The sequence below is a fragment of the Python bivittatus genome, unplaced genomic scaffold (genome assembly GCF_059951505.1).
Source record: "Python bivittatus isolate LINGU-HERP-01145 unplaced genomic scaffold, Pbiv_v1 ctg000070_np1212, whole genome shotgun sequence".
Classification (NCBI taxonomy): Eukaryota; Metazoa; Chordata; class Lepidosauria; order Squamata; family Pythonidae; genus Python; species Python bivittatus.
The window spans coordinates 18093051-18237229 of record NW_028277034.1 but is presented as its reverse complement, the minus strand read 5'-3'; the positions used below and the strand labels follow the sequence as shown (position 1 = coordinate 18237229).

The window sequence follows — 144179 nt, the reverse complement described above, 5'->3', positions numbered from 1 at the left end:
AGATCTGACCAGCATTTGTCCTTCCTGGGGAGCGGGGGGCGGGGACTGACTTACTTTAGAAAATGTGATCATTTAAACATATTCAGGCATTCACCTGAATGCTCAGTGGAGCTTGCAGTCAACCATATTCCTTACTCTCCCCAACCTTCATGTTCTCAGCCATAGGCTTAAAAGAGATCTTTGTACTTAGATTTGCTTAGACTCAAGTACAATATTCTACATGATCTGGGATTCCTAGCACAGTGGAGTTCCATATTATGCAGAGAGCTGTCCTAATTTATGTAAACCCTCTCAGATAGTTTTCAGACCAGGCTTGCTAGTTAGACTTCTCCAGACTTTCTCCATGCTGCCTTTCCACCATCTGACCAGCTAGCATCCTTGGCACATCACCTGAAATTTCTCTGCCTTTGTTAGCTGACTTGCCATCTGAATTGTTGTCTGACATTTGTTGTCTGACCTGCCATCTGAATTCTTATGTCTATCACTGTCTGGTCCCACATTACTGGCTTCCTTTCTCCTGGATCTTCACTTCTTCTCCTGGACTTCCGCAATTCAGCAACAGATGATAGTGGACAAAGTCTTCAGCAGCCTTCTCCCTGCCTGCCACAGCTGTATCAAGCCAACCAGTCTGTCTTTTAAATCTGATTGGCTCTGCCTTACACCTCTATGATAGATAGGGTATGCAGGCAAGACAATTCAGTAATGCCAGCCATGTGAAAGGCAGGCCAGAGGTGACTGATTTAATGGGGGGAGGATGGAAGGTGAGGACTTTTTCACACAGGCATGTTGCATGTTGAATTACTTTGTAAATTAAATGGAACAAGCATCACACTTCAGTATTTTTGTTCATTTAGACTCCTTTTATAATCAGTAGGACTCACATGAAGCTTTGACAATATATCAAAATATGTCAAAATTCAGAAAATTCAAAAATGGGATGTACTTTATCACAGAACTGTATCCTTAGATTTCTGTCTCTGTGTAATAGTATAGTATCTGTCTGAGGTTATGTTCATGTGTGTGTGTGTGCGAATTTATGTGATGTATGTTACCATATTGTATACATACACTATTATAGTGGACAAAAGTACTATATGTAGGTCTTGAAATTTTAATGTTGCATCATCAACTCCATCAGAGATTCAGCAGGAACATGACAAAACTTGCATTGCACTTAAAGCAGGTTCAGAGAGGAGGTGCAAAGATGATAAGATCAGTTTCATGCAAAAAAAAAAAAAAATCAATTTAAAAAGATGTATGATTCATTCTTCCTGCACTTATATATCTAAAACTTGATACATTTCTTCATATCAAAAGAAGCTAGTATGAATCAAATCTCATTCAGAGTTTAAAAAGTTAAAAGAAGTTTAAAATTCTAAAAGGTATTCATTTGTAATTTATCAGGTTTCATCCACTATTACTTTAAATTTAATCCAGTATTTATTTATTTATTTATTTATTTATTTATTTATTTAATGGGCCACCTGACTCCATCCCAACTCTGGATAAGCAAACTGCAATTTTTTCCATTATAATGAAAATATAATTATGACCAAGGAAACTTTCAAAAACAAGAAAGTTTTTCATACATCCATGGTTGTGATGTATGGAAAAATTCATGACATTCTATAACCTGTTCTGCAAATGAACCAAAACAACCAAAATATTCATGTTGCTTTGTCCTCTGTACTCACCTTTTTTCTTATTTGCGCACATAATTTAAACTACAGTTGCAAGTTTCCTTAGTTTATTTACTGGTCAACAGATGACAGCTCCTAGCTGACCTTGGTTAACATCAAAAATTGAAGCAAAGCTGGATCTTGTTAGTACCTGGATCAAAGATAACCAGAAAATGCTAGGGCTGTATAAGCTACAGATATTTTTTTAAAAAATCGAGAACACAATGGAAAATCACTTCCCTATTGCTGTCAAGGAAATTACATAGATGTGTTCATGAAATCATCAGAAGTTGAGCTAGATTCAAGGGAGGCTTCCCTTCACCTATTAAACTGACACACATTACCTTTTCTGCCTGTCTTCCTTCTCCAAAGTAGTCTTTGTAATCACAGCTGAAGGATTTCTTGAATTGTCTCACCCATTGTTCTTTGTATTTAAAGCCTCACTGTAGCAAGTAGGCATATAGACAAGAAGTTTTTATTTGTTGATCTCTGTTCTGTCCTCTTTGCCTTTGACTCTCAAAGCTTCAGAAATTTTTCCTGCTCTAGAAATTTCTATCTGTAAATAAGGCTGGTAACCTAGCAACATGGAGTGAATAATACATCTTCCCCGCTGGGTAACACTGATGCATAATCAAATCATCTCTTTCTATTATTTGAAGCAGTAACATTCATTTTAAGCTCCACTGTGCATATTTAGCCATGGCTACCTAACAAGAGATGGAAGAAATAGTTTTCATTTTATGTCTATGAGTTTTCCAAAAAGTTTTGAACAACAATCAGTACAAAGTGCAAAGATAGGCAGATCCCTCAAATCCCTTACCTTCTGGAGCTGTCCAAACCGAAACTGAAATTGGGACAACACATTGTGGCCCATGATATAATATAAACTTCCAGCTCTTATCACAGCTTTCCCCATACCTTCTTTGCTGAGCTTTCCTTTCTACATCTTTCCTAAATCTTTCATTTCCATTCCTATGTGCATATTCTCAGGACCAAAAGCACAAATACAATGACAGAAATTTTTTACATATAATATACATTTCTACAGTTTCATTCTTGTGTATATCCTTTTATGTTCTCAACAAAGCCAAACAGAAGCTTTTCTTATAGTCAGCCTATTTTAGATAGGTTCTCTCCTGCTCCCATTCTCTCCCTTGATAACCCTCTGAAAAGTCCCAAAACAAGTTTTTAAAAAAAAATGTTTTGGAAAGCACTCTTTTTGGTGATATCACCACCTCACCAGATAGGTTACTATAGGTCTCTGGAAGGTGAGAGGCTGACTTATGGCTCCTGACCCTGTTCTAAGGGAACAAAACTTTTAAATGTATTTTGCAAACAGAACATATATGATGAATTAAATTGCTTTGAATTACATGGTTAAGGATTGTAGTCAGACTCTAAACTCAGGTTGTAAATAGTACTTACATACATCACTCACAGAACTGACCTTTTTAAAGTGGTCAACATCACCCACTTGGATATGAGCAGATGACATGGATGATTCTGACAAAATGCTATCACAAAATTCAGACCACTTTGCAAGACTAAGCCAATTATTTTATAATCCAAAATGCACTTTTAGTTACTTAGTGTAGCATTTTAAATTAAAAAAAAACAAAAACCCAGATATACGATTCCTGTAAAATCTATGAAGTCTATGACTTAGATGGTTTTTAGTAGCATTTGTGATAGGGGTCACAAATGCTTAAAGATGTCTTTTTAAAAGCAGATTTAAGTAAACAATTTACTTGTTTTAAGTCCGTGCAATGAACTCACTTTATAAGACTCAATACCCCACTTAAATAATAGAAGTGAAGATACCATCATACAGAGTGATCCAGGATGTACATAGTGCAGAAACAATCAATTTTTTCCACAACTGAATATCTAAATTTCTCAGTAATATTTCCATTTTTTTACTCTAAAAACAAATATCTACGTTTGTATCTGACTCCTCTGAAAACATCTTGTTTCATCTAGTTGAGCTGTTTAACTTGGCTGAGCACAGTCAGCACATGCTGGTTAAATATATTTTGTTTCTTATCTTGTCCCATTCCAGTTCAAAGCACATGAGAATGTAGATGCTGTTTCCAGACAAGAGAAGTGGAACACGTTTTTTAACCATACTCCATTATATTTCATGATTCTTAGTTAAAAACACAAGGTCATATGACAACAAAAAGCCTAGGAACAAAGGCATTTTAGCATAGGTTATAGAGGGCCTTCCGTCCTGCTTTTCACCCTTTGAAGAACCCTTCCTGGCAAGTGATCTAATGCAGAGGACCATCTCTTGAAAGAAAACAAGAGCATAAGTAGACCTGTGCTGGGATTGACCAAAGGAGGATACATGTCACAGTGGGCCTCTAGAATCATGTAATTCAGAGTCTAAAGAAGATGAGCTGAAAATAAGACAGCTGGAAGCTCTAATGTCAATGAAATGGGATTTGTTGAATGTGCTTCTGTTACTAGATATTCACTACAGTACAGCAACTGCCTAAACTCAGTTCTTTTTCCCAGTTATCTTCCCTATATTATATTCCTCATGTTACAGGCTATTTTTATAACATAATACTTCTTGTTAGAATGGTTTTAGATTTTTTTTACATAAAAATCACAATATTAGGTTGAATTTTAGCCTTTTAAAGCCTTTAGTAAATTCTGAAGGTGTCGCTACAGAGGTGTCTGAGGGGAAGTAAAAAAAGTCAAGATGGTACCACAACCACATGATTGAAGACTTGCCCCTTTTTTACATGTGTTGTGTATGTGCCATATATAAAAAAGGGGCAGGGCTTCAATTTCATGGGGGCAGCCACTTTCTTGACTTTTTTGACTCCTCTGCAAATAGCTCTGTGATGCCTGGTTCTTTGGGTGTGAACCCTAACTTTTCACTCTGTAACCAATTACCTTGCCAGGATGTTAAGTTGTTTAGACCAGTAAGTAAGATGCAAAAATGAAACAAGTATTTTAGTTAGAACAGCTAGAAATAAAGACGTTATCTTTATTTGTTAAAAAAATGGCAGAAAAAAGACAAAGGAGTTAAGTTTGTAGATTGCTTGCCTGTCCCCTTTTACATGATATCCCATTCTTTGTATTAACTGTTGCAAGATAAAGTATTTAGGTGAATATTATCCTTGTAAAACACTATTTTACCACCTGGATTTAATTTAGATTCTTTACTGCAACCAGGCTCTCTTTTCAACCCTGCAATTTCTAAGTATAGGCCCAGACTGAATGTTCATCATTTGCTTTGAGCAGTGAAGCTGGCGATGACTTTTTCTTCCTCCACTTTCAATCTTTACCTATCTTAAGTTATGGGGAAAAGCAACTACCTGCTAGTCAGAACAGGGGGTTCCATTTGAACTTCTGTTCCTGCAAAAAGTCTTTAAGACTGATATAAATTCAATTAGCCCTTCTTGTTTTGTTCTGTTCTGTTTTGTTTTGTTTTAGGTTGAAAGATGTCTTATGACGTAATAGGATTAGACCAATAAGGTCCAATATTTCTTGAGAAAAAAAATGGGGCATGTCCGATGGGCTGGGTAGAGAAGTATTCTATTCTACGGAAGTACAATATAATATCTTCCTTTAAACAACCCCAAACCAAAAATCTCCAGCAAGCTAAAGAGAACAGCTTTTCTTTTCTTTTTTTAAAAGTACACTAAAGTGAAAAGGGGAGATGTAGACTGAGCAAAATACTGTGACTCAGTGTTTCAACTTGAGTGGCTGCCTCCTGTTCTAGGCTGTGGTTGCTAAGATGGGTGCAATTCAGCAGGTGTTCCAATCAATAACATCCTCCCCTGCTGGATTTCTTTTTCTTTCTCTATATTACTGGAAATGGTTTTTTTTTTTTAATTAAAACATTTAACAAAAGGAAACTAAAAATTCCAATTTATAGGCAAACCAGGATGTGCTTTATTTATGTCACCTGTACTTGGAGAACATAAAAGTTCTGAAAGAGAAGGTAAAGCTTGTCTTAAATGAATAAGTGATAAATTGTCGTTCTTTATTCATGAGGAGCATCCCCCACTATCTTTGTTTTCCCAGATATTCTGTTTTCTTTCATGTCTTCTCTACACCACTTTTTTTTAACACTGTACTGCCCTCTAGTGCCTGGAAACCGGTCCTGAGATTTCCATTACCCATGAAATGAACACTGAAAACAACAAGGCACCATTTTGCACAGAAAAAACAGCACGGAAGGATGAGATGCTTCCATTTTTTTGTCTCTATTCAGGAGAATTTTCTTTCTAGATTGCACTGTCAAGTTTGTTGTTTTCCCTTCAAGGAAGAGACGGACTCCTGGAGTCCGTCTCTTCCTGCCATCTTTGAAAGACCACCAAAATTACTATAGTGATTTTTTTTTCCAGGCATAGTAAGTGGGGTCAGTGTACCTGAGCTGCAAAAGTCTAGACATCCACTAGATGGCAGAGTTAATGTTTTCTCCCCCTTCTTGCAACCCATATATGGTCACTCTAGTACAGTGTTGTCCAAACTTGGCCACTTTAAGATGAGTGGACTTCAACTCCCAGAATTCCCCAGCCAGCCATGCTGGCTGGGGAATTCTGGGAATTGAAGTCCACTCATCTTAAAGTGGCCAAGTTTGGACAACACTGCTCTAGTACTTACTTTAATTAAAACTTTTAACAAAACATTTAATTAATTCCATAAATGAAAAACGAGAGAAATTGACTAAACACAGTAGCAATGCATATTGGAGTTGCCATTACGCCATGGTAATCAGCTGGAGAGTGAGCAATAGAGCAAGAGTGAGCAATAGCAAATATTAAATTGCTGCCCCTATTTGGTGCAGACAGGCAAAAGTTTCTGAGGGTTTAGGATTTTAATGCCTTTAATTAAATTCTTTTACCTAACCAGTTCAACCATTTAAGTTCTTTCTGAAAAATATAAGAGGCTGATATGAAATGGCTGTTCTCATGAGTGCTTCTCTTAATTTTGTGTCATGGTAGAAGAGGCTTATTAAGGGTTCCAATAATAGTATCCTAATTTTTAATAATTTTTAAAAACCTAGTGCCTTTCCCCATGATTAGAAATAAAGAAAATAGGAAGGAATGGATAATATTTGCAGCCCGGCTCACAGAAATAAAAACTGATACTGGAACAATGGAGAGGCTCTTGAGTGGCAATTCACAAGTTAGCCACCATTAATTTCTTCAAATGATTTTTAGTTGCTTTTGTGAACAGGATAGTGTACAAATGATATGATTAAAAACTAATCATATCAAGATATAATACAATGAAATCTATATAATAAATAATCTTAAAGGCAGCTAAAATAATGCAGCATGTTCATTGTAAAAATGGCTGAGCAAATTAAAATGTTTTGATCTGCCACTGCAAAGCTGGTAGTTGCTTCCATTCCTTATTAATTTTCCACTCATGAATATCAAAGAACCATTAAATGGGTTTAACTTACAAGTAGAAAACCTGCATTCAGAGTAGCTGGGAAACGTTTGTTGAATTGGGCCTGTAAGTAAACCCTAGTGGCAGATTTTAGCCATGGGGAAGAGCACTGTAGGAAAAAATTGTACCCTGTTAAGTGATGATTTAGAATTTTAATTTTGATTTTAATTTGATGTCTAAATTACAGAAATGTCTCAGCAGCAAAAAAAGTGCTTCTCCATGAAGGAAATGCCAGGCATTAAAGCCTTGTAGATTTGTTGGTTGGATGTGGGACATCCATGGAAACAAGAACACCATTAACATAAAAAGCTATGACATGTTGTGCCTAGGAGATAAATTGCCATGTAGATATAACTGTTAGCATGCAAGAGATGGGACTAGCAGTCATAACTGTGCTCTCTCCTGAGATGGTCAGTGAGCACATGGAAAGGTTTCTTTTTAATACCTTCATCATGGTGTGCATTCAGAAAGTATGTGAGAAATCATTTTAACCAGATCTAGGACAGGTGTAACCTGAGCTGATGTTTGCAAGAGATACCAGAAATAACAAACAAACAAACAAAAAGTTCTTTGGTATGCTAGAAATAAAAGGAAAGCCAAAGAAAGTGTAAATCCATTAAGAGGAGAAATTAGTGAAATGATATTGGGTGATGGTGAGAAGGAATTGGAACATAGGTAAACATTACTAGCCACCAGAAGAAGGAGGGAACTCAGTTTAATATAGACAAGAAGAGGGTGAGAGAACTTAGCTAATTTAAATAAAACCAAGACTTCAGGGCCAGATGAACTACATTCCAGGGTACTGAAGTAGCTGGCAAAGATGATTATAGATTCACTCTCAGTAATCTTAGAGAATTCTTAGAGGACTAGTGAGGTCCCATAAGACTGGAGGGCAGCACTTATCTTCCCCACCTTCAAAAAGGGAAAGAAAGAGGACCCAGAAAACGATAGACTCTGTTACTTTGATGTCTATAAAGAACATTGTCTTCAAACAGATTACCAAGCAGTGTGTTTGTTAACCTTTGGATAGGCAGGCAACAATTAAAAGGTTTGTCACAAAGAAATTGTGCCACAGTAACTTTATCTCCTTCTTTGATAGAATTATAAGCTTAGTAGATCAGGGGAATGCTATAGATATAGTATATCTGAACTTCAGCAAAGACTTTCACATAGTGCTTAATAAAGTGGTAAAATGTGGACTAGATGTTATTATTGTTAGATGGACTCACAACTGGCTGAACGAACACACTCAAAGACCTTTTGTTAATGACTTCACTTCTGCTCAGAGGAAGTTTTGAGTGGAATGCAACAGAGGTCTGTCTCGGCCCTGTGCTCTTTAACGTTTTTATCATTGACTTGAATGAGGGAGTTGAAGGGACACTTATTGGTTTGCCGATGCTACAAAACTGGGAGCAGTGGCTAATATTTTAATGAAAGAGAATATTTTTAAAAATCTAGATAGGTTTGAGCAATAGTCTGAAATGAATAGGATGGAACTTAATAGGGAGAAATGTAAAAATCTGGGTAGGAAAAATGTAAGACTCAAATATAGGATGGGGAAGACCTGATTTGGCAGTAATACACATGAAATGTTTCTGGGTATCCTTTTTGACCACAGGTTTACATGCAGTGTGATACAGCTGCTAAAAAGGCAACTGCTATTTTGGGCTACATTAACAGGAGCAGAGAATCCAGATCAAGGAAGTAACTGTCTCACTCTTCTCTGCTCTGATCAGACTTCATTTGGAGTATCATGTCCAGTTCAAAAAAGACAGTGACAAATTGAAACAAGCTCAGAGCGGGGCAACCAATATGGTAAAAGCTTGGAAACCAGGCCCTAAGTTGAATGGTTAAAGGATCTGGGTACATTTAGCCTACAGAAAATATGACTGAGTGGAGATATGATAGGAATCTTCAACTATCTGAAGGATTGTTGTACAGAAGAAGGAGTAGATTTATTCTGTATTGCCCCAAAGGTTAGGACCAGAACCAATATGTTAAAACTACAAGAACAGAAATTTCAGCTAGAGATCTATTGACTCTATTAGACACCACCCAGTGGAACAGGTTACCACATAGCGTACTGAGTTCTTCACTAGAGATTTTTAAATTGAGGTTGGATGGTCATCTGTCAGAGATACTGTAGTGGATCCTGCACTGAATAGGAGTACATGAGTACTCAATACTCCCTTCTAACTATATGTGTCTGTGATTCAGTGGCTGGAACTGATATCATTCAGGCCAGAGAGAGAAATGTGCTCATAGCACACATTTTCCACCAAAAGCAATGGAACTTAAAGAACTTACTTTGGCAACCTTGCATTTAACTTTTGGCAGAAACGTGTTCTTTTTTAAAAAATGCTATTTTTCTTCTACATCACTGCCTTTATCCAAGAAAGTAGGCTATTATTCTGCATTTGGAAAATAGGACAGAATTAGTAATTATGCTTACAAATCCACTGGGTTTTAAAATGGGTCAAGTAAAGAAGAAAACTTGGAGAAAAAGCCACAGTTCCTGTAGCAAAGGATTTAAAAAAAAAAAAATTGGAAGGAAGAATAGCAGGGCCTGGACCGTTACTGTTTTTGAAATGCTGAAGCCACCACTCAAAGTAGATGTTGGTATTAACTGCATAATATATGAACTTTCAACAGATGCAGCTTTGCTTGGAATAGAGCTTCAAAGCTTCACTTGCTGAATTGAACTGTCATACAGTTGCTAAAGTCATATGAGCTGAACCATGAAATGTTAATAATACTAGCTATACTGTTCAGTAAATAAAAATGTCATGTAGTAGAATGTGCAAAACATTTCAAATCTGAAACACTTTGACCTCATAACACTATGTTGTTTTTAGGTTACTAGACATCCTTATCTCCTTGAATGGGGAAAGGATCAGAACTGAATATAGTGCAAAATAAACAAAATGTTTTACAGCATGGTTCTGGGTGGGTTTGCCTGGGAGTTCTACTGCAGCCAACCAGAACTGAACCTGCTACTTGTTGTAGTGCAGTTTTTGAAAAGGGATTGAATACTTGGATAGATTGTGATACAGGAGTCCTGGAAGCGGCTCTAAGTCTTGGCTCGATAACAGAAATATGGGAATATCAGCTACACTGTCATATTTAAGTTGCATTCTTCCAAAGCTCTTAGGGTTTTGGAACTCTAGGTAGTGAGTTTCTGCCTAGGTAGACTCCTCTAACATCTATGCCCAGTACTGTATATAATTATAGGGCTCTATTTTCTCTCTTCCCCACTCCTCTTTGTGGTCTGGGGGTGGGGGGTTGGGATAATCAGTCTGGAGTTGGCCATCCCCCTGTATGAGAGACTGGGAAAGTAAGGACAGCCTGACTAACAGTGAGAATGCTGGCCGAGGAAGGAACTGAAGGGGATAGTGGGGGTGTCTCTGGGCACTGTATCACTCTTTATACTACTTTTGTATTTTGTATTTATTTGGTATTGTATTTGTATTTTGGGGTTTTGTTTTTTGTTTTGAGTTGTGGTTTATAGAAGGTGGCAAGATTGATTGCTTTGTCCCATTCTTGCCTGGCAGGGTTGGTATGAGTGTCCTTGTGACCAGACTGCTGGCATCTACATGGCTGAATGAAGTGAACAGGTGTTGGAGAAGAGAAGAGTGCGAAACTGACTCCCACATTAGGGGCAATTGGGGCCAGGAATGGGTTAGGCAGAACATGGCTGCAATTCCCTGGTTTTGTTAGGCTGGGGAATATATAGCAGAAAGTACCAAGTAGGCCATTACAGGACAAAGGGCTCTTCCAATTTGGTGGTGGCTCCTCCCAAATCAGCTGCCTTTACCTGGGGAACTGGTGGATTGTAGGGGCACCTGGCCTCATGTTGGTTCTATGTAACACCAGGTTTTTCTGTAATAAGACCATGTCCATTCTTGATGGATGGCAGTAGATGAATGAGCAGATCTGGTAGGTATTACTCAGATCAGGCTGAGGGACTGCATCAACATTTCCCTCAGATATTTGTCCCTCTGAGTTTCAGGTTCTGCACAAACTTCAAGGCCAGGGCTAGGGAAATGGGGTGGCATTAATATATTATGACACCTTATCTATGGTCGTGGTTACCGTTCCAGAGGTGGCTGGGTGCAAGTGCCTATTGGTTTGGTTAGGTGGTAAGAAGAAGCTAACAGTCCTTTTGTTGTACCAGCCACCCTGCTGTTCCTTAGGATTCCTTCCTGAATTCCTCAACCTGGTTGCCAGTTTGGTGATAGAGACTTTCCTGCTTCTGGTACTGAAGGACTTCAGTTTCTAGGTAGACAGAGCCATACCTAGTACAGGCCAGGAGTTCGTGGCCTCCATGACCACCATGGGCTTGTCTCATATTATCTCAGCTCTGATCCATGTAGGGAGTCACATGTTAGACCCTGTTTTTACCTCTGAATATGGAGAAGTATTACCATCTGCCATGTTCAGATTTCTTCCTCGTCCAGATGCAATTGATTGCCACCTCCTTCCTCTGCAGGACTAGACAAAATTGAATGGATCTGATTTCTTGTGGGCAATTTGGTTGATGGCCTGGTTTACCACTGACATGAAGTGGCATTTCAGGCCCTTGATGAAATCACCTTCAGCAATTTCTCTCTGCTGGCCAATCCCAGGTAACTCCTTGGTTTTCTGAGGACCTCCAGGAGATGAAGTGGCAGAAATGACACCCTGAGTATACGTGGGCAACCATTAAGACTGTATTTGACCAAGGACAGATGGATACCCAATTTCAAGCAAATTCCATGGCAATAAGAGGGGCAAAGCACACTTAATTCTCCTCTCTTATGGCATTGGCAGGTTGTCATCCAGCAACCCTCCTCCGGATGGCCAATTGTGTTTGGGTAGGAATCACCCTACTGATTTACCATTTGGCTGCTGTGACCAATTTGCTTGACACTTTGCCAGTAAATTTGCTCCAAATTTCTCTAATCTGGACTCTACTTGGGTGTGGTCTTGTATGGGGATGGCTTGTGACCAGGTTACCTGATGGACTGCCTATTCCCACTAGAACCAGCCTAGTCACTTTGATCAAACCAGGAGAAGCAACTGGTTATCCCTCATTTTTAGGTGGTTAGAAGGCCTGAAGTCCAGAAGTGGGGTACCAATTTGATAAATAAATAAATAAATCCATAAGGGATGAGTAACAAATGCCCATGAGCATCAGTGGACCTACAGATATCTTGCTTTATCATGCTTAGGATAAAATCAGAAGCTTCAAAGTAAAGCACCAGTTTCTGGAATCTGGTCTATATACTCTTAAACCACCTAACTATTATTTGAAATTTAAAAATTGCAAATGGTTGCAGCCCAGTGCTTTGTTTGAAAGCATATCCACCTGCTAGACAGTGAGAGAACAACAAGCATGCTAAGCTGGCCAACAATTTGTGAAACATCCATAACATGCTCTCAAAACATCAGATGTACCCATCAGCCAATCCCTGAGTTTTAAAGATGCATGAATCTACATAAGTTGAATTGTTCTGCTCAGGGGGCAAGATGTAAAAATGACAGATGTTTTAGTGATCTAGAACTAGTTCAATGCTTTCTTTGAAATGCATCTGGCATGGAGAAATATAATGGCTGAGTTCAAAGGTCATCTAGCTAAATCAGAGTTTAATTTTATAAAAATTAGCTTAATCTTTCCCCAAGGAGAAAGGAATCTTCTGTTGAGACATTTCTTGCATAAGGGCCTTTGAAGCTCTGACCACACCAGAGGCATCCATGTTGAAATCAAATGAGCAGTATTTTTTTCTACATATTTCATTTCAAGTTTACAAAAAGTATAGTAACTATATGCTCTTTCTCTGCTATTGCCATATAACAATTGAGAGTCTGCAAAGTGTCACTCACCTATCAATAAGGAATCCACAGACAATACTACAGGGTGGAAAATGGATTTTTAGTGAAACTTAACATTGAAATGATGTTATGGCACGCTTATCTGTTATAATTATTATAACAGCAGAATCTAAAATCAGAATCTTTACCCTTTCTGATAATGTATACTGTACTCAGGCTTTTCCAATTCTGAAGGAGTACCTAGGGTAGGCAAAAGAAATTTCCTGACAAATGCTTCACCTCCCAGATTTCAACTTTCTCTCCAACCCCTCCTATAACTTATGACAACTGAGATAAATTACTTCGTAGACATTACTTTATAAACGTTATTGCTTAGATTTTTCTGAGTACACAGGAAAATCAGTGTGTTTCTTCTTTTCATGTGTAGCCTTTAACTGGACAGTCCCCAGGTAAGTAGAAATAACTATGATAAGGAGTTAGGTCTTACTAGTGAGAATGAGAGCTCAGTGAGAGCTGGATAAGAGTGGGATCCACAATCCCCATAACCGTGTATGAGCTGGAGATACATATAGGCTCTGGAGTTATGATTTCAGCATATTGGACAGCTGCTTTAGAAGAAGCAAGGACATTCTTTGTGTCAGAACGTCTATTGCAGTTCTACTGAATTTACACCCTGTCTGCCCTAGTCGTGCAGTGATCCAAGGGCAGGACTGGTCTCATGGCCCACCCCTCCGGTGTCAAATTACATTTACTCAAGCCTCAAGGGAGTAGAAATGCTGTATGGAGAAAGGACATGAATGGATAAATATTGGCAAGCAGTGTTAAATAACTCTGTCATTCTGAGTTGATGTTCTGTGCTTATCTCCTCCTGTGCTAATCTACACTAGCACAGGCATGCAGCTTCTTTAGAACAGGAGGACAGTACGATGCAATCCTAATAGCCCTAATTAGGACATATGCCTCCATGATCAGGGTATCTCTCCTGCAAGGAGCCAGAGGGTTGGATTGGATTGGATTGGATTGGATTGGATTGGATTGAACTGAACTGAACTGAACTGAACTGAACTGAACTGAACTGAACTGAATTGAATTGAATTGAATTGAATTGAATTGAATTGAATTTCCATCTCCTGCTTCTCTCAGTGAGTTTGGAACTTCCCCTTGCATTGGTGTAAGATGGCAGATAACTGCCTTAATGATAGGACATATATTACATATGAAAGCATTATGTTGCTCACAAGCTGAATAGGAGTCAGCAGTCTGACATAACTACAAATAAGGCAGACGCAATTTTAGACTGTATCAGTAGAACTATATTTTTTTCAAGCCACAAGATAGCGTAGTTCCAATCTGTTATGCATTGGTAAAACTCATCTCAACTTCTAAGTCCTTTCTGGGTGCTGTATTTTAAGGAAGATTTAGAAAAAAACTGAAACAGGTGCCAAGAAGAGCAATAAAGATGATATTCCCTTCCTGAGGGGAATAGATGTCCTGCTAATTTCTCCTAAGAGAAATAAATAAAAAGGTTCAAATTACAAACACTGTAAGTACAAATAGTGGAAACCTTTAAAAAAATTTAAATACTTAGAACTGTTTGATTAAATTATAGAAGTACTTTGTGAATAAAATACTAAATTCAAAGGGCTCTGGATGAGACAGATTATCTGGACCCTTTCAGTCAGGATGCAGGGCAGGATATGGGACTGAGATGGCATCGACTGTACTCTTGGATGACCTCGGGCAGGAGCAGGATGGGGGTAATGCATCCATCCTTGCTCTTCTTGACCTCTCAGTGGCCTTCGATACTGTCGATCATGGTATCTTTCTGGACCAGCTTCAGGAGTTGGGGGTGGGGGTGGGTGGCACGCTGTTGTGAGTTCTCCTCCTTCCTCCAGGGTTGGTTCCAGTCAATGTTGATAGAGGGGAGAGTTCCAGCCCAGGGCCCCTACTTTGTGGGGTGCCGCAGGGCTCGGTCCTCTCTCCCCCCTTATTTAACAAGCAAGCTATATATTCAGTCAGTCAGTCAATCTGTATGGCCATCCAACTTGCAGTTGTGACTCTGGCCAGCTAACATAGGATTAAAATAAAAAATATACAGTATATCAACCAGATCAATACTATATCAAGCACCTGTTGCGGGATTGTGATTCTAGCAGTTGATAGCTCTGAGGCCAGGAGAGCTTTAACAAGAAACCACATTGGCATAGTTCATTCTGAATTCTGGCTTATCAGAAAGAAGAATTATTTAGAAGGGTCATGGCAATCCTGGAACTGCTTAAGCCTGAGTGAAAAAAAGAGACAACATATGCAGATCCTAGATTCTAGCAGGATCATCCAGTTTCTAAACAGAGTAAGATATGTGGAATAGCACTCTTAGGAATCTGGACTGATCTAAATTATTATATGCTCATGCCTGATCTTATAACATCTGAGAGATGGAGTTGGCTTTGAAGAGTTTTATGACAGCTAGTGTGTTCTTGGTTGCTTAGCAGTGCTGTGTTAACTGCCATCTAGACAAAACTCTTGGCCAACATCATTGTCAAAGCTGAAAAAAACTGAAATCTAGGTAGCAATGTATTAAACCAGCTTCATTTCCAGACGGTTTCAGCATGGAAGACAAGCCATTTAAGGTTGTGGGGTGGAAGAGTCTGATGTCTTACAAGACTGAAGAGACTGGATACTTGTTGTTGTTGTTTAGTCGTTAAGTCGTGTCCGACTCTTCGTGACCCCATGAACCATATTGCGCCAGGCCTTCCTGTCCTTCACTGCCTCCCTGAGTTTGCTCAGTTTCATGCTCATTGCTTCAGTGATGCTATCTAACCATCTCATCCTCTGCCGTCCTCTTCTCCTTTTGCCTTCAATGGATACTTGTAACCATGAGTAAAGATGACTGAGAAAGGATGTAATAGCATTTTTCAAGAATCTGAAGGGGTATCACATGATTAAGATAGGCTGGGATCCTAGATATAAAATAACGGTCTTAAGTTACAGGAAGACTGATTCCAGCTGAATGTTAGGAAAAATTTTCTCATAGTAAAAATAATTCAGCACTGGAAAGAGTTACCAAGTGCAATGGTGGACAACCTTTCACTGGATATGTTTAAGAACAGGCTGGATAACTACCTCTTGGGGATGCTTTAATTTGGATTCTTGTACTGAGCAGAGGACTATAAACAGCCTCTTCTATCTATACGTCTTCTACCTACCTACTGTAGGACTTCCTTCCTTCCTTCCTTCCTTCCTTCCTTCCTTCCTTCCTTCCTTCCTTCCTTCCTTCCTTCCTTCCTTCCTTCCTCTAATTATTAGTTCCCCCCACTAGATGGCAGCAGGTTTCTAAAGAAAGATTAAGATCCACACTGGCCTAAATTGGAAAATTATTTCAGCTGTGGAATCATCTGCCATAAAATTCCTGCCAAGAAGAGCTAGTACTTTTCCAAGTTTGCACTTAGGGAGCTGCAAATTAAACCTTTGCCAATTGTATCAACTGAAATCACATAATGCTTCCTTTATTTCCTTTAATAATGTGCTATGCACTGATATAACTTAAGACTGCTTTCCCAACTGTGTTTTTTTTTTCGAGTAAACATGTCTTATAACTGTATAGTTAGATAAGCATACCAAAAAGTCACAGAAAAGCCACATCTCACCATGCACTAGTGCATTACAAAAATACTTTAACAAAACATTGTATCTGACTCATGCAAAGTGGACAAAAGCAGGATTTCTGCTTTTTCTGATATTTAGCGACCATTTTTCCTAATTGCTTTTAAGCATAAAACCTTAATGGATTTTTTTTAAAGAACTGAAAAAAACACACACACACTTAAATATCTCTGTATCTAATCTTGCTGGTAAAAGTAAGACTATTTATACTCTTCCCAAAACAGAACATTTATTTTAAGCTATCAGACTTCTGTATTGCAATGAAGGATCCAAGAACTGGAAGCCAGGTGCTTCCTTAAAGATCTGTATCTCTAAATGTATAATTCAGAACATACATCCCTCTCTCCTTTTCCTAGATGAATTCAGTTCATACAAATTGTGGAACAAAGGAAGCCATAAAGGAGTGGAAGATGAATGTTCTGAATTATTGACTACATTTAAAAGATCTAAATCTTTCGAGAAGCTGTCTCCCACGCCCTGAAATCCCCTCTGAAGCTGCATGATGCAGAACAGGACGTGTGTGGCACATGGGGATGTTGTCTACACCTCTCTCTTTGAAGACAAACTCAATCTTTGCCATTTACCATCTCCGAGGAACTGTCATGCTCCCTCCTGTGTTAGTCAGGATGTCTCCTCAATCCAGAAGAGAGGGTTTTTGAAAATCATAGGTGGCTGCAATGAGGTAGGAAGGGTTGAGAAAAATTTCCTTCCACTAACTTCTTACAGTTAACTTAATATGAAATCCAAGATGCTTTACTGAGTAAGGTAAATACTCCCTCAAGTCGAGATCAAATCTTGATGAGTCCAAGTCCATTTTAACTTAAAACTTAAGGTAAATTAATTTTAATCTGAGGGTCCAGTGAAAGTCATCTGGAGGAGCCATGTATTCAATGGAATCTGCAAGTGTTCCCTGGCTTATGCGATATTTCTCAAGACAAATTGATGACCATGTTAAGCTATCATCAAAAGGTTGGGAACTGCTAATATAGAGTGTTCGGTTTCCTGTTACCACCATCATGAGCTAATATAAGAGGAAAAAGATAAACTTACTTACTTACTAACTTACCCAGGAAGCAGTTTAAGAAATAACTCCAGAAATAACTTTATAGTGTGAATCAGGCCTAACTATATTGTTCAGTAGAATTGCTGGGGATAGAAAATGTGTATCCCTAGCAACTGGACCTCAGTTCTGAGATATTATTCTCCTGCATTTTTTGTTCCTTAATCCAGTTTGGTGAAATAGCATTCACTTTAGAAATTCTTTCCAATGAAAAATGTAACGTGCTAGCTTTTATTCAGTGATGAGGCGTCCGGTGGGTTTGTCTCTCATTGTGTAATCATCTCTCCAATTCTCTGCAGCCTTCCTGGCTTCCTAAACTTTAAATCCCAAGGAAAGGCACAGGAGGGAACTTCTTTCACCAAGCTTTTTTGAGCACTGCTCTTGAGAAATGGTTGAAGAATTTCTCCTTGTTCCAAAGAAACTTGAACATCCACTCAATATTTTCCCCATGAATTTGGTGGAGAATTGCAAAAGGCCATTTGTATTCAGCTCTGTTTTTTTTTCACTGCTAGCGCCTCACCCAGCCTTTCCATCTGATACTCTCCAGATGTGTCAGGACTTCTTCCAGAAGTCTCAGTCTTTGACCAAGCTGATTTGAGAATTCCAGAAAATATAGGCCCAACACATCTACAGGTCATACTAAGAAAAGTTTATTTTCATGAATGTCATCTGAAAATCATCTTGTTTAATATTACAAATATTGTAGTGATTGCTATTGGTTGTTTTGGATTACATTTACTTTATGATCATTTATATTATTATATGCAAAAATGGTCCCATTGATAAAATATATTACTAAAGATCCTGTGCATATTTACATGCTGTTCCACAACTTCTCAGAATCTAAAGAACTGATAGATCTTTTGTGAGAAATTTTTCATCTTTTCTTCTACTGGTTCGAGGTGGGAATGTGAGACGGTTTAACTATCAAATGTTTTAATCAGACCCAGACATCTGGAAAAGAAAATTAATGTCTTCTGTCCTGTTTCTCTGGAGATAAATCTCAGCATTGCTTAGCAATAGCTTGCACACAGGAAGTCATTTGTGGCAAAGACTTGACCCAGATGTTCCTCTACAGGCTCCAGCAAGGTCCCAAAGTGGGAGAAATTGCATCATTAACTGCCTAATGGCTGTTTAATACTATGTTGTAATTTCTTTAATGTTTTCTTCCCCTGTAAAAGAGGCTTCTCTTTTAACAACATTTGCAAGGGGGGGGGTGTTTGTTTTACATTTCTTTTTAATATTCTGGTAGCGTTTGTGAATTTATTTTATGTTGCAAATCGGTCATTGTATGGCATCTCTTTGAAGCTTTGCGCAGCTCTAGTTAGAAGATGGTAGAAAGTACTATGTGGGGTTGTTTTTTCTGTCACACACCTCTCAATTGCACCACAGCCTCTTTTTTTACTGCTCTAGAGTTGGAGAGGTACTCTAGAAACATCAAACCCCTTCCCAGAGCAGGACTCAGACTATCCCAGACGAATGGCTGCCCAACCTTTCTCTGAAAACCTCCAGTGATAGAATACCACAGCTCCAGGACAGAGTTTATTCCACTGCTTAATAGCTCCTTGAGTTTGGATCTCTCTGTGTAAAGCTTCCACTGGTTAGTTGTTCTGCTCTCAGGCACTACAGAGAGTAAATCCATACCCTATTCTCTGTGACCTTCCAAATATTGGAATACTGCTATTATCTTCCCTTGGCCTTCTCTTCTTTAGGCTAAACATACCCAGTTCTTCTAACCATCCTTCATAGGCGTTAGCCTCCTACTGTAATTCCTCACTGCCTTAGCTGCTCTCCTCTGCACTCTTTCCATTTCTTTTATTGTGGCAACTGAAAGTTCTCTCCTTCAGTCATCCTTTAGGAAGAACAGAGGATTTCTTTCTACTTCTTTCCATACATAATTACAGGCATTAGGTTTTCTATTACAACATGTAACTTTATTAATAGAGTTTACTTATCATTTTGGACTTAAGGATCTGTCTTTAGATACTTTTAATAGTTTGGTTCAATCACACATATTTCTGCAACTACATACTGAACTCACTGAATGAGGTGGAGGATTCCAACTAGGGTTTCCTCAGAAATTTCCCATAAGAGACATTTAATACAGACTTCCATCTAGTTTTTGTTTGCTTAAAAGACTCTAAAAAGTCAGGTATGTAATGCCCTACTCCTGATATAAATGGTTTAAATAATTGTTACATTATTTGCTCATGATGTTCAAGGTATTTCTTTTTTAATCAGAGTTGATAAAGGACTTTAGCTCTAACATGTAGGGCTAACATATTGCTCTAACATGTTAAGGCTTTGCTCTAGCAAATAAGGAGAGGAGAAATGTTACTTGTATGCTTTCCAACTGAAGTAATACATGGCAGAATTCAACCTTGTGATTTCCTGTTTAACAGAGATCTTTTCCAGAATGCTGGAGAATTTAAAAGAAAAATGAAGTTCTGGGATATGGGAAAGACTTTTTCAACTGATTAAAACTTTGAAATTCATGTCTTTAAATCCAGTAAATTTTCCAGAGAAATAATTGACAACTTAACAGCCTCCAACTCCCATCCCAACTACAAACATATTTCCTTTTTTAGTTATACTTCTAACAATCTTTTCCCCCATCCTCCCCCTGGCGTCTTAGCTTTGTGCATGCAGGGAGATTTGAAACACTCTTGCTTGGAAACAAGCAAATTCCTCTACATGCCTAAAATTATCCAAACGCTCTGTTGACTCTTTGAATTATCAGTTCAAAAAATATGGGTAGAACAGAGAACAAACACACCTCTGGTTATATACTTACCTAATGATTTATATCCTAAATATAAATACTAGGGCAGTTAGCAATTAATAAAACTAAAACTGACAAACTAATTTCAGTTCATATTCTAAAAGGCCTAGGGGAAATAGGAAGATCTTTTCATGGTCCTGAAAAGATACAAGACTTGGCACCAGGCATACCTTGTACAAACTGTTTCACAGCTATAGTAGCAGTAGCTTGGAGTAGATGGGTCAGTCCATATTTTGTTAACCGTGAAGCTTAGTTCCAAGATGTATGAAGGATGATTTACCTTATATCAGGAATAGAGAGTCTTTTTAAAAAATGTATTTTATTATGGTCAATTAATGGAACACACACACATAAACCTATGATATAACAATAAAATTAAAGAAAAAGAAAAATGATCTGGACAGTTATATCATAAACAAAAGAAATCCAAAAAGTTTGACCAAAAGTTCTTTTTCTTGGCTACTCTTTGTCCACTCTAGTGTTGGCAACCCATATTATCAGTATTCCTTTGCTGCAGGTCAGCTACAGATTCATCCTGTCACTGTTGTACAATAATGCTTTGGGCCATCTCTCAGTGATAAAAGTTAATAATTCATTAATAATACACGAGGGCTTGAGAACCGCTAAATGTTATCACTCTTAACAATCCTATAGATTTCAGTCCAAATTGTGGCAATAATAGGACAGGCTCAGTCCATGTGAGTTAATGTTTCACCTTCTGAATTGCATCGCTCACATTAAGACAGTAGCAACAACTCTTTATTAAATATTCTTTGGTATGTCAATGTACATGAGCCAAAATGTTTTGTTTGATTAATTCATTTCAATTTTTTTTAAAGATTAATTTCACATTCTTTACAGCAAGCAAGATAAAGCTAGAATGGGACATTCAAGCTTGGTATTCCAAAGGTTATGTAAACTTTTAACATTGATTTCATCAAATTCCTTCAAATTCTTATAAAGATGGGTTACTGACTTAGGATCAATAGATTCCTCCAATAGCTCTAACAGATACTGAATTTCAAAAGCAGCTGTAGCATCAACCACAGTGGAAGACTGTAATATAAAATTAACTGAACTCCACAGTGGAAGATTGGATTATAAAATTAACTGAACTTGCAGAAATGGTGAAGCTGACCAGTTTGGTCAGGGAAAAAACAATGAAGACTTTTTTGAAAGTCTGGAAGCTTTATATGGACTTTTTGTTGAAAGAAGAAATGACTGAGTTGATGATTTCTGGAATTGGGGATTAAAAAGGGTCAAAGAGGATGGGGAAAAAAGTAAGATGGCAACTATTTAATAGAAAGAAAGGTGAAAGACATAACTATGTTTTCTTCTTTTTTCATTTCTCTCATTTTTTCTTTTTCTTACTTTCTATCTTCTTTTGTATACTTTTACTGTATTGAAAATTCCTAATAAAAAAAAAAAAGTCACTTGTAGCATCAGGACCAAATGGTACACATAAGATGAACTGCCAAAAAGCATTCTAAACTACATGAAACTCCATTATTTTTACAAAGTTTTAAAAACTATTTTTATATCAGAACTAAGTAATAATATGAGTGGTGCAGTTTTGCCCATAACATGGATTTCCCATCTATTTCTAAAGTGGACCTATTCCATAATGCGAGCTTTTCATGGACCAAAGAGTCAACATTATATCAACAGACTAGCATTTTCTGTACATAGCTTGCATTTAAAAAGGAAAACTTTTTTTTTCTGTTCCGCACAGCATTCCATTAGGGATGATCCATCAATGGGCAGAACTGAAATTAATGGTGGGTGGAGTCTGTTTTTACCATCTCATTTCTCTCCTCTCTCCACCTGGTCCTTCCTCTCTCTTCCCTTCTTTTCTGTTCCCATCCAAAGGGTTCAGGGCCAGGAATAGATGAGGGCTTCCAGATGTCTGAACCTATGGCCTACAGAGTGCATTTTTTAATTAGACCAAGAGCTGTGATTGCCCACCCTTGCTCTAAGCAAAACCTGTTGTCAGCATGAAAGCCTCACAAGGGGGAACAAAATTTTGACCTTGTCAGTAGTATTAACAAATTTGTATAACTCCCTGCCCCATAAGATTCTTTGTGCTATTTTTGCCTGGTTCTTTTGGTCAATATTTGGTTGGCCTTTGGTTTTTGCACTTTAATATACACATCTTAATAGCTGTAGTGCTATTTTTACCTCTCTCTCTCTCCCCCCCCTTTTTTTGTTGCTATTTTTATTGTTATGTGCTATTTTTGCTGTTTTTATTACTACATTATAAACTGTCTTGAACCAAGCTGTAAAGTGGAATTGGGAGATTATAACCAATGTTGCACGGCTTTAATTGTTCTAGCACTCATGATTTAATGTCATAGTCTGCCTAACTACGCACACGTTCCTTATCAAGGCTTATATCTATTTTAATGCAGTTTCGGTAACACTTCTAAATAATATATACACTAAAGCATTCCTGCAATTAGCATAATATCTACTTTGGCCCTAAATTGCAAACATTGTCATGGTAGGCTTGTTTACAGTTACCCTAAGGAAAATCAGAGAAAGCGCTTCTGAAAGTATACCAAACACGCGCTCTGACACAAAAGGAAAAACATTTTACACATTTGTTACTGGTGAACTGAATATTGAATATATTTTTCCTTGCTCCAGTTTAGAGGATTTCCATCATTATAATCTGTACACAAGCACTGAAATAAATGAGTTGCAACTGAAAAGTTCCACCAGGATGGTAAAAGGATAGGCTTGGATGAAAATCTTACAGGGCTGAGCTACCAAACTTTATAGCCTTAATTCCTTTCATTGAAAAGACAAACAATGTAGTCAAGTGCTCAAGGGAAAAAGTGACAATGACACAGACCTCTATTGTCAGAACTACTTTGGGGAGGACACAGATAGCAATGTAACGATACCAGTATTTCCAGGAAAGGAATGCAACTATGGAGATAAGCTTGTTTTCCATTTCCTTAACTTTCATACAGGAATTATGTATTAGTTTGGTACATGAAAACAATCCAGGTTGGTTGCCATCCCAAACCTTGCTGGCTCAGAATTGTGGAGTGAATTTCCTGACTATCAGGGAGAAGAAAGTGTGTTATTACAGCAATAGGAACAACTATTTTATCTATTTTATAGATAATAAGGAACAAGCAAACCAAAGTGTCTCTTTTTAAGAAATTATACATTTGTTGTGAAAATACAAATGTCTAAATTAAGAGTCTGCTGCATTTGACTATATTGCCTACAAAATCTGTATTATCTATTACCCACTAAATTTCTCTCTCACACTTTTTACAGCATTGTTTGCTTTTCAAATTCATTGATCTGTTTCAAGTCCATGCAGGATGAACCTATACACACTGCATTGGTTTTCAAGGGAGAGATTTTATGGCTAAATTCACACATCATGCTAACCTATAACATGATTTATGTTATGCTTAGCTTTATAATCCTAACCATTAGGACATAGCATTATGTGTAAACTAAGGTATTATGTCTTGTTCAACAAACCATAGTTGCAAATAAATGTGAATGCCACATTTGTGTATGTATAATGTGTAGGCTAAATGGACCAAGCAAGCCCCTGCAGCTGTTGCTGAACTTCATTTCCCACAAACCCAGGTTAGTACAACCCATGTTGATCACTTATGGCAGCCACTTTCCAACAATATCTGGTGATCTACATAGGGGCGTCTGTGAGCAAAGCCCCACCCTTCTTAAAGTGCATTGCACACCTTAGACACAGATAAAAAAAGGGCAGGACTTCACCTGCCTGATTGCACCTGCCTTTTTGAAGCCACTGTCACTGCAGGCACCCCAGGTTTACATGTTGTACCTGCACAATGTTTGCATGGGAAATGGATGTTTGAAAGGAGATAATCCCAATTCCTTAAATTTCTTCAGAAGTCTTGAGATGAAGCTCCCCACCCAAAAAAGACCCTCAAGATGCAGGGCTATGTCTTAGTGAGCAAGAAACCTAGTTGGAATTGGAATTTGTAAGGTACTCTGATTATAGGAAAACTCTAATAATACAACTATTTACTTATCTCAAAAACATAAAACAAGATGAAAGAGAAAGGGATGTTGATGTGGAAATGTCCAATTTTTTCCAATCTGAAGCTCATTCCAGGTGAGGGGATGGATGGCAATTGCAACGGCAGGCAGCAGGAAAACAGGATTTGCTATAAAGTATATAGTCTCTACCTACCTGATTTTCTTCCCTCCCTTCCTTTGTCTTTCTCTTTCTCTGAATGTATTTCTTGTTTTGGACACACCACTTTTATGTGGTCTGCTTACTTCTGACTTCTATTAATCCATAAACTATGCTCTATGTAATTTTCTTTCTTTTTTTAATGAACTAACAACCCAATGGTGTCTATATGAAATGAACCATGCCATTTTGTAGGCAGATGATCATCAAGCTTCCTACCTTTTCTAGCATATAATTCCTGGGTTTTTGATAAATAAAAATAAAAATACTATTTAACAAAGTAGGTCTTTAGATTCTATCCATCCTCCCAGAAATATGGGTCAGTACACATGCAATGACCTAAAGTACTCAGTTCTGAGAAATGCACATTTTTCTTCCCCAGTGCTTCCTCTTATGTGAGTTCTGGCACTATTCATTTATCTTTGTCTCTTCTCAGATTTATGAGACCTTGTTATATATAACAGATGTCTCCAGCTATGCAAGACAAAATTAGATCTGATGAATTATGGCTGAACAAGTATTCTTTATGTGGAATGTTATAAAGAAAATAGTGTTCCATAATGGTATGGGAGAAGGAATGTGCCTCTGTGTGAAAATGGATTGCATTTTTATAAATGCACTTCTGTGCATGGAACTGTGGCAGCATAACCCCTTTTATAAGCATAGAGCTAAAGAAGAAGAGACTTGCCGTAGCCTCCAAATGCCTGTCACTATTAAATGAATACAAATCAACTGTTATATTGTGTTTTGCTTTGGTATAGTAGTAAGACAGTGGGCTAGAAACCAGGAGACCATGAGTTCTAGTCCCACCTTAGGCACAAAGCCAGCTGGGTGACCTTGGGCCAGTCACTCTCTCTCAGCCCTAGGAAGCAGGCAATGGCAAACCACTTCTGAAATCTTGCCAAGAAAACTGCAGAAACCAGTCCAGGCAGTCGCCAGGAGTCAACACTGACCCAAAGTCACACACACTGTACTTTTTATTGCCTATCTATTTGACCCAATGACAGTTTTGTATCATCTGACATTTTTACAAAATGTCAGTAAAAAGCATCAGTATACCATTTACAAAATATATTCATCTTTATCAAGGAAAACTGTGAACAAAAATGGGTATCACATCAAATGAGAAACAAAATCAACGGAGATCTTTTGCTAAACAACTGTATTATATCATAATAAATGATATAACAAATGTAATATGTAATATGTAAGCTGAGAATATGAATTTCTGGCAATGGCAATTTAAATGAAATTCACAGAAAAGCTGATGCATGTTGCGCTTTCTGGTTTTTCTATTTCAAGACATCCTCCATGTCCAAAAAGAGAAGGAAAGAACCTGCATATATGAAGTTCCATGTTTTCAGCTGAGACATGAACTCATAACCACTTGCTTAGTTTACTATGATTTTTATTATTATTATTTGTTATATTATTTGTTCCATCTGGTACCCACAAGCCAACTGAGCTGATTAAAGGAGTATCATGATAAGGCGGAAGACTTGGGACTATTTCTATCTGTCAAGCTCTGAAGCTCTCCCACAATTTCCACACTTAGCCTCCATTTCTAACCCTGATTATACTAATATAATCAAATATGCCTTGTGATGCCACAATTCAAGCTCTGCCCTATCATACTTGCATCCCAGTGCTTGCACCATAGGGGGCAGAATTTATGTCATTACATTGTGATGTATGTTTTGTTATGTGTCCCCCAACGAGTCCTCTGCAGATGTCTATATTTATACAGCTCACTTAATAGAAGACTGTCTGACAGAACTCAGCTAAATTTGAATCTTTACCATAAACAAGAATGAAGCCTTCACACAACAATTAATTACAGGTTACAGAAGAAACATTTAAAAACCTTTTTAGAGCTGTGTTCCAGAGTTTAAACACTCAGATTTTTCTTCCTATCTTAATGAAGTTAATGAATACTTGGCAGTTCACTTGATTGCCTTAGGTTGATGATTTATATTTACATAGCTCCTCTTTAACCTAGGAACCACTGATTCCTGCCTTGTAAGCTTCAGACATTGCATCATCACTCAGTTACTTGTATAATTGAGTTGTTAATTCACCCTAATTAATTAATTAGTTGTAACCTAGAGTTTTATCCTACAATTATGGAAAAACCATTGCATTTGGACTACAGATCAGTTGAAATTAAATTATCCAAGTTTCATAAGCCATGGTTTATGAAACCAGATATTTATAAAAAGGCTCAGAAACTACTGCAGATATCATTGCAAGTTATTGGCTTTAGAAAGAAACTTCTCTTATGGCATGACTCTTGACAAGGAAGCTCTACCCATTTCAATTCTCCCCATCACCATCACATACAATTATTAGTAAGTCTAAGCACAGGGGTGGGGGGGAGTCATTAGCCATTATGACTAAAACACCAGGAGCAAGTTTGTTCCCATTATTCCATCTGCCAACAATGTCCAGATTTTCCTTCCTGCCTTGCCTTACACATGTGTTTCTGGTACGCTGCTGGGCTCTTCACAAATTGTTTATATCATCCTATTTCAAGTAAGGTGGTCCAGTTTGTTCTGTGCTGTGTTAATAGGAGTATGGATTGCTTAATTCCCCCACAGACCTTGAGATTCAGCCATTGGTAACCTCAAGGAGTGTTATAACGATGGTGCTGGGTAAGCTGAAGGAAACTGGATCAAAAGTAGTTGTGTGAAGCCCAACATTATAAGAAGACCAAATTTATAAGGACTTGTAACTGAGCAAGGAATGGGAGTCCTAAGAATGATTATATTCAGTCTCCCTGATAGTTCCGATATTATTTTAGGGTTATATTATTGCAGGTCATGCTTATATTATAGTACACTGTAAAAAAAGATATTAGGGGTTTTTTTTCTTCAGTAATAAACCCAGAAAACTTTGTAGCTGTTTAGAACATAAAATATGTTCTGCAACAGATTTCAGAAACTTATAACACCTGTAATGTAAAAGCACGCTGACCCTTTATGGTCTCCCAGGAAATGAAATTAAGCTAGGCATATCTTATCAGGTTGCGTCTTGATCTCTAATTCCAAGAGAGCATATTCCTTCAAAGCTGCTCCCACTGCTAGGCCATCAGATGCTAGGAGGTAGTAATGATAGCGTCTACTCAACTTTTATCCTAAGTCCTTTCTTTTTTCACAGCCCAGGTTTTGTAGCCCAGGAACAGCGATGCTGACTTAGTGTTGGCCTTGCCTGGTTGCCTGTCTTGCATAGTTACTTTCTGCCAGCATATCACGGATAGCACCACTGGGAAAGGCCTCGTACCAAGCAAGGGGGTAGACAGAGAGGCAGGCCGCCCAGGCTATAATCTGAACAGGCATCATGTGCACTTGTGTAGTTTTTCTCACATGAGATACCATTCAGAGCAAATGAATAAGTGGCCACAAGGCACTGGAAAACAGAGTTGTTCCAAACAAGAAAGCCATCTCTGAGGTGTGAAAAATTCTAGGTCACCGAACGTGCGGGAGGGATTTTCTCATTCCCTATGCTGTAGCTTCATCCTATTCATGAGCTGGTGAATGCCAGCATAGAAGTATAAAATATGTATCAATGCACAGAATGAGAGAATATGCATCATTGTCGGTTTCACATATGACGCATTTGCCACATAGATAAATGACACCATATGAATGTACAGTACTTGTTCTATATTAGCAACTGAAATGCTCATAATGAGCCATTTAGAATCTCCTTCTGAAAGCACCATAAACTTTTGTATCCCTTGTTCCAGCTTTTGCTTCTCACTCAGGAGAACAACTAGAAGTAATTGCTTTCTTACTGAAATTAGTTAGGCTCCTTCCATGCTGAGCTGTTTGTTCCCTGATAGCTGAATATCAGGAAATAACCAGCAGTAGTTTTGCAAGAACAAAAATAGCTAATTGGAAATAACATACTGTACAACATGTACAGGAAATTCATGAGACACATAGTGGAAAATTAATGTAAAAAATAAGAAGTAGAACTGTGTTGCCATCAAAGTGAGGATTCATCAGATAAACTGTTTTTTGAATATAGGCCAAAAAAGCAATTTTCACATTTTCATTATTACCAAACTCTGTTAATACACCCCATCCTGCTGTAGCAAAATCTAATGGAACACTCTCTATTATATGAGAATATGATTGTGCCTTCTATGGCAAAAAACTAAAATCTATCACCTTCAGGGGAGAGGTGGTTTAGCAAATTGATTACCAGCATCAATGGGACTTCCAGTGAGGACATGGCAAAATGAAGACATCCCTGAAGAAGCAGAGATGACATTACGGCTGAAATCGCCGACTGGATGCAGGATCCGGGCCTTTGAAATCTCTCTGCATAAAGGAGAGGTTGTGAGATTACCCATGCATACTCTGGACAGTGGCTCCTCATGAGTAGGTGGCAGCAACCAATATTTTTGCAATCTGCTTGTGAGTTGAGTGGCTGGGAGTCAGGGATTCCATCAAAGCTCATAAGAGTAATGTAGCCTCTAAGGACATAACGTTCAGCCAATCCTCATTTCTTAATTACTTTGGAATTAATTTGTCTTGCTTTTTAAATATTGAGAACCTCCAGAATGGCAAGCTTCATGGTATTCACTAGATGACTTTCTTTCAGTCCTTTAGAAAGAAGTTTTAAGTATAAGGATTTGATTTTTTTTTCAGAATTAACAGGAAAAGGGAGATTAGAGTGTTGATTTTAGAAAGTTATAAATGGACTAAGGGTCTATATGGATTTAATAACATTCTGAATTAAATATAAGAATCATTCCCATGGGAAACTATCCATGTTTTTGCATTCAGAAGAAAAACAACATGATAAGATAGGACTTTGAAGGTTGGACACTAGCGGGCACCAGAAGGAAATAAAGATTATAATTAAAGGAGAAGAATACTTAAACTCAATCTGATAATGCAGAATGGAGCAAAATCTTTTATCAATGGATGCACTGAGAGATATTTGTGAACAATGGATTTAGAAGTTAGTTTTAAAGATCTCTACCATTATTGATAGAATAAATGATGCTACAGAAGAAGAACAAGTCTTACTGGACAAGATTGAAATTGATATAAAAATGGACTTAAAAATGACAGGCTACATGAAGGATATGGAAAAAGATGAAATATTGAATATACAAATGAAACTGGCTGATGTTTTGATAACTAAAAAGGACGTACAAACAATAGAACAGAAGAGTGTCATGGATAACCTTTCTATATTGGATTTACAAAAGGGATTTGTTAATATTGTCAGCGATTTTGTGAGAAGAAACAAATAGAAAATGAAAAGAAACCAAGTGTTTGGACACTACTTGAAGGGACTATTGATTAAGATTATTGGGAGCAAGGGGAAGGAATATAAAGTTGGTTTATTTGACCAAGGTTAAAATAGATAGGTTGTTATTGTTGGAAATTTTTAATGGATTTTTTTTCCAGCCAGGACTGGATGATGATGTTTTAAGTTTTTGTTTATAGATAAGAGTTGTATGGGAAAGAGTTCATTTGCTGTATTTTTAATTTATCTGATTAGGGTTAACCTAAAATAGGTTGTTATCACTAGTAACTTTTACTGGATTTTTATTAACTAGATTTGAATGATGAGGTTTGGAGTATTTGTTTAATGATAGAAAATAAGATATAAGCATAAAAGGGAGTTATTCAGATGGGTTTATTAGATCATGTTTATGATAGATAGGTTATTTCTAGAAACCCTTAGTGGACTTTTGCTAATTAGAATGGATGATAAGGTTTTAATGATTTGTTTCTGGAGAATGAGGTGAGATATGGGATGAAGAGACTGTTTGTTGCATTTTAAGAGATGGTGATAAGTTGTTAAAGTTGCTTATACGTGCTGGGACGAAGGGGGAAGTTGCTTCTTTTCTTTCTTTCTCTTTTTAATTTTTTTTTCTTTTTCTTTTTTCTTCGCACTTTATATATTTTTATTTTACTTTTTATTTTTTTACTCTGTATTAGTTTTATCTGTACAATGTAATCTTTAATAAAATTATTATAAAAAAAGATAATCAGCATAAATGCAGATCTTTTCTTACATACTTCAGAACTGATTGGTCCCATGCTGAAGCTTTTTTTACAAGCAATCATTGCTTTTTATGGAGGATGGAAAGAATAGAATATTTAGACTACCTTGGAAATTTAAGCAGGAAAATTGATTAAAAAAAATTTAATTGTCTCTCTCAAACAAGAGCAGAAGAGCAACAGCTATATATCCAATCTATAGCTATATACAAACCAGTTCAGTGTCACCTAGTGACTATAAAGTTTATGCCTCCAAAGTGTTGCATGCAGATGTCAAAGTGCCCACAAACTGTTTCCTCATCTGCGTCATCAAGTGGACAGCAACAGTTCTGCAAGGAAGCCAGTTTAGAATCACCAAAGGTACTTCTTGGTAGTTCTAACTGGTCTACTGTATTATGGTGATAGAACCATGGGGCTACCATACAAAATTATCACCTAAATAAGAATGGGAGAGGAAGTTGATATAGTGGACATAAGGAAAATGAAGGAAAGGAGCAGGGGAAGAGTAACTGCAAGAGTAGGTTGTAAATCAAGGTGAATGTTGGAGAAGGTAAAAGATGAAAGAAAGTTGTGTCAAAGAGAAAGGAAGGAAGGAAGGAAGGAAGGAAGGAAGGAAGGAAGGAAGGAAGGAAGAAAGAAAGAAAGAAAGAAAGAAAGAAAGAAAGAAAGAAAGAAAGAAAGAAAGAAAGAAAGAAAGAAAGCAAGAAAGAAAGAAAGAAAGAAAGAAAGAAAGAAAGAAAGAAAGGAAGAAAAAGAAAGAAAGAAAGAAAGAAAGAAAGGAGGGAGGGAGGGAGGGAGGGAGGGATCGCAAAGACATGAAAGAGAACTGTAGGAACCTTGGCAAATGGAAGAAAGGAAAGAAAAAAGGAGAGGCTTTTTCATTTGTTTCCGGGAAGATGAGCAAGATTTAATCATTTTAAACTGAAATTTTCCTCCATATATTTTTGGGTTCCTACAACATTCAAATGCCTTCTTTGACTCTTTACCTAGTACCTCTGCTTGCTTAACACCTACTTATTCATGAATGGGAATAATATACAATATTTGCCACACTTTTTGTGGCAAATGTATTGCAAGCTTTTAAGAAGGAAGAATATTTTTCTTCTTCTTAAATAATACAATAAATAATACAATAAAAATATTGTAAATTTTTAAAAATACATTTTAATAAACAGCAAGTTAAATGCCCTTTAGTAGTTTTTGTGTATGATCAAAGATTTGACTTTACTTCCTATTTTCCAGTCTCATGAGCATCACAGTGTTTCTATTCATTAGCAAACAAACAAAACAATCCTCTTTATAAAGTGCAGGAAGGAAGAACAGTTTGGTGGTAACTCAAATTCATTCTCCATGCAAATAAGACTGAAGAGATGAATAAGGTCAATATGCCAACACATGTGTTTGCATGCGCATGTGCATGACAGAGTATGCATGTATATGTAGAAATCTTAAATTTTATACAAGCTATGTACATTGATTATATCTGTTGTTAATGATGGCTCTAATCAAAGGAGTTGTAGTGTTGTAATGGAGCCAGTTATCATAGAGAAGAAATGCTGGGTCTGTGTTAACTGAAAGCCCTACTGTTTCTTAGTTCCTTCTGAGCTTTGCTGTAATCCTCACAGTAGGAAAAGGAAGGATTGTATATTGTTGAGTAGTTTTAATATAATTACAACTATTGCAATAGAAGTTATTTTGGAGAGGCTTTTCTGGAATGCCTTTTCTGGTTTTTGTTTCAAAAACCTCTTTAACTTGGAAAAAATGGACACTGCTCCAACTCCTTGGGAACTTGGCTATGGAGGTATCATAATTAGAGTATGCATGTTCAAACTGTATTATTTTATCATGTCAGTTGGTTTTAATTTCTACTGGGATAAAATGCATATAGCTGCTTGTTTATAGATCCACAAATTTTAGTGTGCAGTTAACTTTCCCATGAATTAAATCATTTTTAAGTCTTATACTATGGTTGCTTCAATAACCACAATGAATGGAATAATAAATATTGTTAATAATAGCAATCTATTCAGCACACAGCGGGGATTATCAGTGTTTTGTGAACTTATGTTCATTGCTATTTCTTTATTATATATCCACAACTCAGGAGATGAAGATATACTCTGCCTCTTTAGCAAGATATCTTACATGATTGCCATTAACAGTGTAGAAATAGCTACTATCCTGTGGCTTGAACTACAGTAATACTACTTTCATTTGGATAAAGAATTCATGAGGCAGGGTGAATGATGTAACTCTTTCTTACATCAAACTTGCTCCCATATACATTGGGAGATGTTTTTATGGGCTTTGCATGCAGAAGGCCTCCGGTTTCAATTTCTGACATCTCCAAAGAAGACAGAAGCAACTTGTGCCTGAAATTCTGGCATGTTCCTATCTATGTGAACGATACTGGTTAAATTGATCGATGGTCTAATTCAGTGTAAGGCAGCTTCCTGTGTTCCTAAATGTACCATTTACTCTTCTCACATGTATTGTTCCCTTCCAAAAATACCCAGATGTTTAGAGTAGTTCAGAGGGAAGCAGCCTCCAACAATTTTTAACAGTAGAGTGTCAAACATCTTGGAGCCTTCTACATGTCTGCATTATACTCACTTACTGATTCTGAAGTTTGAAGCTTTTTCAAAATTAATTTGAGATCTTCCTTTGGGGAGCACAGAACAAAAACAGATGGACTGTTAATATAAAATTTGGTAATCCCCTCTGTAATAGGGGGCTTTGGGGGGGGGGTGTTTCTTAGTTCACCCTACTAGGATTTTATAAAATAAAATTTTAAATAACAATACATCTCCAGCATGGATTAATTCATCTTACTTTAATTCTTTCTTATGAAAGTAAGTTGCTGCAACTTGCATATATGACATTGTCTTGTCACATATTTTGTCACAACTCCTCCCTTATATAATGGGGTATGATGTTGCAATAAATAGATATTTCATCTTTTTGGGGTCATCAAGCCTAACTGGATGCCTATGCAATCATGCCAGTTATGGCTGGATCAATGAAATCAAATTCCTCTTAATTTGAATGTATTCAGAAGACCCAGTTCAGTGCCTCTTATATGTGCTTGGGGATTCTGATGCAGACATTGAGCTTCTTCCAATAAAATGCTTCCAATAAAATTACTACAACCCAAGGAAGCATTCATGAGATTAACTGTTCCATCTTATTATATAGCTAACTTTATTTCAAGGATTGCCAACTTTAATCCTGGGTATGAGGATGTCTATTCCAAATCCCCAGACAAAACAATGCAGGAATTGAACTAACAAATAGTTTTTTTGATTGAGCTGTATTGTAATAATGCTGCTTAATTTTCTTCCTTGCAACTTTTTTTAAAAGAATCTTTATTAATACTTAGATAAGCTGATGGAAGTTGTCTTGGAACTGTGTTGGTTTCCTATTCTTCCTTCAGCATGTGAATTACAAAATACTAGTTTGTAAAAAAGGATGGCTTCTCTTGAGAAATAAGAGATAGATATAAATATACAAAATACAGATACAGATACAGTTATAGATATAGATCAACCTACTTCCTCAACAAAATATGATCTGTTAAAAGTAAATCCAGAAAAATGACCCACATGCAGGAATATGTGTATGCAAATAGCTCACTCAAAATGAGTGATCTAGGAATGGAAATGTCTATATCTGAACATTTTGAAAGCTGAACATATCCGAAAGACAGGGAAAAAGGGGGTGCAGCATCCATTTTGTTGCATCTCTTTTCTCTATCACAATTAGATTGCATAATATTCCAATGTACATTGGAAGCACCACTTATTTCTTAAGACAAAATATGTTTCACACTGTCCATCTAGTGGTATTAATGAAGAATCTATGGGTCTAGAAACAGGCTGCATAGCTGCGGTAGGAGAACAGAGAAAATAAAATGCATACATCTACAGGCATTTTTGGTAGAACATTTATGTGGTGAATGGGCAGGCAAGCTCTGCCTCATACTCACTGATTTTGCAGCCAATCAGTCTAAATGACAGACAGTTCAATGACATTAATTCTAAAATAATCTGCACTCTGTCAAATAAAGAAACAAATTCCCCAAAGCCCTCCCCTTCTAGGGAAGCAGAGGCTGTTGTTCTTATGGGGGCTAGAAAGAACAAGCAAGAAGTAAATCTCAGGGAGAGTGAAGGGGAAGGTCGAAAATTCTGAGCCCTTGAATTAAGCTTGGAATTTCCAAAAAACAAAGGTTAGTCCAGGTAATTTTGAATCAGAAGGGGACTTCTGATTCAAAGGATGGTTGCTTAGGAAGACATAGGTAAACGAGTAGTTAACATTGCCTTAAGGTTATTCTTTATTTTCTGTGTGGTAATTATGATCTTTAATGTCCCTAATATTGATTGAATCAGCTCAATTTTTATGTTATGATGCCTCTGGGGATCTCTGAGCAGCATAAGTAATCATATCTTGTGATCTGGCTCATACTTACTGTATATTCTCTTTTTCAGGTTTTTATAGGAGATTCCTTTTAGGTCATGACTACCTAAAATTAAAAGAGTTTTCACATTCACTTTTTTCCTTTTCTTAATAAAGTCTTATTTTAATTATAACTTAATTTAATAATCTAACTCCTAAATTATAACTTAATAATCCAACCCCAAAGGAGTTGCATTTTCTTTCTCATTACCAGTTCTTCAATGTAAGTGAATAGAGAAGGGAGGATGAATGCCACTGCAAACCTCAAATCCTCACACCACTTTTTTTTCAAATAAACCTATGGGAGTGCAGAGGATAATTATTCCTATTTCTCAGCCTTTTCTAACTAATAGATTAGCTCAGTTTTAAAAAAAAAGGAGGAAGGACAAAATGGCTAAGGAGTTAAGAGGTAACATTGTTATCTGGAGCAAAGCTCTGACTGCAAACATCCATGATGAGTCCTACTACCTTATTTGAGCAATCCTCTTTCATTAAAACAAAAACAAAGATTTGGCTGACATAAATTATCTGTCTTTTTATAATAATCATAGAGCTACAGATTCAGGAATGTTAATCCTCCCCATGCTTATGAATATATATTTTTTCCGCAGAGTTATAATGAGGAAAAATGTTGGCCCTCAGTAAAATGTAACAGCTGACTATTTTATTCTGTATCCCACTTTTAAAATTATTGCCTAATTTCATGCTGAAATATAGGCAACTGTTCCATCCAATGAGACCAAAGACTGCTTGCAAGTAAGGTTTCTTCTTCAGGAAAGTTTATAAGTTCAGTTTTTTATCAAATATGAAATGCATCATAAGAAAGTCCGAGAGAACATTGTGCTGCAGTTTTCTCAATCTGCTGCATGAAGTTTACAACCCCTCTTAGTCTGTAAGAATGACTTAATAATTTTATCTTTACCTTATTTTATTCTATCAATATGACTTTTTACATTTTTATTTCTATTTTTGCATAATTGTTACATTACTGGTTATATGCTGGTCTATGACTGAAATAAAATTGATTGATTTTGCTTATTTCATCCCGCTAGTGGTAACTTGTATTTTAAAAGAGTAGAGGGTTGGAAAGGACCATTTAGGTGATCCAGTCCAATCTTCTACATCAGTGTTTCTCAACCTCGGCAGCTTTAAGATGTGTGGACTCCAACTCCCAGAATTCCCTAGCCAGCATGCTGGTTGGGGAATTCTGGGAGTTGAAGTCCACACATCTGAAAGTTGCCAAGGTTGAGAAACCCTGTTTTACATAGTACAGGAATCCAATTAAAGCATCCACCACATATGATTGCTTCATCTCCAGTGGAACTGGAAGGGAGCCCACAGTCTTCCCTACTAACTGATTCCACTATCGTACTGCTCTTAACATTAGAAATCTATTAATTTTTAAAATTAAATTTAGTGGTATTAAGCAGCAGCAACTTATATTTCATTAAAATCATCTTCCATGTGTTAAAAAGAAGACAATAAAGCATAGAGGAAACCTTTCAAATGCTAAATCAAACACCCAGGACATCTTTTTACAAAATGTGAAACATTCTAAAGGAAGAAGTGTATGATCTCCTCTGCCCTTGGTAAATGTATATACATCATCATACACTAGGAATGTAAAATAATTCCATCAAGAATTCTACTGAGAAGAATTACTGGTTTTCCCACTCCCACTAGACATTTCAGCAGCAAACAATAGAATCAAAACAAAGTCTGCTACTGTTCATTTTTCTCTAATGAAAAAATCATGTACAGTAGTAGTTACATTTTACATTCAGGGGAATTTGCCTTTTAACATTTGCATCTGGAAAAATAGATATCGAACAATAAAAACAGGCTGATTTTCATTATTAAAAGTTACAGCAATTTGCAGTAGCAGTTTCTGTACATAAATTAAGGGAAGATGTGTTAAGCCTCCCTATGTTATAAGATGTTGCATTTGAATCATTTGAATTTTTTAAAATCAATTTTAAAAATCTGTAGAAAAGCCCATTGGACTTCAGTATGGTCCTATTATTATTAACAGTGAATTTAGTGATCTGTGTAATTCTTCCATGTATAGGCATTTTGGCAAGCTGTGAGAAAATATAGTATGTGCAGTCATAAGATCTTGTCTATCTAAATTGACAATAATCCCACACAGATCACTGAAGCAGACATCTGAATCCCCAATTGCTATCAAAATTCCAACAATACATCATTGTATTCAAGATCTATTTCCACACAAACTATTGTAATTTCTGTAAAAGGGGAGACATACATATCCTTAAGAGCAGATTTGTGTTTCATATTGCATACTGGTTCTTTAAATATAAGCTCTAAAGGCTTGGGTTTAAAGGACTTGACATGCATGTTTTGATTCTTTAGTTATGAAGCAGCTTCCAGGCCACCTTTGTTCACTTTTCTGCTGGGGAAAACCACTATCCTTTTATGGAGATGTAAACTGGATTTTGGTGAAACATCTGAGCCAATGTGGTATGCTGCAAAGATATAGTGTCAAATGGACAACATGTGAGGCTAACATATTTCTCAATTTTAAAAACTAGTTTGATGAAGCTGCTGGGCTGAATATTTCTCCAAACAAAACATAATTTATGTGTGTGGACAGATGGTTTGCTTAGCTAACTGAGGAAAACTTTAAATATACAGGTAATCCTCGTTTAATGATGTTAATTGGGACCAAAAACTCTGTTGTTAAGTGGTGTGGTCATAAGCCGAAAAACCACATGACCACGCTGCTTAGCAACAACAGTTTTGTCAGTCCTGGTTGTTGTCATTAAGCAAGGACCAAGTGGGCCGTTAAGCGAGAACCTCATGTGATCATGACTTCCAACTTCCTGCTGGCTTCCCCATTGACTTTGCTTATAGGAAGCCGGCAGGGAAGGTCACAAATTGTGATCACATGACTGCTGTGATGGCCGTAAGTATGAGGTCCAGTCGTAACTACCACTCATTCAGCACCATCATAAGACTGAATGGTCACTGAATGACTGGTCATTAAACCAGGACCACCTGTATAGTGTCATCTTACACTCTGATGATTAAAATGACACTAAAGTGGTTCATTGTACATTACCAGGCTCAGATACTATGAGTTTTCAGACTGTTGCAAAGGGTTTTTGGGATAGAACTATTCTGAGAAGTGGAGAACCCCCAGGATTTCCCCATATTTTCACTCTGAGCACAAAGCTGGGAGCCCCTGATGATTGGAAATAAGCACCACGTGCCAGTTGGGTGAGAGCTGAGTAGGTTTAGTGGGTATGTATGTATGTATGTATGTATGTATGTATGTATGTATGTATAGTGAATGAAGGAGTGTGCTGGTGGGGGCTGTTGCCCATTTTATATACAATAACCCTGGGCAACTCACAAGGACATAATGATAAAAAAAATAGAGCTAGCACTCAAACAACTCCCAGCTTCCCCCAAAAAACTCACCCACACATGAACATTCACATTTGCTGGGCTACAGTCTAACCTTAGAACAACCTTGGGGGAAGAACTGGTTCTTTATGGCTAGAAGGATAGGGGCCAGCTGGATTTCAAGAGGGTGGGTATTCCACAGTGTGGGGTCAGGTACAGAGAAGGCATGCTTCCTAGATGACAACATTTAAGGGAAAGGATGTCTGGAGTGCCCTTACCTTATCTGAACTAGTGGAACAGGCAGATACCCTCAAAGGGAGGGAGTCTTCCATATAAGCTCACCCCATACCATGTAGGGCTTTAAAGATGATAACCAGCACCTTGAATATGCCACTGCATTCTGGACAGTTATAACTTCTGGATGGTTTTGAAGGGCAGCCCCATGTAAACCATATTGCAGTAATCCAACTGGGAAGTGACCAAGGCATGAGTGACAGTAAGCAGGGCTTCATGGTCCAGGAATGGGCCCATGTGGTACATAAGATGAATTTGTGTAAAGCCCCTCTAGCCACAGCTGCCACCTGCTCCTTGAGCAGGTGCTGTGAGTCCAGAAGGACCCCCAAATTGTGCACCAGCTCTGTCCAAGGGGAGTGCTACCCCCTCAAGAATCAAAGATGACACCTCACCAGATCCAGGGGTGGTCAAAAACCCACAGCCACTCCATCTTGATAAGGCTGAGTTGGAGCTGGTTCCTCCCCAACCAGACCCTTACAGCCTCCAGGTACCAGGACAGCACTTGACTGGCATTGCCTGATTAGCCAGGTGTGGAGATATATAGCTGGGTATCATCAGTATACTGATGATACTGCACCCCTGTCATTGAATGGCCTCTCCCAGCAATTTCATGTAGATATTAAAAAATAATGGTGAGAGACCAAATCCCTGAGGCACCCCACATTGCAGGGTCCTAGGGTTAGGCTTCTCTCCCCCATCACCAGCAGCCACTGAGGAAAGAGAAAAACCACCACAAAACAGTGCCGCCCACTCCCAACCCCCAAAGCTGGTCCAGAAGGATACTATGCTCGATGGTATTGAAAGCTGCCAAGAAATCCAGAAGGGCCAGTATGGATGCACCACTATCCCAGGTTTTCCAGAGGTCATCCACAAGTATGACCAAGACCATCTTGGTACTGTAGCCCTGCCTGAACCCTGACTGAAAAGAATCTAGGTAAGCTGAGGACAGGGAAGGGGTCTCAGGGGGGCAGATGGTTAGAGGACAGTCAGGAACTTTGATGTGATGAAAGATAGGAGATATGGTGGGAGGTAGAGGTTGGACCACGCTCAGTGAATATGGACTTGATGTTTGGTACCTATGCCATGCTTTGGCCCCTTGTGCTGTCCCTCAGTTCCTAGTCATTGAACCCCCCAGAGGCCCAGACTTTGGGCTGCTGCTATTAAGCACCAGGTCAGTCTGCAATAAAGCTACTTCATCTACTATCTGATTGTACATAAGAGGGATGCATTATTGAGATCTAGATGGGTGTGGAGGAATGGGGGGTTCCCTTTTGGAGCTGTGCCCACTTGGGATTTAGGTGTGGCATCAACCAAGAGCCCAGTGCAGGGCTGATGGAGTAGCTATGGTCATCTGGTCATCTGGTCATCCCCATGACATTCAGAGACTCTACCCTACAAGCACCTGGATGTGAGATCCTGTTTGTTAAGTTGGGATCTAGGGAACAGTTGGGACTGTCGGGGCTGTATCAACCTCCTTGCTGCATAGCACCTTCATTGACTCATCTCCTTGACTTCATGGCTAGTTTGGCAGTAATCTTGACTAAAAAAGGAATCATGCCCCTGGCATGATGTCAGAAGGTCACACAATAATTTTCTAATTGTGCCCATTATGTTTGTTTAGGGTTTTTTTAACTTGATATCTTGGATTCCAAGATGTATGGCCAATGATAAAGGTCAGGAAATTTAACACACGCCCTGGATCATCATATGGTAACTGTAATTTAGGCCAGAAAAATCTAATGGTTTGCCCTTCCCATAAAACTTCCTAATAACTTATCAGTACGCTATTGTTATATATATTGAGATATATTGGGTTGAGAAAGAGTGCCTAGCACAAAGTCACCCAGTGGCTGAGGATAGACTCAAATCTGTAAGTCCTAGTCAAACAGCTTAATCAGTCCACTATACTGGCTTTCAAAGGCAGAGACAATCATTTAGACAGTTTATTTTGAGCCTTCAGGAAAGAGAAAAGGTACTTGTGGGATTTTCTACCACTAATGCTAATTGATCGTCCAGCCTTAGGTACCAAACGACTTTAAAGACAGCAGGGAGGTATTTTATTTGCTGCTCTACTTCACATTTTATAATGTTCTGTCCATCTGCATATTGGTAGATTTCCAGGACAAGAGTAGTGAACATCAGTTGACCCTAGCTTTGAACTAAAATTGATGTAGTATTCTAAAAATACAGAAACATGATAGTGGCAATCATTATAAATCTTCCCTTATTTGTACTGAACTATGTTGGATTCTAATCAAGACTTTTTCACTCAACAAAGAACATAAGAGGTGGAGTAAGCACTCCTTGGGTCCAGAGTCAGGTGTAAGTTCGTTTCATGTCAGCATGTATACCTGGGATTATTCTCTTTAGTGGGTTGAGGAAATATTTTCCAGGGACAAGCACCTTTCAGAAAGAACAGAGGAATACAACACCATATAACCAATAGTAGATGGTGGAAGCAAGAGAATATTAAAAAGAACTCTGCTTCTGTTTTATAGACTACTCCAAAGTATTCGATAGTGTTGATCATTCAATATTTTGGAAATCTCTCAAAGCAGTGGGTGTACCCCAACACCTGGTTCCTCTGATAAGAAATATCTACAATAACCAGGAAGCCACAGTGAGAAATAATTTAGTAACACAGAAGGGTTTACCATCAAAAAAGGAGTCAGACAGGCTGCATTCTTTTGTCATGCCTATTCAGTCTATACACTGACACATCATCTGAGTCACAGGTCTGGAAGAATTAAAGATTGGAGTCAAAATTGGAGGAAGGAAATGTCAATAATCTGAGATATGTGGTTGATGTTACTTGATTGAAGAAACTGAAGACGTAACAAAAAGATAGAACAAATATGAGCTATTCATAATTGTTGATTAATGCCCATTTATTCAATTGAAAAGATCCACTGGTTGTCTAAACTCAAGCACAGGAGTACTTCCAGTGCAAACAAAAATTCCTATTCATCTCTGTAGAGAGGTAGAAACTTTTGAGTAAAAAAACCTATGCATAAATATCTATTGGAGTGAATGGGGAATAATGAATGCACAAAAATTCCAAAAGTTCAATATTGAACTCTAATTCTTTCTTTAATAAAACTAAATTTGGTACATAAACTTGTGAATTCATCATTCCCAAGAAAAGGGGTACAAATATGCCTTTGTAGGAGTAAAAGGCCACAAATGTTCTACAAATATGTTCTGCCTGCAGACCTTACATACTATATGGTTCCCCTTAGGTTAATCTGGAGTGTGAAGATGTGTCTGATCTCACATGCTTCAAATTGGGAAATAGCTGAGAACAAATGTAATATAGTACAAGATCTTGATTTGTTTTAGAAAGCTTTGTTCCCTAATTTAGTTACTCTGATTCCTACACAGGGGGAAAAGACAGTGGTTATTATTGTTTTTAAATAATGGGAATTTATACTATCACTTTTGTCCCAAAATAAAGATGCATGGAAAAGGAGAAGAAATAAATATGATAGAGACACTATTTTGGTGTCAGTAACTGCTCAGAAATAGATACTTGAAACACAGACTTCCATTTATAGATGAGGGACAAAACATTTTATTTCAGAAAGAAACATCATAATTTTTGCATGAGCTATTCAGTATTTACATTCAGTGTAAATCTCCTGATGGTATAAGATTAAATATAGCAGTTGGTATAATTTAACATAGTAAAGGGCAAGACAAATGAAGATACCCAGAATGTTATGATAAAGCAGTATAAAAAGGTTGGTGTCTTGTTGATTCAATCTGTTTCTTTTCTGTGTAGGTGTTCCCACTCATTGCAGCTGATTCATCAAATCAGTGAAATTCCATGCATAGTTAAAAAGGATCAACCATTTGAAAACATATAGCAGTATGCTACCATATTGTGTCATGGGAACTAATGGTTCTCTGCAAGAGAGATTATCTGTAATAGAAAATTCTTAGTACTAAGCACTCTATATATTCCACGATTTCTTTGGGAACCACTTTTACTTTGTAAAGATGGTTAACTAATATAATATAATGAAGTCAGAAAAAAACAAGGTAAAATCTGCTGGCAGGGCCTTAGGATAATTTGCCTCCACCTTTTTAAGGCATAACAGTCACATTTTACATAATGGTTCTATGCAAGTGATAATTATCCTTTGAACTCTTATGTTTTTAATTAGTGTTCCTTGGAATATATTAACGGAATGAATATTTATACTATTTCAGAATGCTTGGAGCAAGTTAAATCTAACTAACTCTAAGGTTACAATCACCTGCGTTTTGCACAGTGAAAACAGTATTTCATTGGTTAAACCCCTGATCATGTTTGATCTAAAAACATAACTGTCATAAAATGTATGCAAGAAACAAAAGGACTACACTGAACAGTTGTTTTGTTCTTGTACAATTCTCATTCAATTTGACGCAAAAATGTTTTGAAATTTATATCAAATGAAAACAAAATGGTCAAAATATGTGTATATGTGATTCTGAATAACTGATACTATGATGTGTGAATATCTCTCTAGCGCTCTGCAGTTTCACTTCCCAAACTTTGGTTAAATATTAAGGAAAGATATGCATAATATTCTTTTATGGGACTTTTTAACCACTTCAACAATAATGCCAGTTAAAAAAAAAAGAAATTTGAAACTACCAGAGAACAAGATAGGAAAGTGATAGCACAGAGCAAGAAAACTTGAGGAAACAGGTTGGCATATTTTGATACAGAACTCCTTCTGAAGAGAATAGCACCTTACAGCACTGAAAATCTTGGTACTAATTAGCCAGTTGAGGATGATGGAATAAACTGTCCAGCTGGCTATAGAACAATATAATCTGCAATCTATTTCTGTAATAAAGAATTATTTTAAGCTAGGTCAGCCTAAAGACTTCACACGGACACACACTAAACATATTTAGAGGTAAAAAGGGAGCACAGAGGCAAGAAGGCTAAATAAGAGATATAAAATAAGCCATATAATCTAAAAAAGAAAACTGATGGAATATAGGGCATCAGAAAAGGAGCTAAAGGAAATTGAGGTACACATTCTAAACAATAAAGAGAATTCAAAAGAGAATTTCTCTTTGTCTGAGAAACTGATGAACAAACAGAATGATTGCAGAATATTGGCAGTGAGGAAGTTTCTCTTCATATGCAAGGATTTTCACATGAGTTTGATCTCTGCTAGACAGGGTTATTTTTCTTATGGAAGTCTTTGTATATAGATGCAAATTCTTTTTGCTGGTGACATCTTTGTTGAAAGCATGGGTGACTTTGAAAGTTAAGTACCCCTTGGAAGGGGAGAGGATCATCATCCCCGCACGAATGGTGATTTTTAATCTTTTTTTTTTTTGCCTGAACAGGGCTCTAGGATGGCCTAAATGATGTTCAGAGGAATTCTGACAGGAAGGTCTTCTACTCGTATTGCAATATTCTGACATAACAACTGTAATGCAAAGATACAGTATTTTGGCTTGGTGACCGTAAAGGGAAAATGTGAGCCAGAAGGAAGAGGTGGTAGCACTGGAGCTATACTGAATCAACCAATGAATATTGATGCCAGTTATTATCACATACTTATCAAAACAAGTAAACATTCAAACAAAGAAATATTTTAACATTGCATTAAATATAGACTTATTTGGATGGCATATATGTTTATAAATTTAACAACATACTTCTAATTACAAGAGTGAATTTAGTGAGTTTACTAAATGTTAGAGCTGAATTTAAATGTCAACATGAGGTCCATCATTTTCACTGGGAAAAAAACAGAACCCCTTCTATATATGTATTTTAATTAAGCAAGTATTTGCAACTATCGTAACAACTATTTATTTCAGAACAGTCTCAGTGAAATTAATAGTCAGAGAGTTGCAACTTTTGTCATAAGTGTAGTTTTCTCTCCAACAGTTTTATTCCCAATAAAATCAAACAAATAGAGGGAAATCTACTATGGTTGATTTCAGCTGATGTCAAATGCAACTAGGCTGGTAGAAGAGGGTTTCCCCATTGATCCTTTCAACAGGAACATAACCAGCCTTTCAAAAATACTTCACAAAGATATGGGATCCTGCTGAATAGGTGGAGCAAGGGAGCAAGTGGGCTTAAGGGAACAGAGTGCTCCCTGGAAAGGAACACAATGGCTTCTGAAAGCAAAACTATGCCCACAGAAGGTACCTCTATTTTGGTTTTTAGGGATTATCCCTGTTCCCCACACCCAAACTCATCCTTTTCAGAATAATCCTGCAATCTCGATACACCATTTTCAGGTAACTGGAGATTAGCATAGGAAGAGTAGGTAAAAGAAGTCTAATTTGCACTTATATCTGAATACATGCAATCCAGGAGTTAAAAGATGCTTTTATAAAACAAAAACACCTTAGCAATATGTATTTTTAAAATGTGAAGTCTGATAATTAATTCTCATATGTTTGAGGTTTGTCAGAATAAATGTATAAATATAAATAAGCCCATAAGCCTAAGATTTACATTCAGCCAAGTATATAAGATTACAACATAAATGTATCAAGAACTTTTACATCAGTGTGTGTCTTACTTCCATGAATGCAGACTCATTCATTCATTGGATACACTTTGGCTCCATGAGCATTAATGTAGGTGAGAAGTATTTTGGCTCTCTGCTCTACAACATCAATCAACTTTTCAATGCCTTGGCGCCCTCCTTGGCTATCCCAAAAAATTCTGTCCAGGAACAAAGATTGAAGAAGCTTTTCCCGCAAGTGGTGACTTTTCAGCATAGAAATAGCAGATTCAGGGAACCTGAAATTGAATAAACCCATGTAATTAAATCTAAGTTCCATATTGCTATTTCACTTGCAGTAGTGAACTTATGACCATAAATAAATAAGGCAAGTTTAGGGCAGTCTATAAAATGCAGATAAATCTAATGGGGAATGAGAAACTAGGAATAAAATGGTGAAATCAGCAAAAGAGTTCCTGATTCAAAAAAACAGAGCAAGAATAAACACAGGTAGAAGGTTTAAATAGCACTTTGTAGAAAAGTCTGCCATCAGAAAGTCATATAGACAGGAAAGGACAGTAACTAAACATAATACATAGGGACGCATCAGGGAAAAGATCTGGCAAGGGTAACCAAGTCTTCTGGTGTCTATGAATTTCAAGACACTCAACCTCTCTTCATACATTAAATGTCACACAAGTCTTTGATCTATATCCTGATGCCCATACATATTTAAAAGTTCTTGAAGGTTTCCATGCAAGCCGGAATACTAATTATTCTGAATAGTTATTGAGAATCAAGGAGGTCCATATCACAGCCACATGGTTTACTATCTCTGCTACAAAGGCAGCTCATATATATTTTATAAATACATAGAGTGGTTTTTTTTTCATTGTAAACAAATTATATGAAAGATATTTTAAATCTGAAATAACTTTACTAGAAAATGAACTTACTCATTAATGCCTTGTAATATTTTGAAATCCAGATTATCTTCACTTCTGTCAAAGAAACCTTTATTATGTATAAAGACCAAATGCCTTGGGTCATCCTTTCTCTGGATAATGTGGGTCAAGGCTATGTTGTCTGGGTCATCGCATTGCAGATTCAGCCCTTTTTGTACACAGGAATCCTCTTTACGTGGTTTGAATCCACAACAGTTCTTATCCAAGCGATGGTAGATCTGAAATTGAATAAAGTTTCATGACCAGCATGAATCATGGATTCATATAAAATGGTTACTTTTTAGGTTTATGGGGTGCCACTAAAATGCATATAGACATGCATCATCACAACTGTAGATCTATAAAAAAACATTAAGGTGAAACTATTAATCATATGGCCACAGCAGAGGTAGCTTAATGCTGTATTCATCTGCCCCAGTTTTAAAATAGCGATTTCCCTCTTTTTTCCACATTTCTTTTCCCCATGGACAGTGTCTACAATGCTTCCTCAACAATATGAATAATGATGTGGTCAGTGGCTGGGTTCTGCCCAAATCTTATTTGCTTCCTCAGGTCACTGAGGGCACACGCCCTACACTCCAGTCACTCCTACTCTTTCTGACTTCAGAAAGGACCACTCAGGTGTTACATAAATAACCTTAGAGATATCAATTTAACACCTTTTTTTAAGTACTAGACTGATTTTTAAACACAGGCTAAGCACTTTTTCTATGCTGCAGAGAAGGTCAGTTTAAACTGGGAAAGACAGCCAGTTTCTGCCAGCTACATGCTTCTGTTTCTGACTCAAATGAGTGCATTACAGATTTTCTGCTGCTCATGCCCACAAATAATTTTATATAGTCATACTTTTTTGCCTACTCCATGGACTATTTCTTAACATTGCAGACCACAAGGTCAGAACTAGAATCTTTGGACACTTACCTCCACTACTGCCATTTGAAGCAAATCCCAAAAGAGACACAGTCTATTAATATGTTTAATTACACATATACATTTCTGACAGTGCAAATAAGTCCTGAATTCCAGTCAGAAGTAACCCAACTAACAGGTCACATGGCAGAGAGGTATTTTGTAAAGCAGGAAGGAGTGCCCAGGACAGGTCAAAAGCACCTCTGCACTGTGACCTGTTACTTGGATAACTTGAATAATAGCTAAAATGTCTATCCCAGGTACTTCCTACACTCAGTCAAGCCCACCAGAACATGTGAAGGAAAGTAATTAGTGGCTAGTGGCAAGTGAAGTTTAGTGGGAAGGGAAACAAAGCCACACAAATCCAACAACTGTTTTCCTTAACTTGTCACAGATTGTTCACCACTGATTTAACTTCTCTTATAAAGTTTAATCTTACGTCTCGTTACCATTTCTTTTGTAACAACCACTAGCGTTTCTAATAAAATTGGTTTACTCATTTGAAAAAAATGGGCCGCTGAACAACTTATATACTCTCAATATGTCTCTTTGGACATAATTTCTCACCTGTAACAGAAAATCAAGAAGTGCCATCTTGGACCATTCCTGGTGATGGATATCTGTGCATCCCCATTCTGTTTTGGGTACTTTGCCATTTTGCCAGCACTTTTCCTTTAGTTGTTTCTTGTAAGCTCCCCAGGTGAGTCTCAGTGAAGACTGTGTCTCATTGTCTGTCTGAGCCAAGGAGGGATCCCAAAGAATGACAGGGCGTGGTCCATCATCTCAAAAAAAGAATTCAAATATTAAAGAGAACCAGTAGTACAATTTAGGCTGAGTGCCTAAGATTTATAATCCTTGGCTATTTTTTAGATATTACCTAGAATTGAAGTAGTTAAAAACAGATGTTAGTAAAGGGGTATATTGTAGATGTGGTAGGAAAAAAACAAACTGGCAATAATTTTACTTCCATTAGTTAACGTGGTTTTACTCCACATCTAAAGAAGCCACTCCAGTCAGGGAAGAACCCCAGACATTTTAATTGTTTCCAATAACAGCTAGCTTCTAGCTACAAAAGTGCTCTGCTTAAAAAGCACTCTGATGCTTGAGAAGATTTATTAATGAGATTAGAAGTAGCTTGGCCGATTAGCTTCTGATGTAAATCTATGTAGCTTATTCAAATATTGCAAAATAATGTAGTTATTTATTGATATATGTATGACCAAGCAGTGAATTTCAGCCTATAATGAACAGGTTTATATTCCTATCTTGATTGGTTTAGTTTTTAATAATGGATGGAATCCTAACTAAAAGAGATGCATGAAGTGTGTGTGGCTGTACTGCTTCCCAAAGAGGAAACAACAGTGAGAATGTGCAAAATCAAAACTGTTTGTATCTGAATAATTAGTTTGCAGAAGGGTCATGCTTAATTCCAAACACATTATTTTAAAGAGGTTGCTTGAAGCAACATTGGTGTAAAGTAGCTGTGCCTTCTCCTGATATCAAGCAACACTTAAAGTGCCACAAATGGGTGCTACATTCACATTCCTGCACAACCCAAAGCACCCTTCAGAGAACAGATCCAAAGTGCTGCAAAGCCCTAATCTCTGTATGTCATGAGGTGAATACAGGTAGTCCTCACTTAACAACCATTCATTTAATGACCATTCAAAGTTACAACGGTGCTGAACAAAAGGACTTGCAACTGGTCCTTGTACTTACAACCATTGCAGCACTCCTGTGTCACGTAATCCATGCACTTGGCAACCAGCTCGCACTTATGATGATTGCAGCATCCCGGGGTCACATGATCACCATTTTCAACCTTCCCAGCTGGCTTACAGCAAGCAAAGTCAATGGGAAACTGTGTGATTTGCTTAACAACTGTGTGATTAATTTAACGGCCACAGTGATTCATTTAATGACTGCTGCAAAAAAGGTTCTAAAAGCAGGTGTGACTCGCTTAACAATTGCCCCACTGAACAACAAATTTTCCGGTCCCTACTGTGGTTGTTAAGTGAGGACTATCTGTATGATAAACATCTGCATGCCATAGAAGAAGAAAATAATAATAATAACAACAACAACAATAATAGAAATAGAAATAGACTGACTATGGCAAAAGAAAGCAGAGATGGTACCAATAGTAATAGGCGCCTTGGTGCAATCCCAAAACATCTGGAGCACCACTTGAACACCATTGGCATTGACAAAATCACCATCAGTCAATTGCAAAAGGCAGCTTTACTTGGAACAGCCTTATATCCTGCGATGATACCTTCAACACTGTCAAACAACAACATCTGCCTATCCCAGGTCCTTGGGAAGGACTCGATAGTGGATAAAAATGCCAAATCCATCTGGCTGGCTGTGCGACCAGCAATAATAATTGAACATACCAGCTTGTCAAGAAAGAGAAGAAAAGGAAATACCTACTTTGGTCAGTAAAAGAAGGATGTGGAAGAGAAATTCACTGTTTCCTCCACTTACCTTCCCATTTTGCTGCTTCATAACTTTACCCCAGTCCCCCAGGTAACACATTTTCAGTGTCACCCTGTCTTGGTTGAAGGACAGAATTAAAATAGCAGAGGGCTGATAGGAATGTGAATAGGGATTGGGGGAGGTCATTTTAGTTGCATTTGAATGCAAATTTATATAATGCATTTTTTATCCAATACATAAACTGAAATCCAATTATCCTATATTGGCAATTCTCTGAGTTCATAGTGTTCAAACACATACATTTTAATGCAACTTCATTTAAAAGGAGAAAATATCTTAAACTTGGATGGGAATGGGACAACCAAATTTTAGAAACTGATATATAGTAAGCTGTACTGACAAACTGGCAAACATGAGAAATTGAGAGAAATAAAAATGGCCAGGTTTGCCCATCCCTGATGGCGAGAGGAGATGCAGGTTTTGCTCTTGCCTCATATATGCTCCTGTACCGTAGTGCTAAAAAAACAGCTATCTCTGCTTTCTGCTTTATTTAGACCAGCGATCTTATATTAACACACACACTGTGATTGCTTCTCCCTCACAGTTCTTTTTTCCCTCCTGCAAATCAAAGGTATGTGGCATTCTTATTAATATTCTCAGCACATACATCCATTCTTGCTTTACAAATGCTGATTTCTCCTGCGCAGCCTTTCCTGTTTTCCTATTTTTCTGCTTCCTCCCATGCATTCTAGATAAAGGGAAAGGGAAGGAAGACTAGGATAATTAATGTGTTATTTTTAACCCTCAAAAATTCCATTTGAAAAATGGAGTGAAGGTGAAGTGCAGGAAATGAGTGTCATTCATGGGAAACAGACTTTGCAAATTCAGTCTACCACAACAATGCACATTTCAAAACCTTCACTAAAACAGGCTCCATTGCAACTATGGGCTCTACCCCCTTGCCCCCCCCCCCCATCCAGTAATCCCACCAATCTTATTATTCAGCATAAACAGAGAGGATCTAAAAAGAACCAGTTCCAGCCCCCTGCTCTAATGGAGGTCTGCTCCAGATGAAACCATGTCTGCATCCCACATTAAATTCCAAATGATCTCTAAATTGATGTGAATGAACAACTGAAGAGAACAAAGGGAACTTAGAAGTAAAAGTATTCTAAAAGAATTAACACATAGAAAACTACTAGCTAATTTCCAGATCAAAGAATATCAAAATTGTAATGAAATATACCCAGAGCTTGAGGCAAACATATTAAATCCTGGGTGGATAAACTTTTTGCAGCCAGGAGCCCCATCTTTTCATTTGTTCATTTATTTTGATCTCCAGGGGATAAAAGCATGGCAGCCATACAGTGACTTCATTGGAGGATCAAAACCAATATATTAAACCCTCTTCTGGCTTGGGAGATAGGGTCCCCCTACCCCCCAAATAAAATAGTACATTAAGTTACTTCACTTTTTATTTCTGTAAAAAAAGTTTCTGTCTAATTTTGGCAGAAAAAACTGGGATTGGGCTCAGACAAAAATACATAGGGCTACATGTGCAGCCAGGGAATCCTGAATTGCCCATCTCTACTTTAGAGGTCCCCTCGCCCGCTCTTCTCAATGGGAACCATCTGTCTCCTGCCAGCCATGCTATAAGAAGGGCGACAATTCAGTTGTCTGCCAGTTGAGAGTCCCTGGAACTAAGGACAAAAAGTAAGTGCTTTTATTGCACTGAGGGAAACAGTAAAGGAGGAATTCTGTCCTATCCTAAACATCTCTTCTCTCCAACATTTCCATACACAAAAGTACATCTTTTTTTATCCCATGCAAGCCTGGTCCTAGACTTTATCTTTGAAATAGCTATGCAGGAATGGGATCTTACATTACAGTTAATTTCAGCAGTAGCCAACAAGAAATGGAGCCAAAAAGGTCCTTCGTAGGCTCTGAGAGACGGGTGAGTGTGGGGAAAGGTGAGCATGCAGAGTTAAGCAGCAAATGTCTTGGAGTGGCTAGTTTGGAGATAAATACAGCATTGGTGAAATACCGGCTATTTTTACTTATGAAGGTTTCTGTCTCCATAGCAACTTAGTGCCTTGCCTACACTTTCTAATATTAGAACTGCAAATTTGGTATATTCTGCTACACAGTACAGCTTGTTGGAGGAAAATGACTTTGAGACAACTCCCATCTGGTTTTTATTAAAAGTGCCATAAAGATTCTGATCTCCAAACTGTCTTCTGTTCTATTGGTTTAATGGTTCATTATACACAGATCTCATTTAAACCTGATTAGGAAATTGCAAAAGAATTCAAAAGTGAAATTTATCTATGGAAGTCCAAAACGTACATCAATAGGTAGAAATGCTGGACAAAACAAACTGCTTTGTTTTTTTATATCTTTAACCTTTTGGAAGTGTGTCTTAGTACTTGTTTTGGTAAACAATCCATACATATTTTTATATGCAATTTTCCCTAGTGAATGCATTTTTTATGCAGTTAAAGTGTTGCATGAGGACTGCTGAGGCCGACTCAAGTGCACTCTCAACCATGGAAGCTGAATTCTCTGTCAGCCCAGCCTGCTTTTAGCACCTGGAGAAAATGCAAGGTATAAATTTAACCAACAAATTTAACCAACAAATCCTGAATGCACTTTTGAAAATCAGAAAGCTGTATTACATAACATGGAGTGGGAAAAGTTAATTACTTTTTTTGTAGTGCTTTAATTTAGGCCAATTCACATTCAAGTATGAAGCAAACGTATCCTTTATACTAATGCAATAGCAATGAATTGGACAGATTTTGGTAGCAACATACAGTACATAAAGTAAAAACCCAAGATGAACCTAAAAGCAATTACCTAACTCCCACAGTTAGGTAATTCATCTCATGCTGGATCAGACAGATAAGAAATTGTTAATGCAATATAGACAAGTCAGCTTCTCTGACACTGACAGATCTAGAACCCAAAAATGTAATATGATCTCCAAAAAAATAACACTAACATTCCAAATTATCAAAATAACAAAAGACAAATTTCACCCATTGGACTATTTGACTTTTTCTAAAACTGGAAAGAGGGAGTAGGAATTTCTGTGAAGTTAAGTACTGTACCATACTCTGATTATAAAGTCCCTCTCATTTTTGCCAGAGTGAGCAGTAAAAATACTCCCAGGTGAACTCCAGTCAGGCTTACCCAATTGCTCCCTTTCAGCCTGTCAATAAGGAATGGATGGAGTCAGTATAACTGGTTTGGAGACAAAGTGCCTTCTACAAAAGGCCCAAGATGCTGGGTATGACCATGGATCAAAGCCCTGCCCTTTTGTATGACATTGACACAAAGTGGTGGGACTTTAATTATGTGGCCTCTTGCCCCCACCCATTGCAGATGCCCCTCCTTCTGATATGATTGTAAGAGGCATTGCTGTAGGCAAGCCAGTGCATTAAACTAAATAAGTGAAAAATTATAGTGGAAACTAGCTACTGAATATAACAGCGCCATATCCGTGGTGGCATCTGTTCCCACCCACAATGATGAAATGTGTCTCACAGTGCAAGCTCCCTCTTTGCATATGTGTCGTGACATTGCAGGCAAGTATGTAAGGGGTAGAATTTACATTGTGTTGTCACCATGCATGTTTCATCACTTGTGCCCCTACAAATTCCTGTGAATACCTCCTGATTTTTTTCTTATCAGTTGTCAATCAGTTTGATGGATAAGAATTTGCTTTCAAATTTTCTTTCAAAGGGGAAGAGAATTAGATGAAATTCTCACAATTAGAAAGTGGTTTTGCTCTTATTTATCACAAACTAATCAAAAGATGTTTGTGAATGTTCTGCCTTTCACTGCACAATCCTCTTTCAAGCAGTCTGCAGCCTCCCTGGGTTCCCATACTTCAGTTTGATCCTAAGGAAAGGTATCATGAAGGAGCTTCACACATTGAGCTTTTTCAGATTGTGAAGTTTAGGCAGTCAGGGAGACTTCAGTATAATGGAAAAATGTGAATCAGAAAATAGGTTCAGCCACCTTTTAATAATAATTTAAGTTTAAGAACACCACCAAGACGAATTTTTTTAAAAAAAATTCTCAAGCAAGCAAGATTAAACTAGAAAAACAAATGCTTCTTTCACAGAAAAAGAACATTTGTGAAAAATTGCAAGGCAGGTTTTAGTACAGCTTTAAAACATGATGACAGTTTTGTAAACTAGGCCTGAAAAATGAGACTCATCAAACAAAATTCTGTCTACTATCACTGAACTGAGAAATTATATTAAAGCTGTGGCTAATCAAACAATACTTGGCCAACATTAAAACTTGTGAGAAGTCAAACTGAACTCAAAAGATGGCATCTAGATTGCATTAACTCATAAACAAACAAAAAAGCTTTTCCAGTAGATTTTATCAGTCCTAGTATTCCTTTGGCCTTTGGATAGGAAGCAAACTGAACAAAATTGTTGGATCTGATAAAGGGCACAAAATAATATTGGGTACATGATGAAGTTTTCTCATTGTACCTTGCAGAAACATTAATTACACTGATGTATCCTTTCAAGGGTGCAGGAAAGAGCACTGTAAACATGTTGCTGGCTCTTACTGCTGCTTACACTGAACAGCACACAGAGAACATGATAAATGGAATTAGTTGAGTTTCTCCTTCTGTCTGTGCCACGTTCTCCGACTCTGTTGGTATAAGACCAATTACAGAGCAAACAAAACAATGAGAATCAGAATCAGATGGACATTTGCACTGTTTCAAATGAAGGCCGTTCTGAATGTGAAGGCCTTGCAATCACTGCAGTTGCATATATGTGCATTCTTCCTGTACTACCTAGGGCTTGGGGAGAAAGCAGAATTTCTAAGAAGGCAGATTATATATATCATTTTATTAGGGATTTTAAATACAATAGTAAAATCAAATACAAACTAAAAGAAAGAAAGAAAGAAAGAAAGAAAGAAAGAAAGAAAGAAAGAAAGAAAGAAAGAAAGAAAGAAAGAAAGAAAGAAAGAAAGAAAGGTGCAAAGGAGAAGAAGGAAGGAAGGAAGGAAGGAAGGAAGGAAGGAAGGAAGGAAGGAAGGAAGGAAGGAAGGAAGTAAAGAAAAAGAAATATATAAAGAAATGACTTCCAATCTTTATCACAAGCACAAACAATTTTTGTAACTCTTTACCGCCTCCTAGTTTATAACCAATGATCTCTTCATCCCATATCCCATCTGTTATCTATAGACAAATCCATAAAGCATCATCTTTTCAATCCTAGTGTCAGCAGAAAGTCCATTAAGGTTACCAGAAAGAACAACATATCTTATTTTAACCTTGATCAAATAAACCAATTTTATATTCTTTTCTTTTACTTCTAACAGTCTTAATCTTTAGTCCATTCAAATAATGTAGAATTTGATTTCTTTTCAAAAGCAGAAGGTGTTCTGAGAGCACTTACAATCATCTCCTTTTATTGGTTTTGACCATTTCCATGGTGTCAAAGACACATGTGTAGAAATGTAAAAAATATCTGAGGAGAAATGTTCATGAGGCAATGGAAACTAATGTAGCAAGTAAAAAAAAAAAAGTCTACTCAACAACTGCCCTCCAAATATTATCTGAATACTGGGACTGACTTTAACTTTCAGGCCTTAAGGAAGTCTTCCTTCTTGAATTCTTACATTTATTAGCCCACTTTTCTTCATGCAGTTCATACTTCTGTTTTTCCCCACGAAACAACCTTATGAAGTAAGTGACCTGAGAGATGGTGACTGGTCTAAGGGTATTCAATGAGCTTCCACGGGTGAGACTAGCTGTTTCTGGTTCCATTGCACAACCTCATGTGATGTGCCAAGATTAAATAAATAAATAAATAAATAAATGCCCACAATCTTCCCCCAGCCTCTTCTGATAGGCTTGCCTGCATTGCTCAGTTGCTTCAAAGTGACTTCAGGGTACATCATGCTGCTGTGCTCTGCCCCTTTCCCTGTAGCATACTCAGAGAAGAGTTTGGTCTAGAGAGCTTCAGTTTGTCACAGGCTAATTTCAGCAATTCATTGGCTACTTTGCAGAAGAAGGTTACCCCTTCAAATGAGCCAATGTTTACCATTAGCTACTACCTTTTAGACTTTTCCTTTAATATTATTGTTGTGTAACATAGTTAATATAACTGTTGCTTTGTTTTAAAAAAAAAAACTCTTGCTTTGTAAATCAAACATTCCTGATTTGAAACCAAGCAGAAGCATTTTTCCATTCCCCCCCCCTTCTTTCTGTGTTTTATTTTTAAGAAGTGCAGTTTCCACCATATAATGATTTTCCAGTCACCTGAGACTGAAGGGTTTTACCCAAATAGCCCAAAGAACTTCTGGAATCGAAATCATTCCATCTCAGGTGACTGGAATTATGATAAAAGAGTAGAACTGTATTGATTTTTTTAAAAAAAGCATAGGGAGAAGTAAGAACCTCAGAAAGAAGAATAAACATTTTCTGCTGGATTTTGAACTAGCAATATTGGATGTAAGAACCAATACTTGTACTGACTACTATATTGGAACAATTATGTTAAGGATGTGTCAAAAAGCCCCTAGAAACAAGTATGGTAATACGAAAAGATTTTTAAAAAACACTTTTTGTTATACCTTCATATGTATGTACCGTATTTACCCACAGATAAGCCGAGAACTTCAGAGGTAACAAAACATTGTGTTCAGTTTATCCAGGAGGGCTTATCCACGAGTATATGTGGTAATACCTTTATTAAAAATACCCTTATATCCTGTATATACTCACAAATAAGCCCATCCGTGGATAAGCCAACCCTCAAATGTTCAGTCAAAATAAAGCAATTGTGAAAATTAAAACATGAAAATTTTGAGGGTTGGCCTATCTGTGGGTGGCACATTTTTCACAGTATTTTGGTAAAACATTCAAGGATTGGCTTATCCACAGATGGACTTATCCACAAGTATATACTTTACATAGACACGCATATATAGCCACATGTGTATGTATGAGCGCATGAATGTGGGTGTGCATACATATATATGCCCCGGAAGACCTCCTCACAGGAAGGAAAGTGATTGCCAATTATAGAAATGTGAGAGGGCCAATGGGAGTCTGGAGTCCAGAATACTTTGTCTACTTTTGGCAAAGTATCTCAGTTCTGACAGGACTTTTTGAAGCTGATTTAGAACAACTGTAATCTGGCACAAACACAGGACAGGAGCAGCTTAAATGTTAAGTGCGGATATGCCTTATGCCTCATCTGAGAATACTGAAACTGGGATTTCAGCACTCTTGCCAAGTATCTCATATGAGATAACTGAAATATTGTGAGATTCGGTGATCTCACAACATTTTGGCTGTTTTTAAAAGCTGATTTTTAATTAACTTGGGAGGCTCATGCTTATGACCTGATGCCCCAGACTATGAGGTTCTCTAACACCATTGTGCTTGCTACAAGTAGTTTACTAAATCCTGATTTGTTCTGTTTGGTTTCTTTTGAAAAGAAAGATCTTCATTCAGCCATATCACATGTGAGCCTAAGGACAGAATTCTCAAGTTTGAAATAGACATTATAAATAGCTTTGAAAGTCAGAACTGCAGAATACTTCCTCCCCTTCTCATCTCCAAGCCTTTATAAATTTTGATCTGTCAACAGTAATGAATCTTCAAAAAAAACATTGTCAGGATTTAGCTTTTCTTTCTGATAAAGCAGCTATGTCAGAGAACAATGTGAAATAATTCTGTGATTTAATAGGTTCACTATTCATTTAGTCAGTGACAAACCAAAAACATTTTATTAGCCAGTCAAACGTGACAAGAAAGTCAGATAGGAAACAAGAGATGTGAGCTCAACTTATCTTAAGGGATGCTTCCACAAAATGAGTGACATCTTTAAGATGCTTACTGTGTGAAAGTATAATATGGCAGCACATTTGTCTTTCTGTATCATATCTATACAGAGATGGGTTAATCAGGGATTATTTGTATTTTTATTGTATTATTTGTATTGGCTGCTGCGGATTTTAAAGAAGCTGGGTTTTAATATGGCTTTAATGTTCATTATTGTATATACTGGTAATTGTTTTATTTTGATTTTTGTCATTTTATATCCTTATCTTTGTTCATCCTTTGAATAAGAGAGATTTATAAAGTAAATTAATAAACCACATTTATTTTGATACAGAAAATCACAATATTTTGAGAAAAAATAAAAGACACCAAAGAGGTCCATAGAATAAGATTGGGCAATTATGGGCTTATTTATTAAAGCCGCTAATGTTTTCATTCAGTCTGACTTTCTGAATAATTTTTGGTCTTAGAGATGTACAAGTAGAAATACTGAGATGAATAAATAACACAATCATATATAAAAGTATGCAAAATTAATCCCATTAATAGATTTATCTCTAATTTGTCACATCTATAACCACATATTTCCAGGAAAGTGGGTACAGGATTGACAAATTAGAGATAGACTATAAAAGCCATAACAGATTGGGAAATTTATCAACACTCATTAGAAGAAATGAAATCCTCCAAGAATTGCTATTAATTTGTGCTGGATATATTTTGCATAGCATAACCACCAATGGCTCAGACTGGATTCTAAGATCCAAAACAGCGAAAGCTGTTTCCCATTCTGATGTCATTTATAGCTAAGGAACACCCTAACAAGAAATAACAAAAAGGAAAACTGGCACTTTTCCTCTTGCTCATCATCACCTTAGCAACAGTTCTCTATCTTTATAGAGACTGAAAAAGGTTGAATTGTCCTTCTTACTTCCTGACAATCAAGAACGATTATGGAGCCTGAAAACAACTGTTAATATGATTACTCAAAGAGCAATTTACAGAGGACCTGCAGACCGTGATCCTTTGCCCTGGAACCTGAAATCTGAACTACCTCATTCTTTTCACCAGCTTTGCAGTAGTAAAATCTTTCCCTAAAAATAACAGATATGACTTCTGTGCTCTGAGAGCTTGAATATTTCTCAGAAGCAACTAAGCAATCAGACTATTGACATTTTCAATACAGAGACACATAAAGTGACATTAAAACACTGAATACTTTTATATCTGCTAATAGGAATGTTTTGCGAGTCAATTTTTCTTAGTTTGCTTTGTCTTTAATAAAACACACACTGATGAGAAATTTTATATAAAATAGTACCATGATCACATTAGGAAGAAATCAGTACAGAAATGGAGAGCTATTTTAGGAGTTTTTTATTCAAATGTACTGCAGCCTTTTTTGACTATAATTATATTATGACTACTGCTTCAGCTGAAGTCAAAGTTTAGCAATACAGTGGAATATGAAAAAGGGCATTTCTTTTGGTCCAATTTTGATTTCATTTTGAGATTTAAAAATTGATGTGCACAGGTTAGGTCACCTATAAGTTGAGCGCCTATTAGGAAATGCATGTTGTATTATCATAGTGAAACATTAGTTAGAAAGGTGAGAAGCAAAGTCATAATCACATTTTAAAATCTTATTGAAACTATTTTTGCTAGAAATAAATTCATTATTGCAGACAGCAAGAATCTAGACCAAAAATAATGGCTGATAGTGTTCCAATCTGGCTATTATGGAAAATTCCAACACTATACATTCTTGATTGCTTTTTAAAATAAAAAATAAAAGTCTGAAAGCACTGAAAAAGAACAAGTGTTTCATTATATTCTTGGATTTGTCAAATCACCATGGGCTGTTTGAAGTAGAATTGCCAAGTATTATTACAGTTAAGCTCAGAATACAAATCACTAGATAAAGTTGTTTGACAATCTCTGTTAAGATCACTGGTTTATTCTAAACTTTTGCAAAAATCCCATAAGTGATAGAGACTACATATCTAAAGTGTTAGGTGACACATATGCCCTGGCAACAATATCTGGCTCATACTTTTCCAGCTAGAGAAATTAAACTGCAACCCAAGTCTTGCATTGAGAATCTTAATGTGATCTGATAGCTCCATGCTCTCCTGAACAATCAATTTTCCCTTCTTATAATTCATGGAACTTCCATATTAGGTATGGATAAAACATATTGCCTATCCACTCAGCTTTGTAATCGTCTAAATATCTGAAATTTTGGTTACTTCAGCAATTTATTTTTTAACTTTACTGTACAATAGGTACAGCCAATTTGAATCCCTCCAGATGTTTTGGACAGCAACTCCCATAGCGTGGTGCCATAAGACATGCTCACTGAGGTTGATGAGAATCAGTCAAAAAATCTGGAAGGCATCAGATTACCTACTACTGCTGTTGAGTATTTATATAACATTTATTTCTGGCTGCTGTTGAGTGATAAAAGCTTGCTCCATTTCTCTAATGCAGTGAGTAAATCAATTACCTTGTACAAATTCCAATTTTCGGCTTATGGTAGGCAAAGTCCGATTCAGTCTCAGGATCCTATCCAAATGGAAAGCGAACACTTCACTCATGTCAAGAGGTCTTTTGATGATGCCACAGTGACCTTGGCTACATATGTCTTCTTTGACTGACTTATTATCAACCTCTTTTCTCCCAAATACCAGAAGTACTCCATGTTGAGAAGGCACTTCTTGGATACTGTTTATTTTGGAATCTGCCATAAAACGCATACTTAGGATGTCCTCTTTACTCAACCAAGATGGTGGGCTGTCACTGTACATCCTGATATTACTCTCCTGAACATTAGTTTGAACATTTAGGCCTCTTATAATCATTTCAGGTCTCCAGTGGTTTGTATTTTGAGACATTTGTTTTTCTTTTTGCTGTTGTTTCTGCCTTGCTTTCTCTGGAACTACTGCTCCTCTCCTCTTGCTCACAGATTTGCCATAAAATGACTTACGTTGGACTGTGCCACCCACTGAGTTCTTATTCCCATGCTGCAAAGGCAATACTTGCTTCTTTCTTTGCTTGGGCTTCACAGTGCCTCGAATCTTGGCAGGTTTGCTCCTCTTGGACCGCAAAGTGATGTATACCACATTAGGCAACATTGGCGTGTTATTTGTCCCCATCTGGGATTTTTCAAGGTCAGAAAATGACCAGGTGCCATCCAATGGGATTTCAGAAAAATGAGGCTGAGCAACATCTTGAAGATTCCAGGAGTTTGCTTTCAATAGTCCTGTTCTATGTTGTGGTACAACACGACCTACTTGACTGACGAGGAAGCCCAGATATATCACAAAAGCAATGCCCAACAGCAAATTCCTTCGGGTCCTTGGGCACTTGCCACTCCAAAGCAGCCGAGATGAGCACAAAGAACAAAAGAACCAGTTGATAATTTGGCATGTCTGAACCAGGAAGCTCATTTCTCCAGTGAATCAACATGATGGAAGTAGTTTAAGAATCCACTGGTTGCCAGCTCAGATGATGCTGCATGCCTTCTAAATGACCAGATGTCTCCACCTCCTTTTCCAGCTGTTTGTGTATGTATGCCTCTATGCATATACACATTGAAAGTGCTGTACAATTGTAAATGTTCAGTTCTAATGAATCTGACAGCCTACCCTGATAAGCTGTTAAAATCTTTCGGCCATCTCAAAGGGTGTGATTGGGTTCAGTGAATGAATGGAGTCGGCTGTGTAAACAGAGTTAACTGAGTCACAGTATGAAAAGTCTGGGAGTCCCTTCTGGGCTGCTGAACTGTTAGAGGGGAAAGAATGACAAATATCATTTTACAGTCATCATTACCCTCATGGTTATTTTTAAACCATGTAAGTCTCTTCATTTAAAGACTACAGCTAGTGATTATATATACATTCCCAGACAGAAGAAAAGGTTGGTACTTCATGTTATGTATGTCAAATTAATAGAAAACTATAAAAATAATCCTCAAACATAGTATGAAATGAATTTATTTTCCAGAATTTCTGTACATATTAGTTCATATTACTAACAACATTGAGTTAAGTGGCATATTTTTCACAAGTTGGTAATGGGTATTTCTCCTTCCCATGCTAGTGGCAAGGAAGATGTCATAAAAATCATTCACTTTATTTCTTCTTGTTAGCATGGAAATATATAAGGACTATGCAGGAGAATTAAGATTATTATACAATTTTATCAGATTTAACTAAAGCAGAACATACTAGTCGGATAGAAGGATTTACATTCTTGGGTTTACATTCATTTAGGCATCTTAACAAGCAAAGGTTCCTCCTTTTTTCAATGGCTAGATTTTTTTTTAATACAAAAATATCACATTGCAAATAACAAATATAAACAATTGCAGCATGAGTAAATTATGCACATGTGCATATTCTGTTGTAAATGCATCCTCTTGAGTCTAAAAATAGTATTATACTGATGTGTTTACATAGCACATCTGTGGAAAAGACAATTTACACATACAAATGCACATGAACATAACTTTACAATGCTACAAACTACACACCATATGAAACAGAAAATCTTTTACTTATAATAATTGTATTATTAAAATAAAGTTTAAAATAATCTTACCTACACAGCTGGCCCAAATCAAAAGTTTCTAGCAGTAATAAATACTAGCAAAACCTTTAGGAAGTAAAAGAAGTCCATTTTTTCCATAGGAAAAAAAATAAAAAATATCCATCAGCTGGACAATACTTTTACTAAGATCAAGTAAAAAGTTACAAAATAATAAACAAGTTTTTGATGTTTTCAACCTTATTTTTCAAAATCCTAATACACAGTTCATTTATCAAGATGATTCTGTTTTAGAAACGTCAATCCAGATCCACATTCTTTCTATATATTCTGACCATTCAGGATGGGTGTTCCTAGTTAACTGCCACAAACGTACATGAACTTTTCATTTCTTTTAAGCTATTTTAATTTCTGGAATGGGAAAGCCTAGTCTGAAGTCTTGTTTCTAAAAAAGAACAAACTTAGATCTGTTTTTCGTAAGTTCTGAGGGCCCCCTAGTGAACAAAACCCAAAATGGTTTAAGGCCATCATCTTTACTGCAAAAGAAAAAAAAACCTGAGATGTTATTACAATTTATGGCTGCAAAATTAAGCACATTTTATTGAAATAAATCAGACTAACTTTAATGAATTAATTAAAGGACCATCAGTGCCCCAAATTGCTTATAATTTTAAAATTGTCAGCAGAGAGAAGCACTAGAGGAAGGGAGAATGGAGACAAGGATATGAACAAAACAATCCTGTTAAGTTAAATAAGAGGTAGAAAATCTTGGGAGGCCAATGGGCAGAATGGGATTTTTGAAAGGTAAATAATACCAGGGGAGATTTTACCTGACCAAAAATGTCTGCTCTGCCAAATCTAGCTACTCACAAGACAGACACTGACCAGGAGAAAAACTGATGAGTTTGTTGCATACCATCTGCCTAGCCCTCAGGAAGCTGTCCACCTCCCACTCAACCAGCTCATCTTTTTTTTCCTGGACAGGTAGACATATTTTCACAAGTACCAATGAAATGTAGCCATGGACCATTTTTTTCCAGTCATTCTTGTTAACAAAATTGCACGAGCTCCAGTGAATTCCGAACATAAGGGATATCAAGCTTAGTAGGATAATAGCATTCCAGCAATAATGGTGAACACAGAGACATATAGTATTATGTGGATGAATCATAAAGATAAGAAGTTTATTAGTGGATATGATCAGGATACACAGATTAGCATGAGCTAGGAATCAAAGACCAGTCCAAAGTTAGTTACCAGTTTTATTTAATCCAAACATCTAGCAATAGGCCATTACTTCCATTAACGTTACAAATATTTAACATACAATTAAACAGGAGATCTTAATTTGGTTCTACTCACACACCTGCTACTATTTAACTTCCACATAATTTAAATAAATGGGTGCTACCTTTCTTCCCTCTGCTTTATCAGCTATGTCTTCAGAACCGTGGTCCACTGAGGGGGTCTTCCTGAGTCATGTCATCTAGTGTCCTTGATATGTGGATTCAAGCACTGATAATGGAAATAGGATATTGATACAGTGAAGAATATAAGAAGAGGTTTAGTTCAGCAGACGTTTCCCTCAGTGCATATGTACTTATATATTTATTTGATTTATATCCTGTCTTTTCTTCAGGAGCTCAAGTTCCTATACATACCCTAAGGACTGATACAGGTAATTTGTCAAAACTGTGGAGTGAGGAGTTACAATAACCTGTTTTAATAATAATGGGTTAAATTCTTACAGAATGTTAAATATGTAAGTTTTTAATCTTAAAATACCCTTAATTCCCAAAAGATTCTCTTTCAAGGATGTTTAATAAAGGTCGGATGTGAACTGCAATATGTTGGAAATGTAAAATAGTAGTAGATACTAAAACACATTTTAGGCCTGTCCCATATTGCCCTTCTTTAATTTAATTGTGTGAAATTTCTTAATATAGTACTGGAGAGAGAAATAAGATTTAAGAATGCTGATGTAACTAAATTTTTCCCAAAATTATGCTGGCATAAATGGAAAAGGTCACCAAATATATGCAATTTATTAAATAAACTTTGTAACATTTTTGTTATGAACATTTTTTGTTTGTAACATGTTATAAACATAACAAAAACTACTTCACACAAAATAAGAAAACAGTGAGAAATCAAGCCCAACAATGCTATTTGTCTACCTGCAAAAGCAATTATCTGAAAATAAGTGATTACCAAGATGAGAGGCAGGTATCAGAAAACCAGTTCAATATCTCCTTGAGATGTTGGCTTAAGTAAAAATAAGTAGCTGGCTTAAGGAAAAATAAACAGAGCAACAGTAAAAGAGCAGGTAAAGGTAAATGGACGTGGTGGCACAAGGGCTTAATGACGGTGGAGTTTGCCGGTCAGAAATGGTTGGGACTCCAGCGGTTCGGGCCCGGCTCCGCGGGACGGGGTGAGCTCCTGTCCCTTGTCCTAGCTCCTGCCCACCCAGCAGTTCGAAAGCTATTCCATCTGCGAGTAGATAAATAGGGACTCCCGTTTAGATGGGAGGAACCGGCGGTGCTGCGCAGGGGAGCAAAATACTGGTGCTGGCCGAACTCCAAATGCAGCCGGCACGAGCGACGATTGATGCGAGCGGCGAGAAAGATTTACGGAGGAGGAAAAAGCCCGGATGACCCCCTAGCGACCCCTGCTGGTCACATAGCGTCATAGATATATAGCACTAATTATAAAGATTTGTCACTGTTGGGTTTATATATGTACTTTGTGAGCCGCCCAGAGTTCCCCATTGGGGGGAGATGGGCAGAGAATAAATTGAATGTATAAAATAAATAAATGGTGCAGCTGGGTGAGAAAGTTATCAGATCTTATCAAGGACATTTGAAGTCCAGAGAAAAGAAAAGCATTCTTTGAAACTTGCAAGAGCTGAGTCAGATGGTTTGGACCAGAACTAATCAAAGTTCAAAAGTTCAAGATTTGGCCTGGACCTAAAACATAAAAGGACTTCTGAATCCCAGACTCAGAACTTCATTAAAGCTGGATACATGTCTTCCATTCACCTTGCTTGCTGATATCCTTCATCTGCTTAACCTCAGGTAAATATGTATTAAGGTGGAGTTAAGACAACAGAAAAAAGGTGGCAAAACATTGTCATCTCCTTAACTCAGATATATATTTTACTGAGCTCATACAACTACTATGTGTTCCAGAAAGTTTGGCTTTAGAAACAGCCAACAGGTAGTGAGAAGATACTCATGCCAGATCCAAAACACCTCTGCTCACTGGGTCAAAATAATACATATTACTAGTTCCCAATAATTAAATGGAAGAGATCCACACGCTCATTGCTCTTGTGCAATAAATGCCAGTGCTAATAGGTTAGTATCAGCAGATTCTGTCTAATTAGCCATGCTGGCTGGGGAATTCTGGGAGTTGAAGTCCACTCATCTTAAAGTGGCCAAGTTTGGACAACACTGCCCTACTGGAAATGCACGTGATTTTAGATTTAATTTTTATAGACTCATGGATCAGTCTAGATGTTCAGAGATCTGAGAAATATACACAGACTTTTGAAGTGACAGGATTAACAGTGAATAACTAATGAGGTATATTAACAGTGTTACACCAATCTTCTTAGCTTAATATTCTTCCCTGTGTGACAAATTGTTTTATTTCCAATTTAGGGCTACTGCAGTTGACAAAGCAATAAGTAATACAGAAATATAGCCATCTTCCTGTTCAGCCATCTATGGGGAGGAATTTCCTTTGCAACTTTTCTCATGTGTGAAGTTAAAATTGGCTAGTTGGACTTGGCTTCCGACTTGACCATGAAGCACAGTGTATATTATATCTCTCAACCTATGCCACAATGTGCTAGTATGATGGTAAAATAAGGGGTGATCCTATGAATGCTATCTTGAACTCCTAAGAGAAAAAGCAGGTTATACTGTAGATCTGGTCTGCAAAAATCCAGATAATGGCAGTAAACAGATGCTGAAAACTCAAACTTTTTCCTTTCCTCTGGTGTCCAGAGTTTTGCAGCACAAATCTAGTAATCCTAATACAGATTTAGTGCATCTCCCAAAAATATAGTTAAGCCATGCACTCTGCTTATCCTTATGCCCTGCTAACCATGGCATGAAGACACCTCAATAACTGGTTTCAGATTTTTTTATTTTATTTTTATTATTTGGTTTTAGCTCATGATGCAGCCTTTGTCTCAGCTCCAGCTGATCCCAAAGGCAGCAGTACCTTCTTTTTTGTGCCTTGCAGATTTTTCAGTGGCCAAAAGGTGTAGTAACACGAGACGAGAAAGCTGCTAATGGCCTCATTCCAAATGGCACCACATGGCTGCTGGTCATTTAAAAGAGAAGCCCACGCATTCCAAAAGAGAAGGAATAATGGTTGATAACAGCAAAGCTCCCCTACCTGCAAAAACTAACTTTTTTTTTTTTTTTTTTGGAAAGAGGGAAATTAGTTTTCAGCCATATTGTATTAAAATGATCTGTCTTGCCAACCTGAGTCCGGAAGTGTTTCAGTGATATCACTAGGAGACAGTCAAGCACAGAATTCATATTCTCTCTCTCCTTCTCCCTCAGTTCTGTTTGCCAGAACACAATCCTGGTTCTCTCAGTCTAATAACTGGTTTTGCACTAACCACACGAGCAGACGCATCAGGCTAAAACGCGACCAGCTGGATGGTGCCCTGATGCGCCGTGCGAACGTATCCAGAATCTCACAAAAATCTGTAGGTCTTTAAAATAGTACAGGATTTTTTTTTCTTCCTGCAGCTGACTAACGCTGTCTGCTCTTCTGAAAAAGCCACATAACTATTCCTCCTTGGCCGGTTAAATTTAATGCTACCCTCTTTCACCAAGCAGAGTCGCGAAGCAAAGCTACTTCCAAAAAAGCCATTTTCCTTTTTCCCTTCTGCTCTAATCTCGCGGGATCCTAGCTTTAAGAACTGACGCGAGATTTCAGCCGTTGGCGGGTGCCTCGCTGGAAGCGTGGAATCCGTTTTCCTTTTGACGTCTCCTTCCTTACGTTTTGAATAGACCCAACAACGTAGTTTGCCCGCAACGAAGCTCCGACAAGAACGTGGCTTTTAAAATACACAACGTATCGCCACGGTGAGGCTACTACCAGATCTGGGCTGCAAAAATCCAAACGACCACAACATGGCAGCAAATAGCTACAGTAAACGCTAAGCCGTCGCTGCCATCCCGAGGTCGCCTAGACTTTGGCGGCTGGGATCTGGCCCGAGAACTGTGGAGACGCGTCATGTGAGAACGGGGCGGAGCTCCTTGCTTCTTACAGCCGTTGGCGCTGGAAGTCATCGGAGCAGGAAGCAAGAACCGGGCGGATGGCTTGTAAATAACACCAGTACTGTATACGGAAGGCAACATTTGCCTTTCTACTAAAAGCAAGCAAGGAATTACACAGATAAGTGTTGGTTTCGGTGGCGTAAATTCTGTAAATTCTCAGCAAAACAGAAAGGAAGGGAAGGTCCTCTTGAAGAGCCGAAGAAAGAGGTGATTGCAACCTTATCCAAATACCGGAAGCGTTTGGACTGGCTAGTTGTCCCGACCTTGTGCCCTCCAAACGTGCTCGAATGAAACATGCCAGCATTCTTGCCCGCAGAGCAAGTTGGCTGGGCATTCCACACGCTATAGTCCTGTGGGTTACAAGGTGGAGGAAAGCTGGAATAAATTCATCCTGCGTTCAGTCACTGAAGTAGTTTTCACCTACTTGCTCCTTTCTAGATAAGTTCTAGGTAAGATGCCTAGTCATCTTGGAGTTATAGGAATTGTAGTTCATCATAGTCTGACCCGATTCAGTAGTCAGCATATGGGAAAAAAGAAGCTCCAAATACAATTATCATCAAATTCAAATCAGATAAATCACCCCATTTTTTTAAAAAAAGTTTTGAATGGCTTGACTTGAGAACTAAACCATGTGCTAGGAATGCTTCTAGTAATAAAAGCACTGCATGGTATTGCAAAATGAAAGTGCCATAGCTATTTTTAGGTATCATAACACAGACGTGGGCAATCTGTGGACTTCCAGGTGTTGAACTTTAATTCCCGGCTGCCTTAGGCAATATCCTAATGGTGAGAGATGGTGGGATTTGTAGTTCAGCCACAGTTGTTCCTGGAGTCAAAATGAATCTCTGTGGGAGAGTCCTTCCCTTCCCAGGACTTGCTCCTTGAGCGTAATGCCTTTTGGTAAATGTCCAATGTCTTTAATTGTGCACAGTGCTTCAGAAGAAAGTAAGGGCAAAGAATTGTAGGAAATTAAATGGCCAATTCATACTTTGAGATAGCAGATACAGCCCAGTGTATTGGGTTAGGTTCAGGTCCTTTTGAGTCCTGACGAAAAACCCAATCCTCTTTCCCTGAATATTTATTTACAGAGTTATGTTGAGAGTAGTTATGAAACCTCAGTGAGGCTCACAAGTCTACCACTTGTGTAAAAGTCACAGTGAGGAAGCAGGCGTGCCCCCCAAAGCCTTGTGTCTATATGTTCTGTTCAATGACATCTGCATTTGCTACAGCATCTGAAAAGGCAGCCTATGTGTTTATTTTTACAGTTTATTCTTGCCTTTTTCCTCGGGGGCACCCAAGCTGGTAACAAAAAATAAAGCAAAAGCTGTTGGGTTCTTGGTGTTCTCTGAGGTTGGTTGTTTTCCTGCAGATGTTTTGTTAGCAGGCTAGGTAACATAATCAGTGCACTGATGTTACCTAGCCTGCTAATGAAGCATCTGCAGGAAAACATCCAAGCTCAGGGAACACCAAGAACCCAACAGTCAACCCTAACTACAGATATTCTCTACTATTGAGAACAAAAGTCCTTAACATCTCATAAAAGCAATTCAGATTACTGTTAAAACTAAATTAGGCTGAAATTACTCTAATGTGTTCCTGCTTATTGCCCACTGGTAGTCAGTCTGTCACATTTTGCATCAATTGAAGTTTCCAGATGCTGTTTAAGGGTAATTCCATATAAATCACATTTCATTAGTCAGATTAGGATGTAATCTTCGGTCTGGCCAATGCAGGAATAGTCAAAGCTGCTGTACTAGACATAATCCTTGTTCCCACATCCTGGGGATCCAAAGACAGATGAGAGTTAAGGGGAGCTCTGTAGACCTATGCTTTTAGGAAAATGCAGCTCTCTTCCAGAATAAGATGGACACCACCTCCAGAGTCTGTTTTCCTACTGACCAGTAGCACCTCTGTCAACATGTAGCTGAGGATTCCACATATTGGAATTTCCAGCCACAGAAGAAGCTTTCAGGTATCTGCCGAATATGGATAGGCATCATTTTGCAACATGAAACTGAATGTGTGAACTTCAGTGTGAGCCCACTAAATGCACCAAAATTATGGACAGAGCTGATGGGCATGGTCCCATTTTCCCTCTATAACTTGACATAGGGTCGAGATTAGTTTTGTTAATTGCTTTTGTAAATGTTTTTATCGGTGGTGATCCATTTTTTTTAATTACCTAATCCTTGTTTTGAATTACTGCTTTAATTTTACCTAAATGCTAATTGTAACAAATCAGAATAAAGGGTGCATCATATAGTAATAATAGCATGAGGCCTTTGTAAATATTTTGACATGTCATTTGCTCAATGGTCTCTCCTTCCAGTGCTGCCAGAAGAAAGGAAATCCAGAGAATTCCTTACAGAGTCAAGTCAGAGACTGAAAGCAAATGGAGAACTGGCAAGGAATCCCCCACTCTGTCAGCAGTAATACAACAGATCTAACCATTGGCTTTACTTCTTCAGCAGTCGCTGTTGTCTTATTTGGAACAAACTTTGTACCAGTGAAGAAGTTTGACACTGGGGATGGTAAATGCTCATTCTTAAACAAAATTTCTGTGACCATGTGTGCAAGTGTTCTGTGTGCTGTGTGCAAGTAGTTGGCACTTCATCTATTTTGACCTGAGAGTCCCTTTAAATAATTCCAGGTGCTATCTAGCTGCTGCCTAGAGTCAACTTGTATAGTGAGATGGGCGGCATATATAAATTTGAAAAATAAATAAATGAAAGGGCAAATAAAGGATACTTCTAGGTGGGCTGAAGCATTTCACTAACCCAGAAGTGCACAGAGTTCCAAAACTTACTGTAAAATTATTATTTTAATGTAATGTAAAAGAAACATTATGAAATATAAGTATACCGCTCATAATTATATTAATTGTGTTTAAATACAATTAAATCAACTCTGGTTTTGTTATGGCCTCACCCACTTATTTGCTCTAGTCTCACCTTTTTTTTTTTTTTTTTTTAAAGTGCAGCCCTCAGCCTGAAACAGGTTGCATTCTCCAGGATAATTGCCCTTTCAACAAAATGAATAGTTGATATTTCTTGTAAATTATTACATGACACATAGGATCTAGATAAATGGTCTAGAAGCTATTTAGTTCCCCTAGATAAAGGAAAAAATTGTCTTCTATTTCAGTTCAGTTCTGTTGCAAGCTTTTATAAAAGGGTATTTCTTGAATACTGATTTTTCCATAATGCAAGACTAAGTTGTGTGTTATATATTAAGCACATTATTTTTAAACAGCATGCTTAGGTCAGCCACTTTTATTTTGAACGAAAAATTGCTGTGGGGGTCTTGACTTAGAATGTGCTCCCAGCTTGACCCGCCAGACTCAGTTTTCTCACCAGCTGCTGTTTACACTCAAGGGCACTATTTATTACAGACCTTTGGAGGTAAAGGAGATACTGGTGATGTTCAGCAGTATCTAGGCAGGGCACGTATTTTGGATCTTCAGAATAAAAGAAACCAGCTTAAACTTTTTAATAGGTAGTTTGACCAGACAACCTCTTGGTTCAACAATTTTACTTCTTCACCTTCCGTTGTTCTGTGACCTTTTCCTACATTCTTTTTGATCCTATTAGTGCATCTCTGTGTATTCTCAGGGTATAGCTTCTCAGTTTACTGCCTCCTCTTCACCACCGTGCCTTTTACTTTTTCCATTTTGAGGGACCTCTTTTCTTCTATCTGTCTTTAGCATCTAGACTTTTTTAAAAAAGATTTTTACTGCCCTTAATGTCTGGTTGAGGCGGAACAGTAGCTAACATACCCTTTTATTTCTGTTGCTGCAGTATCATTTGTAAACATTCCATAACATCACAGATCTTTATTCAACAAATAAAAAGTGTTTCACAAGTACAGAAACCTGCATTACACACACATGCACAAACCCATATATACGTATTTTATCAATTATTATAAATAATTTTTGTGCTCTTCTTTTATTCTAGGAATGTTCTTTCAGTGGGTTCTTTGTGCTGCTATCTGGATTGTTTCTTTAATTGTTAACCTGATTCAGAACAGCCCTAGATTTTGGCCTCTTGCTATGGTTGGTGGCTTTTTATGGGCTACAGGTAATACTGAATAATCCTTCTCCTTCAGAATTTACTACAGAAAGATCTGTCGCAGTTTGCATGGTTTACAGGAGTGCTGTAAAATATAACAAACCTGAGCTCAACAACGTACTGAGTTATAATCTGAGTTATGACACACATTGAGATATCTGGGTGACAAGGAACCAACCGCTGTGTCATTCATGACACCTGTATTTTTCCTGCTTGAAATGTTGTGATTAGCAATAGCAGAAGTATAGCTGGACTCCGCAGGCACTTGTTTTAAAGGACAAGTGAAGACTCACTTGTTCATCTGGGCATTTGCAGAGCAACAACTGCTCTGAAACCTAAATGATTTTTAATGTTTTTATGGTCTTGCTTTATGGGTATTTACTTTGTTTTTAATGTTTTTATGTACTTGTCTTTATTGGAGACTGTTCTTAATTGTTTTGTATGCCATTCTGGATTTCTTCAGAAAGAATAATGCAACAATGACACTAATAAAGTAGGTTAGGAAAAGGTTTTCATTTTTTTTTTTTACACTAGAAAATTAAAATGTGGCATTTATTTAAAATATGGGTTATATTTTAAAGGTGTTTATATCAACCAGAGCACTTAGCTATGATAATATAATGGGATTAACCTAAAATCCCTCAGAGGAGACATTTGTTATGTCCTGCCCACCAGGAGCATCATCATGTGATAAGCTTCTCGAGGTGTACTAGGGTATGTGAGGAGAGCTACTTCATACAGTTTTCCTGATTGCTCAGTATCTTTCCTCACATACAGGATTGGAATGTGTAATATTTGTGAATTATGCTTCGTTTCATTGTAGTCAGCACAGAGCATGGCTGATGAACATAGCAAGAAATGTAAGTCAGCAAAATCTCACAAATCTCTGTTGCATTTGAATGTTTAAGAGTTATGCATGCCCAATATTCAGACAAATTTAGATAGAGGAAATGTTATCCACCAAACCATAATGGGTATTAAATGTACACTAGTGGTAGTGACTATTATAGCTCATTATAATGATATAAACAGGTATTACTGCTTCTGTCTAATCAGTGGGTTTCATTCTTCTGTGCAGGTAATGTAACAGTTGTCCCAGTTGTTAAAACCATTGGGTTAGGCCTTGGTCTTTTAATCTGGGCTTCTTTTAACTTGATAACTGGCTGGGCAAGTTCAAGGTAAATATGCTGCATGCTTAACCTTAACTCTGGGGAACCGTGCTTGTATTTCTACCATTTAATCAAAGCTCATAAATAAAATTCTTGGAGGAAGATTTTTTTTTCCCTCTCTATATCATACCTATTTGTAATTAATTGTGCAAGAGGATTACATTCTCTTGCTCACAAGATTAGATTTAGAAATGTTATTGGACTTCTTATATTTGAATGTAATTATTCCATATTTATTTGCTCATACGGTGGCTTCAATAAGTTACAGACCTCTTTTGGCAGATTCTTTCTTTTCCACCCCACCCCACCCCCCAAAAAACCACTCGCTATATTGAATAAGTTCACCATAACATAAAAGCATATAGAAATGCTAATAGGCATTAAGCATTTAGTAATTTTTCAAAATTTTCAAAGTAGCATTCACTCTGAATAGTATGACATTTCAAGTGTTTTAAATGTAATGGTTTAGATCAGTGTGCATGCTTTCTGATGTTGAACATATTCAGCAACATCTAGAGGACCACACGTTGCTCATCCTTGATGTTAATAGTATAAAGGAACAAAACAATGTTATCTGCATGGATAGATTTATTTATATATCTGTATGTAGCAGTAGTTAAACTGCAGTTACGGTGTTTCCCTAATTAATGCTTTCATTGTGCTTGTTCTGAGAGAGAGAGAGAGAGAGAGAGAGAGAATGTATTTGTGCAAGGGTTATGATTATTACTGATTATCTGTAAATATATCCTTATCTCCTTATTCTTTTCTTGTGCTCAGTTCATTTTTATAACTTAAAAAAATCATTGTGAAATTTGGAGAAAATTATACATGTTTTTAATCTCCCATTTTATAGATTTGGTTGGTTTGGAATTGACCCAGAAGAAGTCAGAAGACCAGTTCTGAATTACGTTGGAGCAGCACTTTCAGTACTGAGGTTTTTAAAAACAGAAGCATGATTATTTATGTTTTACATTACATTTACATGAAATGATTATTTACATTTTAAAATGTCTGTAAGCGTTCAAAATCAAATGAATCAAGGTGTATCTATTTTATTCATGTGACCTAAACTACAATCCTAAACATGCTTTACTAGAAAGGATATCCCACTAGATTCCTGTGTGTGTTCCAAGTAAATAAATATTGGATTGGATTGTTTTTAAATTAATAATGTTTGGAAAATGTATAAATATTTTTTCTTTAGATATTAAAGTGTAATACATTGCAGCAGGTAAAGAAAAAGAAACACCAGATAGCTCAAATATATACTGCATAACTATATGGATAAACTATATAATCCTGGGCTTAGTGTTTGATGTTATCTCTTTGCAGCACCATCATATTTCTTTTCATAAAAAGTGAAGTTCAGAACTCTTCACCATCTTCAGAAAGCACTCCATTATTAAGAGAACAGGTATGTTTCTTTTTTGTTGTTGTTACAGTTTTCAGGATGGTGGCTAAAGCCTATTAATTTTCCACTGATAGAGCTTGCTTCAGCAGCTGATCAGCCCAGATAATCTCCTTGCCTTCAGAGCTGCTGTGGAGAGAGGATGTAAAACAGTGTCTCTCAACCTCAGTGACTTTAAGATGGGTAAACTTCATTTCCCAGAATTCCCCAGCCAGCAAAGCTGGGGAATTCTGGGAGTTGAAGTCCACTCATCCTAAAGTTGCTGAGGTTGAGAAATACTGATGTAAACGTACCATCACATGACACTGGCTATCAACCCAGTAAATGTATGCCTCTGTTGTGGAACAAACATTAATATGGGGCTTATTCCAACTACTTGCTGCCCAAAGCTTTGTGGTAAATCCTTCTTTTCCCCTGATTCAAATAGATTCCTGAATGAATTAGTTCCAGACTGCTGATTTTCACTATGGTAGATCTACTCAAACAGGACTTTTCAAGGGCTAAATTACATATTTATCAAGGGCTGAATAACTAGTAATGAGCATGAAGTGAGAACATACCTAACCTCTGGTAAGCATTTGTCTGTTCTGTTGGATATTTGGTAGATGGCTATCATGTCCTCTTTATCTGAACTTTAGCTGATAGTTTGTTTAGTTGTTTGCTTGCCAGTGACTGATACTACCATTGCTCGAGACCTGGGTTTTAGTACAGGTAGTCCTCACTTAACTACCATTCGTTCAGCGACCGTTCAAAAATACGGTGGTGCTGGAAAAATGGACTTAAGACCTGTGCCTGAAATTACGACCGTTGCAGCACCCCCACAGTCACGTGATCAAAATTCAGGCACTTCGCAGCCTCCCTGCACTTATGACCACAGGGGCGCTTCAGCTCCCCCACCTACATATCTTCCCCCCCTCTCTGCCCTTTTGGCCTCCTGCCGCCCTGTGCTTTGTCACCCCAGCTAACCTTTGCCACCATCTTCTTGTTCCCGCTGCTGACGAGGCATGCCCAGTTTAGCTGCTGGGCCCTATGGGACTTTCTGGGGAAGCCAGCAGGGAAGATTGAAAATGGCAATCACATGATCTCAGGGTGCTTGGCAATTGCAAGCCGCTGCCGCCTGCTGAGGACTCCCTCTCAACTCTGGGGCTGGCTGGAAGTGCCTTGTGCCAAAATCCAAGCAGGATTTTTAGCCATGGAGGATTTTCAGACCTGGAGTGGAGAGGCTTCAGAAGCCTCTCGACTCGGGTTGAAAATCCAAGTGGTTCTGAGGCACCCCCGACTTGCACCGCACCCCCATGCACCCTCCCTGACCCTCCCACGCACCCTCTCACTCCCCCACCCACCCAACAGCACCTGGGGTTGCAACTTCCTGCTGGCTTCCCCACTGACTTGATTGTGGGAAGCCAGCAAGAAGTTGCCTCGCGTAATGACCGAGGCATTCACTTAACAACGGCAACCAAGACTGCTGGCATAGTGAAGCAGTCACATGATAATTTGCATAATAATCACATCGCTTAGCAACCTAAATTCCAGTCCCAATTGTGGTCATTAAGCAAGGCTACCTGTAACTATATATTTTAATAGGCTTTCTGGCTTTTATCCCTGCTTGTGAACCACTTTGAATTAAATCACCCTTGTGTTAGGAGGGTGGAATTAAAATACTTTAAGGAAAATTTTATTGAATTACACTTTAAGTACATTAAGCAGAATAAGCCTCCATTTAGTGAAATATATACTAAGTAAAATAAATTCTGTTAAATAAGCTTTAAGAATATAGAGTTTGAACTTTCTTTCCATAACTAAAAAAAAAAATTTGTGGCAAGCAGAGAGCATTAAAAACGATAATAAATTAGTAGTAATATTAATATTAGCATTAGTATCACAGCTTTCTTTCAAGATTTATAATCTTTTCCTCTTTCTTGTTTTATCCTTATAACAGTTATATGAAATAGTCAATGCTGAAAAATAGTAACTGATCCAGTGTTATCCAGGGAGCTTTATGGTTGAATAGGGTTTGGAACCATGATGTCTATAGTTTTGTAGATTAAGTTATTGCACTTTGCTGGCTTTAGAAAAATCTTGTTAGGAAAAGTGTCTGAAATTGAGGATGGCCAGTTCTGTGTTCTTAACATCCATTTTGTTACAAGGATAAGGAGCTCTTGCACGATTTGTAGAAGAGGTGTGGAAGTACCTGGGTCAATACTGTACATAGTATCTATCCTGTGAATGGAGAGGATAGATAGCACATAAATTGTGCTTACATCATATCATTACAGTTGGGCTGAATGTCAGTGGCTGTGAACATCAATGCAGAGCATCAGAAAAAGAGGAAGGGCTACTGAATGGTTGAGTCTGGGGGAAAATGCTGGTGATATATACCTGCATACTGTCAGAGAAAATGTGTTAATAGATTTTACATCCAACTATTTTGGAAATAAGTGGGACAGTTCTTTCTTCCATCAATGTATAACAAACTTTTTTTTTTGTTACAGAAAGCATATTAACAGTTTAATTCAATACATGTCTCCTCACATTTCATTTAGGAAGATGTGCATTGATTTGCAACTTTAAATAAAATGTTACAAAATAATTTATAATTTGCTTAATAATTATAAAAGCTGATATAAAGCCTTCCAGTAAGCAGGGGAATGTGTTGATTTGGATTTTCAAAAAAGGTAGTTTTCAACTGTACCACTCAATTCCCTTTTCTAATAGAGTTCTGTCTATCAAGTAAAGACTGATTTGGATGCATTCAGATGCATTTGGAAATCTTAAAAAATTAAATGTTTTGATTTTCATCAACAGTCTATCAACACTTCTGAATACAGAGTTGAAAACAGGAGCGATGTATCTTGGGTGGACAACCTTTCTCCATTGGGAAAGAGAATGGTGTAAGTTCTGGGCATCTTTCCTCTGCCATCTTTTATTCCCTGTGACTTGCATTCTGCGATAGATGTTAGTCAAAAGAGATGGTAAACTCTAATCATTTAGTCGCAGTCAAGAACATTTGCTGTTTCTTCCTTGATTAGAATTTCTGAAAATCAGCAGCGGTTCTCCAACAGTGTTCTGTTTTCTGTGATTCTGTGATGTGCAGTTTTCTGTGATTCGTGTGCAATTAATGTTGTAACTCAGTCAGTTTGAAATATCTTTGTCTTTCTTTTCCTGCAAGAGGCTGCTCTTTGGCTGTGATAGCTGGGATATTGTATGGCTCTAGTTTTGTACCTGTGCTTTACATCAAGGACCACGGCAGAAGAAATGGAACTGTGTATACAGGAGCCAGTCAATTTGGTAAAAGCAGATGACTTCTTCTGAAAGTAATGTATGGATAGTCCTTGCTTAATGACCATTTGTTCAGCAACTGTTCAAAGTTATGAAGGCGCTGAATGAAGGGATGCTGCTGCCTGCCAAGAGGACTCCCTCTTGTCTTCCTTTTACATCTCTCACGCCAACTACCTTAGTAGTAGATTTCACAGTACTTTTAGTGGACTATGTTGTTCTAAAATCAATTGCTTACTTTAGGAAAATAAATATGAATTATTTAGCTTGATCTTAAAATTATTGTGTTACATTTAAAAGTGTTCTTGATTAATAGATTTAAAAGTATGTCCGTTTGCGTGATATTGCCCGAAAATATCACATTAGTAAGAATTTACCGATTTATGCAGGTTAAGAAAAGATGCTCATTTAAATAAAATATAGTATAATATACTGATTACATTAAAATATATAGATAGGTTGCCCTTGTTATTTGCTGAGGTTCTGTTCCAGCCAAACAACTGCAAATAACTAGACTGTGGAAACTGAGACCATGAAAAAATGTACTTTATGTAAAAGCTTGTCTGCAGTTTGTACATGTTACACCAAAAGGCACCCCAGATTGTGGGAAAATGGGAGTTGTTTACTGTGGATTGCACATTAGGTATATATTTTATAACTTTGGATATATGAAAGTATGGCTAGTGAAACAGGACAACGAAGGCCACCTGTATAGTGTTCTCTTTACTGTGTGTGTGTGTTTTGTTTGTTCTGTGGATTTCAAGGGCAGACTAACAGGGTCAGGAAGAGGGGCTCCAAAATCTTTAGACTTGCCCTCTCCTTAGCACACTGGGCAACCTCTGTTTCAGATCTGAATGGATTGCTGCCCATTCCACTGTATTTTCTGTCTGAGACCTAAGCAGTCTAGTAGGAGGGCAGATATATCCACCATTCTTTACAAAAGACATTAGATTATTTTTTCTTCTGTAGTGAAAACTACAAGGGTCTCTGAAGCAGAAGTGCTTGCAAGTAGTACTTATCCTTAGCATAAGAAATGAACACTCTTGTGCAGCAGTTTCTAAGATAATAATTATAAGAAAATAAAAAGGCTTCAGTGTGTGAATGCATTGTCTTAAAATAGTTATTCAGTATTTTAAAAAAACAGAATTTTTAAGAAAGAGGAAAAAAGACTGGGGGAGAACTTTTGAGAGGGCACGCCTTTTTCTATCATGTTTTCATTGTTTTATGGTCTTTAGCATCTGTAATTATCAGTAGGTCCCATTCTCTGGAGGCAACTCACAGAAGGCTGTAATATCTGTTGCTAGAATTTCTTTGCTTCACAGTTTCCTGAAAAGATTGTGATAATAGGAATGGAGACTCTTTTTCCTCACTGAGCAATGCTACTTACTATAAATCTTGTAGCCCAGGGAGTTCTCAACTTTCATGCGTCTTCTAGTTACAGCTGTGCTTATTTTTATTAGGGATATGAAAATGTTGATTAATTAGAACAAAAATCCCCCAGTTAATACATAGTGAATGACTATAACATGTGATCTTTCCTAAGTAATCACATCTGTGCATAACACTGGTGAACTTCCCGAACGTATTTCCTAAATATATTTATGTATTGTATATCCCTTGATATTTATTTCAGATTTAGATTATGTATTTGCCCACTTCAGCGGCATCTTCCTTACAAGTACTATCTACTTTTTGATCTACTGTGCAGCAATGAAAAATAACCCTAAGGTTTATCCTGCAGCTATAATACCAGGTATAACTATCATGTGAAAACAAATATTAATCTGGTTGGAATATATACCTTATTAATAAGTACCTTTTCATGAGGTTTGCTATGCTGGGCATGATTTTTAGTGCCCTTTGAGATCAAATACCTTTCTGTGAATATTAATTTAATGTAGTATGCTTGTTCAGCGTTCATAGAGAAAAGACATACAGTAAATGGAAAAATAAATCCCTTTAGTTCATTCTGCTGGAGCTAGAGCTCCAGAAGTATTGGCTCTTGCGTATTTCTGATGTTGAATATAAGAAAAGCAAAATACTTCTTTCACTTGATAGGAAGACTAATACAGGATTATTATAAGAATCAGAACTACATCGTGCATATAAGCATGTGAAAGCACAGTACTATATTGTGCATATGATCTGGAGGTTGACCATGAATTGCTTCTTTCCCTGCGTAGTGTCCCTCCCCTCCAGCCTTATGTAGCTTTTGTAGCTTAGATTCTATGAATATAATAATAAACCCTTTCCCCAGATAGCACTGGCCTGACAGACGATATTTGGGTGCACAGGGAAAGCTCAGGATTTGCAGAAACACCCCCTCCCTCCAGTAAACAATCGGGAAAGAAATCAAGGAAGGAAATCCCAGAGATGAGAGAACTTGGAAGGGCCATGAATTGTCGTGGCCTTGAAGGGCATAGTGTGCCGGCAGAAATATTCAGGAGCGCTCCAGGATGTAATGCTACAGTAATCTTGTTTCTCACCTCTCGTCAGGATTTATTTCTGGCATATTATGGGCAATAGCCAATTGCTGCTGGTTCTTAGCAAACCGCTACCTCAGTGCTGTTGTGAGCTTCCCAATAATCACTGCTGTAAGTATCACAGAAATCACTCGGTGAATAAGTGGGAGGGAGGCGCCTGCTGAAGTTTCTCTTTTATGCAGGTGTTGTGCTGTTCTCAAGGAGCTCTTCCTGTGCAACGCATTATATGTTATTCCTTAGAAGAATATTGTTTGATCTCAAATTTTAAATTGACTTTCATCTGGCTCTGCTCATATGGTTCTGCTTATGCAAAGCCAATGGCTGGTGGCCCCAATCTATAAAGTAATAAAAGGAGGATCCAAACAGGGGGAGCAGGATGTAGCAGTCCTATTTTTGAAGGTCCTCCTAACTGAGACTGATAGGGCAGACATAAGTGTTGACACCATCCTGGATTGTTTCTGTTGTGAATTCATTCTAGGGAAGGGCCGCGGACCTTATCCTTGAAGTCTCAGGGGGCTTCCCAAGATCAGGATTTCACAAACTTGGAAAGTGTTAGCCACAAAGGCTGGCAAAGCTGAAGGTCCGATCTTAGATTTCTGTCCCTGGTATCAGAGTCCTGCTGCGGTGGCCATACAACAGTGAGGCCAGCCAGATAATTCTGTTTGTTTTCAAAGCAGTTATAGAGAGGGGAAGACAAGCATTCCCTCCCTCCATGACCCCACAAGGTTCAGTGTTCACTGCTGCTGCACTTGACAGACCCAGTGTAACAATTACGATGAGGAACGGGCTAACAACTTTTTCTTTTTTCTCCCACCTCTTCACAAAGAATATATCACTGTGGAAGGAAATAATGAGAAAAGAGCATCTGTCCCTCCCCACATATGCACAAGTAATTGTGGAACTCGGTGGTTGTACTGATTCTACTGATACATAAAATAACAGTGAAAATAAAAGTAGTCAGAGCCTTTCTGAGATTAAAAGTGTAGAGCACAATCGAGGTCACGCCATTAGCAGAAAAGAAATTGGATAGCTTGGAAACAAGTGAAGAAGGGTTTTTTTACAGTTCTTTATCTTTGGTACTCCCAGTTGTTTCGTTTTGTTTTTCCAGTTTTGTCATCAGTAAAAACAGCAAAGAAATGCCCCACGTATATGTCTATGATGACTGTATAGCAAGAACTGAGCTTTGTTTCAATCTGGTTTTGCTACAGACTTGTTTAGAGGGATACATTTCACTTTCAGAATCTGGCCAGTACCATAACTGTTTGTTTTGCAGGAATGTCTAATGTAGCCTTAGTACAGCTGCTGAAATACATAGATGAAATCAGTTGTAAATGTCAGGCCCAGTCCAAGAACAACAGGGAAACAATCCATCCAAGTTCAGTTCCTTTATTGCTTACACCATATGGACAGAATCTTGCCAGACTAAATCTGTACTACTCTAACCTAGTGGATGTACCCTGGGAGATTCTAGGGAGTGGCTATCCTAAGTCAATTCCTCTTCCTACACTCCTGCTCGGACTGTGCTCTCTCTTGTCTCCCCCCTGCCTTCCTGGAACGTGCTTCCTCCTTCCTGAAAACCTGCTGCTCCACTCCATTCCATCACAATAAGCAACAGACCCAGCTAATCACATTATCAATTCTAAACCGTTAAAGACTGCAAAGGGGGATTTTTAATGAATACAATGCTAATTTAGAAGAAGGCTCTTATTCAGAATTCAACAAGGGAGGAGACTACACCTACAGCCTTCTCTCCCCCAACCCTTGCTGTCACTCATCCCCTCATTTTCTGTTTCCCCTGAGCATTTCTCTTTCCACTCTGCTTAGTGTCTTTTTCTTCCTATTTCCTAGTTGTGTAGAGACAAAAACTCAAAGAAAGGAACAGCCCCTAACATAATGTTTAAAATAAACTTTATTGGCCGCTGGGCATATCTTATGAGATAATAATAATATAAAATCTTTCTGATTATTGGTTCTTGAGCTTTCTTAAAATGTTACTTTCTTCCACTTACTTTGTCCTGTCTTAAACACTCATAGACACTGTTCATTAAATTCGTCTTCTAGGGTCCTGGTTTTATAGCTGCAATGTGGGGAGTGTTGGTGTTTAAAGAAATAAAGGTATGGAACACAACAACTGAAACCTCCTTTGCCCACCATACAATACCTTTATCTGTCCCTCAGATATGACATTTAGTGTGTTTTTAATAAATGGGGCAGCAAGTTAGATAATTGAGTTGTGTCTCTATTTCTTCCATATATTTCTAGAATGTCAATAGTTTAAATTCTCATGTCTTCTAGGTGAGATGTATCAGCTGAGAGTTGAATGTTTTCTGAACCAGGGGATAATGTGATGCCCAAAGCTGCTTACTGCTCTTAGAGACTGCCAAAAGTTTTACCAGATTGTCATTTTGAACATGACAGATGGGGAAAATTAAGTACATGCCTGAAAAATAATTGGATTAAGAGGCTCACGTTTAATCTCATTTAAATGTAAATGAAATGAATTAAAATTTAATTTATGTCCTATTTACACCCACTGCTTTTTGAAGTGTAGCTTCAGAAGGCCAACTGTAGCCCTCAGCCTAAAAAAATGTGTACACCATTAAAAAAAAAAGGCAATCATAACCTTGCCACCAATATTCTTATAAAATGCATTCTAGTGCATGTACATCTGTTGATTGGCAAACATGCCAATACTGTTTTCGATTTCTACAAAATCATGTTATTTCTCTTCTTGTTCCTCCTTTTCCCATCCCACAATGTTTATGCAGGGACTGAAAAACTACCTGCTGCTCTTAATAGCATTCTGCATTATTTTGGCTGGATCCCTCTCTACAGCTTTTTCTAAAGTGTGAAGAAACATCTTTTAATCCAGCAGATGGCACCACTAGTTAATACATGTAAGACTTTCAAGAAGATTGCATCTGCTCTTTGGGGGTCACTGATACCTTTGTTCTCACCAGAAAAAACAGAAAACCTTCAGAACTTCTTTTGCTTAATGCAGAACATTCATTGTGGTCTTCCTTCATTTTTAAAAATAAAAAATACATTTTTTAAAAGAACCTTAAGCCTGCACAGTTATGAGATCAAACATATATCAAGGGTTTTGTTGCTGTAATTTTTTACCTCCTGGTTTGTTACTATGGGTGGCGGGGGAGGGAGGGAGGGGAGGGGAGGGAGGGAGGGAGGGAAGGAAGGAAGGAAGGAAGGAAGGAAGGAAGGAAGGAAGGAAGGAAGGAAGGAAGGAAGGAAGGAAGGAAGGAAGGAAGGAAGGAAGGAAGGAAGGATCAGTTTGTCCTGCCTTTTCTTTTCCTTTTCCTTAGTTGTTGTTTTTTTAATACACAGATTCACATAAAATTTTGGGGGACCCCAATTTTTTTTCATTACTTAATGGTGCCTGGATTGGACTTGTAAAATTTTAGAGTTTTATTTTCCAACAGGCTGACAGTAGGCCCATGAAGAGTTTGCTATGTGGGCTGTGCTGAGATTCTTTAATGCAGAAAATCAAGTGGGCTTCTTGAAGTTAAGCAGGCTCATGGGTTGTCATCTGGGAACTCTTGTTTATAGTATTATGGGTTCTTGATATAAGAGGTGTGGAATATACTACATTAAATAAATGACCATTTAAGAATGTATAGTTGTGCAGAGAGCTCACCATGAAGTCCTTTGACTGAAATATTACATCTTTTATTTATACCATATCTTTCTACCCAGGCAAGTATTTAGGGCAGCTACTTCAAAAAAAAAGTATAAAAAGTTTTTTAAAAATTAGAATAATAAGTCAGTTTAAAGCCTGTTAGAATGTACAATAATGGTGAAGACACAATGACAATTAAAGCCTCAAGTTCTCAGGGAGGGGATTGTAGTTAGTTCTACAAGTATAGACCTAAATAAAGAGTACCAGGGAGCAGGTTGAGTAGAAATAATGGGAACAAGCCAGTAATCTGATTTGGAATAAAGCAGTTCCATGTTCTCACAGGAGACTCTGCACTCCCATTTTGGGCAAAATAGGACCAAAGCTGTACATTCCTCACCCTGATGTAAGCAGATCTCTGTGCAGAAAACCACAGATCAAAAGAGCTCAAGCTAACAGAAAGAAAATAGTTTTGACAGAGCAATGTGAATGAAACCAGTTACCTAAAGGGTTGATAGCCTTTTGAAACAGGAAGCACACCGGAACTATAAAGTACGATCCCAGATAATGGGGTCACTAGGTTTTTTAAAACTTCAGTAGACTCACCTGTCTAACAGAATAGACCTAGCTTACAGCATATAAATATAAATAAATACGAATTATAAACTTTAGTATAATTTAATGTGCATAAACAGGTGTGCAGAGAAAACAATTTCAAATTATTGAACATGTACAATTTAAAAAATCAGTTTTACTCTCACAAAAAGTTCCACGTTTCTGTTTTTCATAGTTTCTCTGGACCTTTTTTGTTAAGTGTGTAGCTGCTACAGATGTTGGTGTTTCTTTCATCATTGATCTTGATGACTGTTCATGTAACATTAAGATTGAAGCTTATAACAAGCTTCAAACATGTGGTCCTCCAAGACATTTTTTGCAGTCTGCAACAGTATGGGAGCTGAGGGTGCTGCCTAGCAAGACCAGGGTGCTGAGCCATAGATGCTCAGCCTGGGCTACAGAAAGTGCTCTGTGAAGAGGAGCAGCCTACTGGCTTGCTTGAACCCAACCCAACTTCACCTAACCCAGTGAGTCTCCCATTGGCCAGACCATGCAGTTGGCAACCCAGGATCTCTTAGCCTAAGTAGTGCCACCATCCAGGATACTACACGCACACACACACACACACAAAGACAGAGTTGTGCTTGGCTTCAGATAGCTGCTGCTTGTGACATTAGGCTCTCTGGGCAAAGCTAGCAGGGAGGTGGGATTGGTGGCAGAAACCCTGCTGCTGATTGTTCCAATCACAATTAGAGGGTGTTCTGGTGAAATATAAAAGGGTCCTGGAGATGTATGTGATCCTAGGATCACAGATTGTCCATTTTGGGGCTAGTGTACATAAACTGAATGAGTTCTTTGGGTCTTTGTTAAAACTCTCTTACATGTAGAACAGAACAGTTACAGTAAAATGTCTCTCTCATGTAATATGAAATCAAGAGTTACTGTGAAAATTGGGAGTGAGAATTTTTCACCCCTAAAATACCCATTTTCACTTTTATAAAACTTTGCTGAGTAGTGTTGTGGTTATGGTATTGGTTGACATTGATTCCTCTCTCACCAATTCTATTCTAACTCAAGTTGACTAAGTTTCCCCTTGTTAAGATTTGACCTGGATGTTTGGCGAAGCAAAACTATTGATCTCTCTGATTTAGATAACAACACTGGACAATTTGTGTGACAGAGCTGAAGGAAGAGGCCAACAACACATAATAAATAAAATTACACTCCTTGCACATTATTTGTTCCACTTCCAATTCTAGCCCATCTGCTGCCTTTAATTATATATCAGGCAATTTCTAGGTAACAAAAATACCATCTGCCATGTCTGTTACCCCATTGATTTTATGTATCAGTGGTCTGATAAATAAAGATCTGACAGTAATTACTTTTGGCTCAGGCAGGAAGACATATCTCAATGGAATCTGTTTTCTAGAACCTTTCTATTATATTGGTTAAGATCCAATTTTTTTTATGTAGCTTGTGACCAATTCAGCTATTTCTGGATGAGACATAATTGTTTAGTGATTTCAGCTCTGGTTATAACAAACATGTCTTTATAACTTGGAGGAATTTTCTAATCTTAGAGATAGACGGGGGAATGCCTCCAAGTTGATTCTGTTACATTACTTAAAGCAGAAGCAAGTGGCATGTATTGCGTGTGGCCTCCAAACCCCTTTCCTTGTGGTTCCAGAGTCCCTAGGGAGATTACTCTTGAAATTTAGTGAGAAATCTCATGAGAAAACTAACAAAAAGATGTATAATCTGTAAAAATGTACTTCTAAAAGTGTACATATACATTTATAATAAGCAAATAAAAATTCACCCCCAAATCCAAGATCCACTTGAATATTGCCATATCACAGAACTATTGTAACTTTTGGTTGCAAACCCCCTCACCACCACCACCCCAAAATAGGTTACAACGTGTTATCTACGCCAACTCCACTTGAACTGATGTGCCAGTTGTAGGTATTTGGGAGCTGAAAAGCCTTGACAAGTGACTCATGCACCCTCAACACCTTGTATCTAAACTACTGCAACGCGCTCAACACGGAGCTGCTTTTGAAGATGGAAATTCAAGTGTCCTAAGAAGCAGATTTAGCTATGCAACACTAATGCTACATTCACTGAATTGGTTACTGATTTGCCACATACTCAATTCAAAATACTTAAAGTCCTCTATATGTGAATACAGCCTCTGGCTGTACATGATATTTGATCAATTAACACCCAGATTAAGGAAGCCTGATGCTTTTTAGACTCCATTTAAGCTCCAGTTTCGGAGGAAATATGAAATTTCATATTTCAATATATTCAGATTTCAGATAGGAAATATGAAATGTCAGAGGAAATATGAAATATGAAAACTGGCTGGGTGACTTTGAGCCAGTCACTCCCTCTCAGCCCAACTCACCTCACAGGGTGGTGGTTGTGGGGAAAATAGGAGGAGGAAGGAATATTAGGTATGTTTCCCGCCTTGACTTATTTATAAAAATAATAAAGGCAGGATTTTAAAAAATCTAAAAAAAGGGTGAGTGCTATCAGAGGGCATTACATAAAGGCACAAGGCCTGGGAAAATGGGATCCATTTCTCCTCCCTTTCTGATTTTTTCTGTTCTAAAATATATTTTCCTATTAATTTCACCAAGTATTTCCATGGGTTTATAGAAACATGTTAGACCTTTTTCAAATAATTCAAATAATTTTATTAAAGATTACAAATAGTATAAAAACTAATACAGGCTATAACAAATATAAGAATAAAAAAAAGTGTAGAAAAAAAGTTACTTCCCCCTTCATCACGACAAGTGTAAACAATTTTAATAACTTATCAACATCTCTTAAAGTACAACATATACTCTCTTCACCCTATATCTCATTTCTTAACTAAGAACAAAATCCAAAAGTATCATCATTCATTCCTTATCAGCAAAAGTCCAGTAAGGGTTACCAGATATAACTAATTATCTATTTTAACCTTGATCAAATAAGCCAACCCTGTATTCCTTCCCTGAACTTTTAATAATCTTTTTTATTCCCTTCCCATACCTTAATTTCTTTTCAGCTTTTTTTTTTTTTTTTTTGGTCCATTCCCAAAGAATCTTTCAAAACTTTAACAGACCTCATTTGTACATCCAGTAAAAGAAGACTGTCCCTTTTTTTGGTCGCTTCTTAAAAACTCCATGACTTTAACGGACCTCTTGTGTGCATCCAGTAAGAAAAAGTTATCCAAGTTGCTTTTCTGATTTAGTAGTTGTATATCTCCTATGTGCAATGAAATATCAACCAGTTTTGTTTGTATGTCCAGTACATCTTTTTCCATATTCTTCTCATTACGTCACATTTAAATCCACATTCAAATTAATTTCAGACTAATCCAATGTAGCTTGTTCTTCTTTTGTAACTTCATTGACACACCATCTATCATATCAGATAATTTCTTTTTTTTTTTAATAAAATTTTTTATCCTTTACAACAAACACAAAACATACATAAACAAACAAGAACATACAAAGGAATAAAAAAAAACATCTTCCATTTTATACCGTGTGTCAACCAGTTACCAAATCGTTGGTGCCCCTTTCATAATCTTCACTCATTTATATAAATTCTCATATCATCTATTCAAAATATACTTGTATACTTATCAATTATCAATTATTAATCATTTGTAACTAGTCTATAAAATCATTTATTACAAGAAATTTTAGCTTTCATTATAGGATTAGTAATACATTTTTATCCATCGATTATATATGTATATATATATATAATAATTAATATCAAATTTCTATTATAAAATTTCCTAATCCATTACATTACTATATTTTCTCATCTAACCATTAATAAAACAAATCCCTTGTCATATAAAATTGCTTATCTTCTTACTCTAATTTCAAATATCAATTTAACTCATCTCTGCACATTCCATAATTTTCAATAACTTCCTCCTGCATAGATACTTTTTCATTCTTCCAATTCTTAAAAGTTACAGTTCTAACCACTATCAAAACATACTTCATTCTTCACTACATGTTTCAACAAAAATATCTCTAGTTTAAAATCTATATGTTACTATGTCCAACCATATATGAATTTTAGTCTAATATCTTAAAACATTTAGAATCAAATACAATTCTTTACTATATATCTCAGTTTTATACCTTATTCAAACGCTTGCATAGTTTTAGGTTCACCCTTTTCATTCAATATCCCAAAATATCTAACTGTTTATTCCTTTTTCTATATTATTGGATAAGAGAAAGCAATAATAAATGTCCTTTCAAACATTCTGCTTTTTGAAGCTTCTGTCAGTTCCATCATTGTTGTATTCCCCTCATTTTTTCTTTAGGCATCTGGAGTAGTTTCTTTCAATATTGTTTTACTTCTTCTTTTTAAGTATTCTCTTAGTACAATTTTCCATTATAATCTTGTATAATCTTTTTCTCACCCTCATTACCAAGAACAAGTCTGTCCCTCTTCATTTATCAATTGATTAACCCTTTTTGATTCTCAGTTTATAAGCCTCAAAATAGTTCTGTTTAGTGTTTCTGATTTCTTGTGCTATTTCTTCCTTTTCCATTGATCCCGTTTTATGTTTAATTAAGTCCATTTTAACTTTGATGTCTTTTTTTTTTTCTTGCAGGAATTTCTGCAGCTCTTCTTCCAGTTTTTTATAGTCATCCTCGATAGTTTAAAAATCTTTTTCTGCATTGTGTTTCTCGTATAGTCTATTATCAAACCCCTTGTATAGACCTTCATTAAGTCAAAGGATTCTTTATCTTTGTTCTTGCCAAGAGAAAGAAAGAAAAAAGCGAAAAAAAGAAAAAAGAGGAGGGGAAAGGCTAGGTCTCTTTAAAGGTCCAACTGGGGGGGGAATAGAGAGCAAAGCAAAGCTTCTACCAGAAAGAAGAGCTACTGCCACTAAACAAGGCTCTTGTGACTAACTCAAACTTTCCATCTTGAATATTTTCAAAATCGCTTTCAACTCCGCTTTCTTATTTATAGTTATTCGGATGGCACCTGTACAAACATGCACATCCCACTATCTTTTTAGAAAGCCCAAAGTCCTTGAGTATACGTCACAATGAAAAGAAAAACACTATATCAAGCCTCTAGATGGCAGTGCAACTTTCTTTCATTTACTTTCTCTTAACTCCACTTTCCCCATTTCCAAAACAAAAAATATAGGTTTCTTCTAACAATAAAAAAAATCTTAATCAAAAAAGAAGCTTGAGATAAAAGATTATTGAGTATTGAAAAGAAAAAGCCAGTCCAGTTAAAAATATATTTTTTTAAAAGAAAAACGTCTTGCCAATTCCACTAAAAAGGGTAAGTTAAAAAACAAAGATTTTTTTCCCCTTTTTTTTTATAAGGCTCAATCTCGCTGCTTAATCCACTTTTCTTCACTTTTAAAAATCTCTTTAAGTTACTTAAGGTGTTCTCTAAGAATAGTTGAATAGTAAAGGTCCATCTCACCCGGTTGACACCCCTCTCCTTCTTCTTCCTTTGGAGCTGTCCCGGCTTTCGCAGTCATTAAATGGCTGCCTCTCCTCCGCCGGCTTCAAGAGCTTCTCCTGGGATCAATCTGGGACTTGCGGTCTCCCTGAGATCCACAGGACGTGCCCTTTGCAGTCACCATCTCTACGGGACGGCTTAGGTCCATTGGGACCATCCGGGGGGGGGAGATATCGGCTGCGATCCTGGGAGCCCAGGATCGCCTGCTGTATCGCCACGACACCAGCTCCGCCCTCCTATCATATCAGATAATTTCAAAGTCCGTTATTCAAAAAAACCCATCAAAAATTCCACTATTAAATTATTTTGCTCCATTCTTTATTAACAAGTCAAACTTAGTTTCCTTCTCCTTTAATTGAACTCTTTATTATCTTCTAGCTCCCTCTAGTGTACAACCTTAGTTTCCTTCTCCTTTAATTGAACTCTTTATTATCTTCTAGCTCCCTCTAGTGTATAACCATCATGTTTTCTGTTAAAGAAATCCAAACAGTCACAGTTTCCTACGGGAAGGTTTCTTCTAATTAATTTAAAATTATAGATCAAAGTCCATCTGGACCATTAATCTGTTGTTAACTTTCCAAAATCAATACTCTAAGCGTCCTTTTGCTATTGAATCCAAAAAATAATATTTTTCCAAAACTTTTAAAATCATATTTAAAAATTCTTTCTCTGGGTGACTCACCCAGTGAATACTGTATATCTTGCCATTCCAAAGGGTCTTAGTGTTTCCAAGGTAATAAAAAAGCAAATCCAAAGTAATTAAGAAATGAGGCTTGGTCAAGCTTTATGTCATTACAAAAGGTTGCGTTCACGACAGTGACATAAATGGTTCTCCCTCGACTCCCAGCCACTCAATTCATAAGCTGACTGCAAAACATCTGGTTTGCGTTAGAGGAATTAGGACAGTGGACTAGATGGGCCTTTTTGTCTTGTCTTCTGGAGCTCATCCTGTGCTCAGTTTCAGAACAAAAAAATGAAATATGTAAGTCTTTGTGTGGTCAAAGTGGTGATGAGCTGATTGATTGATTGATTTAGTGTGTGTGTGTGTGTGTGTGTGTGTGTGTTTCTGTGTTTTCATGCCATTTCTGTTAAGCTTATCCTGTTAAGACATGATCAGGACTTGAGACAAAACAGATGGCAGGCAGCAACGTGATATGAAGCAACAAATCTATAGTGAGAGAGAAATACATCTGGTGGTTTTTCTTTTTTTATTTTGTGTCATAATAGAGTTAGAATAAAATAGTAGCTGAGCCTAAATAACTTATTCTTTAAAGTAAACTGTACAGAAAAAGGATATTATTGGGAAATCTGCCTGCTCTCACACCAGCATCTGGGAGTAGGTCTGGTTTATTCGTTTGTTTGTTTGATATGCAGAGATACTAATACAAAATTGTATTTTTTCTAGGTCAAGAGAGAGTAACTTTTGGGTGTCTAAAGACTGCACTTCAACTTTTGGGGAATGGAGGGCCACAAAGTGGGTGAAGCCACCATCACAAATAGCTGAATTGGGAAAAGGTCTGTTTTTAATTATGTGCCCTTTTTTAGGGATTATGCCAGAGATGATGAACCTTTTGGGTTCGGCGTGTCAAAAATTAGGAAAATGCCTAACTTGACTCTGCTGGCATGTCACCGCCTCCCCGAACAAAAGAGAATCAATTCTTTACATATTCATTTATTTAAAAAAAAAATACAGTCCAGTCATGTCTGGTGCTATTATATAAAGAAACGTCAAATAATTACGAAAATGAAACATGAGTAAAACAAACTCAGTTTATTTGGTAACTCAAACAGGAAGAATAGTTGTTGGGTGTTGGTGAACACTGGCATGTTACCTTTGACATGCGTGTCATAGGTTCACCATCACTGGATGATGCTATAGTTTTCATTTGCTCCCCACATTAAAATGACTTAAAACTTCTTCCAGTTTTATTATTCATGACCAGGGAACACTTCAGGGGTATTAGAAAAGGGACTCAAGAGCCACAGGTTACCTAGCCCCAATCTAGATTTCTATATTTTACCTCAGATCCAATTTTAAAAGGAAGAATGAACAGCACAGTCTTACTTAAAATGTTTAAAATGAAAGCAGTTTTTTTCCTCCAAAAGGGTCATTATCAAGAGAAAGCTAAACAGGCCATGGTCATTATTTTACTCATTAGGGTTCCAAGCTGTATGCTGTTATGAAGAAATGAAAATGGTCCATTTGTTTAAACTGTGATATGACCACTTTTTCTGACTGCTTGAACATGGGGAGACTCATCTTTTTGTATTATGAATATTTGTGCTATAAATCAATTGATCTAACTACAGTATTGTGCTTTTTCATCTTTATTCTAACTTTCCCTGGATATTTTAGAGGAGATTCACACATGGGAGTGCATGACTCGATGATTCACAGATAGTGAAATGTGTGGGTTCATTTGTGACCATGGAGATAATGAAAGCTCTGTTCAGTAATGTTGATTGATAGTGACCATTTCACCCTATGTGGCAATTAATGGGAAATTCATTGTTAATTGCAATCAAAAGCCAATTCTGCCAGCTAAATCATCAGGTCCTCTACATCAAGAACAGAACAAATTCTGATAATGATACAACTGCTGTTGATTCATTCCTCGTCTATGTTTGTATTGAAAAAAATCAGAGAGACTATGAAGTATGAACTGGGCTAGCTCTAGATATTTCGCTTCCTGAAATGAAGATGCATAAAAGATGGATGCTGAGTTTTTCTCCACTGCAGCCCAAAGTAGAGACAGGTCATGTGATACACAGATCAATCTTCTAATATTGCTGCTGCCTCCTGGAACCTGCTGCCTAAGGGACCCTCCTCACTTGTAGGGCTGGGACTGAATGTGAGGTAGTCTGTTTTTAGTGGTGAGAAAAAATACAGGATCTACCAGGTTCAGCAAGCATTAAAAAGCTTTGATGATGAAATAGCTCTTTATTTTAATGTTATTATTTTGGTGTTCTGTTGATCTGCAGTTGAAGCTGAGCCAGATGAACCAGGTGACTACTGATCTGCTGTTGATCTTGCCTCAGATGATGTAGTTACCTCTTGATGCCTTCCATGTTGCAGACAGTGTTGCAAAACCATAGCACATCCACCTGACAGAATGACTCAGTTGGACATAGACATACATACTGTCAGAATGTCAGAAACTTAAACTAGCATCTCTGTAAAGATTTCAGACAATTTTTTTTCCTCTACTTGTCAAGCTAATTCTCTGTTACTGGCTTGTTTGAAGTCTTGTACATCTTTTCAACCTAAAAATTACTGAAATGACTATATTTTGATCTAGATGCTTAAGTTGTAAGTTAACCTACATTACAATATATAAGATTGTATCATTTCTTTGTTTATATGGATTGTAATAAGAAATGGCAGGAGCTTTAATTTAAAATTCATTGATTTTGGAACATGAAGGAAATTTGTAAGAAGCCTAATTCTTCTCTACACTGAATGGTGATAAAAATTATTTCTTACATAAATGAAAATATTGCAATCTAAAAATCAACATTTACCTTTATGGTAAAAATTGAATACTTATACTATGTTCAGCTCTTGTTATTGCCATTCCATTCTAAAAATAATATAATCAGCAGAAAGCAACTTATCTGGATAACAGAAAGACAATAACTATTTGCCTGTTTCTCAGAGGCCTAAACCACATTAAGACTTAGGTTGCAAATAAATCACAAACATGAATCTTAGACAAACATAGACAAACACTAAACAAATACATAGACAGGCTCCAATCCACAGTGAACTGATGCTTAAATCAGTTGTCAATTGCAGCATGCTTGATCAAACTAGCTTGCCAGAAGTAGCAACATAGGATGATTTTGCATCATAATGCCATTAATAGACCCTTACTAAGCAAGATATGGTGTCCCTTGGTACTTTCAGTATGACTGCATTCAGACATAAAAACAAGCTAGTGCTTGCTACTACAAAACCTTATCTTTTCATCTCATTAAGAGCTCCAGATCCAGAGAAAGCTTGACTCCTGAGATAGATGGACCAATTTGGAAGAGATTGTTGTGGAGCAGGCAGTTATAGCTGATGTTATGGCCCTGCTGCACTTATCCTCTGTTGAGAAGGAGGGAGAGGAAGTGGACTGAGGAGTATCTAGGGACAATAGTCTTGACATGGGTGTTTCCAGTAGTGGTGAAGCCAAAGACAGTTGAGGCAGCCCAGGGGGCTCCCAGGATGACTTGCCTGCACTCGCTGACAGCCTCTTAGATTCTGAAGTCCAGCTGCCCAGTCCCAAGCAGAGGTGTGTAATAAAGATTCAACAGCAGAGAGCAAAACTCTGTACATCTGAAAGACTTGCCAAGGAACAAGCCTGCAGAAGACCAATGCTGAAGAGTAAAGTGCCACAGCTGCATATTGGGGGATGCTCAATGTTGCTGATGTATTGGCCTCAATTCCTGGGAGCAGACACTGAGAACAACTTTTCAAGCCTCAGCTCTGTCGCGTTTACCTTGCTGTGCCATGCTTAGAACTCTGGATTCCACCTCACCATATCTCTTGTCTTGCCCTTTGGATCTGTTGCTTTGTTTATTGGATTTCTGGTCTTGTCCTGTACCACGTTTGTGACTACATTTAAGGTTGCTGTCTTATCATATTGGTAAAAAGGACTCTTCTAAAAGTTCTGCCTGAGCCTGCATATAACTGGACTGTGGCAGGCTTCCAATTTGCTATCTTGTTGGCTGGCAGCCAGCAGGACTGGCACAGAAAAGCTCGCCCTGATCTGAATCGCTACCCTCTGTGAAGCTCTGGTCTGATTTACTGCTCAGGAGCTCTAGCATGTTGTAAACTGTAGTGCTGCAGCAGTCATGTCAGGGGGCAGGGATTTTTGCTGCTTCATAAAATGTTGTAGTGGGGATAGTAGGAATGAAAAGGTTTGGATTCAGTAATTGGTCTATCCTCAGATCAAAATAGCCATTGCAGTCTGACCATCAAGTGTCCCAGTCACTGCAACCTAAGAAATTAAGTCATTGTCTGTTCCCAACTAAGAGGATCTTGCAAGGGTCAAAAGATAATACAGAGCAGAAAGTCAGATACACACACACACACTAGCATTGCTGCTAATGTAGCTGAGTGACAATATTCCCTTATTATCATCACTATCATCATTTTTCAGCTCTGCTTATGGGCATTATTTCATTTTTCCTCCATTTTATTTATTAGTTTTATATCCTAGCTTTCATTCAAGGCAGCAGTCATAGTGCTCTTTCCTCTTTTTCCCCACACAAGGTACATTTGGGCTGAGAGTGGCTAGTTTAAAGTCACCCAGTGAGTTTCCACCACCAAAAATGGACTGGAATTTGGGTCTTTCTGTCCTAATCCAACAGCTTAACCACAACATTGATCTGGCACTCAATTATTCCCTTCCCATTATTGTTTAATACAGGAATACCAACTGTTTGTGAATTGAAGATTGCACTTGACCTTTGTGCTAGGGATCATACTCCCAAAAGAGAATTAGGCGAGGCAAAAAGCTGAAATTTACTGAGTCTAGTTGTTTGATTTCGACCAATGATTTCGTCTTGCATGTATGTTTAATACCTCAACCGCATATTATTATGATGTGGGAATTCTGACCATCTGTGATGAGCTGTTTCACATATGCAAGGCATCATTAGTTCATGAACCACATTTATTAACTGAAGAATATGAATATATTTAGCACTACTTCATTCCTTTTTACATTAATTCTACTCCAGGAATGGCTATCAGTTATCTGTCTCCTTATAAGTTTTACTAAGTGCTTATACTATAAAGTTAGTACATACATATATACCCATCACAATAGTCCCTTTTGGGGGAATCAACATTACTGTATGTGAAGCACAGACAAAGCAAGAAATAGTAAGCAAAAGAAGTTCAGTGCAGGAGATGAAAGTAAATCTAACTAAATCTAGTTTACAACTTACAGCACAACCCAATTCATCATGCCTCTCCATATCTTTCAGGTCTTGTTTCTACTAGAGCCATATACCAATCCATACATGGATTTTTAAATTGTTCATCTTTCTCTTTTTGAGGATTTCATCAACTTCATCCAACCACAGCATTTTCAGGTCCTTCCCTTTCCCTCAGTCCATTCACTCTTCCTTCATACACTGATCTTGTGATTCAATCATTCTCTCTAAATGATTGTAGCACCTACATATACTGGCCGCTAACATTTATATTCGATCCACATTCATTCTTCATCCATTTATTTATTACTTATGTGTGTGTGTAAGGTAAAGTAGTGGTTAAGAGGCTTGAGTAGGGGCACCCAGGTTCTAGTTCTCCCTTAGATATGGAAGCCATCTAGGTGACTTTGGGTATCTACTTACCAACCCACACTAGACTAGTGTGGTATATTATAGACCACAACCTTAAATGAAGAGATTTTCATCCTGCACTAGATTGATTTGAGCTGATAATAATTACACACACACACACACAATTCTTTTCTACTTGAAGTAGTATTTTATCCCTTTAATAGGAAACCCACCAATGTTATCAATCATTATGAAAGAATTGGTTCCCTCTGGTTTCTGACAGCTACTTTCAGAGACAACTTTATTATTGGAGTATACAATATTTTCAGAATAACTTATAGGGTGTAAAGAGTAACTCTGCTTATGAAAAGGTGTTCTGTTGCTATAACAACAAAAACATGAGGATAGAAATTCACTAAATTGTCTCGTGCCAGGGCTGATCATTATGCAACAGACAGTAGTGTATTCTCTAAAGTGATTATGACTATCTATTCCATCCAGCTGAACATTGAATCTCTCTTTCTATGCTTGTAGGCCAGCCTTCTCAAGTCTAGTGTCTCTCAGATGTCTTTGTGTACAAGCTTCAGCATTCGTACCTAGCATGAACATTGGGTAAGTCTACGGTAAGATTTATTTATTTATTTAGTCAGTCAGTCAGTCAGTCATTTATGCCTGCCTGTTTGCTCAGATGAGCATTTAAGAAGTACTAGGGCTTTTGATGGATAACATAGTCAATGAGTTCTTCCTCTATCAAGGAGTAAATGCCTTTTACTGACAGCATGTTTCTAAAAAAACACATTTTTGTTCAAAATTACATGGCAATATGTGAAAGGGGAATAAGAAATGCTGCCATTGCTGCAGCTAATAATAATAACAGTTACAATAATCATATTCTGATGCCCTGAAGCAATATAACAGAAAATGTTATATAAAAACTATGAAATGCAGAAAGGCTGAAAATCAAAGGGACAAATTTGTTATGTAGATGTGCCTTGAAATTGTAAGAATGATCTTCTCTTCATTCTGTTGAGACCATACACAATAAAGAAAAGAAAAGAACATGCTGTATGGTGTTTTTTCTCTCTATACATTACTAAACTTTTATCCTGGAAAGTTCTCTGTATTTTAAAATTTGTCCCTTTGACTTTCAGCCTTTCTGCATTTCATAGTTGTTATATAGCATTTTCTGTTATATTGCTTCAGGGCATCAGAATATGTTTATTGTTGTTTTTATTGTTATTATTATTAGCTGCAGCGATGGCAGCATTTCTTATTCTCCTTTCACATAAGGATGTTTATGACTTGCAGATCTGACTAAGCCAAGAACTCTAATATTAAATAATAATAATAATAATGCAGAAAATAAATTATACACTTGTTCCAGTAATGGGCAATAAGTCCAAGGGGAAAAACATTTTTATAGTTAATACAGCAGGTTATGCAGCAAACTATCATAATGGCAAAATGATGACATAAGTGCAATGATATGAAGTAATCACACAAATGCTATCTTGTGTCAGGTATCTGAAGCAAGTAGATCAGTCATGGCATTTTCAAGATTACTCATCACATACATGTTGACGTTTGCTTCCCTTGCCTTCCCTGGGTGCCCATGATTCAGCATTCACTTTTTCCTATAAAATTAGTATTCAGTTTTCAATAAATGTTTTGACAACATAGTTGTATTCATCTTTATGCAGTTGCCAAATTTACTGGATTTTTAAATACAGATGCACATAACAAACTCTTCTTTGAATGTACAATTTACTGCCTGATATAAATCTGTGCAAGCTATTTCAGAACACAGTTTATTAACACCAGGAGACAGTACTAATTGGTAAGAAGCCATCACTAAAATCCATTTATATTGATTCACCCACCTTTAATACTTCTGAATGAAAACTAACGTTTCAAAGATCTTCTGAAGATGATACAGCAGCTCCTTTTATGGATTAATATGTAATGGATTGCTTTCAAAATTCATAAATGTTTGAAGGTAAAATACATCTCATATGACCAGTCTGCTTGTTTTCATATAATAAAGCACAATTTTCTCCTGAGCACTATTTCCTACGTATGAGTGTGAAGGAATATACACACATACACACACACACACACACACATACATACATACATACATACATACACCCATCATCTTCTTAAGCATTTTGAAAATTGAAGGCCTGCCTTTCCCAAATTGCAATCTTCCAGCTGTCGTGGGCTTGCAATGTCCAGAATTCCCAGTCAGCATGGTCAAAGGCCATAAATAGTTGGAATTCTAGTAACATATACATCAGAGGTGTGCCAGGCTGAATAAGGCTATTTTAGACTATAGGAATTATCCAACTGACTTCCAAGAGAACTGTTTTTAAAGATACACACTGACTTTGCAGGTATCAAGGTAATCCATTGAGTTAAAAACTTATTCCTGAGTGTGCACAAAATTCTAAACTCTGATCCACACCTACTACATTGTTCAGTTTTTCTCCTTGTGCTATACTGATAATCTGCACATTTTAAATTGTGTCATATTTAAACTCTGTTAATACAAGTGGTCTTTTTATTATTACATTTTATTTCACCTTTCCTTTGGTGCTCTGTATAGCAAAGCTGGGAATCTCCCATGATTTTATCTTTAGAACAAAAATCCTATGAGGTAGGAAGGCTGGGCTGAGAGATAGTGATTGACCCAAAGTTACAGGCACAGGTAGGAACATAAATCTAGGTCACCCTAGTCATGGTCCAATAATTTAAACACTATAATACAATGTCTCTTAGGAATTTTTCAGTTCCTTTCGGGCAGATGCAACATATAGATAGGACTGCAATGAAAGAGTAACAGCTCAAATGTTAGTCTCAGAGTTATGAGATAAATGTTTTACATTGGTTCAGGTTTGAGGCTAAATTTCTAGTCCCAAACTTTTTGGTAGATGGAGAAAATTTCACTGGTATCAAAACCAGATTTTAAGAAATGTAGATGCTAAGTCCTTAGGGAAAGCATAGTAGTCTTTAAAAGTAATTTTGAAAAAGCAAAAGGGAATTTTTCAGTGCTTCACATTTTTGTTTTGCTGCATGCAATTCAAGAAAAACCTTGCTTTTAATTCTGAAATAGAAGAGTAAACACACACAAATGTGAAGGGATGTTGCCAGAGCCACTAACTATGTGTGTATAATTAAACAATTGTTGGTTACATTTCATTATTTCACATTCTGTCATTGATGTTCATATTTTTGTTGTTGCTCTTGAGTACATGATCTTCTAGGCAAAAAAATATAAACAGCACAATTCAATATATTTCATTCATTGGACCCACCATTTTTGAATACTTCAATATGCATTTTGTTATGACCAACTTTTCACAAAACAGAATTCTGAATCTATTATGGTGCAACTTCATAATTTCTTATACTTTAATACTAGTGAAGTATGATGTAGGCAAATATGAGGGAATGTATAATGAGATGAGCTCTCTGTTAAGAAGGAAGTTGGGGTAAAAATTAAATCAATGAAATATCACAACATGGAAAACTATTCGTAACAACTCATGGGGCAGGGATTGCATCTTGATCCAGTGGTGAGGCTGATTGGTGGTATTTGGGAGTGATTTTTAGCAGCCACTTCCCATATGTTTCTCCCTGCACCCCTCACTCCTCAGATAACCATCAAGGCCCTGCTCTCAATGTCTTCCCATGATGAGGTCTGGAGAATGGGGCCCAGAGCAGGCCGCCTCAAGCATGGCACGACTCTGGAATGCTCTCCCCAGTTAAGCCTGCCAGCTCTCTGCTTTATGGTCTTTCCAGTGCTGGGCAAATACATGTTTATTCTCCCAAGCCTTTTAACTGATTAGCATTTTAAAATTAACTCATGCTGTCACAGAGCTTTTAATTAAATTGAATCCTGCTGTTTAAAAATATGGTTTATATGCTACACATTTTAGCTACCATTTTTGGGTTTTTGAAGGATGGCATATACTTTTTAAAAGTGAAATAAAGCCATATCAAAGGATTTAAGGTTATTGTGTCAAAGGACTCTATTTAAAACGTTATAACATTTTTAAATGTTCTGACAGATTTGATAATCAGGATTAGAGAAGCCTGGCTTAGTTAGCACTAAGCTGATAATATAGAGTTGGGCCAGTTAAGATGGTGCAATGAGTTTTCCTCAGTTCATAGCAAAGTAATTTGTTTGTGGAAATCCTGTGCAGTATTTATATTCATTCCAATGAAGAAATTAGCATCTTCTTAGAGCATAACTGTATCTGATTTAATTAACATAATAAAGGAATAGAGAGGCATATTTACACTACACTGAAGTGTTTCCAGATACAACTTATATTGGGCAGTTTATCTGTCTCATTCATGGAACATTTTGGGGGGGAAGGGGGTTCCATAAAATGTATCTTCCATTTGTAACACTTTCCCTGTGTTTTCCCACCAATTTTTCCATTTTTTTTTTCCTTCTCATAAAATATAGATTAAGGGGGATAAAAAAAAAAAGAATTTCCACATCATGTTCTTGAGTGATAAAGCTAGTGTTATCTTTTACCTTTTATTTATTTTATTGTAATTTCTTGGTTTGATTATTGTGAGCTGTCCAGAGTCATTGAGAGTCGGGTGGCATACAAGTTTATAAATTATTATCATTATTATTACTATTAATACTATTATTATTTGTCAGAACTGAGATTTCTCCTTTTAGAATTATTTTTCTATTGTTCATATTTTTGCACATTTTAGGAATCACACATCTGCTTAGGTACTGCTGTTTCACCAGGCTAAGCACAGGCACTCTCGCTGGAACGTAGTGTCTAAGATGATAATAAAAGCAGAGGAGCTCTTGCTCACTTCCACAAACCTCCCCTCCCCTCTATTTTATTCATCCTCTCTCTCACTAAAATCACTAATAGCTGTAGCTTCGGCACATGCATTTCTCTTCCTCTCTCAGAGTTGTATAAAATTGCCAACTTCAGTTATGGAAGAAATTGGGCAGACGTGCCCTGGTGACTAAAACCGGCACAAATAAAAGAACTTTTCAACAATGTCATTGGATAAAAGACTGATTTGGGGCACTTCTTTGTCTCCTAATTATTAATGCTTTTCGTAATTATTAATGCAGTGACATTTTAAAAAGCACGTCACTGCTTCCATGTGGATTTGCAAAATTACCAAATGACATTCTGAAATAATAATGTTGTAGTGCAAAGAAAGGTTCTTCAGGCTTCTGTCCTTTGTTAAATGGGGCATTTAACATTCCTTTCAGCCACCTGGCAGGAAGGAAATTCAAAATAACTTTCATTTAACAGAAACCCTTATTTAGATATCAGCCAGAGAAAAGCAAGTTTATTATGGGATTCTTTCCACCTGTATACTGGCATTAATCTCAGAAAGTTCATATTGTATTTGTCCAGTCAGTAGAAATGTTTGCTAGTTGGGGGTCTCAAGCTTCGAAAATGAAGGTTCAACCTTATTTATTTATTTACTTGACAATATTTATAAACTACTTTTCGAGTATAAAGATTCTCAAAACAGGTCACTATAGTACATTCAGATAATGGAAAATGCCCTCACAGCAGAACATCTGCTACACGAATAATAAAAACCGAACTATCTGGAGCAACCTATGTGACAGGCCTCTTGAGACGTACCAGATGGGATGATGTGTTACGTCTGCTGCTCCTACCATCACATGAGGGGGGCTGCAAAGCAATACTGACACTCTAAGCTTGAAAAAAAGTCAGGGTCCTTTTTATCTCCGATCATCTCTGCCCATCCAGTTTGGTCCAGCAGAGTAGATGCACTCCAAGTCCCATCAGTTAAGCAGTGTCACCTTGTGGGACCCAGGAAATGTGCCCACTCTGTACCATTTCTGCCCTCTGGAATGATCTCCCTCCAGAGAGTTGTGTGGCTCCCACCTTTATGTGGAGCCTCCTTTTTGTTCCTTTCCTAGAATTGTTCCCGTTTTGATTATTTTGCTCCTCCCATATGTTGTATCTATTATATGTTTATAGATAGATATTGATTCCTAGTTGTAAGCCACCCAGAGTTGTTTGGGGTGGCCTATAAATGGAATAAATAAAATAAAAATATCTCTTAAAAGACATAATTTTATTTTTCATTTTGCCTCTGACTCATATGGACGCTTGTTTCTGCCTGCCATGCCTCTGCCTCCTGGCTTGGATTTCACTTTTAATAATCTCCAACAAAACCCTTCTCTTCACTTTCTCACACACTACACACCCACACCCTCTCTGTAGCACTACAGTGTTAGTCAGATTCCTGAGGATTTTTTTTTTTCAAGCTTCCTTTCTTAACATAACATATAGGCTAACAAAAGATGCTTCTTTCTTTTGGTGGGCTTATTGAGCAGAATATCTGACATTCCAGCTTTCTGTGGTATAAAAATGCTGAAATCTCTTACACATCCCTTACCCTATATACTGAATATGGGTGAAGGGAGGACAAGAACTCCTATGAGTGCATATCCACCTCCAATATCAGTCGTCCCTACTTTTTTCTACAACAACCCTCTGGGACAGATTAGGCTGAAAGATAGTGGCTGGCCCAAAGCCTTCCAGTGAGCTTTCAGGGCTGATGGAAGACCTGAATCTGAAACTTCTAGGTCCTAGTCTAACACCTTACGCACTGCACTTGCACCAGTTCAATTAACAACTGAATATGTATTGTCCTGACATATGCTGTATTATTGGGGGGAGGTTGCAAGATAGGAAGTAAGCTTATCAATTTTATAATAAGAAATATAACCGAACAGAAAATCCATTGTGATTCTGAAATTTACTAGCTGATTGAGACAAAAATTTTTGATCAAAACATTGACTTGGTTAAGGAGTGAACAGATATATTAATGGATTTGTTTGGATGAAAGAAGACATGGAAATTGTTTTACTGCTGTTATCTAAATATATATTCATTAGAGGCAAATTTAATTTGTTTGTAGGTGATTTACTGAAAGCTTAGGGGAAGAAACTATAGCTCAGGAATAGAATCTGAATAAAAATAATCTGACTGTTCTGGTTTTCATGGCAGTTTCTGGATATTTAAGAATGAAATGCAAATGCACTTAAATATTGAATGATGTAAAAAGGCACAACTAAATTATTAGATGGCCAGACCAAAACTTAATGTGGTTTTGCAGCTTTGCTGAAGAGCCTAGGATAGGGGTAGGCAACATAGTACCTCTGGATTCCTCCATTGGTACCTGCCAAGCTTTCTGTACTATTTCTTTTTATTTATGATTATTTTAACTAAAACCACAAATAAATGGGAAGCTGGCATTAGGCAAAGCAAAGTGCCAATCTCTAGTATTGTTTTATTTACAAGAATGGCACTGGAATGGCTTTAGATGCATTGGCAACTTATAAAGTAAAAATCATTAGTGGATATGGTCCAGTACTATGTTTAAAATGTGCCCTTTTGCTAAGAAAAAAGACATAAATGCATAAATTATATTGCTTATTTAATCAGCTTTTTTCGAAACAGAGTGTATGTTCATGTTTCGTATTTTGGATGGAACACAGTCCTTTGATAATCCCTTGCCATTGGTCATGCTGGCTCGGCTGGTATTATTTGAAGTCCAAAATATATGGAAGACACCACTCTGCCTACTAGTGGGGTATGAGATTTGAACTACAAGTTTGTACCTCTCAAACTTGGAGAGAGCTGAGCATTTGTTTCTTTTTCAGATTAAATTTCCTTAATGTATTAGTGCATATTCCTGGTAGTCAGGGATATCTGTGGGGGGTGGAGATGTCAAAGGCCCACCTCTTTTTTATATACATCACAATTCATAAAAAAGGGCAGGACTCTGAACATGCAGTCATGACCACCATCTTGACTTTTTTGACATCCTCTTCATGGATAGCCCTGTTACTCTTTTTTTCTATGGCAAGAAAGAAAGAAAGAAAGAAAGAAAGAAAGAAAGAAAGAAAGAAAGAAAGAAAGAAAGAAAGAAAGAAAGAAGGAAGGAAGGAAGGAAGGAAGGAAGGAAGGAAGGAAGGAAGGAAGGAAGGAAGGAAGAGAGAGAGAGAGAGAGAGAGAGAGAGAAAGAAAGAAAGAAAGAAAGAAAGAGAAAGAAAGAAAGAAAGAAAGAAAGAAAGAAAGAAAGAAAGAAAGAAAGAAAGAAAGAAAGAAGTTACTCTGAACTGTTCTAAGAAGTGGAGAAGCTAAGAAATATCCATCTATAAAATAGTGATGTCTTTTTTTCATATTATTGATCATTTTTTTTCCCAATGGGTTATATATACTTGCCAGGTAGTAGCAGTCAAAGAATCTGGTCTTGGATAATATAAATATTTAAAATGGGGTTACATAATACTTAAAATGGAGTTACATTTTCATTTTGGGTTGAGTATGGGTATTGTTAGAAAATTTTGTTGAAGCACTATTATTCAAATGAATGTATGGCTTCCAGATGTCAACATCCATACAAAAGGCAGTAGAACTAGAGCCCAATATTCCCACAAGATATAAAGGAACCTACCACAGTAGAACAAAGTAAATTTGATGTTATTATTGCATGTATCCTACCTATTTAACATAGAATTTCTTGTCCCACCCATTATATTTTGCATCTGATCTGCACATTCTAATGATTATTTTGTTCCTTTTTACCTAATTTTATCAGTTTTGGGACCAAATTTGTTTCCTTAAATACATCTAGAAGAAATGCAGCCAAATTAACTATCTTTTACAACAAGCAGTTACCTGAACTGATTTTCCAAATAATCTTTTATCCTCACTGCAAACTATGCCATGAAGCCAGTAAATAAATTGTTCAGGTCAAAGATAAAGGGCACCACATTATTTAAATGCAAATTGCTACAAGGCTGTGTCTTGCAAGAGAATGAGCCAGGAATTTTGCGCTAATATTCTGCACTAATTTTCATCACAGATCTCTGTGATGCACCCAGAGTTAAGTGTAACATATGTTTGCACAATACTTAAATGTTGCATGTTTATGCAAGAACTTTTATGCCAAACTGCAACTATGGCCAAAAAAATAAAAAGAAACAAAAAAGTTATTCTGACCTGTTCTGTAAAATAGGATAGGGCGTAAAAGTATGGTTTAACTTCTAATGTTTGTTTTTGGTTGCAGTGGCTAAAAAACTATGTAAATAAGACCAGTTTTCCAGACTGAATATACTTCTGCTTTTTTCTCATTCTTCCACAGATCCATCCCAATTCTACTCCAAAGGATCCTTCAAACCCCTTTATAAAATCTAGACATGCAGGGAGACAGATATTATGAAAATATGTACATCTCCTTAAGAAATATTGTTGCTTTTCTCCCTTTTTTCATGCACCTTGATTCATCTACAAGTGTTCAACTATAATTTCCCAGTGTAACTGACTAAGGTGGAATAATATTCAGTTCAATCCAAGATTTTTAATAATGGTTTAAAATTAATTTTAAATCCTTCCCTGTTCATAATCTTTCAGCCTGGTTACCTTACTTGGACATAACTATGATTAACTGAAGATATGAAGCTACTGTTATTGTGAGAAGACATTGTAAGGGCATATAAGGGAGTGAGAAAATAAAGCAATTTGCATGTGTATTTTGTACATTCTGTTCTCTTATATTTTATGTTGTAAACCAAGGGATAAAAGGGAGAGAAGTAAAATATAACAGTGAATTCACGCTCTTATTTCTTATACCATAGTAGAAGAAATTTGCATAAGCCCACAAATACAGAGACTTTTAGGACACGGATCTGTGTGGCCACTCCATCCATATGAGCACACATATTTTTATTGCTGTGCTTTTCATAATCAGTTTTTGCAATTCTCATTTATTCTCAGACCTGCCTAACGGAAATGTGAAGTTAGCAGTATTCCGAAGTGTGCTAAAGTTTACTGATTTATTTATATATAATCAAAGATCAGACAATCATCTGAAAGAACAAAACAGGAAAATAAGACAAATGTGCCACATTCACCAGAAAAGTACACAATAATAAAATATAAACTAAAATATAAGGATAATATTAGTCCATTGAAGTCAACAGTCATCACATTTTCACTGCGATCAGATAATACTTGGCTACCCTCCTTTATATTTCGATTGGTATCTGGTAACAGAAGTTAAGTGAGTCATCTGTTCTTGAGGATCACTAGAAGATAGGTGCTAAATAAAATTTACTGGTATCTCGATAAACATTGCAAGTAGACAAATACATGCTGGACAGGTTCAACCTCTTCAGACATATGCCTTCAGAAAGAGGGATCTTATTATATCTACCACTTAAAAGGGCTGAGAATAAGACATTATGCCTGGGTAGAGAAAAAAAATTCCTTAAACTAGGGGAAGTTAATGTGCTCACATATTTTGCAAGCTTCCATGTATTCCTAATAATAAGTATTCCAGTGCTCTAGGTTAAGGAGACAGTTTCAGTTTGAAGTTCTATGCCCTCCAGACTTTGATAGATAATACTGGACCTGATCATAGCCAGCAAAAAGAAGGTAATATTGATTACTTGTGGAATTTATTTTATTTTCCACTGATGTAGCCCATAGTAGAGAATAGTCATCTACTAGGGCCATAGTACCAGGCCCAATGATAGACATGAGTAATTTAGTTTGTATAACTTCTCAGTTTTGTTTTGTTTTTAATTAAAATCTAATCTGTGCCGCATATTAAATCTAGGCCTGGGTTTTGGCCTCAAAACGTTTAAGGGCTACAGATATAAATGTCCCTCCTCTGGGTAAAAAAAAAAATCTTCTGATAACCGTCAAGTATTAGATATTGTTTCTTTGATGTATTTGTAAGGAGCTTTCTGGGATCCTGTGACAAAGAAGGTTGTTCCAATGTACTTAAAGGAATAGACTTGTTCTGTATTTCCACCCACAATCCATCTGTGCTGTTTTGGCTTCTAGGCAAATACACCTTTATTTTGCACTTCTGATCGTTTATAATTCACTTATGGAACTTACAGAAGCACATAATAGCTTTCAATGCTCTCTTGAGTCATTGCATTGTCGGCATAAAGGAGTAGAAGGATCCTGCCTCCGGCAATTTTAGGGGCATGGACTTCCAAGTAATCTAAGGTTCCTTCCATATCACTAGCATAGAAATTCTCACCCCATCAAGGTAGGCCAGGTCAGGAAAGAGACTCCACAAATCTGACTAGAACTCTACTTTATTGATAAAAGCTATAGTAACAGAACCTTGAAAGCCTCTGAGTTCTCCCTCTTATACTCAGAGGAGTCAATCTGAGCTGCTTTCTCATGCTTTCACTGTTGCCCAAACTTGAGATATGTTAAGCCTTTTGTTCTGCCTAACTTCCCCAAGGTCATCTCCATGGCTTTATACAGAAATTGAACAAGGCCAGAGCAAAAACGCAACCCCATTCATAGTTGGTACACTCTTTATGAATGCTCCTTAGGGACTGCATCACACTTGGAGCCATATATTTATATACAGCTTTCAAATTAAATGTATCAATCATCTATCAATATTAGAGTTTTGTAGTTTTTCCCCTTAATAAAATTCAAGATATCAAATGAAACATTGATTTAAAATCAGGGAAAGACACATATAAAGGAAGGTTTAGTTTTATAGATACAGTTCTCTATCAGGTGGTGCAACATTAAAATGTGTTCCACCATTGAGTGCCCTATTAATTATCTTGCCTGTTCCAGTCTGATGATTCCTTCAGAGTGCAGCCAGTCCTGTAATTTCTTTCAGGTTTCTAGCATAACATTTGCCTATAATACTCAAAGACTATTAGGTCTGTAATGAGATGGATACCCTTTAGTGCCTTTCTTGTGAATAGGCATAACCATCACCTTCTTCCAGTACCTGAGGCTATTCCCTGTTTGATTGAGGTACATAAATAAAGAAGCAATGAGTCACCAGGAGCCATGGTGAGATGCAACTACAGACTGGGGTTTTTCTTACTCTAAGACAGTGTTCCTCAACCTTGGCCGCTTTAAGCTGTGTGGACTTCAACTCCCAGAATTCCCCAGCCAGCATGGGAGTTGAAGTCCACACAGCTTAAAGCGGCCAAGGTTGAGGAACACTGCTCTAACAGATCCTGTAAGTTTAACACTTCTGAAGGGGAAACCAGCAGCCAGGAGTCTACTACAGTGATGTCCAGAGCAGATACTTGGATCCCTTTTGTATATAACATTTTAAAAATTTTCCCCCAAGCATGAACTGAGACTTGATTGATAGGATTCTATATAGGCTTCTTTAGGCCTGTAGCTGTGATATGTCATGAAGGGGAGAGGTTTTTAACTGCATCAATCAGCACTGTCTACATATCTTTAGGGGTGTTGTTGTTCTCCTCTCTAGGGAGAGTTTTGTAAAGTTCCTTAATATTGTGGATCATCTGGCAACCATTTTTGGCAGCATATTGCTGATAGACGTTATATACTCACCTGAATTGTGCCAATATGCTTGGTCAAACATGGACTGATGTTGATTAGAGTTAGGTGCTTTAGAATAACAGTGAGGCTTGGCAAACTTAACAGATTGCTTCCATTCACTGATTAGTTGTTCATATAAAACTACAGGAGCTTGTCAAGTCTCAATTATTTGTATCGGATTTCTAATGAGGATGCAGAACTAAACATGAGGCTAAAGATCCGGCAGTTTTTTCATTCCATTTAATAGATGTCACAATATTCACTTTCTCTATGTCCAGGGCAAATTTTGCTTCTGCTCGTTCAACAGAACATCCTTAGGATGACCAGATGATCACTTTCCAAACAAGATTCTACCAGTAGGCTAGCTGGAAAAAGAGGCATTACAGGCTACCAACCAAACACCCACAGAAGACTTCCTACCTCCTCCCCAGGCTGATTTCCCCCTTAGCCTCCCTCTCCCTAATTACCCAGAATATTGCTGGACATCTAAGGCAAAAGACCAGTCCTTTTTCAGTTTAGGTCCAATTTGACATTCTGTTGCTGCAAGAAATGTGGGCCACATGTAACAGGAAGACGGCCCTGTTTGTCCTTCAATACGAAGCCCATGATCTGACAACCTGTGCTTGTGGGTAAATTAAGATGGACTTAGCAGGTGTCTTCAGGAAAAACTGCTGAGTTTATTTTGCCATCACTGGGGAGTACACTGATTGTCCTTAGCATTGGTCCCAGACAGTTGTTTTTTGAAAGAAAGTCATGTATGCATCGAAGTGTGGATCCATATAGAATATGAAATCAGGGTCAGATCTCCTAGGTTCTGAAACTGGAGGCAAGGCAGCTTGATCTCTAAATGTTGGATCAGTCAGCTCAACACAGGGATGTAATTCTCATCCTGATCCCATTATATTCATAAAAGAAAAAGGAATTCCAACTTCTGATTTTGCACTATATTGGCTTCAGGCAAAAATACTAATGAGGATAAACTTTGGATATTAAGCCAATAATTGTGATTACTGATACTTCGAGACTCTTAGAAATGCAGACAGCTAAGTAATCAATAGTACTGTAGAGTAATAAAGGTTTAAAGTTGCATTCATGCTTTAGGAAATCCTGACAGGTTTGTAATATTTCTGGATATGTTCTATCTTTCTATTTAATATTTTCTGTCATTGAAGCACTCCTTTTCCCAGCTACTTAATGTAGTTATCCACACATGAATATACAGAATCCTTGCTATGCTATGTGAAATGAGTTCAGGTTTGCTGAATTTCTATGCATAAAAGATGCAATCCTTTTGTTCCTGGATGCTGGCATTTTTTTTATCTGCCTAGTGAGGGTGGAGAAGTTGGGCCATTCTTGGAGAGAGAATACACTGGAACTTCTAAGCTTTCTACTTGCTGCTAGGATAAGGCTTTCCAGCTGGGCTTGTATAATATAAAAACTCTAATATTAGACAAGACAAGAGAAGAAGATTAAGGAGGGGAGCATGTTGGGAAAGATGGCAGGTTCACAGGAATCAAAGTCCTACAGTTCCCAGAAATACATCCCTTAAATGCATGAAAAATTATGCAATCTCTAGAAGTGGCCATGTCTGGAACGGGACATTTTCTTAAGTAGTAGCTGTAACAGGTCAAAGTGAAAAAGCTGACTCTACTCTCTGCTCTGCTATACAAGCTGGAAGAATGCAGGTCTTATACCTTGGTTTCTTCCACATGTTCCCCCATAAGATTGCTTTGCCCATGAACAGTTTTCATATTGCAAAGTTGGTTAAGTTATAAGCTACATTCTTGATACAAAGGGGGAAAAAAGAATCACTGATGCAGGTTAAAGCATTGTTCTGTTTAGGATACACCCACCTAAAAGAGATGACAATTTCCCATTTTAAAACAATAACACTCAACTGTATTGAACAAAAGATTAATAATTTTGACAGTGATAGCTTTGATTAAAGTACTGTATCCATTTCTCAGCATTTTCATTCCAACTTTTTATCTATCATAAGCACAGAAAGAAGAGACTGTCCTTTGATACTTCCCACTCCCATCCCCACCTCCTTTCCCTTTTCCTGAATTGATCTGAGTCTGCTGCCAGTTTGAAAGATAGAGGCACAGAATGAGAGACGAAGCAAAGTATGGAAAGGAAGCTTTCTGCATTTGCCGCTTAATCAGAATTAGAACCAGCTACCAGCGTGTGTGAAATCTAGTGGTATGACAAGAGGAATTAATTTCTCTGCTGAAAGATAGAGATGTCACCTAACTGCTTTTTCTGTATATTGTTAATGACTGGATCAAATAGTAAGTATACACCATGTTTATTTACTGAAATGGGTGATAAACTCTAGAAACTGCAATTTCTTTATTCTTTGTAATTTAAAGCAAACAAGACTAACTATTCTCTGCTGAATTCCTGGTATTTTGAGGTGTGTTTTAGAAATCCAAATGTTAGCTATGTTCAGCAGTGTTTTACTCTATGGCACCAGTACATAAGATCTTTAAAAACAACAACAAAACTGTTGTGTAAATGTACAGTCAGCTCAAAATCAAGAATACAGTCTCAGCTTTCAAAACAGCTTTTGACTGACAGGAGTGCTGCATTCAGATTTCAGGGTTCTCCTTAAACTCCTAAATATCTTTCATTTGCTTTCAATTGATTTTTATTTAATTTTTTGCTTTTTGGCAACACTTTGTTTAGGCATTTATTCCTAGTATTCTTTATAAAAGAAGTACGTATGCTCAGAGGGCTGAAGTATTGTAGTCCATACTTCAATAAAATACTTTGCCGTAGAAAGTCATAATAAATGTCTTACTATTCAGTGTGAGCTTCACTGACTTCTATAAAATCATGCTACTGTGAAAACAGATGAATAGGTTCTGTTAGAAAATGAAATTGCTTTGACGATCTTAGGAGTAACTGATTCCTGATCTTCTATGAAAGTAGTGCTTGGTAAATATAAATGGACAACAAATGCCTTCAGTTGCATAATAGCCCATTAGGTTTTGTTTTCATCTCAAGGAGTACTCAGATCTTCTATCCACAACAGAAGATGAAATCAAATTGTCTCCCCCTCAGCCTCTTTCCCAGCCTCTTTTAAAGCCATCTCAGCAACCCATATGGATGTACTGCAGATATTGAAAGTCTCCAAAGACATCTAGGTATAATTTGAGGGCTAATCTGCTAAATTGTTTTAGAGGGCAAAAATCAGAAAAAGATTTGTTGGTAGAGCTCTTTATACTTTGCAGCTGACAGGCAAGTGTTTATGATTTCCAATGGTTTAATATTGGAGTCCTGAATATGGTGCCCACGAGTACCAGGGTGCCTGCAGATACCTCCCTTGGACTCTAGCAGGTGACCTACCTCATCAGATTTTAAGATGTTTTTAAACAAATTTTTATTGTCTTCCACAAATCAAAATGTCAGTCTCTGGCACTATCTTTATTTCTATAGCTATTTATTTAAAGACAGCCACTTTGTAAATGCTCCTAAGATATGTTCTTAAAATTATAAATGTGTCCTTTTGCCCAAAATTTGGATATCTTGAATTGTTAGTCACAACCATGGGATGTGTAGAGTCTTCATGTTCTAAATACAGGGTATGAAATGTAGATGAAGTCTATATTTATAGTGGCTGAGATTTTGCGCCATATATGTAGCTCATTCCCCATAAAGTCTTCCTATTTTAGCCATATAACAGCATACCTTCCCCTTAATTTTTTTTTTTTTGATGCCTTCAAATAAGTGTTAACTCCTGGTGACTGCCTGGATTAGTCCTTACAGTTTTCTTGGCAAGATTTCAGAAGCAGTTTGCCATTGCCTGCTTCCTAGAGCTGAGAGAGAGTGACTGGCCCAAGCTCACTCAGCTGGCTTTGTGCCTAAGGCGGGACTAGGACTCACAGTCACCTGGTTTCTAGACTGGTACCTTAACCACTACACCAAACTGGCTCTCTTCCCCTTCATTTTAGATAAAATATATTGCTTCTATGCTTTAAGGTGAACTTTGTATAGACTTGATTTATGTATAAGGACACAAAAAAGATAATTCAATGTTTGTTCAAGTAAGGTCTGCTAAATGTCACAACTTTAGCTAATATTGGGGGTATACCTTTTAATGTTCAAAACTCATGTTCAGAGCAATGAATCCTGCAGTTTTATTAATTATGCTGTTCATGACTCTTGTTATCAAAGTTAGCTTGCTGTACATGTGTCTTCCCCCTTCTGAAGTCATCCAATTATTCATTTGCATGGCATAAAGAAAATATTTTGTCATATCATTATTATTATAATTGGTGCAGAATTAAACCAAATATTAAGCACATTAGATGCTTTTATTCAAGATGTATGTTTATATTCCCAAAGGAAAAGGAGACCTACCAGATTGGAGAAGTGATGGAGTATTTGTTGGCTATGAGCTAGGTTACAAAGGATACAGAATCCTTCATCCTACTACAGTTAAATTCTATAGTATGATATACTATAATGAAAATAAAAAAACAAGTATTAGTGGAATGTCAGAAATCAATTAAGAGATCCCAGTAGCAACAAAACAGAACAAAACACACAAACAAGCAAACAGTGCAGTAGCAGACTGGGACCATGCAGCAGCCACAAGAAGCGACTATGGTTTTGAGTAGCAGTGGAGGACCTGAATAAGAAATAAAGAAATTGAGTCAGAAGTAGGATGCTTGAGCAAAGCCAGTGAAGGGGTATTACCCCAAAGACTTCCTTTTCTAGCCCCAAAGAGGAAACACTAGGGCCCTCCACATGGCAGGATGCCAGATACTAAAGCAGAAAAATGACTACAAGCTGTGAGAGAAGAGAAGAGAAGAGAAGAGAAGAGAAGAGAAGAGAAGAGAAGAGAAGAGAAGAGAAGAGAAGAGAAGAGAAGAGAAGAGAAGAGACCAAACCTCTTCACAAAAACAAAACAAAGAACTACCAAAAGGAATTTTAAATTGTTATTCACCATCAAAGAAAATGCAGAAGAGGGTATCCAAGAGGGTATCCAATCCAACTAGTTTTCCAGACTAGTTGCCAAGGGAGACTTGTCAAGATATGATGATGATGATGATGATGATGATGATGATGATGATGCCGCCGCCTTTGCATCCATGGTGAAGCAAACTATTATCAGGACATTTCTCAGTGTTGTTAGAGCAAGAAAAAACTTGTTTAACATCTGGATGTGAAGATAGTTTTCCTGTAGGAGACATTAAGGGAGACATAAACATGTGACAACCATGAAAAAGTAGTGCTGATGTGTAAGCTGCAAAAGAGCATTTAGGGTTTGAGGCAAGCTGCTAGAGGCTGGAGTGAAAAACTAAAGCATATGTTTCTTAGACATTTTCTTACATAAGAAAAAGATGCATTCCAGATGAAAGGGTGAATGATTTTTTTTAGATTTATTTTTAATCTCACCTTTATTATTTTTAAAAATAACTCAAGGTGGCAAACATACTCCTTCCTCCTCCTATCTTCCCCACAACAACAACCCTGTGAGATGAGTTGGACTAAGAGAGTGACTGGCCAAAGTCACCCAGTCGGCTTTCATGCCTAAGGCAGAACTGGAACTCACAGTCTCCTGCTTTCTAGCCTGGTGCCTTAACCGCTAGACCAAACTGATTGACATATAGTGTATCTAGATTATCAGATTTTTTATGATACAGATGCAAAGTATAGCCAAGAAATTATAAACCACTTAAACAAAGAGGTGAAACCATGGGAAAGATATCTCATAATGCAGATTGGAACAGAAGAATATGGAAGCCTGTTCCTTAACCAGAAACAGAAGATAATGGGCTTGATAGAGTAAGGTATCTGAAAGGAATTGTGGATGTGAAATTGATGATCCTAGATTAGTAACTATAGGAATCCCAAAGACAAGTGAAGCTCTTATTTGCACTGCCCAGTTGTCCCATCACCAGAATAGGCAGACAGCTATTTCTGGAGGGAAGAAATGGATTAGGTTGGTGTGTATTAATTGCCCACTCACCATCAAAGTGACTTCAGGGTGTTTTTTTCTCCTCCACTTTCAGAATACATTGCTTCTTGTTATGTCTCCTCCTGTTTGTTAGGAATATAAAGCTTCTGTTTGTTGTAGTTCATTGTCTATTTTGCAGTGGAAAGGCAACCCCTTCTACTGAGTCAATGCTTACCATGCACTCTGATTATCTGTATTCCTCCCTTTACTAGCACTGCTAGTATGCTAGCAACCACAGCAAACAGCATAGTGGTTATTATCTTTACAGAACAGGAACAGCTTTAATGGTAAGTGCAGATATGTCCTAAGTCTACTAGAGATAAACTGTTCTATTATGGAGGAGGAGTTATCAGTTGGATTAGTAAGAAACAGCCAATTGTTGCCCTCTCCTCTACTGAAGCAGAAGACATATCTGCAAATTATCTGATTGATAATATACATAAATACCCTTCACTTTTTCCTGCTTCCCCTTGATTTTCCTACTTCCCCTTGATTTTATTTTGCCGGTTACATCAATATATTTCCAACCTTAGTTCTGATGTGTTTAATTTAGATGGCAAGATGTAGATGTATCTAAGATTGCAGTTGGAGGATCACTGCAAGTAATATATGGTAAATAATATAATAAACAATCAGTAATGTATACTATTTCAGTGGTAAATGTGATACTCTTAACAGTTTGAACATCAACAAAGAAATGCTGAATGCTGAAGGAGAAAAATAATTTAAATGAACTCTAACTTCTTTCTAATTTTTATTTTAAATAGTCATTAATGCTGGTTCAAGTAATCATGACTTTGGATTTGGTGTCACATGCTCTCTTGGCTATTTCCCTTGTGGAAATATCACAAAGTGTTTGCCTCAGTTTCTTCATTGCAATGGGATTGATGACTGTGGAAATAACGCAGATGAAGACAACTGTGGTAAGTTAACTAAGAGGACCACTCTGACTCTTGCTGTGATAAATCCATCACACTCACCTCATGAAAGCCACACAAAAATACAGGTAATCCCCAGTTTAAGAATGAGGCCTTTCGTTCTCAAGGCCTGTCCTTAAATTGAATTTGTATGTAAGCCGGAACAGTATTATTGTATAATACTGTATAAGCAGTATTGTGTAATGAATTTGAACCATTGTATATTTAACTCAAATAACTGTGCATTTAACTCAAATTTTGCTACAATGGCTGCGTTCTTAATTGTGGGTCATCTGTAACCTGGGCGTTCTTACCCTGGGGACTACCTGTAATCTCCCAATAACTTAGGGTACTTCCTTATTGTCACTGTTTTCAAATTCTAAACCCTCAGAAACAGTTTGCAAGTAATTCATAATTGTCTTCCCTTTGCCAGCCTACATCATTAAGGATGTCAACATAATAGTATAAAACATAGGTGTATAATTTGTGGTCCCATGGCCACATACAGCCCCATAGGATCAATACCCTCCTGTGTATTTCAAGATTTTATTGCCTAATAGTATCAATCCCTGACATCACCACTGTCTCTATCTTGGTCTACCTCCGTCTGCAACATTCATGTATGTGTAACCATTAGAGATAAGTATATGAGAAAATTATTGGGTGGCGGGGTGGGGGAGGGGCTTGCTTAGATTAATCTATTTCATTTCAAATCTGGATTAAAATAAAATTAATACATTAATCTGCTTATTTTAAAGCTGGATATTAACTGGTAAAGGAGTGCAAATCACTGTCGGTATTTTAAAATTTAAGAGATCAATAATTACATTAGGGCAATAAGATGAATGTTTCATTAACTGAATTTAATCTTCATCCACCATTCACTTTTAAGATCTTTTATGGGACTATCTCCTTTTGCAGCATAGTCTGTTACAGCCTATCAAGAATTTCACCATTCTTAATTCACTTTTATGATCTGTTATAGCCATCACAACCAATTCATTCATTTTCTAAATTTTGGAAGTGGGCAATCTCTGGTAGATGGGAGATAACTTCTTTATATTAGTGTAAAATATTTTACCATATTACAGCATGATCTAATCCTTAGCTTTACGTCAGAGCTAACCATTGTGATTGACATATAATAACAGAACAAAAGAACCCAATAAAACCAACACAGGCAAATATAACATAACCTGCCTCTTGCATTAGAACCTTTCACATTTTCTATCATTAAGGAGGAATTTAAAAACTATGTTCAAGTTCAGTGAAACTTTGTGAGATCACTTTTGAACATTTTGTCCCAAACAAGTGGAAAGCAGCCCAGCTTCGATTATCAGTGATTGTTATGCCTGTTTGCTTCCTACCACTGCATAATGGCTTGAGGAAAGAGGACCCCTGTGGTAACGCCTCACAGTGGGGAGGAACTAAGTGTAACCAGTGATGTTCGTCTTTGTGTTCTAGCAGCACATAACTTCAGATGAATCAGTCAACCCTGAGACTGCCATTTTTTGTTTTGTTTTTTACCCCTCCGAGATGGTGCAAAGGAGGCTGGGAGTCTGTAACTTCCTTCTACTACTTGCGTGTTAAATAGTTGTTAGTCTGGAGGGATTTTTATACATCTATAAAGTGTCTGTGGTGATGCAATCAGGATTGATGCCACTATAGACAAGTTTGGGAGGAGTTGTATCCATTCCACCCATTTCTATCCCTTTTCCATACTCTTTATTGTTGGAGGAGAGTAAGAACTGGAATGACCATAGAGACAGAATTCCTGCAAGAGCCTCATTTTCACAGGGGTAAATAGAATCACAGATGTTGGAAGTGATGATTTGCATAATTTGAAGAATTAGTTGAGTGTAAGGAGTTAGCTTAGCTCCCAACCAGCCTGGGTGCATTTAGACTTAAAACTAAACTTTTTTGGAGTTCATATAAAATCTCAATATGCACATGCAGTATGGCTTGTGCTCATAGAGTTAAAGGTACCATCTAGATCATCAAATCCAACCTCCTGCCAGGTTGGAATCGACTATAAAATATTCCCAACAAAGTCTATCCATCTTGTCTTTGAAAACATCCCAAGACATTTTGTTTCAGGCTTTCACCTTTGATCATACTGCTAAAAATGAAACAAAAACATTCCAACCTTACCAGTTTCCAAAGAACAAAAAGTAGAAGAAAATGTATTAGTGCTATTTTATGAGAAATAAAATACATTTTCATAACGTAATGCTGCAGTATATTTGGGGATTGAAATACATTATACCATATTTTACTTGAAAGAAACATTTAAGGCAATCCTGCCAAAAAGGAAGGAGTAAGTAGAAAATAAACACAGAAAAAAATCCTATGTATTTTTAAATAAAGAGCTTTTGCTTTTTAATGAATTGCTTGATGTTTCCATTTTCAGAGAGTTCTAAATTCAGCAAAATTCTTTTGCTTCTATAGTTGGGAGAAAGAAAGAAAGAAAGAAAGAAAGAAAGAAAGAAAGAAAGAAAGAAAGAAAGAAAGAAAGAAAGAAAGAAAGAAAATATCCCCAAATTCCACTATATAAAATCCATGTACATACTAATTAAAAGATACAAATACGAAACAGAAAGACAAAAATCAAGGAAGAAACCAAATAGCCTAAAATACATTCTCTTTGGCAGCCAACACCCAGATAAGCAGGATATAGTACCAGATAAATGATCAGGGAGAACACCATGATGTTACCTGATCATCAGTGCACTGATGATGTTACCTAGTTGGGTAATGAAACATCTGCAAGCAAACAACCAAGCTCAGAGAGCACCAAGGACTCCACACTTCAATTCTGAGCTACATTTATTCTCTTCTATTGGAATCAGGGAGAAACAATACCCTAATCAAGGAACTATCATAGAAGGAACCACATCCCAAACAAGATTGATAGGGCAAACTACTATATATAAATAACCAGCAAACTTTACTCTCCCAAGCACTGATGATATTATCTAGCCTAGTAATGAAATGCCTGCAGGAAAACAACCAAGCTCAGAGAACATCAAGAACCCAATAGTTCAACCCTGATCTACATATATTCTCTACTATGAGGATCCACTAGTTTCACTCCAGGAAAATGGGTATAGGTTTTCAATTTTGTACTGCAATCCTGTATGTGCCTCCTTAGAAGTAAGTCCCTCTGATGTTACAATATACTTAAGTCAAAATAACATCTTGACACCAAAAATACTTCCATTGGCTCTTTATGCATTGAAAGAACTATAAACCTAGGCTATGAAATGCTTTAGCTTCAAAGTCAAAGTAAAGCGGGGGGGGGGGGGGGGAGTCCAGATAAAGGAACAAATTTAATACCTGTCTGCAGTTCCTTAAACTAAATATAACTTCCCCGGCTGTGCAATCTGTTAAGGAGAGCTGTACAATCCCAGGAAAAGGTGCAGCTTCTTTAATGAATTCCAGACAGGTGCTGCATTGTTTCTCCTACCTCTTTTTCTCTTCAAATCTGAAGTACTACGCAGCGTCTCTGCATAGACTTATAGTTTTAAAAAATCAAACTGACGCTGCACATTATTCTGGCTCACTTAAAGTAAATGAATTAAAATTGTGCATAGACTATTTGTCAATATTTGTGCAGAGTAGAGTAACTGATCTAGAACAAATAGTAATTTGCCAAATTGAACCAGTGAGAAATATAAATATATATATATATATATATATATATATATATATATATATATATGTCATAAAAAACTGATAAATTTCCATTTATGTTTTAAACAGTTGAACAAAGCCACTTGTAGAGAAAGAGTAGTTTTTAAAATGACATAGATCTGGTATTTACTTAGGATAAAAACTCATATTTAGCTAAATGTGGTGAAAATCACAAAGAATTATGGAGACACTGAAGTATGCACACCATAGTTTGTAAGCTGTTAAAAAAAAATCCCCAAATTCTGTTTTGTCTGAATTCAGGGTCAGTTTTCTGCTAAACTGGAATCAGTAATTGGAGCAGTAATTGGAGAACGTTTTAGAAATAAACAAAAATTCAGACATCAGAATTTCTAGTTCTCTGAAAACAAGTCCAGAACTACCATTAATCATATTTGGCAGTACTGGGAGAACAACTTCTAATCAGTGTATGAACAAATCTTAGTTGTTAAAGGGCTCTGGTGATTTATGACTGCAATATGTTGCTCCCAATTCAATGTTTCCCCTTCAGAAGTAGTTATCTGCACGATAGATCTTTTAGTATATGTTCTTGGACATTTCTGGGAATTAAAGTGGTTGAAATTTAAAGGCAAAGCATTTAGTTTGATTTGTCTCTCACTGTGCCAGGAAAATTTAAGCCCCTATCTAGAATAGCAGTTGCACATTATATGTTGCATATCTCCTCTGTACATCACATCTTTCCTGATATATTGTATTGTAAATCTGCTTTGGCAAAGAATGTAACGGAAGGACTAATTTGCTAACACTCTCAACTGCTTTGCTATATTGAAGGAAATAGTCAGCATAATTTGACTTGTTCCTGCAAAATTAATAATTTTAACCTATTTCATATAATCCAGTGAAGAAGCAGTAATTGGAAAGATACGCAAATGTGGTGAGTGTTTTTCCTACAGCTGAAAAAACTTGGATCCCTGTCCCTGTCTTTTGGTCTGCCTGTACCATAAGACAGAATGAGGTGGTCATCTCAGATGGCAGGTGCTGGGAGGTAACAGCAAGTTTGGGGAGAGGACATCTTTATTTCATCATAGTGATTTTTTTTCATGGTATTGTTTGTTATTAAGTATGTATAGCATGTAACATACTTCTATTGTATTTGTAAATAGTAGCAAATATTACTTTCATTTTTTTCTCTATAATTTTTCTTAGATGATAACACTGGATGGTCTCAGCAGCTGGATGCATTTTATAATAAACAGATATCCCAATATATATTTCAGGAGGAAATCAAAGAGTGCTGTAAGTTGTAATAGAAATAAATTGTGGATTTGAGAATTTTCAGCCATTAAATTCTGAAATAATGCCATAGCACAATGGTCTTTTGATTATATTTGTATTAATCCTATGCAGCATTTTGGATTTAAAGGAAAAAAGATGTTTCAGAGTACATGTGGCTGTCAGCAACTCTTAAAAGCAGGTTTAACTTTTCCAGCTGCACAGTCTTTCTGTCTACAAAGCTGAATATTAATTTAAAATGTTATTGTTGAGATGAAGAAAATGGGCATTGGAAAGGTAATAACAGTGGTAAATTTTATTTATTTATTTATTTATTTATTTATTTATTTATTTATTTATTGCAATGATTGATACCCTTTTAGGATAAACATCTTTTCTATTCAACTTACAAAAAATATAAATTATTGTAGATTCAAAATAACATTAGAAATCTTTTATTTTAAAACAAATAAATCACAAACATGGAACCATTTGTGGTAATGGTCCAGGAGGGGAAAAGTCCAGTGAGATAGGGTTCTCGGGTGGTAGCTGCTTGACTGCTTTCCTCTATCTTCAGAGTTCCTTCCAGGATGTCCGCAGGCTATGGTAAAGAAAAGTCAAGATGGCAGCCACAGCGGTGCAATCGAAGCTCCACCCATTTTATGTGCTACACATAGATGGGCAGAGCTTCAGTTGTACCATTGTGGCTACCATCTTGACTTTTCTGGCCATATCCTGCAGACACTGTTGTCCCTTCCCACTTTATATGGGAGTCCTGAGGCAACTCCTGTCCAAGGCAGATTGCTTTACTGTGTGACAGCTACAGATTTTTCTGGAAGTTGGGCTCACTTGATGTGATGAGAGATCCTGAAATCAAAGAAATGTTGCAGAAGAAAGAGAAAGAGCTGAGGGCTCAAATAGAATGGTGGGGAATCTGCCACTTCTGCCTCCCCACCAGCATGGGCCCCCTGAATCAGTTACCTCACTTTACCTTAATAGTAATCCTGATCCTTAGCAGAAACCATAGCTAGTTCAAGCTCGTGTATAATTAGACATGAGGACTTTGCTAGACTATTATCACTATGTAGTATATTTTCAAATAGGCACCATTTCTGATGGGTGGAAGAGAAATGTCCTGCCTTTTGCTGTCCCTTGCAATGGATGAAGTGCTACACTACAGATTCTTGTAAGAATAGGACTATGGCAGTTCTTCCTGTCCTGTTTTCCTGTCCTGGCCTTTATTAAATGAGAAGGACAACCCTGCAAATGAAGCATTAGAAAAAAATGAACCACAGACAGGATGAAAGGAACTTTTTGATTGTTGTAAATCACTTCTGGTTAGTAGCTCTTGTTCTTTTTTGCCCACCACAGACATAATCCATTGGTGGAATATCCTTGTTGTGATTACAGCATGGGTACAAAAATTAATAGAAATAACTGTCAACCATCAATCAATAACCCTAATTCTAACCTTAACCTATTTGATGGGAAAAAGGTACAAGACAGCTGAAAAAAGTGGATGTAATCAATTGATGCATGAAACTCACTGGCCGGCCAAAACGTTTTAGGCAGCAAAAAAGGAACAAGAGCCTGGTTAGCTTTTCATATACAGTACTTTTATCTTTTCTCTGAAATACTTTCCCCACTATTTATCTACTGCAGTTGTCTTCATTTAACACTGCACATAATCCATAGTTCTTTATGGACAGGAATGGGTGAAAGAAAGCTTTGGTTCCGATAGTTATCTCATTTCATCTATACTTAGATTGGGACATTCAGGAATGTTAGGTCATGCACAAGAAAAGCCCCCCCCCCAAAAAAAAACCTCTGTGAAAAACATTAAATTCACATGCTCATAGTCTTTAAAAAGGAACATAAAAACAAATTTACTTAACTGGAAAGGAAGGGGAATAGTATATTCTACTGGCTAAAGTTCAGTTTTACCCTCAGCCATTGTGGACCAGATGTTATTTATCGGGCCAACCCATTGATGGTGGTTGTAGCAAAATTGGAGGAAGTACTACTACATCCACTGCCTTGGACTCTCTGAAGGTGGAATATAAATAAATAAATTAAAAATGGCAGCTATGCCTCTCTGAGGATAGTGAGCAGCTATGACAGAAGAAACTGAGAAACCACCTGCTTCCTTATAGCCACTAATTCCATGCAGGGGCACCAGGAGCAGCACCTCTGATTAGCATCTCAAGGTTATACACATAGAAGTGAAAGCAATGCATGATTGTATTGTGAATATAAATGTGTGTGTACATGTGTATGTATACACACATGCAACTTCTTTTTCTTCTTTTCAACTGCTCTCTTTATCCAGTGCTAGATTTTGTGCCAACAGAATGTACGTGCCATGGCCTAGAAGTTGAATGCAATGATGCCCACCTGAATGCTGTTCCTTTGCTTTCTCCAAATGTAACGATGATGTAAGTAAATAGGTAATTATGGCTGGGTATTTTGGTCTCTGTTCTATAAGTTGTAACATTATCAGTAGATTGACTGACAAGTTGGGGGAAGGCCTTCTGAGTGCCCCACCTGCAAAAGCACACTCAGTGTCCAGTTGTCAGCACAAACAGGGACTAACCCATCTCTTTAATCAGCTTCTAACCAACATTCTGAAAAGTAACTTTAAAGTGGATATAAATGAAGTATCTAGAATGAAGCCTTCATTATCAAATGAGATTTTTATTCTGTAGAAGTACACTGACTCTGATCAATAATAACAATTACAATAATAAATACTCTTAATTTTTACTCCCTATAAGAGGATTTTTTTTTCCAAACAGATTTTGTTTTGGCAGCAATACGTCAATGTAAAAGAGTTTTACACAATTTGTTCCCTATTTGCCATCTAGTTACTGTGACTAGTATTGACCTTTAACTGATGGAGGAGAGATGAGCAGGCTATTGAGTCACTAGTGGGCTGCTGCTAATTGGACATCCAGATTCACACTTTAAATTTTTCATATTTGATCACTTCTTGCCTAGAGATGGAGCCAGGAGAATAGAGTTTTTTGTTTTAATTATCAAGCTGAATGCCCGCTTTTGCATCTCATAGACATGCATAATGCTACCCTCTCTGTCTGCAAAAATCCAGATGGTCACTAAGTAGGAACAAAGGGTAAGAGATATTGATATTACTTTGCTCCAACCTAGTGGTTGTCTGGATTTTTATGGTGACCTTGATTGATTATGTGCCATCAAGTTGGTGTCAACTCTTAGTAATCACAGGGACGGATTTTCTCCAGGACAATTTGTCTACAACCTGTTCCTTCAGATCTTCCAGTGGTGCACCCATTACTGCTATAATTAAGCCCACCCACCTTGCTGCTGGGCAACTTCTTTGTCTCTTTCCTTTTACCTTTCCAGCATTACAGACTTCTCAAGAGACCTAGGCCTTCACATAATGTGTCTGCAGTAGGATAATTTGAGCCTGGTCATTTGTGTCTTGAGTGAGAAGTCTGGATTGATTTGTTCAATGATCTATTTATTTGTTTTCTTGGCTGTCCATGGAATTCTCAGGAGTCTTCTCCAACAACAAACTTCAAAAGTGTCAATACTTTTCTATCCTGCTTCTTGAAAGTCCAATGTTCACTTCCATAGAGGGTCATAGAAAAAACCATTGCCTGCACAATTCTGAACTGAATATCTTCAAAACATTTTTGTTGAGTTCTTAAAGGGTTTGGCATTTGGAAGAAAATAAGGGGAATAAAATGGAGAAAAATTAAAATTGCTGAATTTTATCTTATCTTAGTGTGCTCCATGATTCTGATCAAAAGTTTCTGCAGGGCAAGCTAATTATTCTATGCTCCTTAGGTAAAGACCTCCCTAAAAATTTAGAACATAAGTACTGATCTTTAAAGTCTCAAAAGATTCCCTGTTGTTTTTGTTGGAACAGCCTGATCAGCTGTTTTTCTGACAAAATCTTACTTGGAAGTAGCTAAAATTTCAAAGTAGATGTGCTTAGAATTGCTTTTAATTGCAATTAAAAAAAACAGACTCTCAAATCAAGCTTGACTCCTGTTTGTCCTTCACCCGTACACTTTTTTTGATACCATTATGGAAAAGATATGCCACTGCCTTCTTCCAGGATGTTTTTTTTTTCAATTTTGCACTCCAGCAGCAGCCTTAGAATTCCCAGGTCATTCCCCATCAACTATTAACTAACCCTGAACTTGTTTGGTTTCTAAGATCAGCCAAGATCACATAGATGCTGCCATTAAATAAAAAGAGCAAAAAGAAATTATCAGCTATAACAGTAAATCACTTTTTGCATTGAGAAGCAACCCTGAGAAAAATGAAAATTAGTTTTTGAGATATATTCAATATGAAAACATGCAGTCAAAAGTATATCAGTGTTTTTAAATTAAATCAACTATTTGAATTGCTGCAATTATGTACCTGGGACTTAAATTCTCTCTTTAGATTTCTTTTTAATTTCAATTGTTTTCTTAATTCAGTATATATTGTAGGCCCGTTGCAATCATGAAATAGTAATCACTGCATACAGAAGAATTAAGGGATGCTTTATGAAACTATTACTTATTTGCTATATAGTGAGGACCTCTAGGGTTTATGACAGTTAACTGCAGAAAAAGCAAAAAACAAAAAATTGGCTTTAAAAGCAGGTACGTTTGAAGAATTTTCTAAGAAATTAAATGGATATTTCACCTGTGCATATGATTATATCTCCAGCTAAGTGTAGAAAATGGCTAAGTTGATTAACACTCAATAGAGTCTGAAAAGTTGACAATCTAATTTGAACATGTCTGTGCTCAGCAGTTTCTACTGTATTGTTACACTTGTTGCACCCTCTTCAAAATTTTAGAAATGCCATCACTTTAGTTTCTTGGAAGGGGGTCATTGAAGACTTGATGATATTTCTGTGATACAAAAGTCATTTCTGCATATATTCATGTTTATCATAAGCAAATGTTCACAATATTAACCCTTCTATTAATTCCGGTACATCACATTTCTAGGGGTATCCATAGTACCATTAGAGTACCAGAGCAAGCAAAATCATTGCTTTGCTTCCTTTTCAATCACCATTCCAACATTAATTCCCTCAAATATATCAAGGTAGTGTAAGCTACTCCTTTCCCTGTTCAGGAACTCCCAAGGACATGTTTCAGCAAAATCTGTCCAGCCACATATCCCTCAGAGAAATGGGGGAAGCTTCCGACTGAAATCTTGAAGTTCTTTGTGCTAAAATATTTTGAGACCCCTGAAAGACCATTCTGACCAATCCCATATCCACAATCCAGAATAGCAGAAGTGGGAAATGAAATAATGGGTATAAAAAGTACATATTGTAAATGGTCATTATGAAAATTGAGGATAAATGTTCATGTCTAAATGACTCTTAAAGCCCTCTGAATTATGATGATTGAAGGTGTAAGTTTTTCCTTATGGCAATGAACTCACTCACCTTGTATGCTGGCAGGTTATGGTTGTGGATGGCCCTCTCGGTTGTATGATTTTTGCAGTTACACTGTATGTTGAAAAAGATGTTGCAAGGCTGTACATCCTTCCCCCCATCCCCCCCCCTTTTTAAAAATTAAACCTTTAAAAAGTTGTAGCCTGATTGCAATCAGCATCAGCTACTAGCAGAATCAGAGGAGGCAAACTCACCTCATCTCTTTCTGCTTCACCTTCTTCTGGGTGACTGGAGAAAAGTAAAACAGATACTGAAAAAGATTTTTTTTAGAAAATTCCCATTTCTGTGGAGCCTTTCTGTAAATTTTGGAAGGTTTATGGTCTGTAAACTCCCTCAACCATAGTTGACATGGTGGTTAGTTTAGTCCCACACCACCCTGGGATTAATTTTGAGGATTAGCTGATTGGATTGTGACATTCTAAGTAACCCTCCACTCAGAAAAGTGTCTCATGCAAACAACATCTTAATGTGCTCACAGCACAATAGATTATGCATTATTTGAATGATACTATTGATTAAAATGTGCATCAGATGTGAACAGTCATTTAACTATTTATTTAGAAGATCGTACCTGCCTTAGGTATGAAACAAACAGAAATGAGTGGAATTGGGAAATGGTAGACAATTCCTTGTAATCCTTACTGTAATATATTTATAGTAAGTCAAGTAAACACTACTTATCTATAAAAGCATGTGGCCTACTCTATCACTGTACAATCTAATGTGAAAAAAATTCTACTTTCTATCTCTGACTCTCACATAAGTAAGCATTTTTATAGATCTGCACCAAGCATTATGCTGACTATAAACATTTAAAAAATAAACTTTTGAATAATCAGTGCATGTAAACATACATATGCCTGTATTTTTATTTATATAAAAATATATAAATTTTCTGTAGATTAAATTAATTCATAGAGATTGAATATATATATATATATATATATATATATATATATATATATACATACATACAATCTCTATGAATTAATTTAATCTACAGAAATACCAGTCAGTTGTATGTCAGTAGTTTACAGTTATTCATTAATCTTATTAATACTATTTTAATTACAGATCTCTACAATGGAATCTGCTGAGAAAACTTGTTGCCAATGGTTTCAAAAAATATCAGGATCTTAAATACCTGTAAGACATTGTTTAGCTTCAAATATCAAAATATTATACATCATTGCTTTACAGTGTAGTGATAAAGGGTGAGTTCATATGTTACATCATGTGAAAACCAGAATTATAGATTGATTGTTAATGGAATGTCTGACTTTGCTGTCACTAATATTTCTGTTTTCTGCTAAGTTATTTTCCAAGGTTGAGAAGTATTAGCAAACACTGGATAAGGGCACATACTGAAGCTGCACTTTATATCTAGTTACTGTGGAGAAAGCCCTATTAAATTCAATTGGACCTGCCTTTGAATAGACATGTATAGCTTTATCTTTTAAAATTATACCTTAAGCTCTTATATACATATAAAGCATGCTGAAATTAAGGAAATAGAAATGGAAGTTTTCAAAACTGGGATTTAAAAGATTCTACAAGAACGATATGTTTTATAGAAAAGGCAAATCAGTTAGACCAGGCCTGCTTCTTCTGTTCAGTTTTTGAGCTACTCCAGAATCCCATCTGCACCAGTTCATTGGATTCAGCACTGAAACCAGGGGCAGCCCATTGACCACCATCAGCGTGAGAAGGATGTGCCTCTGACATTCTGCTACAATTTGTCCTCACCCGCACTGAAAAATTGTTCAACCTTCTTAATCAATTACAGCAAAGAAACACTCTGGATTCCACTTAGGGAGATTTGTCTTGTGTTTATTGTCACAATACAATACACTTTCTAAACATATTAACTATATTAATACATTTAATATATATGTAATTAAATCACATGTACCTGAGTTACATGTACAATGACACATACACACAATATCTATATACACACACATGTACAATGACATACACCCCACACACAATCTGTACTTCTACCTACCTACCTACCTACCTACCTACCTATCATCTATCTCAAATCCTTTTGGTTCTATCATTTTATTTGCCCAGGTTTGTTTATTCAAATTGGATAGTTAAATTTTTCATCCTTTTTTGCCCACAAATTTAAATAAGAGTTATGAAATAATTTATATAGGAAAACACTGTCCTTTCATTAAAAAAGTGTAGCATCAGAAGTGCAAGATGCTTTGGTCATCTGTTTTCTCTTCAAATTCACTATAAAATCAATATTTTCTCTATCCAACATTAAAATAGTCTTGAAAGGATTCTTGAGAAGGATTTTTTTTTAATTGAAGCCAGATACATGCCCTATGTATATCAAAGATTTTAGCAATTTATTATTGTCATTTTCTTCATAGGTACCTTCAAAATAATAATATAAGCATTGTGTCAGGACATGCTTTCAAAGGACTCTACAATCTGACTAAATTGTAGGTATTTCATTTAGAGTTCTGTGCTATAACAATTGTTCCATTAACATTGTTATAATAATTTCACTAGCCTTGCTGTTGCTTCCTGTACTGCTAAAGATGTTTACAAAATCAGTGTGATATATGTCAGCTCTATCATGGGGTTTCTTATATCTATTCTGAACAGTTTGGTAGAACAATTAAATACAAATATGAATGCATGAAATACTGTATTCATGAACTGCTCAATGATTTTGTAAAACCAATTATTGCCTGTTGCATTTTATTGGTCTGGTTTCAGATATCTGAGTAATAACAAGATAACCTTTTTAAAACACCGTGTATTTGAAGACCTACATAAACTCGAATGGCTGTATGTATTGGCTTTGTTTCAAATTATTGCTGCAATTTTAAAGTTACTTATTTTCCTTTTTTAAATTAAAAAAATGTACTTATCTATTTGAATACATTTTGAATAATACATGATGATATGATCTATATTAACAAATTAATAACATAATATTTAAAATGCATGAACATGTAAAAGACCCTGAGAAATTTAATCAAATTTATTTTCCTTGGCTCTCTGGTTAAAAAAAAATCTGTCCAAACAGATATTATGTTTGAACTCTAAGTCAGAGATAGGTTTGTCCCTCCAATATTGTATAATAATTCTCATTCCTCTTACCATATGCAAACTACGTATAATTCCAGGTAGACTGATAATTCATCTTCAACAAGAACTACTCTTTGTCAGTCAGGTAGAAAGCCCATTTGACTCACTTCTGAGTCCAATTTTTTTCTTAGGCCCGAGCTGCAAATTGACTCTCCATCCTTTTTGGTCTTTTTGCAATCTTGACATGTTGTGAATCTTCTTGCCAAAAGGCTGCCAGGATGGGCATAATCAGTTGTAAAGCAACAATATAGCAAAACTACCTGGTACCCTGTCACGTTTAGAGTACTCTAAACTACTCCATACCTTTGTCCCTTTCCCAACCAGGTATCCATAGTTCCAAACAAAGCACCGAACTTCATGCATCACCCTTTTTATTTTTCTGGGAATGCTTATGGCTCATTTGGGAGAGGCATTCTTTGAAATAAAAATTGGAAGCTGGCATGCCAGCTTCCTATATTTTTAGCTTAAAATATTAATATTAAAATAATGCTAAAAATGCAGTGTCCTTGGAGCTCTCTGAGCCTGGTTATTGGCTTGCAGACGTTTCATTACCTGACTAGGTAACATCATAAGCGCTGATGATGTTACCTAGTTGGGTAATGAAACATCTGCAAGCCAAGAACCAAGCTCAGAGAGCTCCAAGGACTCCACATTCGACCCTGAGCTACATATATTCTCTTTTATTGAAATACAAAAATGCTGAGGACAGGATGCATAAAGAATTGCCTGGGTAATTAAATTTGGGACTAATCTTAGAGAGTCAAATAGATTTTATAAAAAGGATGTGCAGAGGGCAGTGGAGGTACACGCTATGCTGCCACCTCCCATTCCAATCTCACTTACGTTGACAGGGAAGATCCGCAGTTAAGATATTGATTAATTTTGTATTGGATAAGGCATTTTCCTCCTGGGGGGATGCTCTCCTCTGGAAATGGCCTCTTTCAGTATTCATATGTGTGTGTGTACCTACCTATCTATATACGTATGAAAATACTGTGCAGCTCCACTGCTTTTTCTTGAATCTTCCTTATGAAAAAAAAAAACGTTCATTCACATTTTGTTTCTTGAAGAAAATGATCTCAGCTAAGTTTTCTCCTGGGCATGGGATAGGTTTTGATAGAGCTCTCCCTTTCTCAAAGTTAACCCTATCTTGGACTATTCTAGTGTTCTTTACAAGGAACACAGACTGATGTCTGTAATGAGAAATTTTAACTTGATTGACATTTTTATTTTAAGAGGTTCTTTTTTACTGGTAGCTATGATTTGGAACAAACCATAGAAACCAAAATAAAAAATCACCCCCCCCTTTTTTTTTTGCTGCCAAGCTTTTCAAGTGAAGCTGTGTCTTACAAATCTATGATGCAATCTGTTGCATTTCCAAAATAATTAAGTGATAAAGTACTAATCAAATCATTGTAAAAACTGACAAGAAACCTTTGAGCACTTACTTAAAAAAAATAGAAAAACTCTAGAAAGGTTTCTATCATCGTTTTGAAAAAACTCAAGGACATCTCAAGTTTTAATTATCTAAGGTATTAAGGAAAGCCTGTTTTACTCCACTTTCTTTTTTTTAACTTTAAAAATTTAATTACCCAGGTAATTCTTCGTGCTTATCAGCATCCTGTCCTCAGCATTTTTGTATTTCAGTAGAAGAGAATATATGTAGCTCAGGGTTGAATGTGGAGTCCTTGGAGCTCTCTGAGCCTGGCTGTTGGCTTGCAGACGTTTCATTACCCAACTAGGTAATATCATCAGTGCAGTCAGGTAATGAAATGTCTGCAAGCAAACAACCAGGCTCAGAGAGCTCCAAGGACACTGCATTTTTAGCATTATTTTAATATTAATATTTTAAGCTAAAAATATAGGAAGCTGGCATGCCAACTTCCAATTTTTATTTTAAAGAATGCCTCTCCCAAATGAGCCATAAGCATTCTCACAAAAATAAAGTAATACCAATTGTTCTTTCAGAAGAAAACTGCCTTTAAGAACAGAGTCATATAAGTGATGAGCATACAAGTGATGCTGTGCAGGTGCTTACCTGGTAACTGGAGGCTGTGAGGGTCTGGATGGGGATTAACAGTGCAATTCAATCCTTACAAGACTGAATATGTCTGAGGTTTTTTTTGCAGGGGAGGGGAGGGACTAGTTCTAGAGCTGTTCCATTGAGAACTCTGGATGGAGTATCAATCCCCCAGAGATATTTGGTATGCAATCTAGGCGTCCTCCTGGACTCACAATTCCTGTTCAAGCAGCAGCTGGTAGCCAAGGCTAGAGGGCCTTTTTACAGATCCCTCTGTGTACCAGTTGCATCCATTCTTGGATCAAGAATGTTGTTCTGCTCATAGTCACTCATGCCTTACTTATTTCCTATCTTGGTTACCGTATCACGCTCTACATGTGGCTGCCCTTGAAAAGCATTTGGAACCTTCAGCTGGGCCAGAATGGAGTGGTGCACACAGTGTTGGGTTCACTGGGGTTTGCCTAGGTAGCATATCCGCTGTGCAAGCTGTATCCAGCATCCTTCCAGGTGCAATTCAAGGGGCTGGTTAGCACCTTTAAAGACCGACATGGCACAAGACCATGTTACTTGCAGTACTATCTGTCTTCAGTTGTTTCTGCCTGTCCCACCAGATCTGCAAAAGCAGGCATGGTCCAGGTCCCCTCAGTGAAACAGTGCTGACTTGCAGGCCTTCTCTCCTGTGGCAGCTGCCTGTGAAACAGCCTCCTCCAAGGCTTTAAAACTTGTTTTTTCTCACAGGCATTAGGGCTGAGTTGTTAACAGACTCCAAAATTGGTAAATTTGTGGTTGAGGTTTAGGTGTGAGGTCCCTTTTTATTTTGGATTTTATATATACTATAGTATGTATGTTTGTTGTATTTGTATGCATGTTGTTTTTATTCTTTTATATTGTGAGCTGCCTGGAATTAAAGGTAGTCCTTGGTTAATGACTGCCCTGTTTAGCGACTGAACTTACAATTGCACTGAAAAAGTAGCTTAATGACCAGTCCTTGAACTTACAATGGTCGCAGTGTCCCTGTGTTCACATGATTGCCATTTGGGCGCTTTGCAACTGGCGTGCATTTATGATGGTCGCAGCGTCCCACAGTCATGATTGTCAGCTTCCAATAAGAAAAGTCAGTGGGTAGGCTGGCAGGAAGTCACAAGTTGTGGTCACGTGATGTTGTGCCTAACAACCGCAGGTGATTTGCTTCATGACTGCAGCGGAACTGATGTTGTAAGTTGGGTGTGGTCACGTGATGTTTCACTTTACAACTGTGTTACTTAGCAACAAAGTTGCCTGTCCCAAATGCAATTGTTGAGTGAGGACTACCTGTAGTTGCATAAAATGGATAGCCATATAAATTTAATAAACAAATAAATCTAGCTGAGATCATCATACCATTGATGATGATTGTGACTGTTTTGTAAACAGAAGGCTGCAGTGAGCGCTTTCTAAATTAAAAAGATAAAAATATTCTAAATAAAGTATTGGGTAACTGCTGATCTTGTATCCCAAATTCTGTGTGAACCAGCTTATTTCAACCATGCCCTCCCTCCCCCCACAGCTTGAGTTATAGAAACGTGAAGCGCTTTTAAGCATCTATTGTTATTGGCTGGCATATACTGCATTTAAACATCAGAAATGGTTGTTTCTTTTTTCAAATGAGCACCATGCATATTTGGAGTTAAAAAACTTGAAAAGCAGATTGCTTTAAAAAGCTAAAATTTTTAGCCTAAATTGTACCTTTCCTTGGTTTACAGCATAATGGAAAACAATACAATGAAATGCATCTCTCCGCTAACCTTTTATGGACTCAGCTCGCTAATTCTCTTGCAAGTATTAAGTTAATTTAAAATGTGTTTAGTATGTAAGAATGTGCATAGGAGGCTTATAACTGAATAATGTGTTAGGTCAAATACTGAATTGCAAAACAGATTTCTCTAATAAGGTTCTTCTTTGAAAAAAAAAAAGCAAATCAATTTCTAGGATTATATTTAAGATGCCAGAATAATCGTAATTTAAATACATTGTGTCTTTTTCACTTCAGAACTCATTTAAGGCACATTTCAGTCTTCATGGACATTTCTCTGACTTTAAACCTAAAAGAAATAAAAAATAGTTTAAGGGACAGAATGATAACTTGCAAAGCTGAAGTTTATTAACAAATTGAAATAAACATTGAGGGGTGGCTCATTATAAAAGGCAATGTTGATTACAGAAAGCATCTGCCCTGTTTTTAATTCCATGTTTTGATAGAGGGTGGAGGTTCTCTAGACCTCTTGCCCTCTGGATTGCAGGCAACCACAGCTGTGCTTCAGTTTTCCTTGACTGCAGGGAGAGGGTGAGATGCAGCCAGGGGTAGGATCCGCATCACTTGCAAGTGCCAGCCAGAGTTCCTGCACAGATGGCTCTGATTCACCTCCTCTGCCACTCCACATTTTTACTAGTGAGGGGAAAACACAGTATGACCAGAAGTGGCTCCTAAGAAAGTATCCTCTTGGTTCTTCAAAGTGGCCTGGGCTTGCCAGCTATAGTACATAATTCAACTGAACTTTCACACAGTATCATCCAGCCTGCCAGAGAGCGACTGTTCTTCAAAACCTTTTGTTACATTGGTGAATGCAGATTATGGTTCATTATTGGCTCCGGATCATAGGTTATATTCTTTCTGTTCTTATTCAATTTTGCTATGTAAATCTGTTTTGCATGTAACTCAACGAGTATGCAAACATACTAACATACACACATAAACAATTCTAAAATTATTCTAGATAATTTCATTCTCTTATTGAAATAAGATTTTGCTTACTTAAGGGCACACGTGACAAAAATAGACATACAAGGTCTTGACTAATCATAAAGGTTAAGAAAGAAAATTGCTGAGCAAAAGCCATGTCCAATAGTGAAACAGTACCATCCTCATACAAAGACTATTTTTCCGTATACGGTTGTGTGCTCTAAAACATTCTCAGAAGAGAATGAAATATGCCATATCATAAAGGATTATTATCTAAAATAACAAATTTAGATATAGTGATATGCTCTGGCAAACATAAATTTATCATCTTTTAAACTGTCCTTTGCTTTCTCTCTCTCTCTCTCTCTCTCTCTTTTTGCAGAGTTTTTATGAATAATTCTCTTGTCCAGTTGCCTGATAAACATCTTTGTCAGCATATGCCAAAATTGAACTGGCTGTAAGTCAATGTTCTGCAGTAGTAACATATTCACTTGAATCAAAAACATCTAGTTTCTTGTTCAAAAAGATTTTTGTATGAGATGAGAAAATGAGGTTCAGCAAATTTAATCAAAACCCAGATGTGTGTGATTTGACATGTGATTTGAATTACAATAGTTCCAGGTAAGGCTATGTAAAAAAAAAATCTGCTTCAAATGCTTCCCTCTCCCCATGGTTTGCATGTACAGTATATGCACAGAAAATATTTCTACTTGGAGTGCCAGCAGAGTTCAATGGTTGTGCATGTACACATATGCCAATCCAAATGAAAACAATTTTTGAAACAGCCAGATGAACCCTGCAAAAGACATAGCTGCTTTAACACTTTACAGAGAGATGCCTTATTTGAACTTAAGTGCTTTGCTAAGTATCTCTTTCAATGCTTTGCAAAGCCCTAGTTTAGAGGAAAAAACAATAATATCTTCACATTATCAGTGCTGGCAGAAATATTTGAAATATGTTGCTAAGAATTAATAATATTGTTTTTATTCTTTAGGGACTTTGAGGGAAACCACATCCGTAATTTAGGAAATGCTACTTTCATCTCCTGTAGTAGTTTAACAGTTCTGTAAGTAAGAAGAATTTTCTGTTGTGCCAGAAAAGAACATTAAGATCCTAACCATTTATCAAAATCTGGTGCACTTCAGAAGTGATGGACTTCAACTATCTTCAAAAGCCTAAAGTTTGTGGGTGCCGAAGTTCAGCACATCTGGAGGGTCCCAGCTTCAGATTAAATACAAATAATGGAAGTTATTAAAATACACTAAAATATCTTTTACTGTTTCAGTGTTTTGAGAAGAAACAAAATCAACTCTCTCCATGAAAATAGCTTCTCTGCTCTTCAGAGATTAGCTGAATTGTAAGTAGAAGTTTTTTTCTTGAGCTAAAATCTTATAACTTTATATAAATTATAAGGAAGGGTCTCAGTGCTACAAGCACAAGAGTAGGTTACATTTTGCACAGCTGTCTGTTTTTACAAAAAGGGTAACTGAGGGAAAAGCACAGTTGGGATTGGAATAATGGTTCAGAGGGGATACTCATTGGGTATAAAGATGTCTTGGCAGAAGTGACAGCTTTTCTCCTGGGCAGAATAGCATATTTGGAAAGATAATTGTCAGGGATCAGTGATGTAGCATGGAGATGGGGTAGAGCATTGTAAAGCCCTACTTGCACATTATAGTTTTGATCCAGTTGGGTTTCACTGCAGCTACCTTAAAAAAAAGACTAAAGTTCAATTACACATTTCCCTAATGCAATATCAGACAGATACTTTTATTCCCAGCTGAAGTAAATATGACATAACTCTGACAATATGACTGAATTCACAATTGTAATAAATCATGATTCTATTATTATTATTATTATTATTATTATTATTTATTGGATTTCTCCTAACCATGGTTTATTAAATAAACCAGAATGGGTTGCTTGCATAAGACACTAAGCTGTTCTTTACAAATCACAATAACTGGCTCATTTAACAAACACAGCTGAATAGCTTAGTATATTGTGTGATTGAGAGAGAAAAACCGAAATACATGAAACAATATAAACCAATTTAATTTTTTTAATGAAGGAATGCTATAATTTGAATGCTCCTTCAGTTGGAAATTCTGACAGTGAAATAATCTACTGTTAACTATGTTTGTGGGTTTTTCCCTCATAGAGATCTAGCTAACAACAGGATTGAATCACTTCCTCCAATCATATTTAAGGATCTGAAAGACCTTTCACATCTGTAAGAGTCTCTAATAATTTCATTGATCTATGATGATTTATATTAAATATTATAATTAATTTTCTAGCTTTCAAAAAAAAATCATGTTATAATGAAAAAGTATGCCTACATATGTTGCATAATGTGTAAAAAGTTTATTTTTTAAAGGGCCACGCATAGAATTCTTGCTCCGATGTTTAGGATACTTTAGCAAGTATGTTGAATATAACAACACAACTTTGCTAATTGTCCTAATACTACTTAAGGTTAGTGATTTGAATGATCAAACTCCACCGCTCCAAATGACAAGTATGAACTGTGTATGAGTCAGCCCCACTAGGAGATTTTATATCATATTTATTATAGGAAGATTAGGATTTCCCCCAATATAATTAACTGTGAATTGAGGAATTTGGCTTAACTTTGCTGATAAGAATAGAAGTTCTGAAAAGAAGCCAGGAGATACATATGGCTGAAGACACCTGAAAAGCCTGAATATTTTCAAAGATTAGCTATGCTAATATGCATATGCAGATGGGAGGAGCTTGAGAAAGACAGCTTGTCTGCTGAATTTAACATCTAAACAGGAACGGCCTCTCTTTTCTTTTCTTTCCTGTCCAGCTTCCTCTTCTTATCACCTCCAGGCTTATTCCCCCTTCCCTTCCAAGTGCAGTTCTCCTTTACCCTCAATCTCCATCCTCTTCCTCCTCCTCTTCTGCTATTTTTGCTGGAAGAAGGAATGGGATATGTGTGTGTGAGACAAAGATTTATGAGATAGAGAACAAATGATATATGCAGATGGGAGGATCAATTAATTTTATATGTACCTTTACACATATAAACATTTAATGTTGGAGGGGAATGAAGGTAAGGAAATCTTCAGGACTGTTTTTAGCTAGAACTGATAACCGATGGGAAAGCTATTGTGCAGGATTTTTTTTACACACGTAAGGACCAGGTTGGGGACAATCTATGTGGTCACTAAAAGTCAACACTAACTTGATGATGCATAATCAGTCAATGACAACTATTATATTTTATTTGTTATTAGCTGAATTCAGCAAGTTGTATATCTAATAGAAGTGAATATGTGTAGCTCAGGGTTGAACTGTAGAGTCCTTGGGGTTCTCTGAGCTTGGTTAATGGCATCTACATACTATTCAAAAGAGACAAAAGACCAGAAGATCACCTCACCAGCAATCATCACCCAGATAAGCAAAGGTTACCACCAGGCACACAATCAAGCAGCAAACATATGCCAATCAAAGAACTACCAGAGGAGCAAAACAAACAAAACAAAACAAAACTCCCACCTCCACCAGCATTGGCAAGGCAGGCCACAGCACATAAATAGAGAGCAAACCCCATCCCATTCTAGCACTGAAGATGTTACCTAGCTAGGTGATGAAACGTTTGGAAGAAAAGAACCAAGCATAGAGAACCCCAAGGACTCCACAGTTGTATATCTTTCAAGGCTAATAATTCTGCCCTGCACAATACATATTAATAAGCAGTCTACACATTATTTTTAATTCAGTATAGCTATAATAGGTATGTTGTATCATATTCTTTTGACAGGAATCTTTCATACAATCCAGTTCAGAAAATACAATTAGATCAATTTGATTATCTCAGGAAACTCAGCTCATTGTAAGTAGGTGTAGTCCTTCTCAGTGACTAAATAACCAGTATTAAATCAATGCATTTTAGTATGTTGATGCTTTGCCGTTTTTGGTAATTTTGAAGTACATATTTATTGGCAAAAATGTTATATAAAATTGTTTTGCTATACGTGCTCAGAGGGTTTTACATCTGTAGAATTACATTTAGGATTGCATTACTGTATAGAGCTGAAAACCTATGCCCATATTCCTTGGGGTGAGTCAAATGTTATACAATGTGGCTTATTTAAAAGATATACAAAGAATTGCATAATTAAAAGTACTTAGAAATGTATTTTCTTTCTTTAATAACTATAAATTAGCAAACATGTAGAATTTTTCTGTATTTAGAACATTCAGAAAATTGAATAGTTAAGTAAATCAGTAAAGAACAAAATTGTCTTTTAAAAATACATAGGATTCTTCTACATTTCTTTCTAAATGCCTTCACTGGGTCTATAGGTAAATTATGTCAGAATTTTTAAGGTATTTTTACAAACTGAAAGGCTAAGCTTTGTTGTAGTTTTCAGTAGATTTTGCTTTGTTTAGCTTCTTCTTTTTCATCATTATCATTATCATCATAATCTCTTATCTTTTTATCCAAGTCACTCATTATATGCATTTTAGAGATTCATAAAAGTATGCTGAAAGTTTAAGAATGTATTCATTACTGTGTAATCCTTTTCCTGTTAATTCAACCATATTTTTTTTCCTTAACATTACCTAAAGTTTGATTTCTAATATATATAGGAGCCTAGAAGGTATCGAAATTATGAATATCCAAAGAAGAATGTTCAGCCCACTAAGAACTCTTTCCCATATGTAAGTATCACGCAAGCATAATCTTTTTACTGTAATATAATTGATTATATAATCACTGTAAATTCCAAGCATTTTCATAACATAAAACCCTTCGTCTTGCTCTGCAAGTGTGAGAGGCTGTCTACTTTGTTTTTTAAATCTCAAGGAGGATTTACATAGGAAAACAATATATTTTAAGAATACTTCTACCATGTGTATTCTGAAAAATTACTCTGTAGGTAACTAAAACTCTCACCATACCATGACATGCTGGCTGGGTCTAATGCAAATTGAAGTCTAAAATGTTTGGGAGATGATAATTTGCCTATAGGTAGACAGTATTCAGTTAGATAGAACAGTATTTTAATTCTGTTATGAAGACCTTCCATAATCTCTTAGTAGCTTCTGCTAGAAATTTGCATGGGAGAAATAAACCAAAGATAACCTTATTTTATTTCAGAAAGTTGTTTGATAATTTTGGGGGGCTTAGGTATTTGTATATAAAGAAGTAGGAATGGGTTGGTGCCTCAAATACTTGCAGAAGGCTGTAATTATAGCCTTGGCTAATGCCATTTTTTTCAATGAAGAATAAAATCCTGTGGCTAGAATATTCATGTACATTAAATATAAGTGATTCTCAGAACTGTTCCATCAAAATGTTATTTACCCATCCCAGAAAATTAACGTTAATTTAGATTTTACTAGTTCAAAGAATATATCAGTGGCATCTGCAAAGAGGGAGGGGGTGGGGTGGGGTGGGGTCAGAGTGACAAAAGCAGCATTGTGGCATTGCAAGGCAAGCCCTGTCCATTTTGTACGTGTGTCATGACATCACACACATGCATGAAAGATGCAGAGCTTCCAGTGTAATACTTTCATCTTTGTAATGAAAGCAGCAAGCCCCTACTGATGCTCATAGAATATATAATGTAGTTTTATAAAGTATTCCATTCTACAAGTTTCAGTTTGATACAGAGAAGTCTCTTTTTCCCCTTAGATACTTTAAAAAATTTCAGTATTGTGGTTTTGCTCCTCATGTGCGTAGCTGCAAGCCAAATACTGATGGCATCTCATCCTTCGATAACCTGTTAGCCAGCATTATACAGAGAGTATTCATCTGGGTTATGTCTATTATTACCTGCTTTGGAAACATCTTTGTCATTTGCATGCGGCCTTATATTCGGTCAGAGAACAAGCTCCATGCCCTATCAATAATGTCTCTCTGCTGTGAGTATCGCTTTCTACTAAAATATATTTTCTAAAAAGTTGTTTAACACAGCAACCTTAATTGGAAGGTGGGAAAGATTTCTGTACTAGAAGAGCCACTACTCTCGCTACTACTCAGATTGGCTGTTCTAGCAGAAAGTGGAAATGGGACAGTTGGTTCATACTTTTTTCTTCCAGTAGTTTTGTTACTAGCAAGAAAGAGAATATTGCAAATAGTATACAGGTAGTCCTTGTTTAGCGACTGCCTTATACAGCAACCATTTGCAGTTACAATAGTGATGAAAAAGTAGCTTTGCGACCAATCCTCGCATTTATGACCTTCGCAGGTCTGTAAAGCAAAGGAAAGCTGAACTAAGATTGTAAGCACAGTTGTGGTTTCACTTAGCAACTACTTTGCTTAATGACCAAGTTGAGAGTCCCAATTGTGGTTGCTAAACGAGGACTTAGGTAGGGCCTCTAAGGGAGAAGTGATAGCTCCAATTTGGTATTAGAATAGCAATTCTACTTCTTCAGCAGGAATTGGATTACTATGCAAATGAAGTTAACACATTAATTAACATATTAAAAGAAGATACACTAATATACATTTTTCCCTAGGTGCAGATTGCCTCATGGGAATATACTTATTTGTGATTGGTGCCTTTGATCTCAAATATCGTGGGGAATACAACAAGCATGCTCAGTTATGGATGGGCAGTATCCATTGCCAGTTGGTGGGGTCTATAGCCATTTTATCCACAGAAGTGTCTGTCTTCTTATTAACCTATCTGACTTTGGAGAAATATATCTGCATAGTTTACCCTTTCAGATTCTTCAAGCCTGGAAAATACAAGACAATTTCCATTTTGGTTGTTATATGGATTATAGGATTTATTGTTGCTTTTATTCCACTGAGCAATAAGAATTTTTTCCAGAACTACTATGGCACCAATGGTGTCTGTTTCCCTCTTCACTCTGAACAATCTGAAAGCATTGGAGCTCAGATTTATTCTGTCATCATTTTTTTGGGTAAGTAAGCTCCATGTTTCTTCTAGTATATTGCACAATCATAATTGTTTTCTTATATATGAAATGCAGGTAAGATATATCATCACTAAGCAAATTTTAAGTCATGGCATAAATGAAGCTGTCAGTTCCATTTCCCAAGGAAAAAAGTAAATGTCTACAAGAGAACAAGTTTTTTGGCAAAATGCTTTCCCAAACTGGCATGCTTAGTTCCTTATAGTGTCCACAGAGAGCAAAGGTGGTCAGAATGAAGCAAACAGCATTGTGGCATTGACACAAAGCCCACCCCTTTTTCACATGTGTCATAATATCCCATGCATGCCCCAAAGGGGTGGAACTTACAATTCAATACTACTTTTGTCATTCTGACAAAATAGTGAGTCCTTACAAATTATGCTGCCGGTTTCTATATAGTGGACTTTTTTTTAGCTCAGATGAAAACATTCAAGATTTTTTAGACCTTTCCAGTTCTTACAATTCTTTTGCAATTCTTGTAAATCCCATTTTGCCTTGGGCTGTTCATCATTTTTTTTTTTTTAAGTTTTACACTATCATGAGAAATCACATTATTTAGCAACTTAAATGTGACCATTCTCTGTATTTTGTCTTGCAGATATTTTTTTTAAATAGCAAATTGTATCAGCTGAGGAGCCAGATATGAATGAGGTCAGAGTTGATAGAGAAAGAGAAGTTTGGCTCCAATATTGCCCAATCCTGTATATTGGATACCAATTGAATGCCTGTTGTATACAGTAAAGAGTGTGATACAGAAAAAAATCTGAAATTGTATTACTAGCAGTTTACAATTCTGAATTAATTGTGAAGAGATCAATAAGTTAAAACGTATTTCTATACAATGTTTATAATCTATAAGTTCTTTCAACACGAATAATGTGCTTTAAGTTAATGAGGCTAAGCAAGTTTCAACAGTACTGCAATTACTTTGGTTGTTAATGAAAATCACTTATGCATAGCAAATAAATACTGTTCTTAGGTTTCATCATTGGATATTTTACACTAGCATATCAGTATTTGCTACAATAATGAATTTACATTGTGATGTGACAACAACATGGAATTATAACACAGCTTGCCTTTCACAATAGGTATTAACTTGGTAGCGTTTATCATCATTGTGTTTTCCTACGGAAGTATGTTTTATAGCATTCATCAAACAGCTGTTACTTCAGTGGAAGTCCAGAATCATGTAAAGCAGGAGATGATCCTTGCCAAACGGTTCTTCTTCATTGTATTTACTGATGCACTATGCTGGATACCCATATTTACACTAAAATTGCTTTCCTTACTTCAAGTAGAAATTCCAGGTATTGCTGATTTCCCTTTCAATTATTCTATTTATCAGCTTGTAGTGAGAACTATGTGGTTAGAATATCCTAAGTAATAGGAGTAAACAGGAGAAATTGAGGGCCTGCAAGAAAATGTTGTCATCCTCAAAATCAACACATGTATCTCTTCAGACTTTCACACAGCCCTACTTTCCCTCACCACCGTGTAAGCTCTAACAAACTCAGAGGTCTTCCAATATCTTTCCAAGCCATTCTGCATTTCTTTTTTAACTGCCAGATTCTCAAAATGCAGTAGATACAAAGGATACTGTGACCTCAATTTTGGAAGAGGTTCTTCTTTTTTGTTGTGTATATTTTTAGGCTGCCTCTGCAAGCCTTGAGATGTTGATACCTTTGTTGTTGCTTAGAGACTGTTGTTTTAGAATCAGTAAATTCACACCAATTACTATTTTAATAAAATTCCACTTCTATAGCATATACCTTATTATGTATATACAGGTTCATTTAATTTTTTTTTCTTTTTAGGTTCTATAACTTCTTGGGTTGTAATTTTTATTTTACCTATAAATAGTGCCTTGAATCCTCTTCTCTATACATTAACTACCAGACCTTTCAAAGAAATGATTTGTCAAGCTTGGCAGAATTACAAGCAAAAAAATTCTTCAGAAAGTAAAAGCAATCAGAAAATATACAGCCCATCATTTATATGGATAGAAATGTGGCCTAAGGAGGATATGTCATCAGAGCTGACAAAGCCTGCCCTTTATACAGATACCTGTGGAGCACTGACAACTACAGACTCAGCAAGAATAAATTAACATCTATGAAAATACTTTGTTCACATTCTACTTTGCTTTAAATCACAGTATTTTTAATACATTATTTATTAGCTCTTTCTGAAAGCCTGCCATAGGAGCCTGGCAGAGGAGAAAGGAAATTAAAAAAATATATTTATATTGCTTTTTCAGTAGACATTGGTGTATGAGGCAAAGAAAGTAAAATAAATAAAACTGAATGGCTTTCTAATTTGACAATTCTAAAGAATATTTTTAAGTTGAAAAGCTTGTGATAGAATGATCAGTATTATATTTCAGTTTGCACAGTATTTTTCTACAATTGAGAATAAGACATGAATAGCATTGTACTGTAAAATATTAATACACCCATTGTACTGTAAATATTATTATAAAAGCTAAAAATACTAAATATTTATAAACAAAACTCAAGGAAATTTTCAATTTTATGAAATAAGAAAATTGCTTGTTACAATTCAATGTTTTTATGCAGGAGAACTACACTTTTTTATTTCAGCTACAGATTATAAATTGAAGTACTATACAGAAAGGAATAGCAGCTGTCTTTTAGATTGGCAAAATATTAATGGCTTGGACTTCTTAAGTTACATAAGAATAAATGTTGTACACTTTCTAATGTTTACTGAATTTTGGAATACCTTGAACTAGACTATAAACTAATATTATGTCATACACAATTTTGAAGATAGATAGATATCCTTATGTTTCCAAATGAAGTATAGCCTTCATACAATTATGTAATAAGTTTTCATTTTTTTTTGTCTCATGAGAATCCAAGGTTGAGCATGCTCACAGTACACTCATAGAAACCACTTAGGCATGTTAGTCATGACTAACCTGATCCATTACTTTCTATTCATACTTTCATTTTTTAAACAAGTGACAACACTTAGGTCTTCTTGTATGGGCTCAGAAGCTAAGGTCAAGACTGGTTAATACTTTGATGAAAGACCCCCAGGGAATACCTAGGTGGCAGGTGAGACTAGGAAATCTCTGTGCCAGGCTGAGCCACAAGTGCCAGGGGAGTACAGTATTGAACTGGTGTTTGAAGGCTGTTCCTATCTTGATGTGATGAAACAGGCTGAAGTTGAACCCAAGCATGATGGACTTACTGTTTGTGAAGAAGGATCTCTGTTGTGTCTGGTGATAACTCTGAAGGGTAGTCCCCTCACCCTGAAAGAAGAGGTCTGTGATACAGGTTCCTACAACACTCATAGCTATTGCTAGATAAACAGAAGACCGTGGCTTAGGGTGGTGGGGGCTGTCCTTGTCTAGCTTTGGCCAGTGCCCCTGTTATAGACATACTTGGGGCAGGGGGCCTTCATCCAGCAACTCATGCAATGTTCGCCATCTATTTTGATTGCAGCAATGCTCTCTACATGGGATTACTTCTGAAGACCACACAGGTTCGTCATCTATTTTGATTGCAGCAATGTTCTTTACGCGGGGCTACTTCTGAAGACCACACAGAAAGAGTAACTGGTACAAAATGCAGTGGCCTGTTAATCAAATCAGATCTGCATCAATCATACAATCCCTGTTCCATGGTTGCTACACTTGTTTCCAGTAACTTTTCAGGTACAAATCAAAGTGCTGGTTTTAACCTATGAACCCCTATATGGCTCGGCACCCAAGTACTTACAGGATTGCCTTCTTCACATACAAACAGCCCACAGGACTGCCAAGTTATTCATTTTGAATCCTGAACAGAAGTAGATATTTTTAACATACAGCACAATTCTTCCTTTGCTCTTACTTTTTAACAAACTGCATCCTTCAATTGCTATATGTGAGTCATGCCACCATTATCTCTATTAACCGTTTGACTTCCTTTTCTAAGACTTCATGCTCATCTTGTTTCCTATACTCTGAATGCCCCTCCCAACAAAAATCACAATTATATATTATTTTAAAGCAATGTGAATAGTTACATAATATACACTGCTAGAGAAAGCATAAAGTCACTCCAATATCTTTTATTAACAATAGAAAAGCACACCGTAGTTGCATTAAATTATTAACTGTTGGAAACAGTAATTG

General features: G+C 36.9%; 3 protein-coding genes and 1 long non-coding RNA gene across 6 annotated transcripts; 3 read left to right on the top strand and 1 right to left on the bottom strand.

The window, feature by feature from the left end:
* Window positions 1-42305: 42305 nt before the first annotated feature.
* On the bottom strand, window positions 42306-62311 carry GASK1B (golgi associated kinase 1B). Its single transcript, XM_007439509.3, has 5 exons — window positions 61978-62311; window positions 59882-61158; window positions 47673-47887; window positions 46188-46414; window positions 42306-45530 (listed from the first exon to the last, which is right to left on the bottom strand). The coding sequence occupies exons 2-5, from the start codon at window positions 60822-60824 to the stop codon at window positions 45323-45325; spliced, it is 1593 nt and encodes a 530-aa protein (XP_007439571.1). The 5' UTR covers window positions 60825-61158; window positions 61978-62311; the 3' UTR covers window positions 42306-45322.
* Window positions 62312-66886: 4575 nt separating this feature from the next.
* Window positions 66887-82692, top strand: TMEM144 (transmembrane protein 144). Of its 3 annotated transcripts, none has more exons than XM_015890110.3 (12): window positions 66887-67433; window positions 69556-69757; window positions 71183-71305; window positions 72375-72474; window positions 73319-73399; window positions 73798-73879; window positions 76679-76764; window positions 77043-77161; window positions 78783-78902; window positions 79646-79743; window positions 81694-81747; window positions 82401-82691. In XM_015890110.3, exons 2-12 carry the CDS (start codon window positions 69619-69621, stop codon window positions 82482-82484), a joined length of 1086 nt encoding a protein of 361 aa, XP_015745596.1. In that variant the 5' UTR covers window positions 66887-67433; window positions 69556-69618; the 3' UTR covers window positions 82485-82691. The 3 variants fall into 3 exon arrangements, with proteins under 3 accessions (XP_015745596.1, XP_025029745.1, XP_025029746.1); XM_025173977.2 differs by having other exon boundaries at window positions 66887-67675; XM_025173978.2 differs by lacking the exon at window positions 66887-67433 and adding an exon at window positions 67682-69198 and having other exon boundaries at window positions 82401-82692.
* A 7624-nt stretch (window positions 82693-90316) lies between these two features.
* LOC103064305 (uncharacterized) lies at window positions 90317-105153 on the top strand. The gene is made up of 3 exons (XR_456465.4): window positions 90317-90850; window positions 96149-96226; window positions 104802-105153. It is a non-coding gene; the product is annotated as an uncharacterized LOC103064305 (long non-coding RNA).
* A 16985-nt stretch (window positions 105154-122138) lies between these two features.
* RXFP1 (relaxin family peptide receptor 1) lies at window positions 122139-142161 on the top strand. Its single transcript, XM_007436476.2, has 15 exons — window positions 122139-122244; window positions 126333-126404; window positions 127643-127714; window positions 127995-128066; window positions 132132-132203; window positions 133491-133565; window positions 134103-134174; window positions 134394-134465; window positions 135273-135344; window positions 136902-136973; window positions 137735-137806; window positions 138783-139012; window positions 139610-140020; window positions 141124-141342; window positions 141850-142161. The coding sequence occupies exons 1-15, from the start codon at window positions 122240-122242 to the stop codon at window positions 142140-142142; spliced, it is 1881 nt and encodes a 626-aa protein (XP_007436538.2). The 5' UTR covers window positions 122139-122239; the 3' UTR covers window positions 142143-142161.
* The last annotated feature ends 2018 nt before the right edge of the window (window positions 142162-144179 follow it).

Coding starts and splice junctions, on each gene's coding strand:
- GASK1B (XM_007439509.3), bottom strand. CDS start 60,824: ATGAGCTTCCTGGTTCAGACATGCCAAATTATCAACTGGTTCTTTTGT. Junction 47,888..59,881: donor AAAATTGGAATTTGTACAAG/GTAATTGATTTA, acceptor TCTTTTTTTGAG/ATGATGGACCACGCCCTGTC. Junction 46,415..47,672: donor TTCTTGATTTTCTGTTACAG/GTGAGAAATTAT, acceptor ATTCAATTTCAG/ATCTACCATCGCTTGGATAA.
- TMEM144 (XM_025173978.2), top strand. CDS start 69,619: ATGGAGAACTGGCAAGGAATCCCCCACTCTGTCAGCAGTAATACAACA. Junction 71,306..72,374: donor TGGCTTTTTATGGGCTACAG/GTAATACTGAAT, acceptor TCTTCTGTGCAG/GTAATGTAACAGTTGTCCCA. Junction 81,748..82,400: donor TGGTGTTTAAAGAAATAAAG/GTATGGAACACA, acceptor ATGTTTATGCAG/GGACTGAAAAACTACCTGCT.
- RXFP1 (XM_007436476.2), top strand. Junction 133,566..134,102: donor ATGCCAAAATTGAACTGGCT/GTAAGTCAATGT, acceptor TTTATTCTTTAG/GGACTTTGAGGGAAACCACA. Junction 135,345..136,901: donor CTGAAAGACCTTTCACATCT/GTAAGAGTCTCT, acceptor TTCTTTTGACAG/GAATCTTTCATACAATCCAG.